The 141,432-nt window shown below is 45.1% G+C and overlaps 5 protein-coding genes and 1 non-coding gene across 8 annotated transcripts in view; 4 read left to right on the top strand and 2 right to left on the bottom strand.

Annotated features, from left to right (window-relative positions):
* Window positions 1–37,080, top strand: part of SCAI (suppressor of cancer cell invasion) — a 133,100-nt gene extending 96,020 nt beyond the window's left edge. The window contains exons 10-18 of the mRNA XM_021691496.1: window positions 2,095–2,196; window positions 2,452–2,553; window positions 3,243–3,321; window positions 5,415–5,514; window positions 7,392–7,473; window positions 21,335–21,407; window positions 24,912–25,085; window positions 25,270–25,370; window positions 36,389–37,080. Of these exons, the coding sequence (XP_021547171.1) occupies window positions 2,095–2,196; window positions 2,452–2,553; window positions 3,243–3,321; window positions 5,415–5,514; window positions 7,392–7,473; window positions 21,335–21,407; window positions 24,912–25,085; window positions 25,270–25,370; window positions 36,389–36,535 (960 nt within the window). The 3' untranslated portion in view covers window positions 36,536–37,080. The remainder of the gene's footprint in view (window positions 1–2,094; window positions 2,197–2,451; window positions 2,554–3,242; window positions 3,322–5,414; window positions 5,515–7,391; window positions 7,474–21,334; window positions 21,408–24,911; window positions 25,086–25,269; window positions 25,371–36,388) is intronic.
* Window positions 37,081–46,505: 9,425 nt separating this feature from the next.
* On the top strand, window positions 46,506–91,458 carry GOLGA1 (golgin A1). 2 transcript variants are annotated; one of them, XM_044920840.1, is made up of 23 exons: window positions 46,506–46,599; window positions 47,387–47,436; window positions 48,282–48,584; window positions 53,793–53,883; window positions 55,882–55,956; window positions 56,892–56,989; window positions 58,363–58,395; window positions 60,774–60,902; window positions 61,225–61,394; window positions 61,883–61,994; window positions 68,119–68,244; window positions 69,998–70,093; window positions 72,969–73,064; window positions 74,936–75,082; window positions 75,631–75,726; window positions 82,617–82,706; window positions 83,538–83,640; window positions 83,752–83,909; window positions 84,398–84,541; window positions 87,544–87,603; window positions 88,102–88,272; window positions 88,759–88,845; window positions 89,538–91,458. In XM_044920840.1, exons 3-23 carry the CDS (start codon window positions 48,450–48,452, stop codon window positions 89,616–89,618), a joined length of 2,298 nt encoding a protein of 765 aa, XP_044776775.1. In that variant the 5' UTR covers window positions 46,506–46,599; window positions 47,387–47,436; window positions 48,282–48,449; the 3' UTR covers window positions 89,619–91,458. The 2 variants fall into 2 exon arrangements, with proteins under 2 accessions (XP_044776775.1, XP_021547481.1); XM_021691806.1 differs by lacking the exon at window positions 74,936–75,082.
* A 1,080-nt stretch (window positions 91,459–92,538) lies between these two features.
* On the bottom strand, window positions 92,539–100,070 carry ARPC5L (actin related protein 2/3 complex subunit 5 like). 2 transcript variants are annotated; one of them, XM_044920841.1, is made up of 4 exons: window positions 99,775–100,070; window positions 95,635–95,731; window positions 94,115–94,291; window positions 92,539–93,083 (listed from the first exon to the last, which is right to left on the bottom strand). In XM_044920841.1, the coding sequence occupies exons 1-4, from the start codon at window positions 99,921–99,923 to the stop codon at window positions 93,021–93,023; spliced, it is 486 nt and encodes a 161-aa protein (XP_044776776.1). In that variant the 5' UTR covers window positions 99,924–100,070; the 3' UTR covers window positions 92,539–93,020. The 2 variants fall into 2 exon arrangements, with proteins under 2 accessions (XP_044776776.1, XP_021547482.1); XM_021691807.2 differs by having other exon boundaries at window positions 95,635–95,707.
* A 3,980-nt stretch (window positions 100,071–104,050) lies between these two features.
* On the top strand, window positions 104,051–108,323 carry RPL35 (ribosomal protein L35). Its single transcript, XM_021691736.1, has 4 exons — window positions 104,051–104,115; window positions 104,555–104,691; window positions 105,906–105,987; window positions 108,142–108,323. The coding sequence occupies exons 1-4, from the start codon at window positions 104,113–104,115 to the stop codon at window positions 108,289–108,291; spliced, it is 372 nt and encodes a 123-aa protein (XP_021547411.1). The 5' UTR covers window positions 104,051–104,112; the 3' UTR covers window positions 108,292–108,323.
* A 171-nt stretch (window positions 108,324–108,494) lies between these two features.
* On the bottom strand, window positions 108,495–113,183 carry WDR38 (WD repeat domain 38). Its single transcript, XM_044920430.1, has 10 exons — window positions 113,115–113,183; window positions 112,453–112,573; window positions 111,030–111,146; window positions 110,843–110,940; window positions 110,447–110,527; window positions 110,071–110,202; window positions 109,843–109,992; window positions 108,787–108,834; window positions 108,617–108,691; window positions 108,495–108,518 (listed from the first exon to the last, which is right to left on the bottom strand). The coding sequence occupies exons 1-10, from the start codon at window positions 113,181–113,183 to the stop codon at window positions 108,495–108,497; spliced, it is 915 nt and encodes a 304-aa protein (XP_044776365.1).
* A 21,454-nt stretch (window positions 113,184–134,637) lies between these two features.
* Window positions 134,638–134,740, top strand: LOC123326550. The gene has a single exon (XR_006541170.1). It is a non-coding gene; the product is annotated as a U6 spliceosomal RNA (small nuclear RNA).
* The last annotated feature ends 6,692 nt before the right edge of the window (window positions 134,741–141,432 follow it).

The raw sequence follows: 141,432 nt of genomic DNA, 5'->3' as shown, positions 1-141,432 counted from the left end.
GCGGGGCTCGATCCCAGGACCCTGGGACCATGACCTGAGCCGAAGGCAGATGCTTAACGACTGAGCCACCCAGGCGCCCCTCTTCTTTATAACTTTCTAAGTCCGTATATTACTTATACAGTTAGGCAAAAAGGGAGGAAGAATTATTTTTAAGTATATTTATCACAGCAAATATCAAATATTTTTTGTGACAGATTAATTCCATGATGATAAGGATTTAACGTACCAGAAATGTAAATTTACTGGAAATTATGGGATATCAGAGAAGTGTCCAGGGAATACATTTTTCTATATGCATTATTTACACAAGTTTTAATTTTGGATCCTTCCCTCACACCTTTCATTTTTGTTATTGTTAACTTTTTCTAGTACTTCTCCAATTTGGGCTTTTAAAGCTATTAATTTGCAGATTTAATTAAAAACTTGTTTGCTTATGGGCAGAAGACCTTAACAGACATGTCTCCAAGGGAGACATCCAGATGGCCAACAGACACATGAAAAGATGTTCAACATCACTCATCATCAGGGAAATGTACATCAAAACCAAAATGAGATATCCTTTCACATCAGTCAGAATGGCTAAAATCAAAAACACAAGAAACAACAAGTATTGGCAAGGATGTAGAGAAAAAGGAACCCTCTTGCACTGTTGGTGGGAATGCAAACTGGTGCAGCCCCTATGGTAAACAGTGTGGAGGTTCCTCAAAAAGTTAAAAGTATAGAACTACCCTATGATCTAGTAATTGCGCTACTGGATATTTACCTCAAAAATACAAAAATGTGTATTCAAAGGGATACATGCACCCCTATGTTTATTGTAGCATCATTTCTAGCCAAACTGTGGAAGCAGCCCAAGTGTGCATTGATAGATGAATGGATAAAGAAGAGGGTCTGAGTGTGTGTGTGTCTGTACAATGGAATATTGTTCAGCCATAAAAAGGAATGAAATCTTGCCATTTGCAACAACATGGACAGAGCTAGAGAGTATAATGCTAAGTGAAGTAGGTCAGAGAAGGATAAATACCATACGATTTCACTTATATGTAGAATTTAAGAAACAAAGCCAATGAGCACAGGGTAAAAAGAGAGAGAAAGAGAGAAACCAAAAAAAACAGACTCTGAACTATAGAGAACAAACTGATGGTTACCAGAGGAGAGATGGGTGGGAGAATGGGTGAAATAGGTGATAGGGATTAAAGAGTACACTTACCGTGATTTAACAAAAAAATTTTTTTACATAACACATTGCCTCCCTGAAGTTCTAAAGAAGTATTAATTCAAAACGGAAAAGGATGCAGTCTTAAACATCGAATTAGAGCCAAAATGTACTTAAGAGGTTATGAAATATGGGCCATAGACAGGGCACCTGGGTGGCTCAGTCGTTAGGCGTCTGCCTTCGGCTCAGGTCATGATCCCAGGGTCCTGGGATCGAGCCCCGCATCGGGCTCCCTGCTCAGTGGGAAGCCTGCTTCTCCCTCTCCCACTCCCTCTGCTTGTGTTCCCTCTCTTGCTGTCTCTGTCAAATAAATAAATAAAATCTTAAAAAAAAAAAAAGAAAGAAATATGGGCCATAGCCATATTCTAGCAGGCTGTTTTGCCAAAAGTTAGCATGTTTTGAAGGACCTAATATAGGTCTTTTTGTTTGTTTGTTTATTTATTTATTTATTTATTCAGACTCCCTGCTCAGCAGGGAGCCCGACACGGGGCTCGATCCCAGGACCCTGGGATCATGACCCGAGCCGAAGGCAGATGCTTAACTGTCTGAGCCACACAGGTCTTTTTGTTTAGATGACTACTTTATGATTTTGGAAATACCTGAGGAAGTTGATGGATTGACAGAAATATAAATAGATGGAGAGATACAGGATAATGCAAATATAGAAAGTGTTAATGGTACAGGATCTAGATGATGAGCATTGGGTATTACTGTACAGTTCTTTTAATTTTCTGTCTTTGGAAATGTTCTACAATAAAACACTGGGGAGTAAAATTACCCAGTGTCATTAAATACACACGAATGTCAGGGGTAATATTATGGTCAGAGACTTCTTGGTCTGGGTACTGCATTAATTGTCAGGTTTGTTTTCCTTGCAGGTTAAGTTTAGTGAACTAACTGTGGACATGTTCCGGATGTTACAAGCCCTGGAAAGGGAGCCAATGAATTTAGCTTCCCAGATGAATAAACCGGGAATGCAGGTGATCTTCTCTCTACATTTGCAATTTTGGTAACATTGTTGCTGCCTCTGGTCCTCATGGAATGCTGTTATTCAACAAATGCTGTGCATGTGAATGAGGAATTCTCTTGATGAGACACAGGAGAGATAATAAGCACAGTAATAGTAACACAGAGTAAAAAAAGCTATTTGATGAAGAGGATTGTAAAAATAGTCATTGATAATTCATCTGTCAAATACAGCGTGTGTGTGTCTTGTTTTCTGTGTATAAATACAGGAATCAGCTGATAAACCTACCAGACGAGAAAACCCCCACAAGTATCTGCTGTACAAACCAACCTTCAGTCAACTATACACATTCTTAGCAGCATCTTTTAAGGTATATATGATCCAGTACTTTTTGCTATATGAGGAAAATGTGCCCTAAAGAGAATCTGAGAGTCACTCTTTGACTGTTTGAGTCAAGAATTTAGATAAAATATGAAACTGAAACCTGCATTCAGAATATCTGATCACAGCTATTTTGGAATGGAAATTGCTTATGATGTTATGACGGTTCCTTACCATTAATTAACGAGAATATTGATGAATCATCATTGTTCTCTCTCCAGGTTTTTATGATAAACTACGTTAGGCATAACATTGCACAAGCATGTTACATGTTCAGGCAGCTCTGGGAAGCACTGTGGTCGTCTGAAAGAACTATGCGAAGTAGGGAATTCCTCCCAACGTTTATGTAGAGAAAGCCAGGGGCAGGAGTTTGTCTTTTAGACTTATAGTCAGGATCCTTACTTCTCCGTTTCAAGGTTTGCAGAGAACATTCTCTAAATGAGGTTTTTGAAGAAGAGAATGAATTCAAAACTTTGGGCAATAGTAATAGATTATAGATTCATAATGACCCTTTGTTGTGTAAACAGTTAAGAGTTGGAATCTGCAAGAGTGATTGATCTCTCAAAGAAGATGGAAATACGTTGAATTAGGTTCTTGTTGTCCCCTCAACTTGAAAATGTCAGGAACATTAAATAAAACTGTTTGTTGCTTTGTATATGTGATTTTCTTTAATTTCAGGAGCTGCCTGCCAACAGTGTGCTTCTGATTTACCTGTCAGCCACTGGCGTTTTCCCCACAGGTCGTTCTGATAGTGAAGGTACAATAAAGGAATGCTCCCTGTCGTGAGCAGGGCTTGAATTCTCTTTATTTTCTACAAGACGATGGCCCGTAGCCCACAGACCATCCCAAGGTTTCCAGAGAGGCTTCCAGATTTGACCCTGGTCTCTGTTGAACTGGCAATCTTGTAGGATACCCCAGTCTATTTTATTTGTTGAAATATACTTTGAAATCCACAAATCACCAGCAAATTCGTATACTAAATGCATGCCTCACTATCAAGTTTGCCAAGGGCACATATATATTTAAATATATATGGAATAACCAAGCCTAATGTTCTACTTCACATCATTGAGTTTTTCTGGGCCTTTAGGGCAAAGGGGGATCTGGTCAGCGGCTTCATTGTGGCTGAAAGTCTTTGTAGAAATTAGTGCACTTTTGTAACTGTGAAAGTTCAAGTCCTTGTCATGATGTTGTTTTCTGTCCTTTTGGTTTTTATGGATTCAACCTGAAGAATATTGGGATGCTATTTCAGAATCAAAATTAAAACTATCCAGAATATATGAGTCCAGAATATATGAAATTGATCAGAATAGATGAGTAACTCGGATGTAAATTAGGCAATTAAGTCTTTGGACAAAAAAATTTTTTTTCTTAATATCCTTAACATTTCCTCTTCATCTGTTTGTTGAAATTTGCATTCCTTTATACAGTGCATGTCCCTGCCATCTTCCTTGCATGACGTATAGGTCCTCTTAAAGTGTTAAAATGAAAACAAAACAAAATAAATCTCAGAGTCTTTTCAATGCAGTGATTCCTAAGGAATAAAATGTAACAATGTTAAAAGTGGCACAATCATAAACTGCTTTAAATTTTTTTGTAATGAAGTTAGTAATTTTATTTATAAATAATTATTTCCATGTTTTGTAACATGTACTGTTGAATCTGGGCCCCTGTTTAACATACTGATCTCTTACTTTACTTTTTCAAAGTACAGTAGGTACTAACTAAATGGCCCTCTGGGAGAGATGATTCCTAACATCCCACAGCTGCAGTTCCTTTTTTTTTTTTTTAAAGATTTTATTCGGGCGCCTGGGTGGCTCAGTCGTTAAGCGTCTGCCTTAGGCTCAAGTCATGATCCCGGGGTCCTGGGATCTAGCCCCGCATTGGGCTCCCTGCTGAGCAAGGAGCCCAACGTGGGACTCGATCCCAGGACCCCGGGATCATGACCTGAGCCGAAGGCAGACCCTTAACCAACTGAGCCACACAGGCGTCCCTGCAGTTCCATTTAGATAAGAGTTCAACTAACCAATGTGACCAGTGGGAAAGAATAACTTCAAAACCAGAACTCTAGTGGCTGACATAATAGTGCCACTAACAGATTTTTTTCACACAATGAAATTTGGCATTTCTTTTCTTAAAAATGAAGTTTTTGTCAATGAGAATTTTCAAGTCCCATTCAAAATTTTCCCTAAATTTTATAATTAGTGGCTCACTTAAAATTATATTTAAGAAATTATTAGGACTTCATTCTGCAACTTTCTTACTTAGGTAATTTGGTTGACTGTTAGATACAATTTTGCTTGAAATGTAAAGACCGGGCACCTGGGTGGCTCAGTTGGTTAAGCGACTGCCTTCGGCTCAGGTCATGATCCTGGAGTCCCGGGATCGAGTCCCGCATCGGGCTCCCTGCTCGGCAGGGAGTCTGCTTCTCCCTCTGACCCTCCTCCCTCTCATGCTCTCTGTCTCTCATTCTCTCTGTCTCAAATAAATAAATAAAATCTTTAAAAAAAAAAAGAAACGTAAAGACCATTTTGAACATCCCAGATCTTCATCCCTTTTACTACCCAGAAAAATGGGGTGCAGTAGATTCTTGTTTTGTTTCTCATTATATTCTGTTTGAAGAACTGATGAATAATTAAATGATTTTTTTAAATGTTGAAAACAGGCAACATGCTGAAATCATTTAAATACTGCATTAAACTAGAATGTTAAATTTTAAAACAGTTAAAATGTTTTGTAATTGTCTTCCCTTTGTATCAATGAGAGATTCATACGAGACCTTTGTGTTTGAGGGTCAGAGCAATGTTATTCTCCAACTGAAGTCTAGGATTCTTCCCTTTGTTTTTATAGGTCCTTATGATTTTGGAGGGGTACTTACTAATAGTAACCGGGATATTATAAATGGAGATGCCATCCACAAACGAAATCAGTCCCACAAGGAAATGCACTGGTATGTATTCTGGTGTCTCTCCCTATTATAAAAATTATAGTTCTGTCTTAGAAAATACTAAGTGAAATGGAGAGTTTTTTCTAGTACTGGAAATACTCCCTCAGACTACTATTAATAACACTTATTTGGATTCCAGCAATATTTCAGGTTCTGACTGTCCTAGGAAATTAGAATTTTTGGCTGACATTTGTTTTTAAAATTTTCATTGAGTATTATATGTCAAGCCCTATTCAATCATTGCGGATTTGTCAGTGAGCAGAATTACATTCAAGTTGGAGGAGACTGTACATGCATACATAAATAGTATGTCTGGATATGAAAGATGTTAATATCAATACAAGCTTTTTTTTTTTAATTTGCGAGAGAGAGACCGAGTGAGCGAGAGAGAACACGAGCGGGGGAGGGGCAAAGGGAGAGGGAGAAGCAGACTCCCGGCTGAGCAGAGAGCCCAACGTGGGTCTCGATCCCAGGACCCTGGGATCATGACCTGAGCTGAAGGCAGACGCTTAAACCGACTGAGCCACCCAGGCACCCCCAATACGAGCTTTTTAATATAAGGTTCTTTTGGTTTGATATAGTATAAATGAACTTAGTTGTATGATTTCAAGTAAATTTCATCCATGAAAGTTTGCTCTTTTTCTAAATACAACACATTCACTGCTTGGGCCATTATTGGCTCTAGAATCTCTCTAGCTGAGAGAGAGTCATCTGGTTATAAAGGAGACTGGACTTGTCTGAAACTGCATTTCTAATAGCACATTACAGAAAAATGTTAAATGTTCATATTAAAGAATGAAGAAAGAGGGCAGAGAGGGAGATGTTTCAAATTATGTGTATAATACCAAACAGTACGCCAGGTCATACGTTGGTGCTGTCATTGACCTTGGTCGTAAATGATTTATATTTGGAAAACTTCTATTTGAAACATATTGAGGTTTGATGATGTTGCTCATTGACACATCATTTTATATATATTTACATTTATGTTAATATTTTTATACATACATTGTCCAGTAAACCATGGGAAAGAGAGGATGAACACCAAAATTGTGACCTTGTTAAGCAGTGGTTCTCAAATGTGTGTTACTAGACTTCTGACTTTGGGGACAGTGGGTCTTTGCGAGCCAGTAAATCTATATGTTAACAAGCACACCAGCTGATCTGATGCAAATGTACAGAGGAAGCGTAATGAATGGTAAAAGGGAACCCCTACTTAGTATCTGCAATATTAAGTTGTAGCCGGACATATTAAAAATCTTTAAAATAGATAAAGATCTTATTTTTTTTTAAAGATTTTATTTATTTATTTGACAGAGAGAGGGAACACAAGCAGAGGGAGTGGGAGAGGGAGAAGCAGGCTTCCCGCGGAGCAGGGAGCCGGATATGGGACTCCATCCCAGGACGCTGGGATCATGACCTGAGCCGAAGGCAGACGCTTAACGACTGAGCCACCCAGGCGCCCCCCTAGATAAAGATTTTAAAAGACGCACTGCAGTACAAATCTGGTTGTGTTATCACATCACATTTTCAGAACATTTTCTTAGAAGGAGCTTTTAGATCCTAAACAAGCACCTACATGCTGACTTGGGAGGTTTTCCTATTGTATGTTTAGTCCATCTTTAAATCTGTAGGCTTCTCTTCAGCTTGAATATTCCTGAATAATAATTCTCTCTGAATATTTTTCCAGCCAAAACTGCTAATTTGTCTATCCCAGTCAATATAGACATGGTTTGTCTTTTGCCAAATTAATCTTTGTTTTTTTGCTCAGTGCTATGATGAAAAGGAGATGTGAGCAGACCAAATTGAGGAGTCAGATTTCTGAGACTTGGCTAATACAGTTGCACAGTTAATCATCATTACTGTTGTTGTTTTCCTAGCCTTCATCCAGGAGACCTCTACCCTTTCACGAGGAAGCCCCTGTTTATTATTGTGGATTCATCCAACAGTGTCGCATACAAGGTGAGTTCTACGAGCGCCATTGTGCGTGTTAGACATGTCACCACCCCGAGGTAAGCAGGCTTAACACCAGCCTTTTTATTTTGCTTTATTTTTAAAAATTTTACGCAGTTTGTATTTAGTGTTTCTTTTCTTTTGAGGTTGTGCATGCTAGTCAGGATCTGGTGCTATGAATAGAGGCCAGAAGAAAACGCATGAATGGACACTCAGTGGAAAATAATAAATTCTCCTGCAGGAAAAAAAATTCAAGATTTCCAAGATCTCTGGTGGGAGGTTTATTTTTGTTATATAACCCAGAATAACTTTCTTTTATAGAGGTAGGAGTATATGGGCAAATTTTATTTTCTAGTTTTCAACCTTTTTCCCTTTTACACACCAAGCTGCTGGAGTTTAAATGGGATTTCTATCCCATTTTACACAGTTACAGTTTGAGTATCAACATAAATGGTTTTAGATACACTTAATTTTTTTTTAAATTTGTGACAGTAAGTAAAACAAGATGGCCCTGAATGCTGAAATAAGTCACAGGGATTTAAAGTGAAAAGCCTTTGTTTTATATTTTGCTACTGAAGCAATGGTTTTCAATGACTATGTAAAAACCGCCCCGTAATGAAACAGTTTAAAGATGGATATTAGAATTCAAACCACAGTAATTTATGGGAAAATGAAAACAATCTTTGTATGAGGTTTGGAATATTTCATTAGTTGACAGTATGTTCAAAAATATGCTAGGAACACAGATCTGCCAATTAAAACTATTTCTGTTGTGGGTGTTCATATAATTAGATGGAGAAGTAAATATTCGTAGATTTATTTCAGGAGAACAACGGAAATAAATGTCTGCTAGCCAAGATATGACCCCAAGCGTATGTTTTCCATCTATTTTTTATGTTTAGTTTCACTTTTTAGAGTTAGTGTCTGAATTTCAAGAGCACCCAACCCACTCTAAATTTTTCAGCGTATAACCTGCTACCCATTTTGTCAAGTTTGACATCACAGCTTTTGATTTTTAGGAAAATTAGCTGTATACTTTTGTAAATCATGTGTGTGTTGTTGCTTTTAATCTTTTTGAGGGGGTGGGAAGCTGCTGAAGGAAAGAAAAGCTTTATTGGCTAACTTATTTAAACCTACAAAACCAGAAGAGTCCAGGCATTTTGTGTCTTCACAGAATCCAAAAGCAGCATTCCTGTGTCTTTGTCAATGAAAAGGAATCATTTGCTTCAGCTTAATGATGTGACAGAATATGTTGATGTACCAGGTCAAGTGTATTACTGGATATAATCTAGCATGTGTTTAGAGTATTTTAGCAGTCTACTAATTTCTCTCAATTTGATTGGATAATATGTGATACCACCTTTTGTAGTCTCAAGAATATCATTCATTGTACATCCCTGCTATTTCCAAAGTGCTGTTTGGATAGAGAATGAGTTGAATGCTGATTTTTAAAAACACCATTGTACATATTTAGAAGTGTATTTACCTAAAAACATATCATGATTTAATTCAAAATTTCAATATTCTGACACTCAGGATAACAGTGCACTAGTAGAAAGGTTCATTTGTTTGCTTTTGTTGGCATATGCAATATCACTCCTTTCAAAAATTAAATTGTCCAGAACATACTTATCTTCATATGCACCAGGCAAATCAGAGCACGGCACAGACAAATTTGGTCTTTTTAAAAATTAGTACTATCCAGTACCTCTAAATCAAGTATGCAGTTCTCCGTGTTAACACATGAAAGTGTCTAATATTTACTTTTCCCCACAAAGCATGTGTGAAAAGTCTTAAATTACCATTTTGCACATTTCTAATGAGAAAGAACTCTGTGACTGATGTATTATTTCTTGAGTACCGACTTTGCTGTATATGTTCCTGAACATGTTTGCTAATGTTTCTTCATATAAGTACCAACATTTCATGTATATTTCTTCATTTAAATGTTACTTTTTTATTTTTATGAGAGTAACTCATGCATATAGTTTAAAGCTGTAGTTCTCAACTCTTTCTGTGTATCAGAAACATTTGAGTCCTTCTTAAAACCATCTGTCCTTGGGCCCCAACTCCTATGATTCTGCATCGCTTGATCTGGGGTGGGTGTTGGGTGTCATTGCAATTCCAGTGTGTGTCAGGGTGGGGACCCCTCAGTCAGCGAGTTCCCACACGTGTTACCAAAAATGGCAGTTCCTGTTCTCCTGCCCTGCCCCCATTCGCCTTCTCCCAGAGGCCACCAGTTACATCTTTTGTAGCTGATTATTTGGGCGTTTAGCCATCATTTGTCTAAATAACATGCTCATGTTGATATTTCTTGATTCTTAGTTTTAGGCATTATGTCATACTATCCCAATCTGGAAGAGAAATTCAGCTCTTTCCTCTTCCTATCCCCAGCTCACAGTTATACTTTTTACCTTGACTTCCATCATAATTTTGATTCACTGAATATTTAGTGCTTATATTATGATGACTAGAAAACGTGTTTAACATCTAAGCCGTATAGTAAACTTTTTCTTTCCTGTGCAACTTCCTGCTTTTCTTGGAGCAAACAATTATGTAACGTTGTTCCTTGTTTTTGTCTGAATGTCACATTGATTCAGCCCCAATCTGCTTACCAGTCACCTACATCTTCTTTTAGGTTGTTCAGATGTGTCTGTCTCTTAATTTTCTCTTGGCGCCAAATTACCCCCCTCTCCCAGAGCCTCTGAAGGTGCCCTCTACAGAGCCCTCATCCCAGAATCTCATTTCATTATTATCCTGGGATGTCTTCATCTCTTCTCTGTTTCCCAAATCCCATGTCTTCCTCTTGGACTCTGATTTCATTTGCCCTCATCTTGGTGCAGCATCTCCACGAGCAACTTCCTAAGAATGGTGAACAGGAGGTAAAATATTTGAGGTCTTGAACTTCTTCAGTTGTTCTTTAATTTACTCTCATGCTTGAATGATGGTTTTGGTAGAGATTAGAAATTATTTCCCTTCAGAATTTGAAAGGGTTTGTTGTGTTGCTTTCCAGCTTCCAGTATTTCCTAAGAAGTAAAAAAGCATTCTCATTTTTGATTCTTTTATGTGAACTGTTTTCAGTCTCTGGAAACTCTGGAAACATATAGGATCGTCACTTTGAGCCCTATTGTATTTCAACTTCTTAAACAGGGTGCCCTGGTCTGGGTTTGCTTTTTCATGCTGCTTGGCATGTACTTCATGGGTCCTTTCAACATGGAAACTCCATCCAATTTTTTGACTTTCCTCATGTTCTCTGTTCTGTCTTTTGGGATCTTGGGACCTTCTGTCATTTCTATATTGGACCTTCTAGTCTAGTCCTCTGATTTTCTTGCCCTTTATTTTCCATCTCCTGCTCCTTTTGCTCTTTAGAAAATTCCATTGCCTTTGTCTTCTAACCTGTGAGATTTCTCATTTGTTTTCTGGATGTTTCTTTCATAAAGATGTAGATGTATGTGTATGTGTATAAGACATATGTGCAGGGGCGCCTGGGTGGCTCAGTCGTTAAGTGCCTGCTTTCGGCTCAGGTCATGATTCCAGGGTCCTGGGATCAAGCCCCGCATCGGGCTCCCTGCTCAGCAGGAAGCCTGCTTCTCCCTCTCCCACTCCCCCTGCTTGTGTTCCCTCTAGCTGTCTCTCTCTCTCTGTCAAATAAATAAATAAAATCTTAAAAAAAAAAGATATTTGCAAACACCTATATGTCTTTTTTTTTTTTTTTTTTTATCTTGGCTGAAGCATCTTCTCTTACCTTTGAAAATACCACTGGTCATTTAAAAATTCTCCCTGCATGGTATCTTTTTCCTCTATGTTGATTTGTTTCTCTTTGGTTTTGTCTATATATTTCATGTTAGGGACTTTGCTCAGGGTATTGTAATGTTTGCTCAAATTTAAGAGTGGAAGCTAGCACAATGATCGGAATGTTTGAGGTTGTGGAAAGGGCTTGTCACTCTGAGACACTCAGTGTGACGATCTAGCTGGACCACTTAGCTGGGTAATCTCTGATGTCAGTATCTTCAGGTCTTTCTTCATGGTCTGGTCATATTCACGAGAGCAGACTCAACTCTTCTGCCTGGAATGTAAGGATCTGACTATCAGCACTATGCTTTGTTTTTCCTAAAGTCTGTATGTGTGTTTATGTTTGTATATTCATGTATCTTTATGTCTCCATTGCTTTACACTTAAAATATTCTTAGTAATATGTGTTGAATGCTGAAATGAAGGTACACACTATTATTTTGCAGATGAGGAAATTTTGCCTATGGAGGTTAAGTATTTTGCCTAATTGATTCCAGCAGCCTTTCTCACTCCAAAGCCTAACCTTTCTCCACACTTAGCAAAAAAGGAGTTTTGCATGTTAGTCCGAGCCTCATTTCAGTGGGGGGGGGATTGAAATGCCAAGATCTGTGTAACAAGTATGGCCCACTCTTTGGCTCTCAAATTGTCATTAGGGAACGGGCAAGTTGAAGTGGCCTGATCTGTAGTAATACAGTACTAGTGGGAGTAAAACAAACCCCTCAGTCATTCTGGGCAACACGTCTTTTAGTTCTGCTTTCTTCTCTTTGGAAGAGATCTCTGGATCTCTGCCAGTGAACATGACTTATGCATTTGTCAAAACAGTGATATTTATGTAAACAGCCCCATCCTAAGGTATTTGACTGATGGCTGCAGATTGCTGCAGTCTATTAAGGCATTCACCCTCCTAACCTGAGCGTGTTAAAAGCTCTTCTGCCAGTCAGCCGTACTCATTCCATTTCTTCTTTGCTACTTTGAAAGACATTCTCTCTCTCTCTCTTTTTTTTTTTTTTTTTTTTGGTGTTCTACAATTATACTGTGATATGTCTACATTTTGTTTCTTTATATAACCTGTTGGGATTTGTTGGATGTCTTGAATTGAAATGTTGGAGTTTTTCATTATTGCTGGAAAATTCTCTGCCATTATCTCTTCAAATATTGGTGGTACCCTGGCTTCTCTTTCATCCCCTTCTGGAACTCATCATACATGTATATTATTAGCACAGCATTCTCCCTGTGTCTTCCACATCTCTTGACTTCTCTTCTACATTTTCTATCTTTTTTTTTTTTTAAAGATTTTATTTATTTATTTGACAGAGAGAGACACAGCGAGAGAGGGAATACAAGCAGGGGGAATGGGAGAGGGAGAAGCAGGCTTCCCGTGGAGCAGGGAGCCCGATGCGGGGCTCGATCCCAGGACCCTGGGATCATGATCTGAGCTGAAGGCAGACGCTTAACGACTGAGCCACCCAGGCGCCCCATTTTCTATCTTTTTGTGTATCTGGTTGAGATTTGGATAATTTCTTCTGATCTGTCTTTCAGTTCACACATTCTTTCTTTAGCTGCGATTAACTTGCTTTTAAACCCATTTGTTGGGGCGCCTGGGTGGCTCAGTTGATTAAGCAACTGCTTTTGGCTCAGGTCATGATCCTGGAGTCTCAGGATCAAGTCTCGCATCGGGCTCCCTGCTCAGCAGGGAGTCTGCTTCTCCCTCTGACCCTCCCACCTCTCATGTGCTTTCTCTCTCTCTCTCTCAAATAAATAAATGAAATAAATTAAAAAAAAAAATAAACCCATTTGTTGAGTTTTATATTGGTTGTGTTTTATTTCTAGAAGTTCTGTTTGGTTCCTTTTAAAAATAACTCATTGCCTTTTTTATAGTTTCCTCTTTTCTGTTTTCAAGTTTGTTCTTTATTTCTTTACACTTAATAAGCATACTCATTTTATTATTTATTATCTATCTGATAATTCTTATACCTGAAATCTGCTTTTGCTGCTGAAAGACACCCTTTGGTATTTTTGTATTCTTGAATGCTTAATGACCTTTGACCAGTTTCTTCTCATTATCCTTAAAACTGTGGGAAATTCACTGAGCCCTAGAATGAAGATACTTTCATCCAGGGATGGTGTGTATCTGCTTTGGCTAGACACCTGTAGACATTACCGTGTCAGGACCATGTTTTTAGATTACCTTCATGGTATGAATTTGGGCTGCAAACATGTGAGAGGGGGAGCTTATAATTACAACCCTCGGGCACTCTTGTTTTTTTGTTTGTCTCTGCTCTGTTCAGTACTGAGAAAATTTTCCTTGCAGGCCCCTTGAGGAGTGGTCATGGGGAAGGAAGGTGAAAAGTTTGGTTTTGGTTCATCCTTACATGAAAGGTATAGCCCTTTAGGATTCCAATTTAACAGGGCTGGGTTCCTATCAGACTCCCATCTTAGGCAGACCCTGCTCTCAGGGGTCCCCTTCTCTGGATTAGATCTTTAAAACCTAAAGTCAAGTTGTTCGATTGCCTCAGGGCAAAAGAGATCTGGAGACAGCTTATTTTCTGTTTCTTCTACTAGTTTTTCCACATCTCTGTGAGCTCCTATCATTGGAGTGGCCCTGGGCCTCTGTCATTGTTCCTCTTTTTTCCAGCTACAACTCACTCCCTTGATGCCCTTATTTAGTTTCATGACTTAATTACGATCTCTGTGCTGACCGTTTCCAAACCTGTCTCCAGCCCAGACCTCTCTCTGTTACTGCAGACTCAAATATAATCTACCTGTTCCAGATCTCTGATTGGTAATTCTAATCAAGATGGCAAATTTCCCATGCCCAAGACAGAATCCCTGGACCTCTTCCACCTCCAGCTTTCCCCAGAGCACCTTTATGGTTGCCCCAGCCCAAATCCTTGGTTTCATACTTGCCTCCTCTTTCCCTCACACCCCACATCCATTTATATCCAGAATCTTACCACCTCCACTGCCCTCACCTGGCCGATGCTGCCACTGTCTCTCCCCTGAACTACTGAAGCAGTTCCCTACCTCCTGCCCTTGCTCCCCTACAGAGTGTGCCTGTATGTCAGATCACGTCCCTAGGCTCCTTATCTCACCCAGAGTGAAGGCTTCATGTTATCTGCCCTCACACACCTCCTCCCTTCAGAGGCGTCTCTGAGCCTTTGTCTTGCCAGTCTCCCTATCAGTTCTCTTCAAGCACATTGACCTTGCTATGCCTCTAACATACATGGCAGTCAGCTGCTTAGGATCTTTGTGTCTCTTCCCTCTGCCCCGAATCCTCTTCCAAAGACACCCACTTTGTTATTCAGGTGTCTGATAGGTTGAAGCTTCTCAATAGGGTCTTCCCTGATTGCCGTATTTAAAATCATGTGCCTCCTCTGCATTCTTTATCCACCTCTGTTTTTTTTAATGATCTATGTAGTATCATACACTATTCTAGGCACTTTACAAATATTAACACGTTTAATCCTTAGAAACCCAATGTGTTACTTTTCTTATTCCCATTTTACTGATAAGAAAATCAAGGCGGGGGCACTGAGTGACTCAGTCACTTAAGCGTCTACCTTCGGCTCAGGTCTTGATCCCAGGGTCCTAGGATCGAGCCCCGCATTGGGCTCCCTGCTCAGTGGGGAGCCTGCTTCTCGCTCTCTCTCTCTCTGCCCCTCGTGTTTTCTCTCACTCGCTCTGCTCTCTCTCAAATAAATAAATTAAAAATCTTAAAAAAAAGAAAAAGGGAAGAAGAAGAAAAGAAAAGAAAATCAAGCCACAGAAAGGTTAAATAATTTGCCCAAGGTCACACATACAGCTAGTAGGTGGCTGAGTTGGGATTTAAACAATCTTATTGTAAAGCCTGTGCTGCTAAGCATATTCTGCTGTCTTTTTCCATGTGTAGCACTAGTCACCTTCTGTATTACATAACTGCTTTGTTTACTGTGGGTCTCTACCTGCCACCTCCACACCCAACTCCAGGAAAACAAGTTTTTTTCTTTTTTAAATGTGTTTTGTTTACTGCTGTATTCCTACCACCTAGAACAGTCTCTAGTCAGTAGGTTCAAGGAGTATTTGTTGAAGAAAAGAGAGCTTTAAAAACGATACTATGTACTGTTTTAAAGTTGTAAAGGTGTTTTAAAGGATCTGTTAAATAGATAATGGCTATAAGAAGGAAATCAGAAAAACCCAATCAGGGTATGAAATAGAGGGAAATGATCGAAGTTATCTCTTTTTCCCCCACAAGAAAGGCTAGCCCTTTGGAGTTCACCAGTAAATACTTCTAAACTTTTAGAATCAAATATACAATTCCAGAGCAGTGAAGATCAGAACTATCCATTCAATAGCAATTAGGTCACAAGACACTTGTATGACCTTGAGCATGTCCTTGGTCTTTTCTGTGCCTTTTTTTCTTTCTTTGTAAAATAGGTTGGCAATACTGATCTTACAGTATTGTTAAGATTACAAGTTATGATCTATGAAGCCTAGGATAATCCCTGAAAAGTAGTATTAGCACTCAGTAAATGATAGAAATTATTATGATATTGACTATTTCAAGACACAAATAACACACACAAAAGAAAACCCTACCCCAGATTAGTTTATCATTATAGATTAGAAAAAGATAAAATACTAGTAAATAGACTAGTAAATGGATTAAGAGGATAATCTAACAAAAGAGTTTGAATTGTACATGAATTTTTTGAAAATCAATCAATATTATATACTATGCCAATAGGATAAATAAGAAAAATCACATGCTTAACTTAGGGGTCATTTTGTACCCATTCTTTTAAAATAATAATTTATTTTATAAATAAATTTAGTGCGCATTTTTTTTTTTTTTTAAGATTTATTCATTTGAGAGAGAGCACGCAAGTCGGGGAAGGGGCATTAGGAGAGAATCCTCAGCAGACTTCCCAATGGTTGTGGAGCCCTACTCGGGGTCAATCCCAAGATCCTGAGATCATGACCTGAGCCAAAATCAAGAGTTGGACACTTAATCAACTAAGCCACGCAGGCACCCTGCACCCTGAGTACACATTCTTTTTTTTTTTTAAGATTTATTTATTTTAGAGAGAGAGTGTGGTGGGGGGAGGGGTAGAGGGAGAAGAAGAGAGAAACCCAAGCAGACTCCATGCTGAGCATGGAGTCCCACTTGGGGCTCACTCCCATGACCCTGAGATCGCAACCTGCGCCAGAGTCGGACACAACCGACTGCACCACCCAGGCATCCCTCCAGTACTCATTCTTATTTAAAAAAAAAAAACTCAGCTTATGATGAAAAGCTACTATATTAAGTAGCCAATTTTGGACTTCAAGTGAGAAACATTAAAAGTATTCTTAGTTAAAATAAGCAAGAAAAAGAGAGTGTCTGCTATCATCCTTGTGATTGATCTTGTTTTAGTCCTGACCAGAATTGTTTAACATTCCCAAAATAAAACAATGAAAAAGTTTGTCCAGACTAATAAGAGGTGTAAATATTGAAAAGAAAGAGGGACGGCTGGGTGGTTCAGTCAGTTAAGTGTCTGCGTTTGTCTCGGGTCATGATCCCGAGGCCCTGGGATGGAGCCCCACATCGGGCTCCTTGCTCAGCAGGAGCCTGCTTCTCCTCTGCCTGCCGCTCCCCCTGCTCTCTCGCTCACTCTCTGTCAAATAAATAAATAAAATCTTTTAAAAAAGTACTGAGGGACGCCTGGGTGGCTCGTCCATTAAGCCCCTGACTTCAGCTCAGGTCCTGGTCCTGGGGTCCTGGGATCAAGTCCCACATCAGGCTCCTTGCTCAGCAGGGAGCCTGCTTCTCCCTCTCCCTCTGCCTGCCACTCCCCCTCCTTGTGCTCTCTCCCTCTGTCAAATAAATAAATAAAATCTTTTTTAAAAAATTAAAAATATTGAAAAGAAATAGAAATTCTTAATTATAAATGATATAATTTTATATTTAGAAAATCCTAAGGAATCACAGAAAAAATATGCATACAAATTCAGCAAAGTAGTTAGATATGGGATGAATATATAAAAATGAATAGCAGTGTTTATATGAGCTACAGCAAGTTAAAATTTCTGCAGTGTATTGGGGCACCTGGGTGGCTCATTTGGTTAAGTGGCCAACTCTTGGTTTCAGCTCTGGTCATGATTTCAGGGTCGTGGAATCGAGCCCCGTGTCAGGCTCCTTGCTCAGTGGGGAGTCTGCTTGAGGATTCTCTCTCTTTCCCTCTCCTTCTGCCCCTCTGCCCACTCAACATGCTCTCTCTCTCTAAAATAAATAAATAAAATCTTTAAAAAATTTTCTTCAGTGTGTATTCCATTTACATACATTAGCCATAATTTTTTTAAACATAATAGCATTAAATCATATAAAACAATAAAGAAATAAGATAATCCTATGGGAATTAAACTATAAAAGTAATTACTGAATGGGTTAGAACGGAGACATGCAAGGTATCCTTAAAGAAACTGTTTCCCAGGCCTAATATTTAAATATAATCTGATAGGAGGAAATCAGAGGTCCCCAAGGTCACCCCCAGGCTCAGCGATTCACGAGGAGTGATAATTTTCAGCATATAATCACACTCACTACTAAGATTTATCACAGTAAAAGGATACAGTGCAAGATCTCAAAGGAAAAAGGCACATGCTATCAAGTCCAGAGAAAAGCAGGCACAAACTTCCAAGAGGCCAGTGATGTCACACAGGATGCACTCAGTTCTTCTTACAAGTGAGACAAGACAACATGGGTGAAATGTCTACCAGCGAGGCTCACTAGGGACTCAGTGCCCACAGTTTTCATTGGGGACTCATTGTGTAGGCAGCCTCTGCCTGGCACATACTAACATGCCATTGTCCCAGAAGAAAAGCAGGTGCTCAGCATAAACCATCTTGTTTATACAGTCCAGGTAAAGTGAATTGCTCTTACCAGTTCTGCTAATGGTGGGAACCCTCCCCAAATCTAAGTCCCCAGAAGCCAACCTATGGCCAGCCTTGTAAGCAGGCAGTCAGGCTTGCAGTCAGGCTTGTTAGGCAACTCTCTCCACACAGTATGGGGGGGAGAAAAAAAGAAGAAGAGAAAGGTTGGTCAACAAGGGAAGCAAAGAAAAAGGAGACCTTGGGACATAAATAATAGCCATCTGCATTTTAACACTATCCAAGAACAAGATCATCATGGCCAAAGATCCAGAAGGCCATCTCTGCAGTGTAGATAAATGGCTCAAGCTGCCTTATCCGAAGAGTGGCCTTAATATCATTCAACTTACTCCCTTTGTTTTGATTGCAAGAAATTGCTAATTTACTTGTTTAATTTTTTATATTGATATTATATTCACAAATTCACAAAATCAAAAATTTTAAAAGGCTTATTATATCTCTTTATACCTCCCAGTCTCGATTCACTCAGTTACTCTCTTTCTCTCTATGGGTAATCACTGTTGTCTGTTTCTTGTTTATCCTTCTAGAATTTTTTTAACATATATATAAGCCAAAACAAATACATAGTCTTAGCTATATAAATGGCAGTTAACATGCTATATACAACTTCGTTTTCACTTAATGAGAAATGTTGGAGGGGCGCCTGGGTGGCTCAGTCAGTTAAGCGTCCCAACTCTTGATTTTGCCTCAGGTAATGATCTTAGGGTCATGAAATTGAGCCCCGTGTCGGGCTCCATGCTGGGCGTGGAGCCTGCTTAAGATTCTCTCCTTCTCCCTTTCCCCTCTGTGCCCCCTTCCACCCTGCTCTCTCTCTCAAAAAAAAAAAAAAAAAGTGTTGGAGATCTTTCCATATCCCTTCATAAAGAACTTCTTTGTTCTTTTTTTTTTTTTTAATAACTGCATAGTATTCCATTGTATGGTTGTGCCAGAATGTATTTTACCATTTTACTAATCAATCCCTTGTTGCTGGTCATTTGGTTGTTTCTAGTCTTTACTGTTACTACCAGTGCTGCAAGGAGTAGCTTAGGGCTTAATGTTATTCACAGGTTTGAGAATATATTGTTAGTATAAATTTTTAGTTGTAGAATTCCTGTGTTAATGGAATATAGATGCTGCCAAATTGTCTTCTAAAGAATTTGTTCCAATTTATACTCCTATCATCTACATATGAGTATTTGTTTCCCCATATTCTTGCCAACAGTGTATATTCTCAAACTTTTGGAAATTTTGTTAAACTGGTAGGTTAAAAAATTATATTGTAGCGTAGCTTTGATTTTATTTCTCTTATCAGTAATGTTAAGCATCTTTTTCATGTATTTGAGTTAGTTGTATTCCCTTTTCTGTGAATTCCCTGTTGTCTTCCACTCATTCTTCTATTGGATCGGTGGTCTTTTTCTTATGGATTTGGAGAAGCTCTTTCTATATTAAGGAGATTGATCTTTGTAATGTGCCTTGCAGATATTTTCCCCAATTCATCATTTCACTTTTGATTTAGCTTATGCTGTATTTTACTATGCACAAGCCTTTGATTTTGTAACTGGGTTTATTAATCTTTTTTTTTTAAGTTTCTTTATTTTTTAAGTAATCTCTACACCCAACATTGGGCTTGAACTTATGACCCAAGATCAAGTGTTGCTTGCTCTTCCAACTGAGCCAGCCAGCACCCCAGGGTTTATTAATCTTAATCATAATAGTTAGAAAGATCTCGGTTATAAAATAATAACACTTATTTTCTTATGTTTTCTTTCAGCACTTTTATTGCTTTTTTTTTTTACATTTAAATCTTTGATATATTTGGAATTATCCAAGTGTGTGGTGCAAAGTATGGAGCCAACTTTTTTCTATGATGGCTATCCAGTTTTTTCCCTACTAGATAGCCATCTAGCCATCAAATTTTCCTACTTTCTTAAAAATTTTTTTTTTTAAGATTTTATTTATTTATTTGAGAGAGAGAATGAGAGACAGCATGAGAGGGAAGAGGATCAGAGGGAGAAGCAGACCCCCCGCTGAGCAGGGAGCCCGATGCGGGACTCGATCCTGGGACTCCAGGATCATGACCTGAGCCGAAGGCAGTCGCTTAACCAACTGAGCCACCCAGGCGCCCCCTACTTTCTTAAAAATTTTATTTTATTAATTTATTTTAAGTAATCTCCACACCCAATGTGTGACTTGAACTCACGACTCTGAGATCAAGAGTCACATGCTCTTCCAACCAAGCCAGCCAGGCACTCCAAATTTTCCTACTTCCTAATTTGAACTATCATCTTTATCATATATACTGAAGTCCTGTCTGTTTGGGGGTCTAATTTTGGATTCTTTGTTCTCTTCCATTGGTCTTCTGCCTACTCTTATGCCAGTGCCACATATTTTTAGTTTGAGGCTTTAAAGTATGTTTCAATATCTCATGAATCTAGTTCCCTGTCTTTGTTCTTCTTTTTCAGAGTTTTCCTGGCTAATCTACTTTTTCCATATGAACTTTAGAATTATTTTTTTCAGTTGCAGGAAAAAATATCTGTGGCCATTTTTATTGAGGTTGGTTCAAATTTTAATAAATTAGTGTAATGATATCTTTAGAATGGGTTTCTCTCTAAGAACATATTGTGTCTTTCCATCCTTTAGAGAATGGATATCCTTAATCAGGCAAAGAGTGTTCTAGTTTGAGTATCAGCTTTAATTCTCACTGTAAATTAACATATTGACATTCTGGTTTTATACATCATTCTGTGTAAGCAGTTAATTTGATTCACAATGAGAAATGGTTGCAATCTTCTTTGATTACTCCCCAGTAAGTCAGGTTTTAGAGCCTGTAAGACGAAGAGCCAGATTCTAGAGCTTGGAAAATCCACCCTTGTAAATAATTGGCGTACATTGCCCATTGGGGTGGCCTTTTGGCAGATAGCCAGACGATCTTTCCCTATAACACCGCAACTATGTATATGCCTTTATTTTAAAAATAAATAGTTTACTTTTAGTAAACTTCATTATTATAAGAAAGTCTATTATCCTTAGTAGTTATACATGGATGGCAGTCTGTTCAGCTGTTATTGATGTTTCTGCATCTGCTTATGAGTAAAGGGGCCCTATATACACTGATGACGTGCTTTGGAAAATTACTGAGTAACTATCTTTGGTCAAATTTTTAATGAAAGTTTTAAATTCTTCTATGTTACAGAATTTCACAAACTTATTTGGACAGCCACTAGTCTGCTTGCTTTCTCCTACAGCATATCCAAAAGCTTTACAAGGTATGTTGTCATTACCTGTTATAAACACTGTCTGCATTTTGAATAATACTAATCTTTGTCTCCCCACCTATAATGATCACATGTTGATTTATAGTGCTTAATGTGGCAGGTGTCAGTCTGAAATAAACCGAGAAGTCTTGCCAACAACTAGACTTCTTTAATGCGCTGCCATTAGGTCTTGAGATAATTCTAAAAGAAATGATAAATCATCCCTGAGAAAGGGTGTTTTTGGTCCCTTACTGTTGGGGAACTCATGATTTGTGAATTTTAAAATTTGTTTTGCAGGTGTTTTTTGTTTTGTTTTGTTTTTGTTTTTGTTTTGGTGTGCGTGTCGCCCTTCATACAACATGATTTCCTGTATCTCTGGCTACATGTTTTAGGCATCTTTTTTTTTTTTTTAATATTTTATTTATTTATTTGACAGAGAGAGAGAGAGCACAAGCAGGGGAAGTGGCAGACGGAGGGAGAAGCAGGCTTCCCACCGAGCAGGGAGCCCGATGCGGTGCTTGATCCCAGGACCCTGGGATCATGACCTGAGCTGAAGGCAGCCACTTAACTGACTGAGCCACCCAGGCACCCCTATTTTAGGCTTCTTTTAAAACTATATGATTTCTGGTCTAGAAAAACTTCTCAGCCTATGCCTGAGAGTTAGGATAACCTTACTGGCACAACTTAAAGGGTTTCTTTTATTCACATTTTTACCTTGTTGTATTTTTACAATAAAAGCACCTATTTTCAGTGTGCTAGGGAGACAGTGTGTCCGGGTTATGGCTGTTTCTCAGATGGCTGAGAAATGAAAGACTGTCTTTAATACTTTGTCCGTGATAAGCAGCACGTAAAATAAAATCTAATTCCAACTCCCAGTCATTGAGCTAGGTAGAAACTAAACAAACCTTACCCGTGTTTTAGCAGTCCTTGTCACTGTTTCACCATCTCCCTGACTGAATAGTGCTGATGTCTCTCTGTGGGAGATAGCGTTTTACTGCTACTTCCCAGCCAGAAGCCCTGTCTACTGACATAGTTTGACACAGGAAGTGATGGTCAGCATTTGAAAGCCTGAGAGAAGCTGGAGACTTTTCACTGTTGTTTTAAGGTAAGTTTTGCTATTTAACAGGGAAAAAAAACCGTGTAGAAATATTACGTTCTTGTATCCAAAAGCCTAATTACTAAGGGATAGAACTTACCTTCAAACAACGGTAAAATTCTCCTGCTTTGAGGACTTTGTTAACCTCTTTCCTGTCATTTCTGGAGAAATGTAACCCCTTCCAATTACTTAGTGCTTTCTGCTGTCAATTTGTCCTATTAAGATGCAGCTTTATTTAAAATTGCATGAGCTAATGGGTTAATACCAAGATTATTTGTTCCGAAAGGCTTTATTGCATAGAGGGTAAAAACAGAGACTCTGGAGGTAAGCTGATTGAATTTGAATTCCGACTCAGCCACTGACTAGCTATGTGACCTTGGGAAGTTACATAGCCATTCTGTGCCTGTTTCTTTCCTATCAAATGGAGATAGTAATAGTACTTCCTCGTTAAATAATTTTGGGTATATAGTAAGTATTCAATATGTGCTAACTCATTTTTTAATGGTCATTATTATTAATGCTTATTATCACACTTAGTTGTAGTATACACCCTTAACACTTTTTAGTCCAGTATCATATCTTTGTGCTAGAAAGCTTAGACGTCTAATTCCTTAAATATGGCCCATCGGAGCACAAAGCTAGCAGATACTTAAATTTTGGGATGTCTAATTAGGTTCCTGCACCTCTAGTAACTAAAGTCTCCAGTTCTCCGTTGAACCACGAGTTACATCATCTGTACAACAAACATTTATTCAGCATTTATTTATCAGGTTCTGTGCTGGGCGCTGGAGTTAACACTCTGACCAGACAAACACAGTATGTTCCTCACAGAGCCAAATGTCTAGCCAAAGATACAGACAACCTAAGAGGCATTTCTTATAGGTGCTATTAGTGGTTCATAGAAGGAAGCATATGGAACATGTAAGAGGAACTCCTGAGCAGCCCTTGCCGGTGAAGAAAATGGATAAAAAGATGTCAGAGTGGAGTTGAAGGTTATATAGAATTATATGGAGCTGGGACATGGTTAACAAGAGTGTTCTAGCAGAGCAATAGCATGTGAGCCCAGACATAAGAGCTCTGTGATGAGAGAGTTTATGGAACTTTTTTTTTTTAAGATTTTATTTTTAAGTAATTGTTACACCCAACGTGGGGCTTGAACTCACAACCCCAAGATCAAGAGTCATGTGCTCTACCCACTGAGCCAGCAGGTGCCCCAGTTTATGGAACATTTAGAGAAATTAAAGTACTTCCTGCTAGTGGAAGGATAGGGTGTGGGATTGTGTGACTGAATCATGAAAAACCTTTTAGGATTTGTGAAGAGATTAAAATGGAGGACAGTGGGGTGCCATCAAAAGATTGTGAACAGAAGAGTAGCATGGAAGAGCATTCATTAACCTTGTGGAGAATGGGTTGGAGAGGAGCATTGATGGAAATAGGGAGATGGTGGTGGCTTCAAAAGATACTAAGCCCAAAGAGCCAACAGGATTTGGTGATGGATTGGATATGAGGGAACAAGGGAGAGGAAGGAGGCAGAGGTGAACTTCCAGGTTTCTGGCTAAGATGCTGGTAGAAATGATGGTACTGCATAAGAAGCAGATTTGTAGAGAACAAAAGGGAAGAATTTGCTTTCAATTTCTGACAAGTTGGGTGTGAGGTTACCTTTGAAACTTAGGTTGAATATTGTAGTCTAGAGCAGCTCTGTTCAATAGAAAAATAATGTAAGTCACGTGTAATTTTGAATTTTCTAGTAGCCACCTTAAAAAAAGTTTAACAGGTGAAATTAATATATCTTTTTGTAGTGAGGCTCTGAAATCCTACGTATATTTTACATTTCACAGTGCACCTCACTTTGGACCAGTCACATTTGAAGTATCCAGTAGCTACAGTTAGGACAGTGCAGTTCTAGACCGGGTGAGCTCGATCTAGGCTGCAGATAAGAGAACTGGGAATCAGTAGGCATGTAAGTGATAACTGAAATTGTGGGACTAGGTGAGATCAGCAATGTGTAGGGTCAAAGAGAGAAAATACTGATATTTAAGGGATAGGTGAGAAAGAGCAACTAACAAAAGGGAATGAAAAAGATGGCCAATTCTAGTACTCATCAGAGAATTTTATCATGAACCACCCATGTACTTGCCATATTTGGATAAAATTTGTTAGTTGGAGTGAAAAAGACAAAGGACTATGTTCCTTTTCCATTTCTCTTAAGTTTCCTATGCTCTCTCTTAAGTTTGTTCAGCAGAAAGCAGCGTACCTGGGATGTTTTTGTAGTTCCATGCAGAATCTACTTTATTGAATTATGTTTTAATGATACAGCTTTAATTTTGTATAATATCATTATATTAAAATATTCCTCAAATAGATCTCTTATCTTTTGCAGAACTGTTGTCTGTATATATATAACATGTTTGTTATTACAGATCAATCTCAACGAGGTAGCCTCTTCACTCTCTTTTTGAACAATCCTCTAATGGCCTTCCTATTTGTCTCTGGATTGTCAAGCATGCGCAGAGGCCTATGGGAAAAATGTCAAGAATATCTTCGAAAAATCAACCGTGATATTGCCCAGCTACTGACCCATTCACGTTCAATAGGTACCCTACTAATCTAACTGAACACTTAACATACTATAATGGTTTTATATTGTTGAAATTGTTTGAATTTTTAAAGGTATTTGTTGAAGGCAGGAAAGTTGAGAAGGTTTTCGAACTTTCTTCCCCTTTGAAATTAGTTTTTCTTTTAAGCATCTTTTTACTGTCATCTTTCTCCTCTTTGCAGATCAAGCATTTCTCCAGTTTTTTGGAGATGAATTTCTTCGCTTGCTTCTCACAAGATTTATCTTTTGTTCAGCCACCATGAGGATGCACAAGATTTTTCGGGTAGGCAAAGAATATTATTAAAGACCAGTTTTACCATTTTAGGTATTTAGGAATCATGTATTATATTTTATTAAATATACTGTATTAAATAAAATTTTAATAGACTCAAAATAATATTTACAAATTATTATGACATATAAAGATGACCCATATAAGGCACATCTGAATGCCAGTTTAAGAAGTAGAACATTGTCATTACCTTTTAGGCCCTTCCTGGATCCTATCTCTCTCTCAAATGAAATTAAAATCCTGAATTTTATAATTATCATTCATTTTTCTTTATAGCTTTGCCATATGTATTATTTATATTCCTACACAACATGTTGATGGATCCAAATTATATGTATTCTTCTACAGCTTGCTTTTTTTTCACCTACTATTATAGTCCTGAGATTGAGCCAAGTTGATGACAACTGTAACTTTCATCCATTTGTTTTCAGTGTGCTATAGGATTCGATTGTTTGACTGTATATCAAAAATTTCTTGTCCATTCTACTGATAATGGATATTTAGGTTGTTTCCATTTTATTATTATTATAAACAATGCCACTGTGAAATCTTCTATCAGTTACCTGGTACACATGTATAAGATTTTCTATACTGGGATGTGAGGTCAGATTATATAAGCATCTTCCAACTTTACTAGGTAATGCCAAATGTTTTGCAAAGTGGTTCTATCAATTTACACTCACTAGTAGTGTGTAAGAGTTACTTTTGCTCTAATCCTCACCACTTGTTGCAGTCTTACTTTATATCATGTGACTCTAATGGGTATAAATTAGTAGTTCATTGTGGTTTTAATTTTTATTTCTGAAATTGCTTTTAGGTTGAGTAACTTTTCATGTTTTATTCTTTGTTCCTCTTTGTGAAGAGTGTGTTCAAATCTTTTGTCCATTTTGCTCTTAAGTGATTTGGTTTTTTCTGTGAATTCATATAACTACGTAACACTGTTTATTGAGGTTTTAAAAATTTCAGCCATTACATTTTTCATTTCTATAAGTAACATTTGGTTCTTTTTCAAATATGCCTGAACATTTTTTAAAGAATTCATTTATTTACTTGGGGGGGGGGGGAAGAGCAGAGAGAAACCAGAAGGAGAGAGAATCTCCAGCAGACTCCGCATTGAATGTGGAGCCTGATGCAGGGCTCAGTCTCATGACCCTGAGATCCTGACCTGAGCTGAAACCAAGAGTTGGATACTTAACCAACTGAGCCACCCAGGCACCCCTATGCCTGAACATTTTTAAGTCTCTTGTACTTTGTTTAAAAATAGGATGATTTTTTTTCCATTTTATTATGGTAATTTTAAATATGAAAGAATTGTACAATGAATATCCATATACACACTAGCTAGATTCTGCAGCTAACATTTTGATATATTTGTTTTGGTACATTTATCCATTCCTCCTTTCATTCATCAGTTTATCTCATTTTGTGATGCATTTTGAAATAAATGGTGGACATCAATAGATTTTACCCCTCAACACTTCATCATACATATAAATAACTATACACACACACACTTTTTAAAATTTTTTATTTTATTATATTATGTTAATTACCATACATTACATCATTAGTTTTTGATGTAGTGTTCCATGATTCATTGTTTGCATATAACACCCAGTGCTCCATTCAATACGTGCCCTCTTTAATACCCATCACCAGGCTAACCCATCCCCTGACCCTCCTCCCCTCTAGAACCCTGAGTTTGTTTCTCAGAGTCCATAGTCTCTCATGGTTCATCTCCCCACTTCTTTTTTTTTTAATGTGAAGTTCGTATACAGTGAAGTGCACAAAACTAACATGTGCCATTAGGTGAGTTTTGACAAATACATACACCCGTGTATCAAGTTATACAACATAGCATCATTCCAGAAAATTCTCTCTAAACCCTTTTCCAGTCAGTCCAGTACCCATTACCCCAGAGGCAATGCTATTTTTTATTATTTTCACTATAGCTTAGTTTCACCTATTCATGAACTTGAATTATACAGTGTGTACGCCTTTGTGTAAACCTTCTTTGACCAAGCATGTTGTTCTTTTTTTTTTTAAGATTTTATTTATTTGACAGAGAGAGACACAGTGAGAGAGGGAACACAAGCAGGGGGAGTGGGAGAGGGAGAAGCAGGCTTCCCGCGGAACAGGGAGCCCGATGCGGGGCTCGATCCCGGGACCCTGGGATCATGACCCGAGCCGAAGGCAGACGCTTAACGACTGAGCCACCCAGGCACCCCCAAGCATGTTGTTCTTGAGATTCATCCATGTTTCATATAAAAGGAGCTCATTCCTCTTTATTACTGAGTAGTAGTAGTCCCTTGTCTGAATATACCACAGTTTAATTTAGGCCTTCTCCTTTTGATGAACACCTGGGCAGTTTTAAATTTTTGACTACTGTAAATGAACTGGCTGTGAACATTCTTGTACAAGTCTGCTCAGACATATATTTTGAATTTTTTTGGTCATAGGGTAGGTATGTGTTTAGTGTTATCATAAACTGCCATTTCTCAGAGTATTTGTACTATTTTATGTTTCTAGCAACAGTGTATGAAAGTTTCTCTATATCCTTGCAACATTTGGTGTTGTCAGTCTTTTAAATTTCAACCATTTTTGTGAATATATTTTTAAAGATTTTTATTTATTTAAGAGAGAATGAGCATGAGTGGGGGAGGGGCAGAGGGAGAACCAGACTCCCTGCTGAGTAGGGAACCCAATGTGGGGCTTAATTCCAGGACCCCAGGATCACGACCCGAGCCGAAGGCAGATGCCCAACTGACTGAGCCACCAGGCACCCCCATTTTTATGAATTTATAGTGTTATCTCATTGTAGTTTCAATTTGCATTTCACTGAATAATGTGATGTTAGACATCTTTTCATGTGCTTCTCAACTATATTTTATTGCATTCTGTGGCTTACCTTTCTCTTTTCTTGAACAGTGGCTTTTCTTAACAGTTGCTTTTAAATTCTTGATGAAGTTTCAACTAACCAATTTTTTTCTTTTGTGGTTTGTGTTTTATCCAAGAAATTTTCACCTATTCCAAAGTTACAAAGATTTTTTCCAAGTTTTCTTCTAGAAGTTTTATAGCTTTAGCTTTTTTACATTTAGGTCTATGATGTATCTTGAGTTATTTTTGTTTACAGTGTAAGGTAAGGGTTAATGGTTTTTTCTTTCATATGGTTATGAAATTATTTTAGTATCATTGAAATGGTTATCCTTTTCTCTTTGAATTACTTTTGTAACGTTTTTGAAAATCTGTCAACCATATATGTATAGAGATATTTCTAGACTCTAAATTCTGTTTCATTGACCAATGGCATTTTTCTCCAATACACTGCTGCCTTAATTATTCCAGTTTTTTTTTTTTGATTGATTATTCCAGTTTTATAGTAAGTCTTAAAATCCTGTAGTGTGAGTCCCCCTAAAATTTAAGTGTTTTGGTTATTCTGGGTCCTTTCTATGTGAAATTTAGCAGCAATTTCACATTTTGATTGGGATTGCACTTAATCTATGTAACCAATCTATGGAGAATTGTATTTTAATAATATTGAGTCAATCAATGACTATGGTGTATTTCCCCATTTATTTAGGTCTTCAGTTTCTCTCAGCAGTGTTTTGTGATTCTCATCTTATAGGTGTTATATGTATCTTAATAAATTTATTCCTGAGTATTTCAATTTTAGAGAGGCATTATAAATAGAATTATATTTTTATTTCATATTCTAATTATTAGTTGCTAATACACAGAAATACTGCTGTTTTTAAAATTGACCTTGTTTCCTTGCAGTCTTCCTAAATTGAAATGTTAGTTCTGCTAGCTTTTTTTATACATTCCTTAAGATTTTGTATGTACATAATCATGTCATTTTCAAACAAAATAGTTTTTACTTCATCCTTTCCAATCTCTATGTCTTTTATTATGGTGGGGTTTTGTTTGTTTTGTTTTTGCTTTTGTACTTTATTTCAAGGTTAGGTCTTCTGGTAAAATGTTGAATAGAACTAGTGAGAATGGACATCCTCGCCTTGTTCCTGGGTTTTGGGGAAAAATATTTAATCTTTTACCATAAATTAGGTGTTGACTGTTGGTTTTTCATAGATGTCCTGTTTCAGGTTGACTGAGCTCCTTTCTGTTCCTAATCTGTTGAGATTTTTTTTTTTATCAGTAATAGGTATGGAAGATTGTCAAATACTTTTTTTCTTCATTAAATGATCTAATAAATATTAATTCTATTAACACGGTGAATAGCATTGGTTGATTTTTCTAACAGTAAGTTGAGCCTTGTATATCTGGGTTAATTGTATTTTGTGGTCATGTATTATCCTTTTGCATTGCTGGATTCAATTTGCTAGTATTTCCTTATGGATCTTTACATCTTTTGTTATGAGTGAGTATGGGACTTAATTTTCTATTCTTATAATGTCTTCGTCTGGTTTTGTTATCAGGGTATTGCTGACTTCATAAATTGAGTTGGGATGTGTTTCATTCTCTTCTACTTCTTATAGTTTCTTTAGGGTTGGTATTATTTCTTCCTTGAAAGGTTGATAGCATTCACTAGTAAAGCATCTAGACATGGAGTTTTCCTTTTTGGAAGTTTTCAAATTTTGAGTTCAACTTCAAAGGCTTTTCATGTTTTCTGTTTTTCTTAGTCAATTTTGATCATTTGTGTCTTACAAGTTCATTTGTCTAATTTATTGCAAAACATTGTCCATAATATTCCATTATCCTTTTAATCCATATAGGCTCTCCAGTGATCTTTTATCCTCATGTTGGTAATATTTCCTGTCTTGTTTTTTCTTTCTCAGTCTAGCTAAAAGTCTGTTAATCTTAGTGATCTTTCCAAATAAACAACATTTGCTTTCATTGACTTTTTTTTTACTGTTGTTCATCTCTTTATAATCTATTTCCATATATACTTTATTGTTTCTCTTCTTTTTAATTACAGTTGACTTTTAAACAACACAGGTTTGAACACTCAGGTCCACTTATCTGTGAATTTTTTTATATAGTACAGTACTGTGAATGTATTTTCTCTTCCTAATGATTTTTTTTTTTTAAGATTTTATTTATTTATTTGACAGAGAGAGAGAGAGACAGCTAGAGAGGGAACACAAGCAGGGGGAGTGGGAGAGGGAGAAGCAGGCTTCCCGCCGGGCAGGGAGCCCGATGTGGGGCTCGATCCCAGGACCCTGGGATCATGACCTGAGCCGAAGGCAGACGCTGAACGACTGAGCCACCCAGGCGCCCCCCTAATGATTTTCTTAATAACATTTGCTTTTCTCTAATTTACTTTATTGTAAGAATATAGTACATAATACATATACATATAAAATATGTGTTAATTGGCTCTTTCTGTTATCAGTAATGCTTCCCAGTCAACAGTAGGCTCTTGGTTAATTTTGGGGAGTCTAAAGTTATATATGGATTTTTTTTTAAGATTTTATTTTTAAGTAATCTCTACATTCAACATGGGGCTCGAACATACAGCCCCAAGATCAAGAGTCGCATGCTCCACCGACTGAGCCAGCCCAGTGCCCCATAAAGTTATATGTGGATTTTCACCGGTGCTGGGGCTGGCACTCCAAACCCCCATCCCCGCATTGTTCAAGGGTCAGCTGTACTTTGATTTTAATTTTCTCTTTTAATTCCTATATTGTTAAGCTTAGACCTAACAACTTTTTTCTCTTCTAATATAAGCACTTTCAATTAAGCACTGCCTTAATATGATTTAAATAATTGAAATTTATTTAAGATTCTCTCTCTGCCCCTTTCCGACCTCATGCTTTCTCCCATTCTCTCTCTTTGTAAAAAAAAAAAAAAAAAAAAAGGGGAGAGGCGCCTGGCTGGCTCAGTCCTTAAGCTCTGCCTTTGGCTCGGGTCATGATCCCCAGGCTCCGCGGGGGGCCTGCTTCTCCCTCTCCCACTCCCCCTGCTTGTGTTCCCTCTCTCGCTGTGTGTCTCTCTGTCAAATAAATAAATAAAATCCTAAAAAAAAAAAGGAGTTATGTATAAATGTCAGTTTGTTCAATTTGCTACTGAACTATTTTGAACAGTGTTCTGTATTCTTACTGATTTTTTTGTCTGCTTGTTCCATCCCTGACAGAGGAGTATCTAAACCTGTAATTATAATTATGAATTGGTTAATTTCTCATTTCAGTTCTCATTTTTCTTTGTGCATTTTGAAGCTGTTATTGAGTTCACACATACTTAGGGTTGTTCTGTCTTCTTGTTGAAATTACCCATTCATTTATGAAATATCTATTACGTGTGGCAATATTCCTGGATCTGCAATCTATTTGATTGATATTAATATAACCATACCTGTTTTCTTCTGGTTTGTGTTTGCACAGCAAATCTTTTTTCACCCTTTCACTTTTAACCTATGGTTCTCCTTATACTTAAAATGGATTTCTTTTCTTTTCTTCTTCTTTTTTTTTTTTTTTTAAGATTTTATATATTTATTTGAAAGAGAGCATGGGGCGGGGGGCAGAGAGGCAGAGGGAGAAGCAGACTCCCCGCTGAGCAGGGAACCAGATGCCGATGCCGGGCTCAACCCCAGGACCCTGGGATCGAGCCCTTCATCGGGCTCCCTGCTGAGCAGAGAGCCTGCTTCTCCCTTTCCCTCTGCCTGACGCTCTGCCTACTTGTGCTCTCTATCTGTCTGTCAAATAAATAAATAAAAAATATCTTTAAAAAAAAAACACAGTTTGATTTAAATATACTATTATTTGTTATCTATTTGTCCTGGCTGTGGTTTGTACCTTTTTTCTTTCTCTGCTTTCATCTTCATTTGAATTAATGGAGGTTTTGTTTTGTTTTGGTTTAGAATTTTATTTTAACAATGGTATTGATTTACCTCTATATGTTGTTTTACTTATTAATATGACTTCACATTTAATATAATTGTCTTATAACAGTATACCTTTATATTCTCCCTCCCAACTCTGTACATTTGACTTTTATGAATCGGTATATACTAAATGATACTTTGTGGTTAGCATAGCATTAAACAGTCAATGAATGATCTTTTAAAAAACTTTTTAAATGATGGGGCACCTGGGTGGCTCATTTGGTTAAGTGTCTGCCTTCGGCTCAGGTCATGATCTCAGGGTCCTGGGATTGAGCCCTGTATTGGGCTCCCTGCTCCGCGGGAAGCCTGCTTCTCCCTCTCCCTCTCCCTCTGTGCCTCGCCCCACTCGTGCTCTCTCGCTCTCTATCTCAAGTAAATAAAATCTTTTTAAAATTTGCCGCTCTTTATTTCTTCCTGTATTTAATTTTCCGTCTGCTATCATTTTTCTTACTATAGAATCTTTTATCATTTCCTAGAGTGCAAATCTGGTGGTAATTCTTTCATTATTTATTTCTCTGAAACAGTCTTTATTTCACTCTGATTTTTTTTTTTTGAACCATAGGTTATTTAAGAATATGTTGTTTTGTAGCTAAATATGTAAGTTATTGGGGCACCTGGGAGGCTCAGTCTGTTGAGTGTCCGACTCTTGATTTCAGCTCAGGTCATAATCTCGGTTGTGAGATCGAGCCCCCCATTGGGCTCCGTGCTCAAGGCAGAGTCTGCTTGAGAGGCTCTTCTCCCTCTCCATCTGCCCCTCCCCCTGCTCGCTCGCTCTCTCTCTCACATAATAAATATTTTTTAAAAATATAAAAAATAAATATTTGAATTATCTTTATCTTACTGACTTCTAAGCTAATTCCTTTGTGGTCAGATAATATACCTTGTATGGCTTAAATCCTTTTAACTTATTGAAACTTGTTTTATCATCCAGATGTCATCTATCATGGTAAATGTTCCACAGATACTTTCAATAAACATACATGCTAGTAATGTCATAACATCAGATAAAGAGTTTTATAAATGTCTTTTAGATAACCTTGACTTATAATGTTATTCATCATGGTTTTTATATCTTTACTGATTTTCTGAATACTTGTTCTGTCAATTATCGTGATGTGTAATGTGTCTTTTCATTTTTCTCTGGGTATTTTTAAGATTTGTTCTTCATATTATTTCCTATAATTTGGTTATGATATACCTTGATAGGGTTTTCTTTTTTTTTTTTTTAATTAGAGTTCATTGATCATCTTGGATCTATGGAATATTTTTGGAATACTTCTGGTCATTTTTGTTCAGATATTTTTCTTCCTCCATTCTCTCTGGGACCTAGTTCCATATATATTAGACAGCCTGTTGTTAACCTCCACATCACTTCATGTGCCCTACATTTTTCCAAAAAAGTCTTTTTCTTTCTTTCTTTCTGTTTCAGTTTCTATTGCTGTGTCTTCAAGTTCACTGATGTTTTCTTCCTTAGTGTCTAAAATGCTGTTAATCCTATCCAGTTAGTTTTTCATTTCAGGAATTACATTTTTCTCATCTCTAGTTCTGTTTGGTTCTTTTAATATTTTCCATTTCCCTCCTCATTATGTTTTCCTTTGTGCTCTTGAATGTATGTGTAAGAGCTAAAGTCCTTGTCTGCTAATACTATATTCTCTATTATTTATAAGTTTGTGTTTATGATTTTTCCTACTGGTTAGGGCTCTCATATTCCTGATTTTTTATATGTCTAGTAATTTTCTCATAGAGTATGTACATTGTGAATTTCATGATGTTGAATTCTGGACTTTGTTGTCTTTCTTTGAAGAATATTGGACTTTATTGTAGCAGGGGTTTAATCAACTTGCAAATTCCTTTGACCTTCCTATGGCTTGTTTTTAAGCATTTTAGGGATAGATTTAGAGTAGTGTTAGCATACAAATGTAGGTTTATTTTGGCCCAATACTAAGAGACATAATTTTTCTGGGGTCTCTTTCATATGTCCTCTGTTTAAACAGATTTTCTCCACTCTAGGAAGTGTTTGGTCAGAACTCAAACATCTCTCAGCCCTGTGTGAGCTGAGAGAATTATTCACCGTATAATAGTCCCCCATTAGATCTTGTTTTTGGTTTTTTCTTTTTTTAGGGTTGTTGAACAGTTCTTTTTTTGTCTCTATGAGGACTATTTAGTATTTAGTGTGTTAAAACAAAATTTTGGTCTTTATAATTGTAATGAGTAATGCCTAAGGGCTGAAGAATGGTAGAAGTGATATTTGAATATATGAACTATCATGTGAGATGCATAGAAAAGCAGTAACTTATTTCTCCAGGAAATTTTAAATGAGTGACAAAATTATAGTCTATAAAAATTACCAAGGGGTACCTGGGTGGCTTAGTCGGTTAAGCGGCTGCCTTTGGCTCCGGTCATGATCCTGGGATTCTGGAATTGAGCCCTGCATCAGACTCCCTGCTTCTCTCTCTTTCCATGTCCCTCCCCCGTCACTCATCCCCACTCATGCTTTCTCTCTCTCTCTTTCTCAAATAAATAAAATCTTCATTATTTTTTTAAAGATTTTATTTATTTATTTGACACAGAGAGAGAGAGAGAGCACAAGCAGGGGAAGCAGCAGGGAGAGGGAGAAGCAGGCTCTCCATGAGTAGGGAGTCGGATGCAGGGCTCAATCCCAGGACCCTGGCATCATGACCTGAGCTGAAGGTAGAGGCTTAACCGTCTGAGCCACCCAGGCGCCCCTAAATAAAGTCTTAAAAAAAAAAAAAAAAGAAATTACCAAATAAAGAAGAATTTCCAAGTGAGAATACCTCATTTTTGAAACAGTCTCTTTCTTTTGCTTCTATGCAATTACAATTTTTTTTCTTTTTCCTTTACTGTTCCTTTTCTGTTTTTTTTTTTTTTCTTTCTTTCTGGTATTTCCCTTTTTAGGGACTCTTTTTTTTTTCACACTGTTTGCTAATATTCTTAGAAATCTTAGCCATTTTCATGACTTTAATATTTATCTCCATGCATATTATATCCGTCTTTACATATACTGCTCAAACCTGTCTTCTGAGATCGATCTGAATTTTCAAATTCCTTTTGAGGGGCAATTCTGTTTGTATTACCCTATTACTTCAAATAAAATATACCTAAAACCTGAAGCTTTTATTACTCTCTCCAAATCATTTCCTCTTGTACTTCTCTTTTTCTTTCAAATGGCTCCCAGCTCTTCTCTTACGTCATTTCTTCCTAAAATCTCACAGTCATCTTTGACACCTCCCTGTCCTATAATTAATTGCCAAGGCTCATTAATTTTTTTTAAAGATTTATTTATTTGAGAGCAAAAGAGAAAGAGAATGAGCAGTGGAGAGGGGTAGAGGGAGAGAGATAGAGAGGAAGAAGCAGACTCCCCACTGAGCAGGAAGCCTGATGTGGGGCTCAGTCCCAGGACCTGGAGATCATGACCTGAGCCAAAGGCAGGTGCTTAACTGACTAAGCCACCCAGGTGCCCCAGCCAAGGCTCATTAATTTGACTTTTTCAGTGCTTCTCATGTCTTTCCTCTCATTTTAATTTCTGCTGCAACATCTATTTATTCATTCATTTAGCCAAATACTTGTTGAAATCCTACATATGCTAGGACTTTCCCCTAAGTAGTTGGCATTATATGATTTCTACAATATAGCAGAGTACTCAAAAGTGGCAAGACCCAATAAATACTTGTAAAATAACTCACTGAATGAATATATTAGGTTGAACCGTATGAAACTGTAATTTTTGAAGGTCACAGTAGTCAAATATCAGCAATTTCCTGTGTTCAACAAGTACACTGCTATTAAGAATCATACTACTATGGGCGCCTGCGTCCCTCAGTCGGTTAAGCGTCTGCCTTCGGCTCAGGTCATGATCCCAGAGTCCTGGGATCGAGTCCCGTGTCGGGCTCCCTGCTCAGCGGGGAGTCTGCTTCTCCCTCTCCTGCTCCCCCTGTTTGTGCTCTCTCTTTCTATCTCTCTCTCTCTGACAAATAAATAAATAAAATCTTAAAAAAAAAAAACACCTAAAAAAAAAAATCATACTACTATGCAGAGAACTACATATTAAGTTATTCCTAATATTGTAATGTTAACAGTAATATTATTAATGTTGTATATAATTTCCTTCATTAAACTCTAAAACTTGACTTTTCTCTCCTTTGCCTACCAGGAAACACGAAACTATCCAGAATCATATCCCCAACTGCCAAGGGATGAAACAGTGGAGAACCCTCACCTCCAGAAGCACATTCTGGAATTAGCGTCCATTCTGGATGTTCGAAATGTGTTCCTTGAGAGTACCATAGATGACTATTAAAACAAAAATCCTCTTGTTGAAACAATTTTTCATTTGCCACAGATTTTACATGGTGCCGTTTTTTAATGTGATGACAGACACATAGTGGTGTTACTTAGTTTTAATTTTTTAATTTAAGGCCACCATTTTAAAAACAAACTGAAAAAATTGTTCAGACTTTTAGGGTAACTGTTTTAAAATACAGTCTTTCAAGTCTTTTAAAAAACTCAATTAATCTTGGAATTTTTACTTTTCGGTTTTGAAGTATGGCTACTTACCTCCAACATCTATCCCTACACACATATAGGCAATGTTCTCACCCTCAGAAGAGTAAATCATTTATTTTTATATAATGAAGAAAATCCAACTCTTATACTTGGACCTTAAATGTGTGGATTTAGAAAATATATCATTGTTCACAAAGATGAAACTAGCCAGCATGGACTATTAAAAATCAAGAACAGTCTTTCCATAATATTTCTTTTCATTCCAACTTAGTAGGTAGACAAATGTGTGATTCTTTGAAGCATAATCAAGACCATTTTTGAAATCATTTAATTCATTAAATCCTGTCATAATTTCAGAAACTGTATAGGATTGATTTGCATCTAAAAGTTAAATCTTTAATTGGAGTCTTAAGATGATAAATATCACTTGGAATGTGTGAGCCCTGTGTTATCATGAGATATGCTGGCATATTTTGCTTTCTTTGTAATCTGAATGCTAGAAATGAAAAAAAAAAAGACTTTTAAGTATTTCAGTCAAAAAATCAGATTGTTGGTTTCATAATACAATGTTTCCACAGGAATTCTATTTAATCTTAATTCATGATATCAGGTTTAAAGACTATCCAGGTTGAGGGCTGTGGCATAGAGTACAGAGATTATATAATCTTTTTGCCTAGTTCACGTTTATGAGATGTCAAAGTCAGAGATGTTATTAATTTTAGTTGGGGATAACTGAATTATTACTTAACCTAAAATGGAAGTAACTTTTGCATTGACAATTTGGAAATAAGATTTTTTTAAACTCCTGATATTTAATATTTCATATTCATGCACAAGTTTTTTTTTATTATTTTAAATAGGATTCCATATATAATATAAAGTTTTTTGTGTTTTTCTTCTCTGTCATCCCCTTCATAATTTCATAAACATTGTGACGATGCTTTGGGTTTTTTTCCCCCCTTCTTTTGACTCCACAGCATTCAAGTTCAGAAATCTATGAACCAAAAGCCCTTCTACCTAACTGTAGAATTTGTACAGGCTCACATTCTACCTCTGGCAGTCCCAGGGGAAATAAGGTGATTGCTTTTGGTGCCTCTTTCCTGTGTCCTTAGGGAAATTTTACTGTAATATTTTTAACTTGGTTTTCATTTCAGGCATAGGGAATTATTTGGGACTAAGTTATTCATATACCTGTTCCAATTTGCTGATTTTTCATCTGAAGTCTTGAAATTATTGTTCTTGGGTTTAGGGGACTTCGTGGTATTTCATTTTTTTTTTTTTTTTTTCATTATTTTGTTTGTTCTTTTAAACCTTGTTTCAGAAGCTTTGAAAACTTATCCTGAAGGATAAGTTTTCCTTTGCCTAGTGGGTTGTTTTTCTTTATCGGATAAAGACTGCTTTTCTTTTCTTCAGTACCTTTATAAACTTTGTGGCTTTCCTTTCATAACGGTGTTCACCTGGATTATAGCAATAGGCTGACCTCTTGTTTCAGTCCCCCTGAATTTCTGTGCCAGTAATGTACCTGACCTCACGTATTTTCCTCTCCTCTGATGCTTAAAATAGTATTTATTCTCCTGAGCTTTATTCTCACCTGTTTAGCATAAAGAACACTGGTCTGAGAACTAGGAGACCTGAGTTCTAATCCTGGCTTCCCTGGTAGCTAGCTTTATGCCCTTTGACAAGTGTATATAATATAATTATAGGTCCTATCCAGTTTTATGGTTCTATAATTGCAATCTTGATTTCCCACCCCCTGCCACCTGGAAAACTAGTTTTTCTGAGTTTACCATAGACATTTTCTTTTCTAAGTCATATTTAACTTGTTTTTGTTCACGAGAATATCTGAGTCTTGGTTACTGTAGAAGCTAATCTGGTGAAGAAATTAGAGCTTTTGTGATTAGAAACATGTTTGTCCAAGAACAAGGGGTCTTAGAAATCACGACGAGGGTTTAGATGATGACATTGTTACTTAAGCTGATAGTAGTGTAATTTCTTATTGGTGGTTAAAAATCTAAAGTGAGCCGAAGCGATCTTGAATCTTTAAGAAAGGAAAACTGTGGTAGAAAATTCTGTACCATTGTTTCATTCATGCCTTCAAGAAGACGTGGACTGAGCAAACTATACTCCAGATTTTGTTCTAGGCATTGGGAAAGCAAATGAATGAGACTTTAAAATCCTTGTCTTCATGAAGCTTATATTTTAGTAGGAGTCAGGCAGTGAACATAATAAAATTTATGTTAGAGAGTTCTAAGTTGTATGAAGAAAATTTAAAACATGGTAAGGGAAATGTTTTGATTGTTTTGGGGTGAAGAACAGTGTCTAAGTGAGTGATCAGGGTAAGCCTTAGTGAGAAGATTATATTTGTGCCATCAATTCATGTTTCTTTCTTTTTTTTTTACTTTTATTATGAAAATTTTAAGCATATGTAGCGTTTAATGAACCATCCTGTACCCATCACCAAGCTTCTACATTTTAAGACATTACTTTAAGCAAGGCATAAGAAGTGTAAAAGGACAATCACCCATGGGTATAGGCAAAGAATCTCTTTTTTCAGTGCATACCACTCCCCTTTATAAATATATAAATATTAAACCCTTTATTTATTTAATTTTAGAATTCATAGAAATTTAAACATTGGAACTAAGAACAAAGCAAAGCAAAGGGAAAAAAGCACTTCTTTGTTTTCAAATTGTACAAGCTCCCCCTGGAGATTCTGATACAGTCTCTCACCTCCCTTAAGAATCACTGCAAAAAAAAACAAGGTATAGGATTGCAAGAAGTCCCTTACACAGAGAACAGTGTTAATAAGCACAATGGAATTATTTTCTCTTTCTTTATCTGTATATTTCTGAAGGTGGTAAAGCAGCTACCCTACTTCTCAGAAGAGAAAGCTGAGACCCTAAAACACTGTAGGTTTATTCATAGTGGCAGAGCTAGAACTAAAACTCAAATCTCCTAACCTCAGCCCAGTCTTTCTGGTAGCTCAGGTTGCTTTCCATAATGAACAAGAAAGGAATAATTAGAGATTTCCATTTTGGCACAAAAGGTTAAGGTATTTTTAAAATATATCAAATATTGAAACCAGGAAATCAGTCAGCCCTGTAAATTTTTATTTATTAATTATAAGAAATCCCCAAGCCAGACAATTTAGCCTTGATTCTAGCCAGGATATATTTTTTTGTATATGTGTGTGTGTTTTCCTCCTAGGAAGTGGTGCTCTCAAAACCTCTCAAAGCACAGAGAATTTATTATACCCTTTATATTTTTACCAAGTTGAAATGTTTTGAAATTATAAAAGCAAAGTGCAATCTAGTCATGACTGAAATTTTCCTGATACAGGATCTGGGGTTTATTTTTTCCTTACTTGTGGCTACCGCCCTTTATTTTCTTCTTGTAATAGAATTCCCTGAAACAGATTAGTTGGTAATTGTACTGAATTTCATCGAGGAAAATGGAAAAGCATCCAATCTGATTTATGTATCAATCTGTGGATCTTTCTTTAGCATTCTTCTCCAAGTTTAATCTCTGACTTGTGTGACTTCATAACTTTCTGTCTCTTAAAAGGGGTTTGGACTCAGTTGGAAAATCTTGTACTTAGTTATCCATGAAGACTTGTAATCAGCCTGATATATAGAGAACATTCTGGACTGGAAATAGAGTAAGGTGCCAAGGGTCAGCCAACTTGGCTACTGCCAGTGATTCAGAACCACCTCCCTACCCTAAGTGAGTAAAAAGATTTGATACGAATATGAATGGTATGAATCTCCTGGTGATATTTTGGATGTGTATGTTCCTGTGTGTGTTTGGAGAGTACAAAGGGTATTTACACGGAGGGCTCTTTTGTTGACCTTATTTATTTAAAAATCTTATTTTATTTGTAATTGCATGTGTATATTTTTGTGATGCTAAATGCAATCTCTGTATACTTTTTTGTATATATGTACATATTTGTAAATATATTGGTATGCAATGATGCAGTATGTGTATATTATATACCCATACCCACTGTGGGCTGAATTTATTTAAGTTCTATGAGGACATCATAGTGGCATCGTTCATGCTGCTGTAATTAGGTTGTGGCTGTATCTCATTCATGAGCCTCTATTTTGAGGGGCTTGTGTTTGGGTAAAATTGGCTAATTTGGAGTTGGAATTAGGATATGAAGATATTAACAGAAAGCAGGATATTCTTAGCTTTAAAATCATCTGTCAATTTCCATTTAAATGGATGATAAATTAGTGATATAAACCTGAAAAACCTTAGTGTGTGAAACTGAGACACCAGCAGGTTCTTAAGCTATTTCAGTCCTTTATTTTTCTTGACCCATAATTGAGTATTATTATTGAGTAGTATTTATATTGAGAATTAAGGGGCTGTGGAAAAAATTACTTTGATCACATTTCAAAATAGATAGGAAAATGTCCTTTAAATAGAGAAATTCTGTTTGTAGTTGCCATGTCAATACCTGATACTAAATTTTAATTTTGGAACAGTGTTTTCACCGATGTGTCTCATTTTGTATCTGTCTCTGTGAGGCAGAAAAAGGGGCATTAGGTAGGGGAAGGCTGTACCTAGGTGGGGGTGGGATTTAATAAGGAACAGGAGATTATTAATCTGTATATTTGCAGCAGCTGTGATTAATTTAGTCCTGTCTTGGCATTTCAGACTATAGATTTTTCTTATTGGAGTTGCATATCAAAGATGAGTAGGCTCATCTGAGAAAATGCTTCTAGTGAATAAAATGCCTCCAGTTGTATTTCTTTGTCTCTATGAGACCACTTGTGTTCTGCAAATTGATGATATATTCACACATGAAATAGAATTCTTAATATTAGGTGCATGGCATGCTGTCAGATCTGGGCCTCCAAACCTCTACCAAGGATGATGGGTGGGGGAGGATATCCTCTTAGAGGATAGTGAATATGTGCAGTGCCAAAGTGTGAACATGGAGTATCACAGAGTATCAGTGTTTGTTACTCCTGTTTTCACCTGGCCTGTGTATTTGCACGGAAGAGTGTAGGAGATGTTTAGTATACCCTTGAACACATTCACCGCAAAAATTAAGTAGAGGTTATTTTTGCATGATAAAATATAACTGCAAAACAACTGTTTACCCCATTATTTTTCAGACGATCACATCTGTGTAATACAATATTAAATTATCTTAAAAAGAGGAGTTAGAGTCAGAAGTCGGTTTTACCACCCAACAAATGTTACATTTGCCTCTTCATTGTATTTTTAATAGGAAGCCAACTATTCACAACACCTCTCAGTTACAGTATTAAATTTAAAATAAAGTTGTAATCGCCTTTTTCGTAAATAAATATTAAAATTTGGTAATGTATTATTTCTGGAAAATCAGTGAAAATGTCCATCGTGTCTGACATTCTACTGTTCTAGTAACCAAATCATTCGTTGCAATTGGAGAGTAGCAGAGTAGATGTTATGCTATTTAAAATTCATAGAACTGACTCAGGCTCAGTATGGACATTAATTTGAGGAAAGGAGCAGCAGTAAGAAGTGCAGTAGATGAGACTGACATTGTGAATATGACCTCTGTTTCTAACAGTTGTAAAGCCAGTTACTTTGCAGTTAAATAAGGTAAGAATTGCTTAGAAAACCAAACCTTTCCCCCATTCTGTACTCTTAAGACTTTGATACTTTATTTCTATTCATGCTGCACTTCCCAGTCTCTCCTGGATACTGTGACCACTTTACCTTAAAAAAAAAAAAAAGGCAATTCATCTTCCTCAAACTAAAATTTCAGAACATGGTATTACACTGTGTTCCAGCTTAACTGAGTTTTTGAACAGACTTATTAAGCATGCCTTGTGTTTAAGGAAAAATAATTGATGTGTGAATGGAATCAATCACCTATTGAAAGGAAGGGTGTCAGGATAATGTAGGGAGACATACCCTTAAATTGGGTAGAGATAAATGTATTGAATTAAGTGTAACTGACTTGTTGGTGCCATAGAAATATTTCCTTTGGAAGTCTGTAAATATGAAATGTTTTCTTAAGGTAAATTTGGTATTTTTCACTTACTAGTTTGGTGTAACTTTTGAGAATTCCATTTCTGTATAATACTGTTAATCATGAAACACCATTTCTTAATTTTAAAATATTTTTGTTAATTTCTTTTGTGTTTTCTTTAAAAGTTATTACTTATCAGACTACTCTAAGTGTGATTTTTTTTTAAGCAGTGCGATTTTTTAAAAACATTATTTGAACAGTAGATTCAGTTTTTTAATAGTTAGAAGTACATTTTGTTAATTCTGCACTCCAGATTCACTTAAGCCTGAATTTGGTCATAAACATACTACTTATTAGGAATATTTTCCTATTTTGGTGAACATTTCCAGTCTATATCCTAAGACAGTCATCTTTTTAGGTATAGTATTGTTTATTGAGACATTGGTAATTTCAGGGTTCAGAGTTTTACTCTTCTGCTAGGCTTATGGGATGAAATAGAGTGAGTGATTCTATCATGTTCAGAATGAGATAGGGAATTATAGCTAGCTTTCCTATAGGTCTGCAGTAAACAGTATTTAAATTTTTATATCACTAGTATTATTTTCCCTTTTGAAGCTATTGTGAATATCCACTTGTCTGTGATGAAAATTAAGATTTGTGAACATTAAAATTTGACCCATAAGTTTTATCAAACATCAAATCAGTATGACCAACCATTATAAATTGTGAAATGATAATATATGATAATCCCAAAGTAAATACTTCCAAACCATAGAAAAATAACCACTGCATTTTAAAAAATTTTATTCTTACCCTCCTCTGCATATTACGATTTTTTCCTAAATTATATGTTGTGATGTATTAAAAATCTACAGGAAAAAAATTGCTTAGAATGTTGTAGGGCAATAAGAATTTTTATTATTTCCTGAAGAATGAGGTTGTGGTTTTTTTGGTTTTTTTTTAGCTCTTGGTTATCTTATTAAAAATAACTTTTAATGGTTCGGTAAAATATTTTAGGACATGTTTGTAGCTTTTTATAATTATCTGGATACATTCCTTTTGCCACATAGACCATATGGCTAGTTCTCCAATGATTTTTTGTTTGTTTTTAATAAACCTTGCTGTTCAGCAATCAAGGAGTCTTGTATTTTAGAAACTTCTTCCAGTTGAGGTAGACAGGACTTAGATAAAAGCAGATACAATGTCCTAACATTTTCACAGTAGAGCTTACAAGTGAAGGAAAGTACCCAAATAGGTTATCTTCATTGTGTAGTACCAGTACAAATAGTGGTTTCATTAATCATTGAGTCAGATGAAGCAGTTATAAATCATTTCTTACTTTGCTCTAAAGATTACTGTCATTTCAGGCCACATTATTATATTCTCTGGGCAGTTTCCATTGTAAGGTTAAATATCCTTTTTCTTTATTCAAATCATCACTAAAGGTTAAGCTAATCACATAGGAGTTAAAAATAAGTTATGTTTGATCTTTTTCCCTGAAAATAATGGTGAACCTATTGTCTATATTATGGATATTAGGCATAAATGCACTTGTTTCAATCATAGCAGAAATTACATTTGGAGAATACAATTACTTGATTTTGTAGTGGTGTGAAATACTTTTTAAAAATTGTGCTTGTCTGTAACTGAATGTTATAGAATTGTAACACTATAGGGATTATAGAGTTATATTTATTAGCTCTCCTCAAGTGATTGAAGCACAATAATTTTCATGTAACAGTTCTTATCCAAGTGCTGCTAATCTATTTGCAAATAATGAAGCTATTTGGTTGCCTATCTAGCTATTCACAAATCACTGTAATCCTTGAGACTTTGTCTTGTTGCTCATTTGTACTAAATTTTGGGTATTGTGGTTTAATATTTTAGATCAAAATCTGTCAACTCAGCTCTGTGAGACAGCAAACCATTTAGATTCACTAGTTTTATATGTGTTATCAGTAGAATAAATTTTGAAGGGGCTATTTACTACCAATGACTAGGGGAAAATTATATTGTCAATATCATTTGACTTGAACATTTGTGGTATTGTGAAAGTCTTATTTGTTGTGTTTATGAATTGCTTAAGCCATACATACTCTTAAGGATGTTTTCCTGCTGTGTTCCTTTTCAGTAGCCTTTTTCTGCTTTGTCTGTTACAGTTAATACTTCATAGATGTTAGAAACTGAGAAGTTATTGAAACATTTTATTTTCTTGAGTTCATCACTTTTGACTCTTGTATGGTATGTGATTTGTTATAAAGGATAGCAAGCCTTTCACTAACTACTTCACTAAATGAATTTCAGAGTAAACACTGTGATTCCACAGAGTGGATTCAGTAGGCCCTTCTTTCCAATGTTTTCTTCTGTTATGGTGCCTACCACCTTAAGGGCACTTAAATGGTAGAGGATGGAAAGTTAAACATTGTTGTTTTGATGTTTTTTTAATAACAAGATTACAGAAAATTTGATTTTTGTTGTCAGTGTATTGAAAACATTTTTGCATTGATAAATGTTCTCTAGGAATGTGACTACATTCATCAGGTGTGAACTCTTGGAAAATGAATTTTGTATCTTGAATCCACGTGTATATTAAGTGTATCATCAATATAAAAATAAACATTATTTGCTTAAAGTTTTTGGTACTTCTTCAGAATTGTTGACAACGTAAGTGCTAAACTGTTAGGGTTTGCTTCTTTCAGATAATATCTCAGACACTTCGGACTGTCTTGGGGTCGTAGCTTCGATGCTTATTCTTCTAGTTGGTAAATTTCTTCTGAGTCCTAGTCTTGGTTTTTTCCCGGCCCTGCTCGACGTGGTCAAAACTGTCACACGCGGAGGGAGGACTGTTTGGCGGGGGGGGTGGAAGTTGCTGACCCTCGGGCTGTTTTGGGGTCCTGGGCAAGAACAAGAGCGACTTCAATGTTGAATGTCTGACTTGGTTGTCATTGAGGAGTCCAGAGACCCGACGCAGGCTAATTTGCAGTGTAACTTTGAACGAGGAAGTTTTACCTCTCTCGAGTTTGTTCAACTGTCAAAAGTTGGAGGACCATTAGTAGATAATGAAATGAATGTAGTGGGCTGCCATCAGCTTGTTTATTAATGAAATGCAGTATATTGGAGTGCATTATATAAGGGTATGATTCTGGAAACTTTTCTCTCAATGGTACATTATGTGTGTCCTGGGTTGCGATATAAAACGTGTAACCTCCAGTAGGTCATAGGCACCAAAGTTAAAAACTAGTCACAAAGCGCGAAGACCTAGTTCTAGTTTCTGAAGCCACAGGCTTCTGTGTGAGGAGGGAGGCACGGACTCGCAGTGATGACCTACTACACGGTGGCAAGGCTGCTGTGCAGGGCGCAGTGGTACTGGGATGCGGGGAGCGGAATGGAAACTCCCTCTCAGTTCCGCGCAGCAGCGGCCTTAGGATTCAAAACCGCACAGCTCACGCTGGCCCCACGGCACCAATGAGGTGCTTTTCTCTTCTGCCACAAGGCTCCTCCCACTCCCCCGCTCCGCACCGCCCCCTTTAAGAAAAAAAAAAGAACAACAATAAAGGTTTGGCCACCCAGTCATCATCCACGGGTCGGGCCGCTGGGTGACGTGGCGGGCCGGCCTTAGGGAGCGCCCAGCCTCGTGCCCGCGCCCTCCACCGGCCCCAGCCCAACCGCAGCCGCGAATATCTCACCGTCGACCGCGGAGACCGCGCGCGGGCGCATGCGCGTGGCAGGCCCGCCCCGCGCTCAGCCACTTCCGGCGCGCTAGTGGAGGTGCGGTTCCGGGTCGCTGCTCCGCTCGCCGGCCGGCCGTGGGGGCTGGTGACGCGGGCCGGCGTTCACGAGAGGTCCCGGAGGCGGGGCTCTGCCCGCTGCCCAGAGAGCGGCAGGTGCGCGGGCGGGGGCCGGAGATGCCAGGAGGCCCCTCTTTCTCCCGGTGGCCTCGTTCTGCCCCAGACCCAAGGCGGGGGGCGGTACCGGGGTGCTGAAAGGGCCGGGGTGGGGGCAGAGGAGCTGCCCGGCCGGGGAGTCTGGAGCCTAGGGTTTCAGGATTTCCCCCCCCCCCCCCCCGAGCGACCCTGGACAAGTCACTACACCCCTCTGGGTCTCAGTTTCCTTGCTGTCAAATGGGAGAGACTCTGAGTCTTTCCCTTCTTTGACAGTCCAAACGCGGGCGGTTCTAGGAGCCTGAGTGTGTGGGATCCAGACTGCCGTGGCAGGTACCTGCCTATCCCTGGGCGTAAGGCAGTTGTTTTTTTTACCCAATTTAGCCATTCTTTTTCTCAGCGACGTACTTAGTGCGAGTCAAGGTTCTGTGACTAGACAGCCCGGGTCTGGCCAGGTAAACAAACAACGTGTGACTGTCAGAATCAACTGAGAAATAAATACTGGCCCTGGGAAACCGTAATCTCATTCAAGTTGTTTTTGCTGGGGCCTCCCAAGGTGAAGTAAATTTAGGCAGCAATGAGAGATTCTGTTCTTTGTGCCTGTTAGTGAAGCTCTTGGGCAGATCACAAATGCAAAGGAGAAGGTAACCCCTGAGGATTGTGGCAGTGATAGATTCTCCCCTCTGTCTTCTGGTTAATCCTCCCTCTCTCCTCTTCCATTTCCCCCCAATATTTTGGCCTTACACTTGAAAGGAAATACCCAATGCATTTTATCTTTGTTTTCATGCAGGACAGAATGCTTTGACCTCCAGGCTGTTTTAAATCTGGTAGATAAGCCAGGTGAGTAGGTGGTTTACAGACCTTGAAGAACTGTACAGATTTAAATGGATAATCTGAAGTGGTAAGAAGTCATTTGTAGATCTTAGAGCAGAACTTAGGTGTCCTCCACAGAACATGGAAAGTTAAGGTTGGATCCAGAATATTGGTGTTTCATATAACACTGGGAGGAAAAGACGTTTGAATCTCATGTTGAATATCATGTAAAGCATTCTGAAGACGAAACTAAGTTCAGGTCATTTTAATCACCCTTAAAGAGAACCATGCAGTATTTCTAAGAAATGTTTAAGGGTATCTGATGCTTATATAGGATAGTTGTCTGGCTTGCCTGTTTTTTCTAGGTTGTCATCTTTTTCTAGTCAACAGCTGTTGGCAAACCATGCTAGAACATTAGAAGGTTATACCTTTATCCCCTTATTGAGTTACATATTTTTGTCTTCATCTTAAAAAAAAAGTAAACTGTAGTTAATATTGGAGGAAGGATTCCAAGCCATTATGTGATGTTAATGTGTACCCTGGGAAATTTTACTATATGTGTTATATGCCATAGCCAAAGTGGCGTAATAAAGAAAGAGTAAGGACTTGTGAGTCAGAGTCCTGGGTTCAAAAAGCAGCCCTGCCACTTAAGCACACACTCTTTGGCGGATTACCTCATCTCGAGACTGGATTTCCTTATCTGTTTATGCGTGTGAAGCACCTGAGTGCTTTTTAAATGTTTGGCAATTGTGTTCTATTAAATGTACATGTAAAATTATGAAACTTAATTTTGAAACCTGAAGCTTAACATAGCAACTCAGTGGCGAAGTCTCTCCTGTGTTTAACTTAGCTCTCTTTTGTCTGATTTATAGATACTGTCCCATAAGCCCTTGGCCCACATCTAAGTGGGAATGCAGCTATCTTGGATGTCTGGAACTTTTTAGGCACCAGTCTCTGAAGTCCTAGTTGCTGGCCTAAGGACTAGACTACTGGGGTGGTTCACGAGCTGGTCATCTGTGCAGAAGAGCCACACAGCAAAAATGTTTGCAAAACTAAAGAAGAAAATTGCAGAAGAGACTGCTGTGGCCCAGAGGCCAGGAGGTGCTACTAGGATCCCACGGTCGGTGAGCAAGGAATCGGTTGCCTCTATGGGAGCTGACTCAGGAGATGACTTTGTAAGTATCTTCTCTAGTTTTTAATACTTGGTACAGTCTTGATCTATTTTTAAAATAGTATTTCAGAAAGTCTTTTCCATAAATATTTTCTTTTAAAATTGAAAGATTATATGGAGTTCATATCTGATTCTTCCTACTCTGAGGTGCTTTTCTGTTTGTTTGGTTTTTTTTCCTATTTTTTCAGAGTCCCTTTTCATATTCTCTACATTGTCCTCTTGTACTCTTTTTATACCTTATGCATCTTCTTTTATATTTCATTTCTCAAAAAGCCTTGTCCTATTCTGCAGACAAATATACTTTAGGTCATTGTTGCCTAACATGGTCTGTGAGTTACGGTGTGGAGTTAGAGTACACTATTTTACTGGGAAGTTGATGAAAAGATGACACCCCTGACTGCAGTATGTCCCTTATTTGTAAAGGACCTTTGTGTTTGGAAAGATTTCAGAAAAATGAAGATGCTGTTGTGTTAGGTAGATGGCATGCCTTAGGATTAAGAGTATGTCTCTGACATATGACAGGATCCTCTCAAAGTCAGATTTTTTTTTTTAATAATTTATAATGCTTGATATATGTAAAAGAATGTATATAAGTGTAAAGTATAAAGCATAAAAGTAAAATGAATGCTTGTTAATGTGTCACCCATCTAAAGAACTAGAACATTATGGATACTCTTGAAGCCACTTGTATGCTCCTGCCCAGTTCACTTTCTTCCTCCCTGCCCTCCAGATAACCCCATCCTAAATTTTATATTTATCATTCTCTTGATTTTTAAAATATCCTCCCAGATATGTATATATTTATAAATAATTTGTTGTGTAGTGTTGCTTATTTGTGAACTTTATAAAAATGGTATTCCATAGTTTTTTGGTTTTTTTTTTTTTTTATTTGTCGGAAAGATTGAGAGAGAGAGAGGGCATGCTCTCAGTAGGCGCAAGGAGAAGCAGGCTCCCCGCTGAGCAAGGAGCCCGATGTGGGACTCGATTCCAGGACCCTGGGATCACGGCCCGAGCTGAAGGCAGATGCTTAACCAACTGAGCCACCCAGGCGTCCCTCCATAGTTTTCTTGAACTTAACTTTTTTTTTTATTTATTTGAGACAGAATGAGAGACAGAGAGCATGAGAGGGAGGAGGGTCAGAGGGAGAAGCAGACTCCCTGCCGAGCAGGGAGCCCGATGCGGGACTCGATCCCGGGACTCCAGGATCATGACCTGAGCTGAAGGCAGTCGCTTAACCAACTGAGCCACCCAGGCGCCCTTAACTTTTTTTTTTTTAACTCGCCATGTTTCCAGAATGCATCTGTCTTCCATGAAGCTGTGATTCATTTGTTTTTACTGCTGTATAAGATTCCAGCATTTGACAAGGCCACAATTTATCTCTGCCTTTTCCTCATGATAGACAGTTGAGTTGTTTCCAGGGTCAGATGAATCGTCTTCCTCCTTTCTTATACTACCTGTCCTGGGTCAGATTACATGGCAGAAGCTATTAGGTTATTGGGATGGAACAATAAGATTACCTGATCTAAATCCTTGGCTGCTGTATTTAACAGGAAATGTAGTGCCCATTTGATCCCCAGGCTGAAGGATATAGTTTCAGTGCTGAGTTCTGTGGCAGAAGTACCTGCTTTGCCTTCATGATGACATGCTAAATGAAGTCTCTCATCTTGAAGGTATTCCAGGTAGAGATACTGGCCTGAATTCAGGAAGTATTTTCCTTTGAGACTTCTAAAGTAGTCTACTTGAACTTCCTGTCTATACGTTCTGATCGTCACTCCCTGTCTCCACACCTGTGTATCCCACTGCATATATTTCTCCAACCAGATGCTTTTCCTCTAGTGTCTCAAATTCTAAAATGAACAAAACTGAATGCATTAACTCCATCTCCAAATGTGTACCTCCATCCCCCAAGTCACCAGCAAGAAATTTTTGAAGAATTTTAGACTCTTCCCTCCATTTCTTGGTGTCCAGTCAACAAGTACTTTGGTTTTCCATCTTCTGAATGCCTCAGCCTTGCTCCCTTTACTCCTTGCTAGTAGTGCGTTTGCTTCCATTTTATTTCAAGCTGTCTTTCTTTTCTGGACAAATGTGGTAGCCTGTCTGGACTCCTTGCCTGCAGTAACTCCCCAGAGCAGATGTGTTCATGTCTCTTCAATGCGTAAAACTCCCTGGTGGTTTTAAATCCCTGGGCACCGAGTCTCTAAGGAGACATGTCTCTTCAATGCTTAAAATGAAAGTGGTTTCCCCATCACCTTCAAGATGAAGTGCAAACTCATACATAGGTCGTGGCACAGCTTACCTGTCCAGCCTCATCTCAGTCTACTTTCCTAGACACTGTGCTCCATCCACGTTGAGCCTATTGCATTTTTAGAATGGGCAACATTCCTTCATGCCCACAGATTTTTGCATATGCTCTCTCCTCTCTGAAATGTCTCATCTCTTCCTTTTGCTCCTGAGTTCCTCTGACAGACTTTGTGCTTCCTTCAAGACTCCACTTACGGGGCGCCTGGGTGGCTCAGTCGTTAAGCGTCTGCCTTCGGCTCGGGTCATGATCCCAGGGTCCTGGGATCGTGCCCCGCATCGGGCTCCCTGCTCAGCAGGAGGCCTGCTTCTCCCTCTCCCACTCCCCCTGCTTGTGTTCCCTCTCTCACTGTGTCTCTCTCTGTCAAATAAATAAATAAAATATTTTTTAAAAAATTAAAAAAAAAAAGACTCCACTTACATGTTACTTTCACGAAGCCCTCTTGACCCCAACTGCCCTTGTCACCCGCTCTACCCCTTAACCCTCCTGGCCGAGTTTGGTCTCTTATCTCCTACTGACCTCTGTAACAACACCTATTACACTGCATTATTGGTGATTTGCTTGTTTGTCTCTCACTAAACTGGGAGGCTTATGAAAAGCAGTAGAGAGTAGTAGTTAGGAACTCAGGTCAGGTTAAGGAGTCAGACCTAGATTGGATTCCCAGCTTCATCATTATTATGTGACTTGGGGCAAGTTCCTTTTCTATGCCTTCATTTCCACATCTGTAAAATAGGAACTGTACTTGTCTTTATTAAAGTATGTGTCTCGGGGTCCCCAAGGTTCACTCTGAGATTCAGTTATTTAGGAGGACTCACAGAACTCAGCATGGTTTTACTCACTGCTATGAAAGAATACAAAGCATAATCAGCAAAAGGAAAAGGTGCATGAGGCAAAGCCTGGAGAAAACCAGGTGCAAGCTTCTAAAAGTCCTCTCCCCATGGAGTTACACAGGGCATACTTAATTCCCCCAGCAATGAGTTGTGACAACATACGTAAAATGTTGTCTTCCAGGGAAGCTCCTTAAAGACTCAGTGCCCAGGGATTTTATTGGAGGCTCTTCACATAGGCACCCTCTGCCAAGCATTTACCAAAATTCCAGACTCCCAGAAGGAAAACAGGTGTTCAGCATAAACCATATTTTTGTACACAAATAGATTAGATACAGTGAACTGTTCTTATCAGGAATGGTGGGAACCCTTTCAAAGTCTAAGTTCCCATAGGCCATCCCGGGGCTGGCCTTACAAGCAGACCTTGCTAAGGATTTTGGTTGCAGGCCTGCGATGTTACGTCTTCTGCCTGGTGAAAAAAACATTTCGCATAGTGCCTGGCTCTTAACAGGTATTTCATAATAGTAGCTGCTTCTGCTGCTGTTTTAGGTGGGGACTCTTTGTTTCACCACTGTTCCCAGTGCTTAGCACAGCAGAGACGAGGATATGTCACTAGCAGTAATAATCATAATGCCTACTAATAATAGATGATATGTGTTAAAACTAATTATGTGCCAGTCTCTGTTTTAGGGACTTGACAAGTGTTGATTTATTTAATCCTCATCACAGCTCTGTGAAATTGATCATGTTTGTTGTCATAGTTTACATAAGAAATCAATGCACAGAGAAGGTGACTACTTGGCCCAAGTTCTCATTTTATAAGTGGTGAGGATGGGACTTCAACCCAGGCCGTCCACCTCCAGAGACTGCCTCCTAACTATAAATAATGCTTATAGTTAATGTCTCAATAAATGTTGGACTGGGCAAGTGTCTAGATGCGTAAATGAATATTTAAAGTGAATTTTTCAACCACCTTTGAAGATATTTTGGGTATAAGATGGAGAAACATGACTAAAGAATAGATACTAGATAAAATTTTGTTAGGTGTGGTAATGGTATTGTGGCTATAAAGGAAAATGACCTTATATTTTGGAAATGTTTATCCAAGTATTTAGGGCAAAATGTCATGATGTCTGTTATTTATAGTACTTCAGTAAAATAATAAAGCAAATAGGGGAAAACATCAGCATTTATTAAAGTCGATGGAGAACGTTCATTAAACCATTCCCCCTACTGTTCTGTATTTTTAAAAATTTTATAATCCAAAGAAAAAAGATAAAGTAAGTTACTTATTAGCAATAGTAAGCAGTGCCTAAAGAAATAGTAATATCCAGACATTTTAAAATAGATTGTTGAGGGTACACCTGGGTGGCTCAGTCAGTTAAGCATCTGCCTTCAGCTCAGGTCATGATCTCAGGGTCCTGGGATTGAGCCCCGCATAGGGCTCTCTGCTCAGCGGGGAGTCTGCTTCTCCCTCTCTCATTCCCCCTGCTCTCTCACTCTCTCTCTCTCAAAGAAAATCTTTTTTAAAAATTTTAAAAATAAAATAGATTGTTGGGGAAAATTGATGTCTCATTAATATATTGATTATTGAATCCATATTATCTGCTAAAGTCTTTGATGCATTTTAGATGAAGATACTGAAACTTTATCAATCAATTCAGTGATCAGTTCTTCACCAGCCTTCGACCCCTTGTTTAAGAACCTTCCCCCTCTTTCTGCCAGGACTTTACCTTTGGAAAAATAAAGTGATTTTCTTTTTTATCACTGAAAATATATTCTTTGTATTATGTACTTGGTGTGATCTGATCATAATGGATTTGTTTACCACTACTTATTCTAATACCGTGTACACACACACACAGTTTGTTTAGCATCTCCTACCTCCTCCACATTGTGGAAGGGGATAGTGTTGTTTCTACTTTATAGGTAGAGAAGCTAGGACCCAGGTATGTTAAGAAGCTCTTCAGTGATCACAAAGTATAATGAAACCTGAAACAAGAGTTGTTGCTTTCTGGTTCAGTACTGGGGTCTCACACTGCTGAAAACCCATGTATAAACCCTCTTCTTGTCTGTATTTCAACAGGCTTCCGATGGAAGCAGCTCCAGAGAAGATCTTTCATCCCAGCTTTTGAGAAGGAATGAACAGATACGGAAATTAGAAGTCAGACTTTCTGGTATGTCTAAGAATTCATAAAAAGCAAGCAAAGAAAACTTGCCTTGGCTGACCCTTTGTCTATATCAAATAGCCATATAGGATAACCTTATGGTTATATTGACATATATTGACATATTTCTTAGTCAAAATGTAGCAATTTGTACCCTTTTTGTTCCCTCCTTTTGTTAGTATTTTGAATAGTGTAAATTCAAAACTGAGTTTTAAAGTTTAAAAAAACAACCTAGGTTTTTCTGCTCCTGAGGTTTCTAGCCATGGATATAAAAGGTATGAAAAGTATATGTAGACTAGATTTGATGATCTTTCACCTGTTAGCATAGCTTTCAGGTGGAGAAGGGTAGGGGGTAGTATTTACAGGGAATGGCCAACAGACAGATTCTTCAGCGCCAGAGAGGGTTTGGTGCTACGTTGCCACTTGCTGTAGCTACATACCACCTGTGTAAGTGTCCTTCTGGGTCTTTAGACCACTTTCCAATGATATTCAACACCTGTATAGAAGCTGTAACTCTATGTCTTTTGTGTGTAGTTTACAATTTACACAACTTCGTTATATCCTTTGCCTGAACAGGGCATGTTTGTGATAAAGTTGTGAGTTCTTATTTTGGTTTCTGCCAGTGGATACATTTTGAAAGTTTCATCCTGTGAAGTGGTCAATGGCTTCTGTGTTTCTTTTTGTCCCTTGGCCTTATGCACATTTTATTGAAATGAAAGCCGTAGACTACAAAAGTCACCAAATTATATGCAAAATATTTGTGTTTGTGAGGTTATCAAAGGTCCGTAGTATAGCTCACAGCTCCCAGTTGGTCCATTATCTCCTTTTGTCCTTACTATAGCCTTACTAGGCTTAGCGAGGTTAAGGTCACACAAGTAGTAGGTGGTGGAGCTGGGATCCAAACCCAGATTTGCTTGCTAGAGTCCATACTCTTAACTACAGTCTTCTTTAAATTCAATTGTTACAATCCTGTTATACCTACTTGTAAATAATATCAGGAACAGAGGTGAAATAACTTTACATTTGTTTAATGTTGGGGAGAAAGCTGTGAAATACTACGTGCCTTCCCTAATACAGAAGACGGAAGAATCGTTTGGGCTTGACTGAAATTAGAGAAGGGACAGGGCAGAGAATGGACACTTAGAAAGCCCGGTTATGTCCCAGGTATCTTCCTCCAGGTTCCGTATGAACAACAGCAGCAGGTACCTCTTATTGAACGTCTTACTGAAGTGTGTCAGGTGCTTCTGGCATAGAAAACACCTAGTTTGTTATCTAATTAGGACACATAAAACACTTAGTTTACTAAGTGCATTTGAGGCTATTACGATTAATACCATCATTTGCTAAGTAAAGAAACTAACACTTAGGATCAATAATTTGCTTACGGTCTCTCAGCTACAGACTGACAGAGCTGGGATTTGGCCCAAGCCTACCTACTTTTCCCCTATACCATACTATCTTCTTTGGCCACCCAGGTAATTAATTCTGACTTTTACCTTTAATATGGCATAAGAAGCTCAGTTCCTGTGTAGAAAGGAAACTGACTTTTCTGGAGAACTAAGTACTTTCATGGTAAAGACCATCCTGTGGTAAGGTGTTTGCTATTGCCCCAACCACTGTTAACTCAGTTGTATGAACTGTGAGCTGTTCAGTGAATTCCCTTTGCCCTATCCTATTGCTAATACTGGAAGGGGAAGTGAAAACTGAGGTTTGAAATTAACGAGCAGGGCATTTCTGATGACCAGAGGAGGCCCAGTTCTTGCTCTCTATCCAGGCTAAACAAATCTGCCTGTTTGTATTCACCATTTACACTGTGGATGGTTTGTACTATACCTGTTTGCCTGTGTTGTTCGTTGTTAATGGGAGGCTGTCTGCCTAGCTTTCCTTAACAGCAATGGTTTTCAGGTTGAGAAAATCATCATCATTTTCACTCATTTTTTTGTTTAATTAACTTCCTTTCCTGATGTTTGTCCATTCCTGGTATGTGCGTCACCCTCCTCACCCAAGACTATGCTGAACAGGTCCGAAACTTGCAGAAGATAAAAGAGAAGCTTGAAATTGCATTAGAAAAACACCAGGATTGTACGTATTTTTTTTCCTGCTTTTTTTTCAATCTTTTCAGGGTTTAGCTTTTTTTAATGAAACAATAGTGTATGGTTAAGTTTGTCCTTCATCATAGCTCACATCTTTGTAAGTGTACTTCTTAATCAGGGTGATAAAACATTTGTCTGGTATTTATAAGCATACAATTCCTATTTATGTTGTGTTACGGGCATACTTCTTAGGAGAAGGTCAGTATGTGTATCAGCTTGTCTTCATCTAGTTGACCAGTTTATTGGCTGCCGTTAGATTTTAGTAAAATCATGTGCCTGGCCCTTAGACCTAGATTAGGAGCCTGGTTCTAGCTGTGGCTTCATGCTGCTACATTCAGAATGGGGGGAAATCTTTAGCTGTCATCACTCCTCCAACAATAGAACATACATTTTGTTTAGTCTATCCTAACTCATATGTTCTCCTTTGGATTCAGTCCAAGAAAGATGCTAAAGAAGTAGAAAGTTATTTTCTGTTGATATAATATATACTAAAAAAAATTTGAAAGGAAAACGAAGTGAAAGAAATGTTTTTTTGTTTTGCCTAGTTTTGATTTTATTTTTAATTCTGATAAAGTGGTAGTAACCATCACTTAGCAACAGCATTAGCATCTTCTAGCAGCCTACCTAACTCATGTTCTATCATTGTACCATTGAAAAAGTTACTTTTGGCATCTTCCTAAATGTATGTACTTGCTTGTTACCAAAACAGAACAAGAGAAAGCAAAAAAAACAACTGTGGTCTGTTACTAAGCCCAAAAGATTCTGGGAGAGTTGAGACGGATCAGGTTTTTCCCAGTCTCATTATCCACTTATGTGACCTTGATCTTTTTTGTTAGGTGACAGTTGTAAAGTAATCACATGGGCTATTTGTCATGCCGTTTCTGAAATATTGCCATATCTCAAATAGAGCCTCTTTGTTAACAGCTTCCATGCGGAAATTTCAAGAGCAGAATGAGACATTCCAAGCCAACAGAGCCAAAATGGCAGAAGGACTGGCTTTGGCATTAGCCAGAAAGGACCAGGTATTTTATATGTGACACCCAAGACTGGTGGAAAGATTTCACTTAGTGACATGATTTCAAAAATCATGACATAAACCTGGCAGAAAATATTTACAGCCTAGGAGAAAAGGAATGCTTATATAATTTACAGTTGTAATCATGAAATGCATCCAGAATATGAGAATATCATTCTGTCATTCTATGTAACTTTGTAACAGGGAGAAGGGAAATCATGTGTCCTAATCTGGTGGCATATCCCAAGAGAAGGAAAATGGTCTTTGTCCTTTAAAAACCTGTCTCAAGGCCTAGACCCCAAACATTTGCCTCTTAGAGTGGAGAATCCTATCAAACTAGCCAGCTTCTATGATGTACATGGTTCTTACAATCTCTGTTCCCTAGTGTCTTCAACCCAATGAGTTAGACAGAAAGGAACTCCTGTAATCTCATTAGAACCATCCTTTGACAGATGCTGAATGAATAAGAGAGGAAAATAGTACTATTACTAGCTATTACAATAATTATGAAGTATATTTTGTTTGATGGCATTTTAAATTTAAGAAAACCATCAAGATATTATAGTGATAATCTTGATTTATTAAGTAAGACAGGGTCAATTTATTATGTTTTACTTAAGAAAATATATAATTCATCTACAGTAGGTGGGAGGGTGGATGGGTAAAGTGAGTATTTTAAAGTGAGTATTAGGACATTTGCTAGCCAGAAAAAGACATTACTCACCAATACTTAGTGGATAACTATGGTATAAACGTATATAAATGAAGATATCATCTAAAATTGGTGGATTCTGATTGTAGGCACTTGGAATATGGCTTTTTGTACCAATGGTGATTTTTCCTCCTGTTCTGTGATTTGTGAATAAGGGGCATCATCCTTTTTCCTTTAACTTATACCAGATGGCAAAAAGCATATTGGTAAACTCAAGATAAGAAGGAAAATAATTATCAGGGGCTGATGAAATCTGTCCCTCTTACCTTCATTAAATTAATTTCTAAATATCAGTTATAGAGTTACCAAGTCAGCTGGTCCCAGCTACCCACTCCCAAGAAATAATAATAGTATTCGTGGAAAAACACTCACGAATAAAGTGAAAAGCTGCCTCAGAACACCACATTACAGCTTTGTTGGGTGCTCTCCGTAGTAAAATCTGCAGGTTTATATTTGTGTTCTAGAATTTTTTGTAAAATTCATTTTCTTCTCCTTTTAGGACTCTTGGTTCTCTTAATACTAAGCCAACTTTATGGGGTTTTTTATTTGCTGTTTTGGTTGGTTGCTTGCTTGCTTTGCAGGGGGAGTTAGGTTGTTTTGTTTTCTGAAAACCTTATGTTACTGATACTCTTCCCTGGAAACTGTACTTTTTTGTTGTTTTGTTTTAGGAATGGTCAGAAAAAATGGATCAGCTTGAAAAGGTTAGTTTATCTTTTATTTTTATCTCAGTATGAATGTCGGCCTCTCCTCAGGGCTTGGAAAATGGCTTTTCTGATATCCAGTGTACAGATCGCTCTACCACCTCTTAGACTTAGGGTGCTGGTTGATTCGACACTGACTTGAAAAGCTCATGCAATCCCCTTTCTTGAGGGGCGTGCTGGATATCTTTTGTTTGCTCCTCCCAATATCCTCTCCACCCCTCTCTTACCTTTCTCTGTGTCCCTGGAGGCTGATGGACACTGCATCAGCTGGGCTCCGTTGCCCTCTGGTTTCCAGCGGTTCTGCCAGGGGGGAACTACAAAGGAACTGTGTGTGGAAGAAGAGTGTGGTCAGGATTTATTCCTCCAGCCTTCTCCATGTGGGATCCCTTCAGGTTAGTTGTATCCCATGGCCAAAGGTCACAGCTTTAGTTGCATATTCCTGGGTTTCTCTACATCCCCTTGCCCCTTCCCACCCAACTGTTACTAGCACATTAGCTTTGTGCTTTCTTACCCACAGCTTTGAAAAGTCCCTTTATTAAACTCTTCTCAAAAAAGACTGCCATCTGTTTCCTGCTGGGGCCCTAACTGGCACTGTGGTAATGTTAGGAATACTTTTAGAGGAGGCAGTGGGGAAGGAGGGCATTTTTCAAGGCTCAGCATTGAGCAGATAAGAGCACTTCTTGGCTAAACACAGACGAGGAAAATTGATTACTCTATCACCATAGCTTGTGTAACACTGTGTAGGTGCTTAATGTAATGTATTCCTGGCTCCCAGACATGAACAGGAAGATGAAATTTCAGGCCTATAGTTAGAAAAACATTTTAATTTAAAAGTCAGCTCCCTCAGCCCAAATTATATGCTGCTACCTAATTCATTTTTTGTTTTCATTGAATACTCGTAAATTACTCCTCGTGATAGAAAAATTATTTCTTAGATTGATATATTCAGTTGCAAAATATATTTACTGTTTGGGTGCCTGGGTGGCTCAGTCGGTTAAGCGTCTGCCTTCGGCTCAGGTCGAGATCCCAGGGTCCTGGGATCGAGCCCCGCATCGGGCTCCCTGCCTCTCTTTCTCTCTCTGTCTCTCATGAATAAATAAATAAAATATTTTTAAAAATGAAATAAAATAACTCATTTCTAATATATATATACTGTTCGTTTTATTAAGTAGGTGAGTTTTATTGTTGCTACATTCTTGGGATAAAACTCCAAGTTAAACCAGTTCTCTGTGTGTGTTCTGTAGAAATCTGATTATCAGTTTATTAAAGAATGCTTGAACATACGTATGTAAGGAAAGAATTACAGGAAAGTCCAGCTATCTCCCAAAGAAATTTGTGCTTAAAAAATCTGGACATGGTGTTAATGATGGTCTTTAATATGGAGGTATTGATTAGGTTAAAGTTTTCTTAAAAGAAACTTAAGATTGTAGTAGTTGAAATTCTCATTGAACTATTTTTTATCTTTTAAATTTATGGTGAAGGATACGTACAGGACTGAACCTACTTCAGTGTACTAAGGCGATCCCCACCCCCACTCCCCTGCCCAAAGAGGTACTGGGAAATATTTTAGACCCAGAAGAGCAATGAGACATCTATGTAGGTCTTTGAAGCCACTGTAATTTCTGGAAATGTTATTTTTAGACTGTTTTGATTTCTTTTCAATCAGGAATTGGAAACTGTAGCAGCAGGGCTTGTCCTGAAGAGAATCTATCTTGGGAAGCTGTCATTTAGTAAATTGTAACCTGCTGACACCAGTCATGTCTAATTTTTGTTGACTTCCTAACTGAAATTGCTAACTGACATCAGTTCTACTTAAATGCATCTAATTTTTTCAGGGTATTCAGTTTTACTCCAGTTCTTCATGTTGTTCATCCAGTTGAGTATGTCACTGAAAATAGACATGTAAAATGAATATCTGCAATTTCTAATCAAACTTAAGAACTTTAAAGTGTCAAGTAATTGTTGCTCTTATTCCCCTTATTCACACCTATATCATTTAAAACACATTTATTTTTAACTTAAAGAGAGTTAGATAATGCTGTATTGGTCATATCACCGTAAAGCTTCCTGTTATTTATTATTGTCTGCTGACAAGAGAGTTTTTTAAAGATTTTCCTTTATTAAGAAATCTGCTGGGGGCACCTGGCTGGCTCAGTCAGTGGAGCGAGCAGCCCTTGATCTCAGGGTTGTGAGTTCAAGCCCCACGTTGCAGGGAGAGATTACTTAAAAATAAAATCTTAAAAAAAAAAAAAAAAAAAAAGAATTCTGCTGGATAAAATAAAAACTTTGTGTAGATTTTTTAAAGAAGCATTCTGCTTACATAATATGGATCTGTGGTGTCTTCATTGCCTGAGATGATGTCTTCTTTCTCCAAATAGGAGAAAAGGTTTCTGACAGCTCAGTTACAGGAAATGAAGAACCAGAGTTTGAATCTTTTCCAAAGGAGGGATGAAATGGATGAATTAGAGGGGTTCCAGCAACAGGAACTAAGTAAAGTAAAGCACATGGTACGCATTTTTGTTTTCATAGCTACATGCTGTATAGATGATAATTACTCTGATTTTACTAGTCATCATTCTCTAACTGCTGATGAACATACCCTAGTAGTCTCTGATATTAATCATATATGTATGTTTTTCAGCTTATCAAAGCGGGAAAGTTCTGTTTGAAATGTGCTTCCTTTTCCTTTTCTTTCTTTTTTACTACTGGGCCCCTTATAAGCTCACAAAATTGTTATGAAAGTTTGCCTTGTTGGTCCATATTTTTAAAAATAGGTCTCAGTAGTATTTCTTAGTAGTGGCCCAGTGAAACTTTCTATCTTTGTATCAGCTTTTAAAAAAAGAAGAAAGTCTGGGGAAAATGGAGCAAGAGTTGGAGGCACGAACCAGAGAACTTAGTCACACCCGGGAGGAGTTGATGACCTCCAGTCAGATGTCATCAGACTTGAGCCAGAAGCTAGAAGAATTGCAGAGACACTGCTCAGCGCTGGAAGAGCAGAGGTTCTTGCTTGGTCTGTGGGGCCCCTGGGAAGCGGTGTTAGTGTAGCTCCGGCTATAGCTTGCCTGCCTTTCCCCACTGCTCTTTGCAACACTTTTCTGATCTCAGTTCTGGCAAAGGCTTCTAGACTATCCTTACCTGCCCAGAGCTCGAGACCCTCTACACCCAACACCCTCCCTCCCCTTCACCTACCTAAGCTCAGCTTCCAAGCCTGCCAAGTGATTCAGATGTGTTTTTGTTTCTAAGCTATTGAGTAACCAAAGGCAGATCATGATTTTTTGCTTAAACCTAGATTTAAGCAAATTTAAGGAATTTTTCTCTTTGGGCTTCTACTTCAGAAAGAGCCAAGGAGTCTTCTCCACTGATAATTTTCACATGCCTGACATTTGCAACCCTGACATATAAAGAACCATCTATATTTTTCCTGTAGAAGAGTGTCTCTTAGATGAGATTTCCAAATGTGTTTGTTGTCTGCTTTCTTTCAATGAAGAGATCATGTGACAGCTTCAAAAACAGGTGCAGAAAATAAGGTCTCAGCCCTGGAGCAAAAGGAACAAGAGCTCCAAACGTTCATTCAGCAGCTTTCCATGGATTTGCAGAAGGTGAGTAGAGTGCTAGGGGTGGATCCAGGTTTCTAGGATTCATCAATGGGGTAGAAACTAAATCCATCAGGATTTTCTGTCTCAGGATGGCTGCTGAAACTTCTGTTTCTCATGTGGTCTGTGTGGCCCTAGTTCTTGATCTAGCCAGGCTGCGTTCTCATGGAAGTGGCCACACCGCTGAACAGAAGAGGTCAGTATTGTCCTGGCAGGAAGTCTCAAAACACACCATTTGATCTGCACAAATTTGTCTCTAAGTACTACATGGTGGACCTTGAGCATAAGAAAATGTTAACAGTCATGGTTGATGTGGCCTAATCCGGTTTGTTCCAAATGATAATCTTTATAATTCATTCGTTCATTTGGCCAACATGCATTTATTGCCCTCCTATTATAGGCCTGTGCTAAGTTTTGAGACTATAAAGAAGAATAAAAAGTATTATTGACTGTAGACTAGTGTTTCTCAGTGGTAGGTTTCTTCTCACCATTTTGAATACAACAGTTGTATGATTGTCCCTCACATTGCAGGACTTTAGCTTTCCTGGCCCCTGGGTTCTTAGTGCCAGTAGCATCCTTCAGGCATTGACAGTCCCGCCCTTCCCATCATGTGAAAAAACACCTGCTGGTGGGTGGTATGACCAACTCTACCCTCATCCCTTGAGAACTGCTAATCTCAAGCACAGCAGAGACTTACAACATCATTACAGTAGAGTAAGATTTGTGTGATGAGAAGTCTGTATACCCCTTCCCTCTAGGTTTTAGCATATCTGCAGATGCCCAGATGGAAACTAAGAGAAGTTATATACCTCATTAAGAGTTCAGCAGTGAGTGACAAAGCTGGATTCTAACCCAAGTCTTTTTTTTTTTTTTTTAAGATTTTATTTATTTATTTGACAGAGAGAGACAGCAAGAGAGGGAACACAAGCAGGGGCAGTGGGAGAGGGAGAAGCAGGCTTCCCACCGAGCAGGGAGCCCGATGTGGGGCTCGATCCCAGGACCCTGGGATCATGACCTGAGCTGAAGACAGACGCTTAACGACTGAGCCACCCAGGCGCCCCCTAACCCAGAACTCATGCTTGTCCTACTGGACTGTGTTGCCTCCCAACAAGGGTCACCCAGTAAATAGATCTCACATATATGAATGACTGTGATACAAGGTCTCTACCCTCAGTGAACTGAAGATCTAGATATTCAAGAGTGTTTTCTCAGAGGCTTACAGTTTCATTATAGAACTCAAACCTCCTGTGACCATAAGAAAACAAATTCTCAACAAGTCCCAAACAAGTGAAATACATTTCGTAATGGAAAAGATACGCCATAGGGATGGTGTGCATTTCCAGCACAGGAGTCAAGGAACTCTTCCTGGAGGAACTGGAATTTCAAAGATGGATAGTACAGCAGGAGGCAGAGAAAGCAGAAGGGCACAGAATACACAGGGGTGGGGGGGATAACATACACAAAATTTTGGGATTCAAGGAACCCTTTGATATCAATTAGAACCATCGAGCCATTTCATAATGGGAAAATAATTTTCTAGACTGGTTATACTAATAAGTTCCCTCATTTCATTCTAAAAATATGATTGGAGCCTTCCTGTGTGCCAGGCTTAGTGCTCTGTGCCAGGTGTCAGAAATACTGTGGTGAGCAAAAGCAGATACTGCCCTTGCCTTTGTGGAACTTCTAGTCTAGAGGGGAAGTCATATCAATCAGTAATCACATAAATATATAATTGCAAACTGTGATGTGTGCTGTGAAGGAAAACTACAGGATGTTGTAGGATCCTTTAATGGCATCAGATCAGATCTAGCCCTGGAGTCAGAGAACACATCCCTTGAGGAAGTAACAGTTGAGCTGTGGAGGGGGAGGGGCAGTGGGAGAGAATTTTAAGCAAGGAACAGGGAACAGTATGAACTATAAACGCAGAAACCTTGAGGCAGTAGAAGGATAAGCACATTCAGGGAACTGGAAGAGAGGACACAGTGAGAGAAGGATGGATTGGTTGAGGAGGAAACGTTGAATGGGTTTCCAGTTAGGAAGCTCTTGTGCCTGTCCAGGCATAAGATGGTGGCTTTGACAAGAGTGGTGGTGAAGATAATGGGGGAGTAGACAGATTTATGAAATAGTGAGGAGACTGACCCACTTGCTAATGTAATGGAGGTAGGAGGAGCAAGAGAAAAGGAAGTTTTGGTGATGATTTCTGAATTAATCAACTGAGTGGCTGATAGTGTCAGTCATTGGGCTAAGAGCACCAGTGGAAGGACAATTTTACCACAAAGGTCATGAGTTTGGAGTCAGTTTTTTTGTTGTCCGTATCGTTATTGAATAGATGTAACATTTATTAATAAGGTAGAGAGTATAACAAGGCAGTGAACCCCTAGGTAGCTAACTGCCAGGTTAAAAAGAATAATATGTTTATCTTTGAGGTTCCCCATGTGCCATTCACTGTTTCATTCCATTTCTTTTTCTTTTGTAAGGAATCTAGAAACTGTTCCATTTCGGTTTTTTGTTTTTTGTGTGGTTTTTTTTTTTTGTTTATAATTTTGCTGTTATTTTATCCCTAAACAGTATGTATCTTCTGTTGTTTCTCATGCTTGTTAAAAATTATATAAATTGGGCTGTAGGTATTCTTCTAAAACTTGCTTTTTGGTGCTCAACATTGTATTCCTAAAAATCATGCATATGGATCATGCAGCTATAATTTGTTCTTTTCTCAACTATATGGTATGAAGTTACCAAAATTCATCCATCCTATTGACCATCAACTTTGGGGTGTTTCTGGTCTTTTAAAAAAGCAAAAGTGGGGGCACCTGGCTGGCTCATCCAGTCAGTAGAACATGTGACTCTTGATCTGGGAGTTGTAGAGTTCAAACCCCATGATGGGTATAGAAATTATTTTAAAAAAACAAATAAATAAAATGGAAATCCCACTGAAAGGGGAACCATTTTTTTTTAAAGTAAATAAAAATAAAAAAGCAAAAGTGTGAACTTAAAGGAAAATAATAAATTCAACTGTACTAAAAATAAGAGCATATTTTCATCAGAAGAGGGTTGTAAAGGGTGTGAAGACAAGGCAAAAACTGGGAGAAGACATTTGTAACCCATATAACTGACAAGGGAGCATGGCAGCCAGGAGATATATAAAGAACTCCTATTATCAACGAGAAAAAGAAAATCAAGGAGCAGTAGAAAAAGGGGCAAAAGAATGAGTACTTCACAGAAGAACAATAATGACCAATAAACATGAAAAGATAGTGTTACTTCATAGTAATCTGAAAAAAGCAAATTAAAATCATGTTGAGATAATATTTCATACTCATTAGACTGGCAAAAAATAAATGTTTGATAATATACCATGTTGGCAAGGAAGCAGAACAAGCCAAGCAAGCTCTTATTTGTGGCTGATGGGACTGTGTGAATTACTACAACTACTATGGAAAAGAACTAGGCATTATCCAGAAAAGTTGAAAAAGTGCAATTTTTTTTTTTAAGATTTTATTTTTAAGTAATCTCTACACCCAGTGTGGGGCTTGAACTCACAACCCCAAGATCAAGAGTCACACGCTCCTCCACCTGAGCCAGCCAGGCGTCCCCAACCTTTTTTTTCCTTCCCAATCTATGTACTTGTATTTCCTTTTCTTGTCTTATTACATTAGCAAGGATTTCTAATACAGTGTTGGAAAGGATTGATGAGAGGGGACATACTTGCCTTGCACCTGATCTTAGTGGAAAAGCTTTTTCACCATTAAGGATAATGTTAGCTGTAGCATATAAGGTGATGGGGGCTAGAAGTAAAGCATCCAGAGTGGACAGGGGGGCCCCATGTGGGATATGGTGTACAAGAAGACTAAATAGAAATTGGTGACTGATTCTTTTTCTGTCCCTGACTTTGCCTAACACCAAAACTTTGGTTTTCAAAGTAGAGTCACCTGTATCTCTCAAGTTCACATTGATGTGTAGTAGAATGAGTACAGGTTTTGGCTCCAGAAGACCTGAGCTTGAATCTTTAATTTATCACTGGTATGTGCCTTTGGGCTAGTTCCTAAGCTTCAGTTTCCTTCTAAATGGACACAGTGAAGGACTAGGGAGCATGAGAAGTGCTTCCTCATGCTCTGCTGACTCTAGCTACCACTGCTACCACCCTGCTACACATTATGATTATCGCATTATTAGTGAGAGACCCACCATGATTGGTCATCATGGCCAAACTCTTTTTCTTTCCTATCAAACTCTTTCCCCGTGTTCTCTGTTTTGTATCATGTTACCATTTCACCAGCCATCTGAGTTACAGACTTGGGAGTTGTCTTTACCTCTTCTCCCAGTTTCCTAGTCATGCTGAACTTGGCCCTCACCTCTTTGCATGTGCTGCACTGTACCCAGGCTCATTCTGCCCCAACCCCCTTCTCCCTGGACTTGCCTCGTCAGGAGGCCTGATCTGATTTCCCTAAACAGTTAATCCCTCCTGACTCTCATATAGCCCTTGTATGTCCCTCTGTTGCAGCATGACTGTATTATTTTATAATTAATTGTGTGTATATGTGTCTTTACCACCAGCCACTTTGCTTCTGAGGGTCAGGAACTATGTCTGGTTGTATCCTCAGAAGACTACACACGGTATAGACTTGATAAAAGTTTACTGAATTATGGAAACTTGAATCTAGAGAGTTCAATCTCTGGAACCCTCTGCTACCTATACTCTCACCCCTGTGAGAATTTTTTGTTTAAAGATTTTATTTGAGAGAGAGAACATGGGCAGGGGGAGGGGCAGAGGGTGAGGGACAGTGGGGAGTGAGGGGCACAATGTGGGGTTCGATCCCAGGACCCTGGGATCATGACTTGAGCCGAAGTCAGACACTTAACTGACTGAGCCACCCAGGTGCCCCCTGTGAAAATTTAGAATGGCAAGTGCTTCCTCTTAAAATCTTAAGCCCAAGTTGCTACATTTTATTCTGAGGAGAGATTGGCTGGGCTCCAAGCTGAACATGAAAGTAGCTTGAGATAGATCAAAAGAAGCATAAAGTAAGGAAGTAGAGTGCTTGTGAGGAGGTACAGGTCTTCACAGTAAGAGTTGATGCTATAGGAACTTTTTTTTTTTTTTGAGAGCAGGAGATCATAAGCTGAGGGAGGGGCAGAGGAAGAGGGACAAGCAGACTCCCCACTGAGCAGGGAGCCCAGTGTGGGGCTCGATCCCAGGACCCCGGGATCATGACCCAAGCTGAAGGCAGACACTTAACCGTTTGAGTCACCCAGGTGCCCCTATACGAACTTTTTTTGGAGAGGAGAATGGGCATCTTCACTGTATGCAAGGACCACTGGGGATCTAAGAACTTGTGTAATCAAAGCTTCCTGAATCCTCTGCTTTGACATTAAGCAGCATTTGAAGATTGGTAATAGTGAGAGAAGCCAAGTTCCAAGCCGCCGCCACCATCACTGCCATCGTTGCTAAAGAGATAGACTGAGATCAAGTAGATAGCTGTTTGTTTGGGGCCAGGGTGTGAGGTGCACAGTGGCTCTGCCCTGGTCACTGTGCTGGGAGCCAGGATGAATGTGATCCTGTGTTTTAGAAGTTCTCTCTTAGCCCTTAAGTCAGCTACGTTGGCATCATTACTGCTTCATCCAGCCCCACATTTCCAGCAACATTGTTCTGTTGGTCATTTGTAGCGCTTGTGGGGTCCTTCTTGAGTGGGATTCCTCTGCCAAGTTTGGCATCTGGGCTAAAGATGTAGGTCCTGTTGGATGGACTAATAGAATTAAATGTGTGCTTGGTGAGAGTAGAAGGTAGTAGATCATGACAGTACAAACAGACTGTCTTAAAGAAGAAGAGCATCTTCTCAAGGTCCTGGCTGCGTTCCACTGAGGTCATAGGCTTGTTCTTTCCCACATCATCAGTTGCTTAAGTTGAATGGGCGATTGCCTCTTGCTGCACTAGGTCTGAACTGGTGCCTGGGTCGTGCTGGGTTCCGGTCTGGCATCTTCTGTGTCCCTTTTCAAGGAAGATTTCTTAGCTTTGTGTTCTTCTGAGAGGCAGTTGAGAACACAATTTCGGGGAAATGTGATGGTCCAAGAGGAGACAGAAAGTGGGAGGGAGAAAGGGGTTATAGTGTAATGTAATCTCTGCTTTCACTTGCAGGCCACTGCTGAGACTCAAGAGAAGGAAAAACTCATCACCCATTTGCAGGAGAAGGTCTCATCCTTGGAGAAGAAACTAGAGCAGAACTTATCAGGAGAAGAACATGTGCAGGAACTGCTGAAAGAGGTAACTAGCTCTCTTCAGATAGCCACTGCTGGGGAGGGAGTGGGAACACTGGAGATTTCATACAGTCCTAGAGCTGCAGAGCCAGAAGGTCCACAAGCAGCTGGGAGAGAAGAGCACTCCCTCTATCTTCAGACTGTCCTGCTTATGGCAAAAACAGCCACCTGTCACCTGTGTGTACCATGTTTTCCTCAGCAAAGGGAGAGCTTCATTCAGAGATGCCTATGAACAAACAGCATCCTAATCACCAGTGAACCCCAGCTGGTAATTTATGCCACTCGGGCTGTCTTATCTTACCGCCCTGCTCTCTTCCACCCTTTTGCACTTTCCAGTGGCCAAGGAAAATCGTTACTGTCTGCCTGTGGCGTGAGCAGGAATCGCCTTCGGCAGTGAGGGGACCCTCCTTTGCTGAGCGAGGCTGTTGAGCAGATTGGCTTTTTCCCCCGTGGTGTAGGTGAACTTGCTTTCTCATCAGGCCTGAGCCCATTGTCTGCCCATATTCTGCTCCTCCTCCTCTTTGTATCCCAGTAACTGACCTCACCGTGACAAAGGTGACAAAGCCAAGACCTTGGGCCTAGATTAGATCCTCACTGTCTTCATTTCAACTAAACATCTCCATCTCCACTGCCACTGTTGTACTTCTGGGCTCCCAGCAACTCCAGCCTAGTCCAGAGCAGAGGTCTCCAGACTGGCCTCCCCAGCAGTGGTCTCCTCCCTCACCCCTGAGGTGGTCTTCCGCGCCCACTGCCGAGCTGGAATTCCTGGCCGCCTTGCTCCCTTAACCTTCTTCCCCAGCTCCCCTGCAGTCTACAGTGTGTATAGCGTGGTTTCTGGGGTGTAAATTGATTTCTAGAATCAGACTGCCTAGGTTTGCATCTCGCATCTTCTACTTACTAGTTGGTGACTTAGAGCAAGTAACTTAATCTGTTTGTGTTTGTTTTCTCCTCTGTGAAATAGGGTGGATAATTGTACCAAACAATAGAATTGTTAGGATTCAAGGAGTTACAATATGTGAAGTGTTAGAATGAAACTCTGAGACATAGTAGGGTCTCTGTATATTTCAGCTGTTAATATTATGATCCTTAGTATTGTGCCATCATCATTATTATAAAGCTTAGTGTGCATAGGAGGCACTTGGGGAGTTTGTTTAGAGTGTATATTCCTGCCCCAAGACATCGTGTTTTCAGTAGGCCCAGTGTAAGACCTCACCAAGTTAGTCTAACACCAGTGTGTGGACAACCCCACTTTAAAAAATATTGCCTACAGAATTAAATTCAAACTCTTTTCGGCAGCATAAAAAGCTTCCCATGATCTGCCCCTTTGCCTGACTCTCTAGTCTTATTTCTTGACCCAAATCCACTCTTACTTCAGCTTTTTGCAAGTCGTAGCTCTCCAAATGTCCCAGGCTGTTTCACGACTCCTCTGATCATCGCTCTGCCTGGGTACCCCCCGCCCCGGCCACCTGTGAATTAGGAAGCACCCACTTTTCCTAAGGCGGTAAGTGGCCTGCTCTACGCATCTTTGCGGGCACTAATTGCACTCTTTTTGTTAGTCTTTTGCCTCAGCCTCAAGGTCAAAGGAGTGTGTCAGATTTATCTGTGTGTACTTCATTATATATGAATTCTATCTCAGCTGTTATTTTTAATGCATTTGTGTCCCCTGTGCCTCAGGCAAATCACAGTATGTGGTAGACATCAATAAGTATTTATTCAATGGAAAAGTGACTGTTTTCTTTTACTCTTCTTTCAACTTACAGAAAACTGTTGCTGAGCAGAATTTGGAGGCTACCAGACAGCAGCTCATGGCAGCCAGAAGCAGCCAGGCCAAGGCCATTGACATCCTGGAGACTCGGGTACTGACCTCACTCACAGGGATTCCTGTTCTGGGTGGTAGCCTGGTTGGACAACATCGTTGAGGGAGAATCCCCTGGGCTCAGAGGTTTTCTTTTGAAGGGACTGTTTCGGCTCTTACTTACACATGGCTGTTAGTCATCTTCTTCATTCTTGCCTCATCGCTGCCATTGTTCCACACAACATGATTCTCTTGCTTATTCTCTTTTATCCTCGTTGCCTCCCCTCCCACAGGAAACCATTCTGATGGGGTTATTACAGATCCCTGTGTTGTGGGGTTACCTTAAAATGGGCGGCCTTGTTTTGTGTGCATGTGTGTGAATTTACGTAAGCGATATAGTTCACACACACCATCCCATTCACCCGCTCCACTCTGTCCGTGTCCACGTCGTTGTGTTTACTGCTCCACGTTGTGGTTATCTACCAGATGCTGGACATCCAGCTGGCCGCCCCCCTGTCACCACAGGCTTCACTGCACCGAATAGCCTTGTCCCTGTCACCTTGAGGACAGAGAATGCATATGACCTAATGTGACTAAGTAGGACAAGGACGTTCCTGCAGGGGCTGCCCCTGGCTCTATTCCCCTGGAGTTTCTGCATCTGCACTGCTGCCTTGTCCAGCCATTTGTTTTGTTTGTTTGCCAGTTTAATGAGTGTGAAGTGGTGGAAGGGGGTAAGAGATCTCTGGGGGGGCCTCTTTCATAAGGACACTAACCCTGTCATGATGACTCCTCCCTCATGACCTAAGCACCTCCCAAAGGCCCCACCTCCTGTTACCATCACATCGGACATTAGGATTTCCACATGAATATGGGGGACACAAACATTCAGACCATAGCAAATGCATAGCTCATTTTTAAAATCTTATTTCCTGATAAATATGCTTAAAGTTCTCTATTTCTCAGTACAGCTTGGTTTCTTTTATTAGAATTCATTTCTGTTTCTGAATATCTATCTTTTTATTGTGATAAAATATACATGACATAAAAGTTACCATTTTGGCCATTTCTAGGGTACAGTTCAGTGGCATGAAGCCCATTCACACTGTTGTGCAACCATCACCACCATCATCTCCAGAACGTTTTCATCTTCTCAAACTGAAATTCTGTCCCCATTAAATACTAACTTCCCATTCTCTCCCACCCCAGACCCTGACAACCATCATTCTACTTTCTGTCCATATAAATCTGACTACTCTAGGAACCTCATATTAGCAGAATCATACTGATTTCACTTGACATATGTCTTCAAGGTTCATTCATGTTGTAGCATGTGTCCAAATTTCATTCCTTTTTAAGGCTGAATAAGCCTTTTTTTTTTTTTTTTTTTTAATTTTGAGTAAACTCCACACCACAAGTGGGGCTTGAACTCACAACCCCGAGATCATGAGTCACATACTCTACCACTGAGCCAGTCAGGTGCCTCAGGGCTGAATAAGCTTTTTTTTTAAAAAGGCTTTCATTCCTTTATATGTCTGTACCACATTTTGTTTATCCCTTCATTTGTCCATGGACTGTTGTGAAAAATAAACATTAGTGTAGTGCTATGAACAAGGTTGTTTTTTTGGTTTTTTTTAAGATTTTATTTATTTGAGACAGAGAGAGAGAGAGAGAGAGCGAGCATGAGCAGGGGAGAGGCAGAGGGCGAGGGAGAAGCAGGCTCCCCGCCGAGCCAGGAGCCAGGAGCCAGACGTGGGGCTCGATCCCAGGACCCTGGGATCATGACCTCAGCCGAAGGCAGATGCTTAACAATCTGAGCCACCCAGGCGCCCCTATGAACAAGGTTTTTGTGTGAGCTTTTACTTTGATTTCTGTAGGGTTTGTACCTAGGAGTGGAATTGCCAGGTCATATGATAACTCTGTGCTTAACCTCTGGAGGATGTGAATCTTTCTTGAGCTCTGCCTCTAAGTTGAGACTTGGGTAGCTACTTTCTGAACCCAGGAGTTTAAAAAACTAGGTTTCAGTTCTGGCTCTACCACTGATAAAATTTGTGACCCTGGACAAATAACATTACTGTTCTCGAGAACTCTGTAGGAATACACTGCTCTCTGGGAGTTGCTTTAGCTCAGTCTTCCATGTGAATGTGTAAGAGGATCCATGAGACCTGAAAGTGTCCTCCTCTCGTTGGGTACCTGCTTCTTCTCGACAAAGCTGCAACCTTCCTTGTGTTTAGGTTTTAATAGTAAGCTTCCTCAGGGTCAGACCTTATTCAGCAAACGAGGACTTTAGCAGGGAAATTGGCAAAGATGGCTCGAGCCGGATAAAAACGCCCCAGTGGAGAGCCACATCCAGCTGGGCGGACAGGCGGGGTCCTGTCCACAGGGCCAGCCGCACGGCCTCGTGCAAAGTCAGTGGGGGTTGATGCCTGTGGAATGAGTGCAAGTTTGTGTCATGAGCAGTCATCCCACTTCCGGGAATCTATCCTAAGGAAGTGGCTCAAGCCAGGTCACAGAACGTTGGGTGAAGATGTTAACTGCTGCCTGGTCTCAGGTGGGAGAGTGGGGAAACCGCCAGCGCTGGAAGCAGTGGTTCAGTAAATTGTGAGGTGTCCTTGAAGGAAATAGTCTAAGTTCTGAAGACCCCACAGGAACACAGAAGGAACCTTGAGTGAGGAAGAAAAATACGAAGTTTTCCTAGAACTGTATACAAAGTTGTAAAAAAAAAAAAAAAAAAAAAAAAGGTCGTAAAAATACACCAGAGGAAAAGATGTTAGAATGGTGGCGTTGTATAATGGTAGATGTATAAGTGTCTTTTTTCTAGTTTAAAACTTTTCTGTAATGAACCCATTTTACAGTTTAAATGGATTTGATTTTTAAAGCCATATGTTACCGCTCTTCAGCTTCTTTTGAATGAAAGGAGGATTCTCTTTCCCCCTCAGGTGAAAGAACTCGAGCTGAGTTTGCAAGCGTCTGAGGAGAAGCTAAAGCACAGTGATGATGTCATGGCGGCTCAGGAAGCTCAGATTCAGGAGCTCGTAAGTGGTTCTGGGCTCCCGATGCTTGACCTTTACGCCTTTGCAGCTGCCCCAGACTCACTCCGGTGGGGTCTCTGGGCCTGACCTTAGATACAGCTGTGGAACTGGATGTGAGCGGGCGGCTTCGGGTAAAGGGAGTCAGGACCTGCTGGAGGATCCGAGTTACCCAAAGAGGTGGAACCTGGCTAATGCCCATCTGACGGCTGGCCGTAGGGCCCAGCCTACTTCTGGGACTGTCAGAGGTGGTGGCTTGCAGCCAGGGCTGTGGAGAACAGGTCCCAGCTCTGGGGAGAACATGGCCAGGGCTTGGCCAGCTGTCACAGTCCCGGGTGGGGTGTTGAGTTAGAATCTAGAGAAATAAACAGTATTTATTGTACGCTTGCCGTTCCAGTCACTGTGCTAAGTATCTGCCCGTGTTTCACTTAGTCCTTGCTGCAGACCTAAGAGGCATGTGCAATTAGCCTCATTCTCTAGAGGAAGCTGGTTCGGAAAAACTGGGTCAGTAACCCAGTGGTCATGGTCTCCCAGCTAATAAATGGCAAAACCCTCACCTTTCTTAGGTCAAAGCCCTTGTTCATCATCACTGTATTATACAGATGGTCCCTGATTTATGATGGTTCAACTTAGTGATTTTTTAGCTTTATGAGATGCAAAATCAATATGCCTTCAGTAGAAACTGTACTTCAAATTTTGAAGTGTGAGCTTCTCCTGGGCTAAGGATGGGCAGTACAGTACTCTCCCTCAATGCGCCACTGTGGCAGGGAGCCCCGTCTCCCAGGCAGCCACGTGATCACAGGGTAAAGAAGTGGTCTGTACTGACACAGCCTTTCTGGTTCTCACTTTGAGCGCAGCATTCAATAAAATACATGAGATATTCAACACTTCAGTATAAAATAAGTTTTGCCCAGCTGTAGGCTAATGTAAGTGTTCTGAGCATTTTTTTTTTTTTAAAGATTTTTTTATTTATTTATTTGAGAAAGAGAGACAGAGAGAGAGCATAGAGGGGGGAGGGTCGGGAGGGTCAGAGGGAGAAGCAGACTCCCTGCCGAGCAGGGAGCCTGATGCGGGACTCGATCCAGGGACTCCAGGATCATGACCTGAACCGAAGGCAGTCGCTTAACCAACTGAGCCACTCAGGCGCCCCTGAGCAATTTTTAAAAAAACTTTTTGGGCCGCCTGGGTGGCTCAGTGGTTAAGCGTCTGTCAGCTCAGGTCATGATCCCAGCGTCCTGGGATGGAGCCCTGCATCGGGCTCCCAACTCGGCGGGAAGCCTGCTTCTCCCTCTCCCACTCCCCCTGCTTGTGTTCCCTCTCGCTTTGTCTCTCTCTGTCAAATAAATTAAAAAAAAAATTTTTTTTAAGATTTTGTTTTAAAAGTTTTTATTTTAATAATCTCTCCACCCAATGTGGGGTTCAGACTCTCAACCCCGAGATCAAGAGTCACATGCACTGCTGACTGAGCCAGCCAGGCGCCCCTGTTCTGAGCATTTAAAGTAGGCTAGGCTAAACCGGGATGCTTGTTTTGACTTCTGTTTCCAATTTACAATGGGATTATCGGGTTGCAACCCCATCATAAGCTGAAGGAGATCTACACTGCCTCCCCTGGGAAAGCCTCAGCCGTAGAAAGCAGCACCAAGTAAGGGAAGGAGGGCTGTGTCTTGGGACTGGCTGGTGCCCTAAGGTGTCCCCCCAGCACCGAGACCAGTCCCAGACTTCGGCTTCTGAATGGGCCAGCGGCAAGAGGCGGGGCTGCAAGTGGGGACCGCCACAGCTCGCAGGCCAGAGATCAGGAAGGGGAGTTGTTTCTCCTGGTCACCCATCTTGGGCTCACTGAGGGAGAGAATGGGGTTCTCGGCGTCCCCCCGCCGTAGGCCGCCGCCCGGGAGAGCAGCGCCGCGCCCCTGCAGGCGCCGGCCCTGGAGCGGCAGTGCCCGGAGCGCATGCGCACGCTCGAGGCGCAGCTCGCGGCCCTGGAGAGAGCCCGGGCGGCCGCGCAGACGGCGGCCGAGCAGGAGGTGGTGAGCGAGGACGGGAGTGAGGCCCGGCGGGCGCCAGCTTCCCGCGGGCGGGGTTGCCAAGTCTGTGCCGGCGAGAGGCCCAGCCCCCCCTCTAAACGAGGGAACCACTTTTTTGGAGCAGTTTTTATTTTTCCAACAAGGGACCTGCTCATGAGAGTGGCTGTAAAAAGGCTGCTGTTAGTAAGACCCCAGACAGATGGCTTTCCTTTTCTTGGGGGCTGTGCAGGGACTTGCTGGCACTTCCTGTGCAGCCCCTTCAGCCTCTTCCCGCCAAGTCTCCACGGTGGGTGTTCTTGTTCCTCCCTCAGGGCCCCTCCTGCTCTCTGGTCCCCCTCCCCGTTCCACAGCTTCTGAGTCCCGTGCCATGTTTCTTCTTGTGAGGCCTGTGTCCCCTGGCTCTTTCTGACCCCTGCCCCATTCTCCTCTCCCGCCCCTGTAGAGACACAGAGGGTGCGATGCATTTTAAAAGGCTCCATGTCTGTAGGGCTGTGCCCAGGGAAATAGGGGAAAGCCCTTTTCTTCTTACACGTGCTTTTTTCAATTTGCAGAGAGAGCTGGAGCAAGAAAATGCAGCCCTCAAAGAAAGTAAGAATGAATGTGAACGTTCTTTACAACACCACCAACTTGAACTGAAGAAGCTAAAGGTATTTACCTAACGGCGCCAGCGTGTCGCAGCGGTGGCCTGTCTCTTACGTGTGTACTGGGAGCAGCCCAGTGAACGTTCTGTGCTCCGAGTGGAGAAGGCGTGAACTAGCATTTGTTCAACAGTTCCGTGAGACATTTGCTGGAAACAGTCACCTCAGTATGTCCTCTCAGTGATCCAGGATGGTAGGAAGAATTATGCTCATTTTGCAATTAATGTCATCTGAGGCTCTGAGTATAAGTAATTTGTCCAAATTCCATAGTTAGTTTGAGGTGATGCTGGTCTTACTTCACTCAACCAGCTCCCCCTCTGTGTCACTGTCTGCAGCTGCCTGAAAGTCATGCTGTCAAAGCACTGGTGTTGATCTTTCCAGTGGGACTAGTAAAGCAAGGGCTTACGTGGTCGTAAGGACCTTGTCCGTTTACGTTGGAGCCCGTGTGTAGAGATGAAGGAACAGTCTACCTTCTGAGAACTTGGTGCTTTAATCAGACATTGCCCGCTTCTCTGCCTGGACATAACTGGATGCAAAGGAAAGAGAGTTTCTGCCACTTTCTTAGAGGCCTCCAGGGTCCTCGGTCCCCTTTCACAGAAGCCCTTAGATGATGGATCATTGCAGTACTTGCCCAAGTTGGTCATGACACAGAGATCTTACGGGTCTTTTGGCAGAGACCTTCTCAAAACATCCATAATGGGACCCCCAGGTGGCCCAGTCAGTTAAGCATCTGCCTTCAGCTCAGGTCATGATCCCAGTGTTCTGGGATCGAGTCCCACATTGGGCTCCTTGCTTAGCTACTCCCCCTGCTTGTACTCTCACTCTCTCCCCCTCGCTCTCTCTGGCAAATAAATAAATTTAAAAATCTTAAAAAAAAAAAAAGATCCCTTTAAAAAAACAAAACAGAACAGAACATCCATAGCTGAGGGTCTGCATTAAGTAAGCTCTCGGTAATAGTCTCTGTTAGGGTAGGTAGCTGCTAAGGCAGTAGTGCTGAATGGTGGGAGCTGTGTGCTTTGCAGTCAGTCTGTTTCCCTGCGTGCCTTCAACAAACATTGGAGTACCTGTAGGTGCCACTGTAGGTGCTGGGATATGAGCAAAACAGACGAAACTTCCCCTCTGTGGAGCCTGTAACTAGAGATGGCAGATGAGCGGTAGTCATAAATGCCATGAAGAGAGTAAAGCAGAGTTAGGGACAGAGAGCAGGGAGGAGAGGACTCTTTTGGATATGGAGGTTAGGGAAGGCTTCAGTGATAATTTGAGCAAAAGCCCTGAATCATATGAAGGGGCCAGCAGTGTGCATGTTTGGGAGGGGAATAGTCCAGACCGAAGAAATAGCAAATAGAAAAGCTCTGAGGCAGGAAAAAGCTTAGTTTGTTCAGAGAACAGCACAAAGATCAGTGTGGCTGCCGCTTAGTGGGCTGGGGGAGAAGAGGAAGAGAGGAGGCAGGCAGGGAAATAGTTGCGAGTTTTAAGCAAAGAAGTGATGGGAGAAGTTTTGTGGGATGTTTTGTTTTGTTTTGTTTTGGTGGGCAGCAAAGCAAAGTTTATTGAGCGATAGTACAAAGCTCCTGAAGAGGGATGGGACCTGAGAGGGTGCAGGGAGAAGTTTTGTTTTAAAACAATTACTCTGGCTCTTTGTAGAGAATGTTCTGGAAAGGAAGCAAGTAGAGAAGCAGGAAGACCTGTTAGGAGGCTCAGATATTATATTACTGTTTAAGGGCATAAAGGACAAAATTGAAAATTTCAGCAGAGGTTTGGAAACTATCCTAAAAGGTAGCAGTGTTAAAAGGGAAACAACTTAGAACATGAGAGCCAGAGAAAGTAGAGCTGGAACTAAAATGTGGTAGACTCGGAAAGGGCATGCGGAAGCTTTCGGGGGTAACGAGTATTTTCACGGTTTTTATTGTGGTGACGGCTTCACCCTAACCTAACCACATTGCACGCTTGAAATATGCACAGCATATTGTTATATTTCAGGAAAGTTGTTTTCAAAAACAATATGTTTAAAAAGAAAAAACAATATGTTTAAGAGCAGATTAGAACTCAAGAGAGAACTAGTGAAGTGGAAAGAAGGACAGAATGAAATACAGAAAAGGCATGATAAAAGACAGGATCCTGGGAGGTACCTGATCCCAGGTCAGTGGGGGCTCAGAAGGGAGCGCACAAGTGAGACTGAAGCAATTACTATTTTTTAAAGATTTTATTTACTTATTTTTTTTAAAGATTTTATTTTTTTTTATTTTTTAAATATTTGACAGAGAGAGAGAGAGAGAGAGCAGGAACACAAGCAGGGGGAGTGGGAGAGGGAGAAGCAGGCTTCCCGCTGAGCAGGGAACCCGATGCGGGGCTCGATCCCAAGACGCCGGGATCATGACCTGAGCCTGAAGGCAGACGCTCAACAACTGAGCCACCCAGGCGCCCCGAAAGATTTTATTTTTTTTAAAGATTTTTATTTATTTGAGAGAGAGAAAGTGCACGAGCTGGGGGGGAGGGGCAGAGGGGCTGAGGGAGAGGGAGAAGCAGGCTCCCCTCCGAGCAGGGAGCCCGATGCGGGGCTCGATCCTAGGACCCTGGGATCTTGACCTGAGCTGAAGGCAGACGCTTCACCGACTGAGCCAACCAGGCGCCCCTATTTATTTATTTTAGAGAGAAGGAGAGCAGGGGGAACGGCAGAGGGAGAGAGAATCCCAAGCAGACTCCATGCTGAGCACAGAGCCTGACACTGGGCAGGCTCAGTCTCACAACCCTGAGATCATGACCTGAGTGGAAACCAAGAGTCAGACGCTTAACCAACTGAACCACCCAGGTGCTCTGAGACCACAGCAGTTACTGAAGTGATAATAGCTAAGAAGTGTCCAAACTGCTGAAAGCTGTCAAGTCACAGGTATAGGTATGAGGATTCTTTTTTTTTTTTTTAAGATTTTATTTATTTATTTGACAGACACAATGAGAAAGGGAACACAAGCGGGGGTGGGAGGCGTGGGAGAGGGAGAAGCAGGCTTCCCGCTGAGCAGGGAGCCCGATGCGGGGCTCAATCCCAGGGATTGACCTGGGATCATGACCTGAGCCGAAGGCAGACGCTTAACGACTGAGCCACCCAGGCACCCCAGGTGTTGAGGACTCTTACAAATCCAAACAGGGTAAATGTTATTTTTAAAATGTTTTTAAAAGATTTTATTTGTTTGTTTGTTTGTTTAAGGGGGCGCATTGGGGGGAGGGGGGAGAAAGAACATGAGCCAGGGGAGGAGCAGAGGGAGAAGTGGACTCTCTGCCAAGCAGGGAGCCGGACGTGGGGCTCGATCCCAGGACCCCAGGATCATGATCTGAGCCGAAGGCAGATGCTTAACCAAATGAGCCACCCAGGCACCAGTTATTTTTTAATTTTTTTTTAAAGTTTATTTCATTTTAGTAATCTCTTACCCCAGCGTGGGGCTCGAACTCATGACCCCCGAGATCAAGAATCACATGCTCTTCCGACTGAGCCAGTCAGGCGCCCCCAGGATAAATTAAAAAAAAATTTTTTTTAAGATTTTATTTATTTATTAGAGAGCGAGATATAGCGACAGAGGGAACACAAGCAGGGGGAGTGGGAGAAGGAGAAGCAGGCCTCCCGCTGAGCAAGGAGCCCGATGCGGGGCTCAGTCCCAGGACCCCGGGATCATGACCCGAGCCGAAGGCAGACGCTCAATGACCGAGCCACCCAGGCGCCCCCCCACCCAGCAGGATAAATTTTAAAATCTATATCCAGACACAGCATGGTAGTAGAACTAGAAAAACCAATAAAACAGAAACAAGGAATTAGCCACCAACAGATTTGCACTAAAGGGAGTGCTAGAGAGCATCATTCAGGTGAAGGAAGATTCTCCATAGACGCACGGAAGATGTAAGGTAGTAAGAAAGAATGAAGAGTGATGATCATTGCAACTAATGTACACAAGAAGAAACAGAAAATCTGTCCTGCAGTGTATCCATCATGGTCCAGTCAGGAGAAAGGAACCATACCAGTTATTTGAGTGAGAATTTATGTTCTCATGTAAGGTTTTTAGTCCAGCACAGAAACAGTCATAAGCTGTCATGAAGTTGATGGAATGCAGGAATGGCTACAACTAAGGGAACAAAGCAGAGAAGGTGGAATTACTAATCTTAGGAATTAAGACAAAGAGCCCCACAGATCTGACACTCGGACCTCTGAGCAGGGGACGCTGTTCAGTGGGTGCTGGTGTGTGTCGGGGGAACAAGGCAGTGAATGAAGTCAGCCCCACGTCCTGGCACTTCAGGACGAAATTCTGCTGCCCCCATGCAGCAGCATTGCTCACAGAAACAGGAAGCTGACAGGAAGGAGCAAGTCTCTTGCTCTGTCCCCCTGCCTTCCAGGCTCCCTCGAGCTCCTCCTGTGGGCAGAGATTCATATGGAACCAGCTAGACAGGCAGAAATGGGGTTTGTGGAGTCCCAGGCATAGCAGGGCAAAGCAGAATATGAAAGGGGGAAGCGGGGTCGATAGGCGGTAACTTAAAAACCAGCACATGCACAGGCTGTTAGGAGGTGTGGTTAATTTTCACACGTTTGGGGAATGTTCTCGATGTCTTGGATTTCTAGTTTAATGCCCTTATGGTCAGATAATAGACGAACTGATTTCAGTTCTTTGATATTTACTGAGGATTGTTTTATGCCCCAGCCTGTAGTGTCCGGGGAAATAGTGCACTTCCACCGTGAGGGGAAAGCATTCTGTAAGTGCTCCGTAGATCAAGTTGGGTGAGAGGGCTGTCCAGATCTTCTCTGTGTTTTCTGATTTTTCTTTTTTGTCTTCTTGTTCCATCAGTTCGTAAGGGTGGTGTGCTGAATCTTCCAGCTATGATCATGGATTTGTCTCTTTCTCTCTTTAATTCGGCCAATCTTTGCTTCAAGTATTTTGAAGCACTATTTTTAGGTGCATACATATTTCGAATTCCCTCCGGGAAGGCATTCCCAGGTGCAGAAGGCTGCCGGAGGCGGGGAGCCCGGTGGCTGAGCCGTGCCAGGTGGCCCCGAATCCCGCGGTCCTGGACCGGGTGGGGCTTCACAACCACGCCGACTCTGTTCTGCCTGCCGGCTGGCCCCTCACTAACACATTCTTGAAGGAATCTAGTTTCCTTTTTTTTTTTTTTTTTTTTTAAACTGAACCTATTCACCCTTGCCTTCAAGAGGATTAGCCTGAGGATCCAGTGTGACCCTGAGGGAAAGTGACGCGTGCAGTGCTGGGCAGGGGGCAGCTTTGAGTCTGGTTCCTGCCCTCCCCCGCTTTCCTGGCTTCCGCGCAGTCTGCCTGCCATCCTCTGAGACGTCCGCAGTCCCAGCTCTCCTCTCATCCTCCCCAGAAAAGGCTTCTGCCACCCTCCACCCACAGGGCCAGGGTTTCAGAACTGCTTTTCCTATGTCAACAGAGCCTCCTGATGAGAGGTGTTGTCTGGGGTAGGTAGGGCAAGGTCCCTCCTCTTGAATTCAGGCACCCGTTTTTCTCATCTTTACTAGAGATGGACTCAACGGAAGGTCAATTCTGACAATTCCACGGTAGGAGCCAGAATGCCCCTGGCCAGGAGGCTGGCCTCCTCCTCCGTGAACCAACTTGTACCGCACCCAGTGGAAAGGGAGGTGTCAAAGGGGCGATAAGTAGCTCACACAACCAGCAAGACTTGTCCGACTGGAACTGGGCGGGGCGGGGGGGGGGGGCGGCCCTCAGGTCTCTTTTCTTCCTGCATCATGCTATTTCCTGCCCTGTCAGTTAGCCAGACTCTTGGCCTTCCTTTTCTCCATGATGCAGACTGCGGCCTGCAAATTGGGTGGACATCACCACAGCAGCTCCAAGCTGGTAACATGCCAGCTCAGGAAAGAGGGCTTCTCCCCTTAGGCTTCACCATATTAAAAAGGATTCTGATATAAAAGGGGATTTTGATTGGTCCATCTGAAGTGACAGAGCCACCCCGTGGACAGGTCAGTTTGGCCAAGTGATTGGCCAGGTCTGAATCACATGCTTATCCTTGTAGCCACAAAATGGGCATATCATTATTGGCAGCCCTACCAGAACCACGTGGAACTGCAGGGCGCACGTGGGGAAGAGCAGTGATGAGGCTCTTACCCCCAAAACTGGGGCGATCCTGGGTAGACCGGAAAAACAGATGTCCCTGACCAGAACGAAGGCGCCTGAGAAGTCTGGGGACTGAGCAGTGAGCACGGCATCCATCACAGGGAAGAGAACTGATGTGTTTGTCAGGAGATAGTTCCTGTGCTCTGGGGAAGGCTGAGGAGGCAGCCGTGCTCAGCGTAGAAAATATTCTGGCTGGTAGAGTCTAACAGAGGCTTGGCTCTGAGCTCAGACAGATGCTGGCTTGAAATCTGGCTGTCCCACCAACTGTGGGACCTCAGGCACATTCACCTCTCAGAGCCTTTTTCTCTCCTCTAAAATGGATAATTTTGATGAGTCTGTGGCATTTTGTCCTATTACAATTCAGTAATTGCTTCTCATTTTTCCTGTAATTGGGTTGCTCCAGTCCACTAGTCCATTCACGTGGGCCTGAGGATCTTCGTGTTCCGTGTTGATTTCATTAGACCAGCTCTTCTCTTCCAAGTTCTCGGTCTCCTAACCTTGGCCCAAGAACTGACTGGTGTGCCCAGGGGATAACCGACCCTCTGCGGTGTGCCCATTTGCGGAGAGGCCAATGGGTTGCCCAGCAGGACAGTTCCCGGAGGGTTACAGAAGGCATTGCAGTGAGCAGGCAGCCTGGGAACCTCGAGAAGCAGTAAGAACATTAATCTGGCCCTGTAAGGCTGTATTCCCGTGGTGGGCTTCAGGTAGCGTGCAGCTAAGAAACTGTGAAATGAGTTTTGAGACCCCATCTCCTCCCTGTTTTCTGGATTGTAGGAAGAATGGAGCCAAAGAGAAATTGTGAGTGTCGCCATGGCTCAAGCCCTGGACGAAGTGCGGAAGCAGAGGGAAGAGTTCCAGCAACAGGTAGGCCCCGCTTGACCCAGAGGTGTGGGCCTGGGGTGGGGCCGGGGGTGGTGGTGAGTTCCAGCCTCAGGTAGGACCAGCCTACCTCCCCTTGTGTCCAGGACAGGGGCTGGACCTAGGTCTCAGGAATGCCAGCAACTGAGTGATTCCCCTGAGGTCTTTGGAAGGTGGGAGAAAAGTGTTATAAAGAAATCCTCACCCCACAGGATAGGTCTTTTTTGACTTTTGATGGTCAGTTATTGTTCTAAAGCTCACCTGGGGAAAAGCCCATATCCAGGCACCTACCGGGCTCTAATTCTGTGAGGGGGCCATCACTGGCCACAGGCCCCCAAGACTGTAAGACAGCTGAGCTGTCAGTGGGAAGGATGGGAAGTGCCTTCCTTTTCAGACAGACTCAGCATCAGGCCCCAGACCTGGTAGTTACTGGGCCCCAGGCCTTCAGTAAGTCCTTAACAAACGTGAGTCTCAGTTGCCTCTGAAAAGACTTGAGGATAATTACACCTTTCAGGAGGTGTAACAGACATGTGTGACAAGGTCACATGTATCAAATGCCAGGCATGTGACGGGCACTCAGGACCCGCAAGGCTGGGCCGAGCAGCCGCATGTCCTGGAGGCCCAGCGTAGGCTGGGTGGGCAGTGAGGGGAAGCTCCTGTGCAGGGCTCCGGCCCCGTGCGTGCCCTGATGAGCAGCGCTTAGCTAGGGGGTGTTCTAGGCTGTGGGCTGCAGGGAGGGATTCATGGGGGACCCTGGGTAGTGGAAAATTGGAGATTCCTTTTGGGGGAAAGGCGGTTACTGCTGCCAGCCTCGTCCTGTTGGTCTTTCTCTCCAAGGCTGCTAACCTCACAGCTGTCATAGATGAGAAGGAGCAGACTCTGCAGGAAAAAACTGAAGTGATTCTCCAGAAAGAGCAGGAGATTTTCCAACTGAAGAAAGGTGAGGAGTCTGCCCCCGTCGAGCCTTCTGACCTGCTCCCCACCAGGTACCCCTGCCCTGAAGTGGCGCGGAGTCACCGGGCTGACGGTTGCCCCCCTCTGCCTGGCCTAGGTCACGACTCTGCCCTGTCACAGATGCACCAGCTGCAGAGTGAGCTGGAATCCCTGCAGAGCCTGAGGGCAGAGGAGTCCGAGGCTGCTGCGAGGGACGATGTGCTGAGGCTGCCCAGCCCAGAGCAGGGGTTGACGCTCTCAGTGCCTGAGCCTCACGTAAGTGCCCACTGGAGCGGTGGGCCGGGCGTGGCGCAGCAGGATGCACGGCTGACCACTGCAGTTGGCCTTGGGGAGGTGGCGGGAAGGGGGTGGCGGGCTTACAGGACGACACAGCTGGTGCTCTCTAGCTCCGGGATGTTGAGCAGGTCACTTCCCTGTGCTCCAGCTTCCTCTCTTTAAAGTGGGGGTGCTTAACCAAGAGCTTGTGGGTGTCGAGGAGCCCATCGGATGTGGCACCACATGTCAGGGTTCAGGTGTTAAGAGCCCTTTCCTTCCAAGCACACTCGCTGCGGGGAAAGCTGATTGTCCCTCTGGAAGGCACTGGACGGGATCTCCACAGTTCAGGTGTGGTTCCTGGCCAGCTGCCTGTTCGAGCTCATCAGTCCGCACCTTTGGAACCAATCTGGTCCCCTTCCCCAGGGACCTGCAGCTTAGCTTGACCGTTACCTTGGCCTGGTTGTCAACTTGCTGCCACCACCCTGTAGGTAACCTCGAGGGCCACACAGGACCCCATGTACCAGCTTCCAGCGGCAGAGAGAATCCCAAACGGTGAGGTGGGGGTCATGGACCTAGGGCAGCTACAGAAGGAGAAACAGGACTTGGAGCAGCAACTTCTGGAGAAAAATAAGGTGAGGGTGCTTCTTGTCTCAACTGTTTCTCTCCCTGCACTTTCCCCGATTTGTGCCTGAAACCGTCCGGTCCCTTCCTAGAGTTAGGCGGATGCCCCTGGGCACGTCTCGGGGGAGCTCTTACCTCTCTGGCAGAGGGCCTTCTTCCTGTCTTTCCACCTGTCTGCGTGCCTGTCACACCTCCCCCCAGCTGAGATACTGTTCGGAGTGTTAGAGCTCGAGCAGTTGTGAGTTCAGATGTTCACAGCCACCTGTGCTGTCACCAGTGGGTCCTGTTGGACCAGTCACCTTACCTCTCACTTCCTTTCCACGGCCGTGACATGACCCAGCGATGCCGGTCTTCAGGTGGTTTGACCGGGGGGCAGGGGTGGGGCGGGGGGGAATGAAAGCGTTTGCTAGCTGTCCTGTAACATTCCTGGTAGTTGGCAGAGGGTCAGTGAATGCCATGACTGCACACACCCCGCCAGCCGCTGCACCCTCTGGTGCGGGCTCTCGTTCCGTCCTGGTGTCCAAGGGCCCTGGAAGTCAAGCGTGCTGGCTGCTCATGGCTTGGCCTCCAGAGTGTGATTGCGGGTGTGTATTTTTCTAGACCTTTAACAAAAGGAAAAAGTGCTCATCTCCTCTCTCTTGCGCTTGCACACACACATTTAATCTTAGTGTGAAATGTAAAATAGAGAAGAGTGTACAAACACTGTGTGCCCCAGGGCCCAGCCCTCAGACCTCCTCTCTCATGGCACTCAGTCGCTTGCTGCACGCTGCTCGCAAGCCCACACGCTCCCGGGAGCCCTAGATCATCTCTACCTCCGCGGCAGTGTCTAAAACACATCTGAAACTTAAACCACCCAAACTTCAAACTCACCGTGCTGCCCGGCGCCGGCTGCCGCCCTTTAGCTCAGTAAGTGTGAAAAGTAAAAATCTTGGTGTCATTTTCAACCCTTGTGTCTCTCCCACGAGCAACAGCCACACCTTTAGCCAGTCCTTTTGACTCTCCTTTCAAGCTACACCCAAACTGAGCTGCTCCCCATCCCCACCACTGCCGCCACCCAAGGTCAGGTTACCATCGTCTCTCCCCTACAGGCTGGTGTTCGGCTTCTAACTGGTTTCCCCGTCACCCCAGGGTTCCACCCCTCTGATGACTTCCTCTCTCTATAAGCCAAGTCCTTGCAGGGGCCCACAAAGCCCTGTGTGGTTTGGCTCCTTGGTACCCTTTTTACTGCACCCCCAGCACTTCCTCTCAGCCACATTGGCCTTGCCTTTCTGTGAATATTAAGCACCCTCCTGCCTCAGGGCCTTTGCACTTGCTGAGCCTTCTGTCTGGAAGACTCTTCCTGCAATTCCCTCACTTCCTTTATGGTGTCATTTTGTCAAGGAGGCCTCCCTGCTACCCTTGGCAGCCCTCACCACCAGAACCTCCTGTGCCCTTACCTTGCCCTTTTCTCGCCACACCTCTTAATACCTCTGATGTACTAATATCTGGTTATCGGCACTTTTCCCTCCTGAGAGCAGACATTTTTCTTGTTTTGCTTATTGTTTTCCCCCAGCCTGCAGATCAGTGTCTAATACATAGTAGGGACTCAATCGGTATTTGTTAGATGAATTAATCCATGAGCCAAAAACCTAGAAAATCAGGTAACATAAAATAGCAAATGTACTTTGAGATGAATGTCCAGCCTCGTGGTCAGCCAAAAGAATAACAGACTGAAACAACACATTACCATTTATAAAATAGGGTGTATTGGAGGCCATTTAATGTGCTTGATAGGAGCTGAGCCTCTGACAGAGCCATCTCATTCTGTGGAGAGACTGTGGACATACCTCTGGAGAAAGCAAAGCTGACCAACGCTTTAAAAATGGAGGCTCAGCCCCACTGTAAGACCTGGGGCATCCCCTAGAGTTACTGTCACATTAAAGGTTAAAATTAAGGGGGCACCTGGCAGGCTTAGTTGGTGGAGCATGTGACTCTTGATCTCAGGGTCATGAGTTCAAGCCCCACACTGGGCATAGAGCTTACTTAAAAAAAAAAAAAAGGAAATCTGTGGAAAGGTGTGAAAACTCTGATAAATGAAAAACACTATTCAAAATTCTAGCTAGTGGAGCGCCTGGGTGGCTCAGTCAGTTAAGCGTCTGCCTTCGGCTCAGGTCATGATCCTAGGGTCCCGCATCGGGCTCCCTGCTCAGCAGGGAGTCTGCTTCTCCCTCTGCCCCTCCTCCCCACTCCTTCGCTCTCTCTGCCCACCCCCCAAAATAAATAAAATCTTTTAAAAAAAACAAAAAATTCTAGCTACTGAATCCAAGATTGGTGACATAGACAGAAGTCCGTCCACAGGAAAAACTAATTTTGGTGTTACAGTTGTGAGACTTGGGAGAAACATTTAACATTTTTTTCCTTTATTGCTGATTATACAGTAAATGCTTTCATCGGAAAAACAGGTTAGCCTTTCTAGTGATGACTGGAGTGTGTAACAAATTACACTTAAGACTAAATTCACTAAAAATAAATAAAAGAAAATTTAAAGACTAGATAAGGACAGAAAAACCATGATCTCTTACACTGTTAAAAATAAGCATTGAGAATGATGATACTTCAGGAGAGCAGTGATGTGGGATCATGGCACATAAATGTAATCCTGAAGGACAAAGCGTACTGTCCAGAGGGGTTTCCAGCTGCGCTCCTTCCAGAGCAAGCACCAGAAGCCATCCTGAGGGCCAAGCCCCTGTGGGGAGGCTGGGGCAGCCCTGGGCCTGAGCGTTCCACAGAGGGGGTGTGACAGTGGCCTTTGCAGGGCCCGGGGAGCTCTTGCATGCAGAGCGGCCAGAAGGGGTTAGAGCCCCGGGCACGCAGCTGTGACAACACAAGGCTCTGGGGAGACAGGGCAGGATCTTAGAACAGGTGTATGGGGTCCCAAGGCGGTGGCTGGCTGTTCTGTTGTTCTTTGCACCTTAACGATGGTGAAAAGTGCATTTGATGAATGGCTTTTTGCGGGGGCGGGGCTTTGTCTCAGACCATAAAGCAGATGCAGCAGAGGATGCTGGAACTCAAAAAGACTCTCCAGAAGGAACTGGTAAGTGCCCCTCTTCTGCCTCATGCCTGATGATGCGCCCCCCATCACCTGCCTGTTGATTGCAGGTTTCTGGAAAGCCAGATGTTGGCTGGTGGGACAATGGCCCTGCCCGCTTGAACATGGCTCTGCAAAGTAGCCGTGTGACTTCGGGCATGTGCCGTCCTTCCCCGAGCCCTGAGCTCTGAGAAGTCAGTGACATGACCTGTGCGCCACGTGCCGTGCCCAGACCTGGGAGAGCAGCGCCTCTGCCCTTTTTGGGGTGCTCCCTGCCCCAGAGGTGTCCTGACACGGGTAAAGGAAATGTCTGAACTTCCCCACATGACCTTCTTCGCCAGCGGCCACCCCACCTGGGGGGCGAGCCTTCTTCAGACACTGGCAGGCACTCCCTTCCCACGGGGGGCCCTCTCAGCTAGCGCGCCGGGCCTGCTAAAGGATCGGCGGGTGGTTTTCGCACCTGTCTCGGGGGTTCAGTGTAGCATCTTTCCATTGGGTTTTCAGAAAATCAGACCCGACAACGAGCTGTTTGAAGTCCGGGACAAGGCTGGCCCTGAGATGCCGAACATGGCCCCTTCTGTCACGAATAACGCTGACCTGACTGATGCCCGAGAGATCAACTTTGAATACCTGAAACACGTGGTTTTGAAATTCATGTCCTGCCGAGAATCTGAGGTAAAGGGCTTCTGAGTTGCCTTTTGGGTTCTGAGTGCCTGGCTCATTGTCCAAGCCTCGCATGGCTTCCCCCCAAGGCCATTTCTTTCTTCCTCTGCCACATTCTGATTTGCCCGCCAGTGTGGGTACCTCGTCCTTTGCCCAGCGGGCCCTGACCTGCGGACTGCGGCAAGCAGGGGGGCCGAGAAGGGGGTGGATGCTGAGTCCAGGAAGCTGAATCTGCCCCAGATTTCCTGCCTCTGCTGAAGAGCAGGGCAGCTGCTGCGTGGATGTCCCGGGGGTCTCGCTGGTCCCCAAAGGAAAAGATGGAGGGGAGAAAAAGAACCGGTCATTGCCGTTAGACCTGAGAAAGCCCAACCTCGCCCTCCCCGTGGTCCTTGCTCACCCGTCGGGAGCAGAGCCTGGGAAGCGCTGCTGCTTAGACCCCCCAGCGCCCCCGCTCCATCCCCACCAAGGCCCATGACAGCACAACTTCCTTTGTTTCAGGCTTTTCACCTTATAAAAGCTGTGTCAGTGTTGCTGAACTTCTCAGAAGAGGAAGAGAACATGCTCAAAGAAACCCTGGAGTACAAGGTAGGTCGCCGGCTGCCGTGGCTCTTAGAAACTGGATTTACCAGCCCCGCGCTCCGCTGGCTGTCCCCAGGATGCGCTTGTTTCCCGCACACACATTTGTGCATGCTCCGCCCACAGGCTTCGTGCTTTCCTGGGCTCTTTCACCAACATCTCTAACGGCAGCAGCCCCGGGGCTGGCCCGGCATCCAGACTTTTTTTTAAAAGATTTTCATTTATTTATTGAGAGAGAGAGAATGATAGAGAGCATGAGAGGGAGGAGGGTCAGAGGGAGAAGCAGACTCCTTGCTGAGCAGGGAGCCCGATGCGGGACTCGATCCCGGGACCAGGATCATGACCCGAGCCAAAGGCATTCGCTTAACCAACTGAGCCACCAGGCACCCCCGGCATCTAGACTTTTTAAAAAATAAAATACTCAGAAAGTACCTGCTGAAGGGATAGAACAAAAAGAAAATCTTAAGGCAGAATTACCTACAGTCCCAGCCCCTGGTTTTGGTCAACTCCGTTTTCTGCTGCTCCCCCTCGTGCCCTGCAGCCTGGTTTCCGCAACCAGCGTCTTCATGGCGAGCTCACGGCAGGCGCCATGGGCGTGGAGGGCCACAGGGGCGGCTCGGGGATGGGGGGCGGGTGCCTTCAGCTTTCTTGGAACCTCATCCTGATGCTCGTCTCAGGAACCCTTTCTGTTTCCAACCCAGATGTCATGGTTTGGGTCCAAGCCAGCCCCCAAGGGCAGCATCCGGCCATCCATCTCCAACCCTCGGATACCGTGGTCCTAGATGGAAGTGCTGACAGGCGGAGCTCCATGCGATGACACTTTTTCTGTGAAAAGAACACTGACACACCAGTCTGGGTGGGTTTTTAATCACTGTAACTGCAGTATTTTGTACAAGCGTCAAAACATTGTTTACAAGACTTAAGGCCCCCTTCCCGACAGACTGATCTGAACCTCAGGAGGTGGCTGTCCCTGCGTCATCGTGCTCACCAAAGGGGAGGGTCCTGGCACTGCCCATATTTCCGCCGTGCTGCTAAAAATCCCAGCTCTGGCCGACACCCGTCCGCACCTGAATCCTCTTAAGTGTCCACGCTAGCGCTTGAAGCTGAAGCCCTCAGCCTCCGGTAGGGAGGAGGCACTGGGTGCACCCCGTAGTGACCACGCTGGATGGAAAGACAGCCCTTCGACGTGGTGCCCAGCAGGCCAGAGCCTCGTGCCCTGCCACGCAGCCAGCTCACTGGGGTGGGTGTTCAAATTCCCCTTCCCAGTTAGCTTGTTTGGGTTCAGATGAGATAGAAGAGGCTTTTTACCCCTTTCACCTTGTTTCTCAAACCACCCAGAGTTTTAGATGTGCCCATCTTTAAGGTACTCTGGGGCCAGTGTGGATTCATGAATATGCAACTTTCTGACAGTATCTCACTTTACTGAAGAAAACTAGCAGATATATGAAAAAAGATCCTTAGTACCAAATACACTCAATTGCCTTTTTAATGAATGTACTTGTCTTGGATAGGTTGCTGGTAAACCATTTTAAACTATTTTTTATAGCTAAAGTTCTTCGCTACTATAAACGTGTATTATAAAATCCATTTAACTGGTGTTCTTAAAGGCAAATCAGAGCATCAAGAGGAAATTATTTCTAAGATTGGGATGCCTTTCCCTTTTTTAATTTCACTAGCATTCTATGGTCTCTGCTTCCCTCTGAAGCAGTGGTGGTATTTCATTTGCTTTGCTCTTAATTCTGTGTTGTGAACTGAGCAAATGCTAATCCCACGTTTGCTCCGGTTAAGGACAGTCTGCTCCATTCAGGGCGAGCGGCAGTGGTCCCTCCCCCATCCCTGACCAAAACGTCGGAAGCCGTCTGCCACGTGTGTGGAGCCACCACCTCTCCCCCCACCCCCACCCCCATGTTTCTCAGAAATGCCCAGGAGTAAAACATGTAAAACATATCTCACGGGAAAACACGGATTTGCAGAGTTAATGTACTACGTTTCCACAGACCTGGGCGTACCAAGCAAGGGCAGCATCACCGTCACCCCAGCTGGGCTCTCTGCCACCCGAGCCACCCATTCTCCAGGTGCCTCCCTCCTCACGTGGCTCCTCCCTGCAGATGGCTTTCCTTTGTTTAGAATTTCCATTTATCTGGTGGGGACACAAGACAGCAATTCCTTCTGTTCTGTAACTGCGGTGAGTAAGAGGGAGCTTTTCCAGCTGTTCCAGGAGAGTCCCCACATCGGGTGGCTCAGGGCTTGCCAACCGGTCCGACTCCGCTGAGGCCTCTCCAGCCCTTGAGCTGGTCTCACCCCGCCCTGCCCACAGCCCCCGGCAGCTTCCACTCAGCCTGGACCTGCTTAGGGTGTGTTCCGAGTGGGCTTTCCTCCTGCATGTCGAATTTCCTTCAGCTTTAAGAGGAAGAGTGGAGTAAATATTCTAAGTGATTTAATGCACTTTTACTTGTATAAAACGTTCTGTGATAGAGACAGTATGTATAGCCCTTTATATGAGCATTGGATTTGGATCTCTCTCCGTGTTGTAAATAGGAATTGTATTATCTAAGACTGCTGTAGAAAATTCATTTGTGGTGTCACTTTTTGATTAAAGCTCTTTAATCCAGATGCCACTAATCCAGATGCAACTACAGTGGGTTTTACTTGATAGTCTGGTGTCAGTATTTGACTAATGAAATTTGGTACTTTGTGTCTTGTATTTAATACTCCGAGGCCAACTTCAGGGACTACAGAACAGACCTTCCAGTTTGGTGAGCAGAGATGTGGGGAGGGCGGCTACTGGGCTGGAGAGCGGAGATGTGGGGAGGGTGGCATGCGCAGAGAGCATGGAAGCTCCATGTCCTTCCCCCTTCCGTTCCCCGGTGCAGCTCTTCCATCTGGCTGTTCCTGAGTATATCCTTTTATGATAAACCAGTAACCTAGTAAGTACAAAAAGGGGGCAAGGGGAGATGGCTATAGGACATTTGTCTTTCAGAAAGCACACCCCCCCCCCCAATTTAGGTAAATACGTGTAATTTAATGAAGCCAGCAGTCTAGGCCTACCTCCCAGGAATGGTGGGGGTTCTGCAGAGGAATTGGAAGGGTTGTGTCACTTTGGTCAATGTCTTCTCTCCAAGAACCACATCAATAGGGTCCTTTAACAATGCAGACTGCAGTTCCATGTGCTTGAAAGGTTAAAAAAAATCTTGCTCTTCAAAGAAGCTGGCTGTTAGTGGTTATAGGGAACAAAATGTTCCTTTTGTATCTATAGGCTGATAGTACCTGTTTCTGGCTTTTAATCCTTTAAAAAAAACTTGTTAGCATCTCAGGGCGTTCCTGCTGCACAGCCCCAGCCAGTGTCAGGAGATGGTGACCGGGCCCTTCTGGGGTGTGCTCCCAAAAGATTCCAAATGTAGTCACACAAACTAAAGACTTTTAAAGCCTAGATCAATTACTAAATGTTTGGCACTTTATTAAATAAGTTCCAAAATTACAAACAAATCAAAGGAGTAAAACCAATCAACAGTTACTCAGCCAACTCCACAGCATCCAGCAGCACTGAGCCCAGGCCGGAGGTACTGCGGCGGGACGGGGCCGGACACCACGCTCACTCCCTGGCCCCGGCTCCGCAGGGACACGCCCACCCCATCAGTTTCCCATCCGTTACTGTCCCATTCCTTACTTGCTTTACATACATGAAACACACCGCAAAGGACATACTAATAAGCCAAGAGCTTTATTGATGCAGCAGGCACTTTACAATGAATCCAAGAGAGCCCATCTTCTGTCGGAAGACGGGATGTCTGTACAAACCCTCCAGGTTTTACTACTTCAAAAAAACAAGCTCTCCCTTTGACCACAGCCCTTGGATCTGCACCTGCCCAGATCGTCCCTCCCCGACGTGGAATAGGCAGAGCACACAGCTACACCCACCAACGCTGACCAGCCACTCGGGGAGACAGTTACGAGGTCAGTTCTGTGTTACTCGTGGACAAAGGCATAGACTATCAGATCCTGCAAAGGATTTAGGAAACAGACAAGTTCTCCCTCCACCTTGAAAATAAAATACACTTCAGCGGATGCATGTCCTAAAATAGTTTAGCTGGGAGATCCCAAGAAGATGGTCCATTGTCAATCCCTTCTTCATCAGCCTGTGCATCCAAAATTCTTCTCAAGGTAACATGAGTCCTTTTATTTTTTTAAACAGTCTTTCTTGCTGTAAGAACTCTTATAATGGAGCCTAGTCCTCCTACTGCTAATGCCTGTGGGGGCAGGAAAAGGAAAGGAGTCAGATGAGACCCAGCTGGCCCAGGGGGAGCCCGGCTTGCCGGGGGACGTGGGACCCATCACAGCTGCCTCCCTGAGTCCTCCTTAGAAATGCCAAAGGGGCTCAGCACCAAGTCGCCTTAAAGGGACCAAACAAAGGGCCTGGCCGCCACACCAGGCAGAGGGCTTGCTCGGTTCCTGAGCAGCACGGCCACCCCCCTCCCCCCGCCAAGCCCCGTTCACCTTCTGGCCGAACAGGCACAGCACGGCCAGCAACAGGACCAAAGGCCGCCACAGCCCAGCACCGAGGCTGCCCAAGTGGCTGACCCCTCCCAACTCAACAGAGCCTTTTGGGAAGGACATGCTGTTGGTAGCGGCCCGGTCTCCGATAATGACGAGCAAGCTTCCCGTGGCTCCACGGGGCAGAGGGACGGTGGCTAGACGAAATGCCTTGCTCTTGTAACGACCTGAGCAGGGGACAGGCACAGCTCTTTGCGCTTCAGGTGGCTGCAGGCCCTCTTCAGTGAGCATCCAGGTTTCTGCCACTGCCCCCCAGCCCCCACCGGCCTAGTGAGGCTGAGGCCAGAGGGGGACGCCCCGAGAGTTAGCTGGAGGGCTCAGCCTGCATTCCTGAGACCACCCCCCTGACCCACCACCTTCACCAATGCAAAGCGGCTACCTCCACTGATGCAAACCAAGTATTATGAAGCGCCAGCCACAAGCAAGCCTGCCTCCCTCCCACCTGGGACTCCCTGTCTCTCTCACCATGCCACGTCACCTGCCCCATGACACGCCGGGCATAAACCAGCCGCTAAAGCAATTGCAACTACCAGAACCAGTGAACCCCTAGCAGGTGCTTCCCCGGGAGAAGTGACCAGATGTCCTAGGTTGTCTTAGGTGTAGCCCCTTACTCTCGAATGCCTGTCAGACCGTCCTGTGTTTGTCTCCGAAGCTCTGGCCCCCTGCTGTGACCCCTGGGCTGGGGGCCAGTCGGCAGGCTGCCTGCACAAGTGCTGTGTTCACGTACCTTTTCATGCCACTGGAGTAACACTGCACTGCTGTTTTCTGTGGGCTTCTCAAACCCTTTATAAATGTACTTCATTAGCAAGTCAATGCCATTTCTGTCCAGCGACTGCACAGCCTGCTCGATTTCACTGCTCTTAAAGTTTGTGAGCACTTTCAGCACCACGCCCTGGGCTCGTTCCTGTAGAGGAGAGAGAAAGGGAGTGACGCCCAGAGCCGAAGCCCAGGCACATCCATGTCCTCCAAGACAGGCACAGAACTGCCAAACCGAGTGGTCAGAACTCTCAGAAACACTGCCTGGTTTCTCATTTGTCTGGGACAGTTACAAAGTAAGTGGCCAATAAGTTATTCCCTTCTGGGCGCCTGGGAGGCTCAGTCGGTTAAGCGTCTGCCTTCGAAGCTTAGGTCATGATCCTGGGGTCCTGGGATTGAGCCCCACATCGGGCTCCCCCTGCTCTGCAGGGAGCCTGCTTCTCCCTCTGCCTCTGCCTGCCACTCCCCCTGCTTGTGCTCTCTATCAAATAAATAAAGTACTTAAAAAGAAAAAAAAAAGTTATTCACTTCTTTGGGGGAGAGTAAGTGGTTTACCGGAGAGAAACATCACTGCTTTTGAGGACACCTGCAAGGCTCAGACTCCCCAAGATCACAACTGTGGAGATCTATTTTCTTAACACGTTTAAGAAAAGCTGCAGCTTCCCTCTGCATTCACCCCAGTGACAGAGGGGTCATTTCCCTCCACCTGAGAGGTGCAGCCATTGCTTACATCAACATGCTGTCACAAGCCGGCAAAAACCCCAGCTTCGGAGAGACCCCTTTCCCTGGAGCAAATTTCAGACAGCTTCTAAACAGCTGTGATGCAATAAAGCACGACTATGTCTTCTCAACTTGTTTTTACTTTTATTTTTTTTAAGATTTTATTTATTTATTTGACACAGGGAGAGACAGCGAGAGAGGGAACACAAGCAGGGGGAGCGGGAGAGGGAGAAGCAGGCTTCCTGCTGAGCAGGGAGCCCGATGCGGGGCTCGATCCCAGGACCCTGGGATCATGACCCTGGGATCATGACGTGAGCAGAAGGCAGACGCTTTACGACTGAGCCACCCAGGCGAGCCACCCAGGCGCCCCTCACCTTGTTTTTAAAAGACAGGAAATCTTAAAAGCACTGAAAATCCTTATGCAAATAAAGCCTATTCAATAACCTTTAAAGCAGAAACACTGCTCTAAGTCCCACTGGCAAGCTAGTTTATAGGTTCGCTAAGCAGCAACGGCTGGGCCGACTCCTCACCGCCCTCCCCACCCCCAGGCCCTGGGGAGGCCTGCTTCTTTGGGGAGCTTTTACTATAAACACTGACAGCTCTGATGGTAGGAGTGCCCGGAGGCTGCCATGGAAGCACCGCCCGGGGTCAACTCACTCCCTCGGCAGAGCCTCGCTGAGGCTGTCTGGAGCCCCAGGGAGCGCTCGCTCGCCCCGGCTCAGCCCCCGAGCCCAGCACCACCCAGCAAAGCCGCAGCACCACCCTCTGTACCTTCACGGCCTGATTCTTGGTGTTGATGGGAGAGTTCCGCAAGGCTGCGTGGAATGCCCGAAGCATGTCCCCTGTGCATCCCCACCAGTTAAGGATGGTTGGGTTCAAGCATGTCCGTGCTTTTACTAATGAACGCCTTTCAAAAAACAGCTCGAGAGAGGAGTCAAATGACATCCACATGCCCCACCCCCGCCACCGTGCCCCACTGCCGATTCCAGGTGTGGCCGCGGCCCATTCAGAGAACAGCATGGAGCTCTCCTGAGCCACACCGAGAGTGCCCCTCCTTCTGCCACCCCCGAAACATGTCTGGACACTCCTTCCCTCCCACCCTGGAAGGCAGAAGCAAAGCAAGTGCCCTCTCGGGGTGACCTGCAATAGAAACAGACTGAGCTCACTTGCACCTGCTTGGTACTGGGCACCGCGTCTGCCCTGCTGGGTCCTCACAACAACAGTGATGCGAGGCTAGCCCCGTCACCTTCTCATTCTCAAAAGGGAAGGACGAAGGCACAAATGGAGGTCTCCTAACTCTTAATCCAATGTTTTATCGATTCAACTGCTAAAGAAATTAAGACGTGCTTAAATTGCTATCTTGCAAGACCCACCCAGGTCTGTGACGTCCCAACTGCTACTAGAAGGGAGATTTATTAATCTAAAAGCTTTTCCCCAAAATACGAGCCGACCCTCCCCACTCCCCTCCACCTTGGTTGCAATCATGACACATTCTTTGCTGAGGTCTGAATACACAGCACTCAAAAGAAAATGACAATCTGGGTTAGGTCCCCAAAGGTGACACCTATTTTAAACTGAATTACATCAGCCAACTTTCATTTCCTCATCTGAAACACTGGCTTCAGCCAAAAAGCTTCAAAAATAGAACAAGGAATGGCTGCTGCCCAATCAGGTCTCTACTCCTGTTTGTGCAGTGATACCTGTGTGAACAGAGGCTCCAGAGCAAAGCCCAGTCCCATCTTCCCTAGTGTGGGCTCCATCCTGACCGCGCTGGGCCTGCACCACCCAGGGGCCTGCTGAGCCCTGATCCACCTTCCACAATGGAGAGGCAGCCCACCCCCTGTATCTGCTGGCTTTGGAATTCCTTTTCCTCAGCCAGGCAAGGGCCACTCTGATACCAGCCACTGATAACGTCTCCCTTGGAACTGTTTTCCGATCTGGCGTCCCAGATCAATATGAGTCTCAGCAGCTTAGAAGGAAATGCAGGCCGGCTCTCTTCACTAACCAGCACGGCTGACAAACAGAATCATTCAAGGGATGGACAGGGAAGGGCAGGGAAACTAGTCCGCGGGGGCAAGAAGAGTCACTGCTTTAGTTACCTCCGTAGTGCCAACCCACCAAGCATTGGCTATAGGTGTTGATGGATACAGGGCTTCTAGCAGCTTGGGGACATCTGGGGAGCAGGGAGTGCACAGCATTTATCAAGCTGGCCCCCGTGCTCAGCTTACAAAGGCTGTGGAGCCTGGGGGCCGCTGCCCCTCATCTCCAGATCAGGGTTTCTCAACCACAGCACTATTAACATTTTAGACCACACGACTGATGTGAGGTCTGTCCTGTGCACCGCACAATGTTTAGCAGCATCCCTGGCCTCCACCCACTAGATCCCAGCAGTGCTCCCCAAGTTGTGACAATCAAAACGTCTCCAAACAATGCCAGATTTCTTCAGGGGGAGGAGAGAGTGCAAAATTGTTCAAAACCACTGCTTTGGACAGATCCCTGTTCCTGAGGACCAGAAGGTTCTTCAGTGAGGAAGAAAAGAAACGAATATTTTAAACTCCCTACAAGTCTCAGCTCCTGTGCCAGGTGCTTTCATATGTCATCTCAATACTGCTAACAACGCTCTGTGACAAGAATCATTATTCTCATTTGAAAGGCAATGAATTTGAGGCTCAGAGAAGGAAAATGACCTGCCCAAGCTTAAAAAGCTAAGCTGTCCAGCTGGCCTTCAAACCCAAATATGCCCAACTCCAAAGCCAAGCTCTTTCTACACTCCCCTACTGTCGCTCTACCCAAAGACCCACACTACATGTCCAGGACACCTGCTGGGTGCCCGGCACCATGAAACCTCACAGTGTTGTTGTGATGCTCCCACGGACCTGTAAGGCCCGCGGGGTTCCCCTCCTGTTCACAGAAGAGGATGCTGAGGTTCAGAGACGGGATGAGGTCACACAACTATAGCATGATAGAGTTAGGTCTGCATGGATACACAGCCCATGTTCTAGTTCATCTGAGTGATTTCCTACCAAGACTCGATTCCCTATAAGGCAGTAAGACAGGCCTCCTCCTCCCTACATTCCCCCACTCCAATCAATCAATCTCTATCCCTAATCCTCTGGCCTCTGTTCTAAGACTCCCAGAAGCCTGTTCTATAGTTTAAATTCAGTGATCTAATATAAGTCCAATACCTGGCACATGATAGGGATTCAGTAAATACCAGTTCCTTCCTCCTCCCTCCCTGGGCTCCACATTAGCCAGGATTTCAGTTCTCGTTGCTAACCTCCCTTTCTCCAATCCCAAGAGGTAGACAGTCTATGGTAACAAGGTTTCTGGCACTGTCACTAGTGGAGAAATTGCCACCAACTGGATGTGCTAAACCTTGGCCTCTGAGCAGCCTCAAGGAACCTATCATTAGTCAGGGGGCATACCAAGAGATGACCTTCAACAAGTCCCTGTAGCACCAGGACCAAGACAGCACATCACCAGCCTTTGTTCTCCCCATCTGTGGATGGTCCTGGGCCATAGGCCCGACCCCGGAGCCTTTTTGGTACTGCCTGCCCATAAGCCAGGTCCTGCACCAGACTACAGAATCAATCTTCCCTCATGAGGGTCCTTCTCATAATCCCCTTTCATCACTGGGGTAAGCAGGATGATCCTGATGGGGCAGGAAATACAAGTTTGAATCCCCATCTTTGAAAGCACATGCCTGTTCAAAGTCTGGTTTTTGGTTCAAAGGCACACTGGAACAGTGCAGGACTCCTCCCTAAGGTAGTCCATGGGCCTGACTTCCCAAGCTGAGTCAACTGATTAAACACCCAGAACCTGATTTATATACAGCATGAGCCTCCAACCCTGCCCTGGCAAATGCGGGGGAGGGGCAGGCACTTCCTGTAACACCATTTGAATAAAGAAAAATCCTTCCTGTGAGAATAAGTCAGTTTCCTGTGCTCAAACGGCTAAGGGACCAAGCAGGCTGTGACAACCACCTCTATTTTTAATCTTGTTTTCTAAATGCTTGCTTTATGTGGCCACAAGAATAGTCATTTCCAGTCATGAGGCTCTACTTTTACATTTCACTTGATGCTGTCTGGTTTTTCATAGCTCTCAACTACTAGTCTTTCCCTGCTTCCTGCACAAGAAGGCTGTTTCAGGGAGGGAGCCAAAACTCGCTTGTTGAACGTGGCTGAGACCATCAAGGTACACAGCCCAGGGTGTTCATAGGAAGCTGAGAACAGGTGAAAAAGAGTAGCATTAAGCTGGAGGGTCAGACTGATTCTGGGGTGGGACGTGCACAATCTCTGACCTCAGGGCTGGACTAAGGCTCCAGCCTTCGCTCCCCCTTGGGTCCTTTCTATCCCTCAGCCATCCACCCACCGACCTTCGTGTGGTGCTGCAAGCCAGCCCAAGAGGGCTGTACCCGGGAGCCGTCTAGGCCGCTCCATTACTCAGCGGGGCTCACCTCGGCCCCTCCCGCCCATCTAGCTCGAGAACGGCCCCATTTCCTGCAAGGGAGGGATGGAGTGATGGGGAACCCAAGGAACGGTCAGTCTGAGGGGCTGAGGAGACAGAGGAGAAGAAAAGAGGACAGGCCTCGCGGAGGAATGAGGGGCCTGCGGTGCTGCAAGCGCGTCGGGCATGCTTCTGGGGCTGCCGAGCCGGCGGGCCCACCAGGGGCTAGGGGCCGCGCTGCTGAGGGAAGATTCGAGGACCGGAGCCCAGGACAAGGGGAGCCCGGGACAAGGGGAGTGGGGAGACCGGATCAGAGGGAAGGGGGGATACCCGCAGTAAGGGAACCTGGCCCGAGGGGGACAGGATTGGAAGGAACTTGGGAGACGGACCTCAGGGGCCCGGGGGTGAGAGGAGTAGGGAGGCCGGCCTGAGGGGCGCCCGGGCCGCCGCGCTGGGTAAGGATATTGCCGCAGAAGGCCATCCACCTCGCTAGGGTCTGGGCCTGGCTCGCCTGCCGCCGCCGCCGCCTCCTCCTGCTCGTCCACGAATTTGTTCTCGTCAAACTCATCGATGTCCACCCGCCGGAAGCGCGAGGACAGCGTGTTCCGGGCCATGGCGGGGACTCGGCGCCCGCTCAGCCGGCTCCGCTCCGGGTCCGACCTCCGCTCTAGCCCGCTGGGCAGGCTCAGGCTCGGGGGCGGGAAGCGGCCGCCCGGCGCCTCCTCCACCTCCTCCGCGCGCAGACGCCGCCGCCCGCCCACTTCCGGGCCACGCCGGAACCGGAAGTGCCGGTGGGCGGGCGGGGCGGGGCCTGGTGGGGGAGTGGCCGGAAGCGCTGGAGAATCCGCCTGGTAGTCACCCCGACAGCCCCCAGCCGGACTCCCGTCTTCGGGGAACCTCACTCTTGCCGTCTGAGGAGAGGGCACTCCGTCCCCGCTCAGGCCCAGCATCGTGGACATCATAACTGCGCTCAGCTTCCCTCCTGAATCCGAGGAGCCTCTGGCCCTGGAAGGGGCCTGCGCGGACACAGCCGCGGACGCGGGGGTTATCACTGCCCAGACTGAGGGTGCCCGGGCCCCCAGGAGAAGGCTCCCGGCTCTGCCTGTCGAGTGCTGGGCAGACTTCTTTGAGAAAAAAACCTTCGAGCTGAGGCCTGAGTAGTTCTTATACCTCCAGGAGTGACGGGGGGCGGGGTGGAGACCCTAATTCTCGTATCTTAGGAACCTTGAACGCCACCACAGAGCTCGGAGGAAGGTGCCCTGCCTTGTGCACAGTGACTCTATCGTTAACGGACTGGGAGACTTTAAAGACGTTTAAAGTGTATCCAAAGTGCTGACAAGACAAAACATTTGGACTTGGCCCCGCGAGTGTAGTGGTCACCTGGGCCTGGCGGGTAGGGGACGCGGGGAGAGGAAGATGACCCTGTGGTCACCATCCTGACGGGAAGGGCGAGGTCCTAGGGGCTGAGAAGTCAGTTCTGGCTGGAGAGGCATATCCTGGTGGGAAGCCGAATCCCCAGAGTATGAGATGGGGAAAGATGAGAGTGGGGGGACTAAGGGCAGAGTCAAGGACGACTCTGGTGCCAAAATTGAGTGCCTGGGCAGTTGCTTGAGGGTTTCTGTTAATAGGCCTTAACCTTAGATTAAATTGGGCCTTTGTTTTCATATAATTGTACTTTTTGTTTAAATATTTTTTGTTTTTAAGTAATCTGCCCCCAACCTGGGGCTGGAACTTACAACCCCAAGATCAAGAGTCACATGGTCTACTGACAGAGCCAGCCAGGTGCCCCCAGTTGTACTTTGGCCTTTAACAAAGGCCAATAGTTAATGAAATATGACTCTTTTTTATTGTCTCAAATACTTCTCATTGAATTGTGTCTACAGATAAAAAAATTATTGCCAGATTATGATGCTATCTAATCTTGGGTCCTAAAGATACAGACTCTTACGCTGGGAAATAGGTGCTGAATAAAAGTCTCAGGGGTCCTGGAAACAGGCAAAGCCCACCTGCCTTTCAGCTCCATTTCTTGAAAGAAATTTGTGACCCAGGCAGGCCACAAAACAGCAGAAATTCATATCCCCAGAACTTCCTGGTCAGAAGGAACTTTAAACCAGAAATGCCCATTTTACAAGTAAAGAAATGGCCTGTTTGGGTGAATGAAATAATGGCCCTGCTTATGACTGTGGATTTCCCAGTCATGGAGGCAGAATTTTAAAAGTCTATGTCTATGTCAGGGATGACTGCATGCTGAGGGTATAAAACCACACAGTGCCTGGCAGTACCTTAGATAAAGTGGTCAAGAGAGATGTCCCTGAGGAGGTGACACTGATCAGGGGCCTGAAAGAAGTGAAGGAGGGAGCCAAGCAAAGGCCCAGAGACAGGGCCGACTTGGTATATTCCAGAAACAGAAAGGTCATGCTGGACTGCAAGGGTGGGAAGAGGTGAGATGGAAGTGGGGGGGTAGAGGGGCTGCTGTAAAGTTTTGTAGGCTGAGGAAAGGATGTGTCTACCTCATGGGACAACATGAAATTCTGGGCAGTGACATGAGCTAACTTAAGTTTGAAAAGGGTCCGTTTAACAGCTGTCTTGAAAATACATGGGAATAAGAGCCAGTAGTAGAGAGGTGATTTAAAAGGGGACACCTGGGTGGCTCAGTCGGTTAAGCAGCTGCCTTCGGCTTGGGTCATGATCCCAGGGTCCTGGGATCGAGTCCCACATCGGGCTCCTTGCTCAGCGGGGAGCCTGCTTCTCCCTCTGCCTGCCTCTCCCCCTGCTTGTGCGCTCTCTCTCTCTCTCTCTCTGAAAAATAAATAAATAAAATCTTTAAAAAAATAAAAGGTGACACCAACAGTTTAGGTGACAGACAGTGGTAGCTTAGGCCAGGCAGTTGCCATTAAGAGTGGTGGGAAGATGTTGGGTTATTTTGAAAGTAGAGGCTGCAGAATTTACTGGTGTGTTGGAAGTGGTGTTGTAAGAAAAACGGGAGCAACAGATAACTTCCAAGCTCAGAAAGATGTGCACAATCATTAGCTCTAAAAGAACTATAAGCATTTGGAAAATATGACAGCAAAGTCCCTGTGCACCATTCAACTTCCTTTTAAGACTAATCCATGCCAAGATTGCCCTCTGTCTGCTCTCTTCCCCATACCCATCCACTTCTTGGAAGCCTGCCTCACCGTGGTCTGTGGCAAGGCCCATTAATTCATTCATCCAACAAGCATCCATGTGTTGGGCCTGGAGGCTAGGTAAACCAAATCAGGTGTCAGCCATGGTTGACTTCCAGGCTGGCTGTAGAGACAGACACTTTAACATTTAACATTTAACTCAGTATATTTGGGCTAAAGAGAGGATTGCACTTGGGACATGGGGCACTTGGCTGGCTCAGTCAGAAGAGCACTACCCTTGATCTCAGGGTTGTGAGTTCACGTCCTATGATGGATGTAGAGATTACTAAAAATAGGGCGCCTGGGTGGCTCAGTCATTAGGCGTCTGCCTTCGGCTCGGGTCATGATCCCAGGGTCCTGGGATCGAGTCCCCACGTCGGGCTCCCTGCCCCGCGGGAAGCCTGCTTCTCCCTCTCCCACTCCCCCTGCTTGTGTTCCTGCTCTCGCTGTCTCTCTCTCTCTGTCAAATAAATAAATAAAATCTTTTAAAAATAAATAAATAAAAATAAAATAAAAATAAATAAATGACAACAAAACAAAAACAGAAAGCTTGGGACAAAAGGGAGGTAGTATCCCAATTTAGTCCAAAGCTAAAGCCCATTCATAGAACCCCATAAAGGAATGGAAGAAGGCTTCCTCGAGCCTGACAGCAACAACGGGGCAACCTGGCTTTAACTAGTGCTCTAAGAGGTGTTGGAGCATCTTTGTTAAGGGCAATGGAGAGACACTAGAGTGATTCGTGCTTGCTGGTTGAGGCAACAATGAAACTGCCCAGTCAGAAAGCCTGAGCACCTTCCCTGCTTTGTGAATTCTTTGACTTTCAGGACCCAACTCAAGTGTTCATTTCACTGGTACATTAATACCAATGATATTTTGAGGGACTATTACACATTAGATCTTGTGCTAAGAGTTTTCCATGGTCCTAATCCTCAAAAATACCTATTTCACAGGTGAGAAAACTGACACTCAGAGAGGGGAAGGGATCTGCCAAGAGTCTCAGCGAGCTCGAGGCAATGGAGCAGGAATTTGAAATCGGAAGGGATTCACTAAAAAAAGGCCCTGAATGCTCTTTCCCCTGTCCCATGCTGCCTCCACTAGAACGGTTTATGGAGTAGGGAGTATAGCTGTCGGATCCTGCCTCTCCCCGCCAGTTCGGATTTTAAAGTCTTCCAAGGTAGAAGCCGTGTTAATTCATCTCTGAAAACCCTCAGCCCTCAGCCCTTCCACCCCCAGGACACTGGCGCGCAGCTCAGAGCAGCGGACTGGGCATCCTGCAAGGTCTACCGAATGAATGAATGAACGAGTAAATGACAGGATGGACGAATTCGAGTCCTCACTGTGCCATCTCCGGTAAGCTGCCGGTCACCCCGGGCCTCGGTTTCCCCAAATGCTCTTCTCAGGAGACGAGGCCGACCAGAGCAATCGCAGGTGCGCGGCTCCTCCGGGCGGGGCTAGACAGGCCGAACCACGGCGCTCCCCAGGCGAGGGGGTGGGGTGTCAGGGGCGGGGCTAGGGCTCCCTCGCCGCGGGGCCATTGGCCGCGCCCGCCGCCACCCGGCAGTAGTTGCGGAGGTCAGCCCCGCCCTCTTTCTCTTTCCTTGGCCTCTTTCCGGCGGCGGCCGCGGCGGATTGTGCAGACATGGTGAGGGCGCTGGAATCGGGTGCCATCCGCGCGCTGTGGGGCTCGGGGCTAGGGGTGGGGAGCTCGAGGTGAGCGCTGGGGTCCCATCTGCCAGTCGGGCCTGTAAGGCGCCGTGCGGAGTGGCCTCGCGCCGCCACCGCAGGTCTCCCGCCCTCTCCCTTGCTGGTTTGGGCCCGGAGAGCTGAGCCCGCGCTGCCGGCGCCTCCGTCTTCCCGTCTGCGGAATGGGGGTAGCGGCTCAGCCTCGTGGCGGACCTGGAAGAAGGCGGGCCCGCCGGGGCCTCGGTTACCCTGCCCCAGGCACGGCCTAGGCGAGAAAAGCTGGGCCCCCAGCGCGCCCTCCTGGGGCTGGCCCCGCCGCGGGTGGAGGGGAGGATGGCCGCTGGGCGGGGGGAGGCAGCCCTGCCGGCTATTTGACCCCGACCTGTGCTTGCGCTCAGGCCAAGATTAAGGCTCGAGACCTTCGCGGCAAGAAGAAAGAGGAGCTGCTTAAACAGCTGGAAGACCTGAAGGTGGAGCTGTCCCAGCTGCGCGTCGCCAAAGTGACAGGCGGCGCGGCTTCCAAGCTCTCCAAGATGTGAGTGAGGGGCGGCCGAACCCCGGTTCTCTGGTGTGGGGGACACCTGTGCTTCGGAAGCATTTGTGGGTTTTCGAAGTTGGCTGAAGGAAGCGTTGGGTTAAGTGATCATGTAACGGACCCCTGGGTTGGAGTGTCATGCGCGTCCTGACCCAGCTTCTCTGGGCTCCCCGTACTTGCACCCAGCCGCATGGGACACCCCCTGTGTGATTTTCCTCTTGTCCGCCTTGGACCATTTTGTCCTTTTGCCTCGAGTGCACTTGCTCAGCTTCTCTCTGACCAGAGAAAGAACGGGTTGTCCCTCAAGACCCTTTTTCACACTGCCTTGAAAAGTCTAACTGGACCCTTTTTTACTACCTCCCACCAGCACTTGATTTTTTTCCCCTCACTTGGTAGGTGGGTGCCTTTCGCCCACCCCTCACTTGAGTTGTACTTAACTTACTGATTTACATGTATCGAGCGTCAGGACTTGTGCAGGGGACATGGGTTTGGAGTCCATTGAACTGGGCACACGTTCCTCTTTTGCCACATCCTACCTAGTGGGTGTGCTGACTCACCACCCAGAAGTTTTGTTTTGTTTTGCTCTTCTCTAAAATGGGCCCCCAACAACCGACCTCTGGTGCGGGGTGGGGGTTGGATGAGTTGGGGAACACACAAGTTGCATGCCGAATCCTCAAGGCCGTGTTTACCAGCTCTTTCCCCCACCATGCCTGCTATTCAACATGACTCAAATCACTTATTCCCAGCCCGTTCCTAGGTTTATCCTTCCCCCCCATCGCCTTTCTACTTCTCAAACGTCTTGTTTCTCCCTCCCAAGTGGCCCCTCCTGTGACTCCTTAATTTGGTCGCCCAGCTTGAGGCATGATTTCCCACAGTCCGCTCATTCAGGTTGGCATTGGTTAGGTCTTCCACAGCTCTGAGGCTATGGGATGGAAGATCTTTCCTAATCTACCCTCCAACTTCTGCTCAGCTTCTCAGGAGCCCTTCCCTGTCCCTACTTGTGAGATGCCCACCTCCTGGAGTCTTTGGGCCTTACCCCCAAAACACTTGCCTCCTCGACTGGGTTAGGTACCCCCCTTGGGTGAATATGGATGAGCTGGTGGGGAATACCCCTGCCTTGTGACATCTGGGTCAGGTCCTGAGTAAGATGCCTTTGAAGGGGTGGCAGCATTGTAGGGCTCCACCACCTTCACTGATGGCTCTCTGTTTTGCAGCCGAGTTGTTCGCAAATCCATCGCCCGTGTTCTCACAGTCATCAACCAGACGCAGAAAGAGAACCTCAGGAAATTCTACAAGGTGAGCCTGGGCTGGGGGAGTTAGGATGCTTGGCTACAGGGAGCAAAGTTCCAGCCCTCCCTTGGCCAGAAGGATAGTATAAAGAGCTGCTGGGGTGCATGGGACTGGGCTTTACAGAGCCTTCCCAACTTGTAGGTGGGTTTGCTTCTTAACCAGCATCTTACCACTAGCATGGCACGCAGACTGCATTTCCTCAGGGCTGCAGTTGTCTTTAAGAATGAAAGCAAAGATGATGTGGTATGTAGAAAGCTTATTGCAAGGTTCCTTTAATAAATACTTAATTTCTTAATCATAACTGATACCTTAATAGTTGAAAATATTAATCACTGAGGTTTTATTGTAGGAATCAATATAAACTTTTTTTTATGAAAACAAAGAATGATTTTAAGTGTAATTTTAAATGCTGTACAGCTTTCACATTTTAAACTCTTCAGAGGTTTTGCATATTTAATAGCCTTATATGAAACATGTGTGTTTGGAGTCATCTTTCCTAAATTCTTCATTTCCATTAAAAACATGTATTATGGCTAGCTTTTTAGCTTACAGATAAAACCATTCAGATTGATACATTTTGGAAATCAACAGTGTGGTGAGAGTCTGGCTGGAGCCCTGGGTTTTGAATTCATCCTCACCAGCTGAGTGAATTTGGGACGTCTGTGAGGATTAAGTGTTTTAGTTGTCTTACCAGCACTATGTCAGTCACTTTCAAGCACCTGATACTCTCGTTTTGCAGATGGGAACCTCAGGGTGTAGAGAGGTTAAATTGTCCAGAGTCACCAGTAAATGGAGTGATTGGGTCTACGTTCCAAACCATGCCTTGGGGAGGGGTGGATTGAGTGCTCCTGGGAGATTTCCATAGGTGTCTGGCCCCTTGGCCTAGGATTTTTACGACAATTTTTGTTCTTATCCTTAATACTGGTGTTATCAGGGCTTAAGTAGTGAAGCAGAACCAGTAAGAGATAATCTCTTAAAGTCAATTGATGAGGGGCTTTGAGTATATCGCAAAATGACTTCACATCAACATCCCAGTTAGTGTTTGAATAGCTGGAGGCTTTGACTTGTCAAAAAAGCCATCATGGTGGGCCTGGGCTGGCTGCCCCAGGGGACACTAGCATGTACTGTTGGGTGGGGGGTGCCGCCATCCCTGGATGTGTGTACATTTGTGTGTGGGAGCGTCTTTCTGAGAATTGGGCTTGAAACTCTTTGATCAGGCTCTGGGGGGACCATAGAGGTGGTCGTCAGGAAGAATTGTCTTCCAGTGAGTACAGCCCCTGCCAGGCACCAGTGAGTCAGGGCGGTGAAGGTGAGGCCTCTGCCCTGTGGTCGTTCTGTCCGATAGACTTTCTCTAGTGCTCGAAGTGCTCTGCCTGCACCGTCCAGTACAGTGACTTCGGGCCACATGTGGCTATGGTGGCTGAAGGCCTGGGTTTTTAGAGGCGACCGCGTGTGTGGCTAGTACCTCATCCGGCCGACAGCCGAGCTCTGAGCGCTTAGTTGGCCTGAAATGGACGAGGGCCTGGCTGGCCTGTGCTGTGGGTAACTGGGATGTGGGTGGGCGAAGACTCGTGCTTCCGAGCCCCCACCTTAGCGCTTACTCCCATCTGCACGGCTGGTTTCGGCAGCTCTCTGCCCTGACGCTGTTACCCCACTTAGCTCACCCCAGTCCTGTGCCTCCCTCTCTGACCTGTTGGCAGTTTCCAGAAAGCACCTGAGCTGCCATCCTTCGGGGCTTTTTTGTACACTGTTTTCTCCCCCTTGGAAGTGGTGTTCACCAAGTTGCTTGCTTTCCAGGCTATTGCCAGTCATTAGGTGAAGCCTTCTTAATCTCTTTCCTCCCACCAGCGATGGGCCACTTGTTAGCTTGTTCAGTCTTTCGCACTGGGCTGGGGGCTCCTTGAGCAGGGACCAGGCCTGATTCATCACTAGGACAGCTCCCCCGACAGGGCCTCAGTCCCCTGCTGGGCTGGGTGTACTACGTCTCCTCACACTCAGGTCTACAGAGTAACCTACGCACCCCCGTGGCCTCCTTCAGTCGCTTCCGGCATCCTCCCCATGCCCCCCAGCAGCTCGGTTCCAGCCTCTGGGGCTTCCTTTGCTGCCACAGTCGCTCCTAAACCCTGCTGCTCAGACTCGCCCTGCTCTCCCATCACCCAGGGTAAGAAGTACAAGCCCCTGGATCTGCGACCCAAGAAGACACGTGCCATGCGCCGCCGGCTGAACAAGCACGAGGAGAACCTGAAGACCAAGAAGCAGCAGCGGAAGGAGCGGCTGTACCCGCTGCGGAAGTATGCAGTCAAAGCCTGAGCACTGGCGTCAATAAAACACAGACAAACTGGCTGGTGTTGCTTTGTGTTTGCGGGCGTTTCGACTGACCCAGCTGGAGAGGTGGGCTGCTGTGCCCTGGTGGGGGGCCGTGACAGTCCTGGCCACGGGGATCTGGTGGGTTCTCTGTTGTGGTTGGTTTGGGGGCTGTGATGTGGAAGTGCCCTCACTGTCCTTTCATGAGTTCATTCCGCCAGGTTGCATGGGCCCTGGGCAGGGAGAGACGGGCTTGAGATCTGAGAACCACCGTGGTGATGTTATATCCGAGAGGCTCTGGCTTGATCGAGCAGTGGACTTGGCATCTTGCCTGGTCAGCAGCTCCAGACACTAAGAGTTTCCCATCTGGGGTGAAGGCACAGGCATGGGCCACATCCAGGACTCCCTGCCGAAAGCATTTCACTTTCGGGGTGCATGTCCTGCCTGCCCCCAGCCTCCCCTGGCAGGCCTTTTACTACGCCCTACGCCCACAGGCCTTACCTTCAGGGTCTGAATGCATTTTCCTGTGTTGCAGTCCCAGACTTTGACCTGGAAATAAAACAAGCAGACGGGTGGGGAGACCTCACCCCACAAGTCTGGCATCCTTAAAATCACTTTGGGGTGGGCGCCTGGATGGCTCAGTTGGTTAAGCGACTGCCTTCAGCTCAGGTCATGATCCTGGAGTCCCTGGATCGAGTCCCGCATCGGGCTCCCTGCTCGGCAGGGAGCCTGCTTCTCCCTCTGACCCTCCCCCCTCTCATGTGCTCGCTCTCTCTCATTCTCTCTGTCTCAAATAAATAAATAAAATCTTTAAAAAAAAAAAAAAAAAAATCACTTTGGGGTGAGTCCTAGCCAGCCTCTTAACCCTTTGGCCTGGGTTTTGTTGCCCGTGAGGTATATTTAACATGCTCAGCAGAATATCTGATGCAAAAACTCAGTGTAGTGCAATTGCCTTTTCCCTGAAGCTATGGTGAGTCTTAAAAATGTCAATGCCAGGGGCACCTGGGTGGTGCAGTCGGTTAAGCCTCTGATTCTTGGTTTGGGCTCAGGGTCATGAGTTCGAGCCCTGCATTGAACTGAGTTGGGAGTCTGCTTGAGATTTTCTCTCTCTGCCTTTCTCCCCTCCCTGCTCCCACGCGCACACTCGAGAAAAAGGAGGCACCTGGGTGGCTCGGTGTGTTAAAATGTCAGCCCTTGGCTTAGGTCATGGTCCCGGGATCCTGGGATTGAGCCCCACATTGGGCTTCCTGCTCAGTGGGGAGTCTGCTTCTCTCTGCCCCCTCCCATTAGCTCATGTTCTCGTGTGCATGCTCTCAAAATCTTTACAAAATAAAAATTAAAAAAAAAAAAAAGTCAGTGCCACAAGCATTTGGGCCAGCACAGAGCTTAGTGCCAGGCACTAGTTACAGAAGTGGTTGGCACCTGGGTTCTGCCCGTGACACCCTCCTATTTAGGGCAAATAGGATGTGGACATTTCTAGACTGCGGAGGGCTCTGCTAAAGGAAGATGTGGGGATAGGAGTTCGCCAGGAGGATGGGCCTGGTGGGGTGGGCTTACCATGTGGGAGTAGCCAGCGCTAGCCAGCTGTGACCCATCAGGGGAGAAAGCGATGCTCTTCACCCAGGTAACATGGCCCTTGAGCTGAACAAGCAGGCTTCTGGTAGAGGGCTTCCAGATGTGGATAGTCTTATCCCAGGAGCCAGAAGCCTGGAGAGCAGACAGCTCTAAGCCCATGGGTCTGGAGCCAGAGGGGGCCAGCCTAGAACCCAGGGCAACCCAGCTCACCAGGAGGCCAGATGCCGAGTAGCACAGGCAGCTGATGTTGCCACTGTGGCCCTCCAGCTGTTGGTGGAAAGTCACTGGGGTCCCCATCCGGAGGTCCCAGATGCAGATAGTGGAGTCCCAGGAGCCAGTGGCCTGCAGACGTCTGCCGTGAGCATGAACCAGCCAGCCCATGCCCACCATTGTGGTTCCAGACTCCGAGAAAGCAGGCATTCTGAACCCTGCTGAATTTCCCAGCTTACAGATGAGGGGACAGGCTCAGAAGAGCAGTCACCCAGTCAAGGTCTGGAACCCTAACCACGGCTCAGCCCCAAGCGGGAAAGTGGGTGTGGGCTCCAGGTTCCTTGAGGTAGGGCTGGGCAGAGGTGGTGTGGCTCACCAGGGATTCTGAGCTGGGTGCGAAGTCACTGCTCTGGATGGAGTCTCGGTGCCCTCCCAAGTGGCGCAGCATCTGCCCAGACTGCAGGAGAGAGCCCTGAGCTTTGGATTTGGAGGGCAGCCCAGAAGTCTTGCGGCGCCAGATTCTAGGCCTCAGATGGGTCACATAAGGCCCTCCTTGAGGGCTGCCTGGGTAATGTGGTGACACGGTCTGGGGAGATGCCAGGGGCCTTGACGGGAGGGGACAGTCCAGGCCGGGGGGACCTCATGGGCAGATGGATTGTCAGCTGTGGGCGTGGGCCATGGGGAAGATGGAACGACCTTTCTGGGCCACTGTCTGGGGTGGGGTGTGTCTCCTCCGGGTCCCAGGTCCCGCTCTGGCCACCCTTCCACACACCTGCACCTCCCAGAGCATCACCCGCCTGTCCCAGCCACCCGATGCCAGCTGCTTTCCGTCAGGGCTGAAGCTGACCGTCTCCACACTCCGCTGGTGACCTGCAGAGACCAGGTTGGAGGCGGGGCAAGGTGGAAGGGGACACAGCGCGGTCTGGCTGCTTGGCTCCCGTCCCATCCTGCTTACTCACCTTTGAGGACACTCAGACACTTAGCTTCTGCTACATCCCACAGCCGGATGGTACAGTCATGGGAGGTGGTGGCAAAAAGGCGGCCATCAGGGGAGAAGCGGCAGAACTTCACGGGGCCTGGAGAAGCAGCTGTGGTCAGGGAACAGGGTGCTGCCCTCCCCTTCTGGCCCTTGCTGACCGGCCCCTGCTAATTTCTCCAGCCTTAGCACCTCCCTTCCCTCTCCTCACTCCCTTCCAACCCTCCAGCCACCTGACAAGCCGAGCTTCCGTGGCTTGGCCTAGAACACCCAACCCTGATTTGCCCATTTGTAAAATCAGTACCAAAAGTGAATGCAGGCGCCTCCCAGAAACTTTTTGAGAGCCCACCCTGGGTTCAGAGTCCCAGCGCTGGACTTCCTGTATTAATAGCATTAGTCAATCTGCCCTGTGATTACCAGAATTTTGTCTCAATTATAGTAGTTACATCTACTGAGTCCTTGGCTTGCCTTATCTCGTCCCGTAGGGTAGCAACTATCCCTAACTATCCCTATTCTAAAGAGAAGGGAAATAGAGGCTCAGGTGACATGACTTATGATCACAGTCAAAAAAGTGGTTAAACATAGATGAACCTTAAGGGACATTATGCTAAGTGAAATAAGCAAGTCACAAAAAGGAATACTGTATGATTCTACTTAGACAAGGTACTTAAATTCATTGAGACAGAAAGAATGGTGGTTGCCAGGGGCTGGGGCAAGGGAGGAATGGGGAGTTTAATGGGTTATAGAGTTTACGTTTTGCAAGATGAAGAGTTCTGGAGACAAGTTGCATAATGAACATACTTAACACTACTGAACTGTGCATTTAAAATGGTAATATGTATATTTTTCTTTTTTTTTTCTTTTTTTTTTAAGATTTTATTTATTTATTCATGAGAGACAGACAGAGAGACAGAGGCAGAGGGAGAAGCAGGCTCCCCGCGGAGCGGGGAGCCTGATGCGGGACTCGATCCCAGGACCCTGGGATCATGACCTGAGCCGAAGGCAGACGCTTAACCGACTGAGCCACCCAGGCGTCCCGGTAATATGTATATTTTTAAACAATTTTTAAAACAGTAGTAGGATTGGGGCACCCGGCTGGCTCAATCAGTAGAGCATGCTACTCTTGATCTCAGGGTCATGAGCTCGAGCCCCATGTTGGGTATAGAGATTATTTAAAAAATTAAAAACAACAACAAAAAACAAAGTAGTAGGATCTGAGTCCAGGTCTGTCAGAGTCAAAGGCCCCAGGGACCAAGTCCTGTGTCCTTGCCCTCCTGCTCCAGCCCTGCCCAGGCTGTCTTGTCCGGATGCCCAGCTCAGATGTCAGAGGTCACTGTGATAGGCTCTGCAGAATGCCAGACAGAACCACAGGCCTCCGTGTCCACATGCAGCCTGAGGAGCCCCACCTGCATGACCAGTCAGCCTCCACAGCAGCCGCCCGCTCTGGGTCTCCCAGCCATAAACACAGCCATCCTCAGAGGCTGTCAGCAGCCTCTGGCCATCCGGAGAGAAGGCGGAGGAGTTGACCTGGAAGGAGAGCACAAAAGTAGTTCCATCCTGGGGCAAGAAACACCTGTCTGCTCATCCCTGACCCCTGACTCCAGGACTAGCCCTAAACACTGCCCCAGGAACCCCGGGAGGGAGCTTGGACTTCAAGCCTCTCTCTACAACCAGAGCCCAGAATGCAGGAACCACTCTTGTAGTCCAAGGCAAGAACTTGGAGCCCTCTCTGGAATCCTGTAAAACCTGAGCCTGAAGCCCAGGGCCCTCACTGAAGGTAGAGCCTGGAGCCTTCTCTAGAAGAGCCTGGCACCCCAGAGCCAAGAGCCCATTCTAGAGCTGAAGCCTAGAACTAGGAGTTCAAGATCTACTCTAAGCCCTGAGTTCACTTTAAAGCCAAGGTCAAAAGAACACTGGAGTCAACCAGGAGTTTGAGCCCTCTAGAACCAGAGCTTAGAATCTGTAGCCCATTCTGGAGCTGGGGGCCAGAGAATACCAGGCAGAATCAGGAACCACTCTAGACTCAAAGCCAGGAGACTAGAGTCGGCAGAGCCCTACTGGACCTCACCTCCCCGCGGTGCCGGCCGAAGAATTTCACTCTCCCCACGGCCAGCGGCCCTGGGGCCCCGCTATTCATGGGCCCCAGGCCGCCCGGCCCCGTGGGCCGTCTCCTAGGCGGGCGCTGGTTCGGCCCGAGGGCCCTCACTTGGGACAGGGTAGAGGGGATGGAGGAAGTTGTGTACAAGCGGTCTCCATGGCAATCGGGGCGGGGCGCGCAGCCGCCGTAGGGTCTCTGGGAAGCCAAGAGGACAGGTTGGGAGATGGTTCTCAGCTCCTGGGAGGTGGGGCCGCGGCGGGCAGAACCACCCGCGGCCCGAATTAGGGACTTCCTCGTCCAGCAGCCGCGAGCCGGACCACGGCGGCCACTAGAGGGCACCCCAGCCCCACACACCGCGCCTGCCCCAACCCGCGCACGGAGGCGAGCGGTTTGCGGAGCTCCCAGACCCCTTTGAGAGGAGCCAGTTTCCCCATGTGCACAATGGGGTGGTTCATCCCTGCCCCCGGGACTTCAGGCTTGAGCCAAGAGCAAGGCCTGGCACATGGTAGATGCCCCAGGAGAGCCCACCCTGGTGCCAAGACCTCTTTCCTCCTGGAGTGCCCAGTCCTGAGGCTGAACAGCTCCCATGGAGGGGGCTGGAACTGATACCCAGCTCTGCCCTGCAGAATGTGGGGGAACCAGAGGTAGTGTGTGTAAAGCACAGGGCATTAGAAAGTGGGGTCACTTGTTAACATCTTGGCAGCACAAAATGTGGCATCTGAGAATGTGGAGGATGTGGAGGTGGTGGGAGGAGGCCCCAGGAGCTGTCAGGTTCCTTGTTGGATAGTTGAAGCTGAAACCAGGCAAGAATAGGACTTGGTTTCAATGTTCATTTTACAGATGAGGGAACGGAAGCCCTACAAGGTGGGGGGACTTGCCCAAGGTCACTCAGGCAATAGGAAAGGAGCTGGGACTTAGCCCATGTCTGTCTGACTTTGTGGGCCTGTATTAGGACCATCTGCCATGAATTCCAGGGGCCTTCAAGCAGATGCCTAGGTCCCTAACTCCTGGTACATCTGGGAAACTGAGGTTCTGAGGGGGCAGATTTGGCCCAGTCATCCAGCACCTCTATGGCGGAGCTGGGGCCAGGGCCCAGTCCCTTCCCCACAATGGGACAGGGATGGAACAGAGACACCCTCCCTGCTACTGTCCAGTGGATTCCAGGCTCCCTGGGGGTGGGGGTGGGGCAGCTGGGCTTTGGGAGCTTCAAACTCAAGGGTTCCCAGCCGTGACTCACACCCCTCCCCCCCAGACCTCTTGGCCAGACTCTTCTCACGAGATCCACTGTGCTCTTGCTCTATTTTAGGTCCCAGACAGTCAGGCGGGAGATGGGGCGACAATGGTGGCTTTGAGGCAGCCCCACCCCCATCCTAACTCCAGAAGGGCCCAGGTCACGGAGTTGGCTCCTCAAGGACCCGTCTCAGTTGGGCCTATAAGGCCACCACGTCATCCCCAGACATGGGTGCGCACACAGCTCCCCAAATGGTCTGGCTCCCCAGGCCCTCTCCCCTCCCTCTGCACAAGCAAACCCTGCCCCCCTCCCCAGGCCCATGCCCCGTCTGGCATTTCCCCAGCCAGTTGGTTGTTCCTGCTCTACCTGGAGGGCCCAGAACCACCTAACCTGGCCCAGCCCATCACTCCCAGAGCCCTGTGAAAAGACCTTGTCCACCAGGCCCAGGGACTACTCAGCTGGTAGAGGTAGAGCTGGGGTTAAAATCTTTTTGGGGGGGCGCCTGGGTGGCTCTTGATTTCTGCTCAGGTCATGATCTCAGGGTCGTGAGAGGCCCTATGTCTGGCTCCACGCTGGGCATGGGGCCTGTTTAAGATTCTCTCCCTCTCCCTCTGCCTGCCCCTCCCCCTGCTCGCCGCTCTCTTAAAAAAAAAAAAAAAAAAAAAACCTTTTAAAAAAGATTTTATTTATTTATTTGACGGAGAGAGAGAGAGAGAGCATGAGAGCACAAGCAGGGAGGAGGGGCAGAGGGAGAGGGAAAAGCTGTGAGGGTCGATCCCAGGACCCTGGGATCATGATCTGAGCTGAAGGTAGACACTTAACCAACTGAGCCACCCTTTTTTTAAGTAAGCTCAATGCCCAATGTGGGGCTTGAACTATGCACAGCCCCAAGATCAAGAGTCACATGCTTTACTGACTGAGCCAGCCCCCAGGATTAAAACCTTTTTGCTTACATCAAAAACTAATGATGTAATGTATGATGACTAACATAACGTAATAAAATAAAATAAAATAAAATAAAAACCTTTTTGCCTGACACTGGAGTTTGTGGCTGGAACTACCCACCATGAATTCCAGGGGCCTCAGGAGCCAAAGCTTGTCCACCTCTCCACATCCTATCCCTGTCCCCTGCCCTCCCAGCCCCACCTTGTTCCCTGAACTCAACTACAAGGGCCCTTTTTCCCATCCCTCCAGCTTCACTCCCCACCTGGGCCTGGGCATATGGGGTTCCCCGTCCTCTTGGCTTGATGCTTACCTTGGGATCTAGCTCAAATATCACTTCCCCAGGGTGCCTTCCCTTGCCCATCCCCCAGACTAAGTCAGAGCTCCTGCCCCAGAGATGGGGCATTTAGAACCACCAGTCTGGATTAAACCCAAGCTCTGCCAACTACCAGCTCTGCGTATTGGGCAAGTCACCTGATCACTCAGTGCCTTGTTTCCTCAACTGTAAAATGAGCAAGCTCACAGTGTCTGTCTTGTAAGGAATCAGTGAGATGGAGCCATCAAGGGCTCCTGGGGTGCAATAAGCACTCAAAGAAGTGGAGGAGCCTGTGACAGCCACAAGCCTAAAATCCAGACACGAAGCTCTGAATGCCCTTCGTCAGGCTCACCCAAGTGTCCCGCAGCCCGGAGATACCTCACGATGTAGAGAGAACCTGGTGCGGGGGGGCAGTCTGACTCCATGCCCAGCGGGGGCTGAGGGTTTGGGCAGAGGCTGCACCTGTAGCAGGGTGTGGTCCGTGGTGGGGGAAGGGAGGGTGCGAGTGGTGGATCACGGTCACCATGACAGCAGAAGTATTTCACTGCCCAGATTCTGCCTATGGGATTGGGGGACCCTGATTCTAACCTCTCCAAAAGGGTCCCCTTGACTATCTCTTCCTTCTCAGGAGTCTGCCACATTCTCTCCTTCCCAGCCCAGATTGTCTGGGATGGGGGTTTTTTGCTGGCCTTTCCTACTCTTGAAGGTGACCCACAGTCCTGGGACCAGCCTTGCCTCTCTTCTTTTTCTCAAAATACCTGCCTTCCCAGGCCCCTTGGTTCCCTCTCAAACTGCCATGAGTACACAGCCACTTGAAAGAGGAAACTGGAAATTCAGAGAGGGAAATTACTTGCTCAAGTTCACATAGCTAGAAAGTAGTAAAGCTGGGGCGCCTGGGTGGCTCAGTTGGTTAAGTGTCTGCCTTCGGCTTAGGTCATGATCCCAGGGTCCTGGGATTGAGCCCCACATGGCGTGGGGGCTCCTCTCCTCAGCTGGGAGTCTGCTTCTCCCTCTCCCTCCCCTTGCTCATTTTCTCTCTCTCAAATAAATAAAATCTTAAAAAAATAAAGAAAATAGTAAAGCTTAGATTCAAAACTATGTCCGATAACCCCCAAGGCCTCAGCTCATTCCTTGCACCAGACACTCTTTCAATATAGCTTGGAGAAGTTGGGGTATGAGCCCGTCTCCCCCCCCAACACACACCCCACAGCCCTGTGAATGGGACCTCACTACCCCTCAGGACAGCCTGTCCCATCATAGGAAACTCCCACTATTGGAAAGTCCTGGGTGAGTCAGAATCTGCCTTGTACTAACAGGGTGGGAGACAGGCCCAGCCCACATCCCTCTAATTCCACTCCAGGGACGCAGCCAACTAGCTCCGAAAGGCGGCAAACAATCCAAATAGTCAAAAGCTGTAGAAATAGGGGCGCCTGGGTGGCTCAGTTGGTTAAGCGACTGCCTTCGGCTCAGGTCATGATCCCAGGGTCCTGGGATCGAGCCCCGCATCGGGCTCCCTGCTCAGCGGGAAGCCTGCTTCTCCCTCTCCCACTCCCCCTGCTTGTGTTCCCTCTCTCGCTGTGTCTCTCTCTGTCAAATAAATAAAAAAAAAATCTTAAAAAAAAAAAAAAAGCTGTAGAAATAAATGACTGTATAGTCAATGACAGCTACCCAGCCAGGGAAATGAACAAAACGTAGCTCTGCATATCAACATGCAAACGTCTCACAAACGTGCTCAACAAAAAGCAATGTGGCCAAAGACGCTCTAGACACAATCCCATCATATAAAAATCAAGACATGCCAAAGGCAGCCCTCCATTACTCAGGCATACATCCATATGCACTGAAACTTTAAGAAAAGCAGGGAATGACAAACTTCCAAATCAGCAGAGTGGTTAACTATGAGGAGAAGGGAGGGGACGCAGGGGGCCCCAAAGGGTACTTGCTCCTGGTGATATTCTGGCTCACAGATGGGCCGTGGGCATCCAGGTGTTTGTTGGATTATTCTTTAATACTCTGCCCTGCCTATGTGGCCCCTGCCCACCCCTCCTGCCCGCTTCTGGCTTCCTCACACCCTCCTCCGTTCCTTGTCCCCACCAATCCCATGCCTGAGCAGTTTAGCGTGTCACACCATGCCAAGGGTGGGATGTGCTTTCCCATAGTGCCCCAGGAAACAGAGAAGGCTGTTTTGTATTGAGAGCCAGCAGAGGAAAGGTGGAAAGTCAGACTGCCCTGGTTCCTGCCAGCTTCCCAACTCCCAGCTCCAGTCCCCAAGGTTGCCATCCTAAACTGCACCCATTTCCTTAAAGTCCTATTTTTGCTGAGTTGGCTCCAGTATGGTTTTTGTTGTATAATGTTTTGTTTTCTGTTGACTTGCCTCCCAAAGGGCTTTGGCTAAAACATCTCTGTGATTTTCACAGCTGGTCCCCTACTATTGTGTCTGTGGGGCTTCTTCTCTGGACTTCCCCTGCAGTTACTGGCACACAGGGATCCTGGCTCCCCAGGTGGGATCAACACCTGGGCCACCTTTATTGGAATGCACTGTAGTTGTCATTGTTCCTCCTACTAAAGTGTTGAGACAAGACCTGGAGACATGCTCTATGTAAATGGACTGACAAGTGCCAAGTTGAAAGGTACTGTCATTTCCAGTTTTCTAGACACTCAATCTCTAGCAATGCAGCCTGCATTACTGGAAGCATTTGTCTTGTCAACAGCTGCATTATTCTGGTGACTCAATGAATTTGCAGTGAGAGCTTTTTCCCACGAACTACTGTCCAGCCAGCTCTCCCTCCGCTATATGTTACTTGCACAATGGATTCATTGGAAACACGCAAACCGTTACCTTATGCTGGTTAGATGTCATCCTCCTGGATCCCAACCAGCCATCTAGTCTTGAAAGCATTGTTAAATCATTGCACAAAACATTTATTCCGCCACCGTGGCAGCTGCGAATTTTATGAAGAACACAGTTCTTCCGTGTTCTAAATTCAAACTGTGAAAATGATGATCAATGGGAGGGAATATAGACAGAGCCCTGTGGCCTACCACTAGAGACCTCCACCGATTCTGGGTTTTTTGCACCCATCCGCACCCATCCACGCCCATGAATCGTAAACTGTGCGGTGAAGGAGGGCCCACTCCCTTAGGAGCAGATCTCGGTGGGGAGGAGAGCAATGAGCTCCTGCCTCAAGCCTGCTCTCTGGTTGCAAACAACAGAAACCATCCATGGCCAAAAGAGACCATCTGATAAGGGGCTGGGGGGAATCAAAGATGGGAAAGACAGCAACACTGCCATGCCAGGGAAGGACAGGAAACAGGGCAGTTAAGCCAGTGTGCCCAGACGCAGCAGGATCCTTGGAGAGCATATGATTGGTCCCACATGGTTTATGTGCACGCTGGGGGCGGGGCACCTTGATTGGCACTCCTGGTAGGATCTGGGGCTTTTACCCCCCAGCTCCATGCTCCTCTGCTAATCAATCAGGGATCTCCAGGCTCGATACCTGCTGCGCATAGTGGGATCAGGAGCCAGACAAGTGCGTTCAAATCTGGCTCCACCATCCTTCCTCTGTGACCTCGGGAAGTTACCCAACTGTTCTGTGCTTCCTTTTCCTCATGTCTACAATTAGGATAATGATTAACACCCACCTCCTACACTTGTTTTGAGGATTGAATTTTAATACATGCCAAGTGCTTGGAACAGCGTCTGGCACATAGTAAGTGCTCCGTGTTGGTCAGCTGTGTTACTGAAATATTATATCGTGAGTCCACGGTTTTCTAGTGTAGCCCAAAGAGATGAAGATCAACTCCCAGGTCTTACGGAAACTCTGGGAGGTGTATCTGGAAAGGGCGCGGTTGCCCTGTTGGTAAAGGAGAGAGGGAGAAGCGTAGCGGTTTCATTCCCAATGACCCTCCATGGCATTTCTAGTCACTGCCTCCTTTTCTGAGCACTCTCAGATCACTGCTGGATAATCTGTCCAGAACTGCTTGGCAGTCAGTGTTGGGCTAATGAGTCTGTGATTGCCGGGCTTACCCTTTCTGGAAAAGTGCGACTGCAGTGGTTTTCTTCTCTTCTGGGTCCCGACCTCTGGCGGTTCCTTGTGGGATCAGAGTTACACCTTCTGTTCGGCTCTCCTGGCGTGCAATTTGCTAGACCTAGAAATTCGGTTGTATTTATTTATCTTAATATATTTTTAGCATGTTTTTTTTCTAAGACCGTTTTTGTTTGGGTAGCAGAGTGACCCGGACGCCAGAGGGAACTGGAGAAGCTCAGGGGGCTTGACCACCACCCACTCTCCCGATCGTGGGCCACGGCCCCGTGCTGCCGTCCAAGCTCTCCGGTTCAGGGACACTTATCCACAGGCCTCTTGGGCCAATCCCACGTTCCAGTAACTCTTACACAAAAGGAGAAATCTCTGAGGCCCTGGGATGAGCACCAGGAAGATCATGAACATACTCCTCGTGCCAGGCCCATATTAGGATGGAATGAGGGGGGCCGGTGGGGGGGTTGTCCGGGCAGGGCCTCTGTGACAGGCTCATCCAACTTGTGGAGACAGGGCCTCGGCCTAGCCAGAGAGGACTTTTATGGTATTTATTTACTTTTTTATTATTTTATTTTATTTTTAAGATTTTATTTATTTATTTGACAGAGAGAGACACAGCGAGAGAGGGAACACAAGCAGGGGGAGTGGGAGAAGCAGGCTTCCGGCGGAGCAGGGAACCCGATGTGGGGCTCAATCCCAAGACCCTGGGATCATGACCTGAGCCAAAGGCAGACGCTTAATGACTGAGCCACCCGGGCGCCCCTTTATTTACTTTTTTAAATTTTAAAACATCCTGGACATAGCAGAGGGACAGTCACCCATTTTCCCCAGCTCCCAGTGTGGTAGCTGTTTTTATTCTTCAGGTGAGGTCTGCACCTGCATCTCTGTGGATGCATTTGGCTCCGCATGACTCTGGGGTTGTGGTGGAGATGGAAGGGATGGGTCCAGGCCTCGGGGATGGAACCTGGGTCTGTGACTTCTCTGTGCCTCTTCTGGGCACTACATTTCTACACAGCTTTACTCCTAGCAGACAGACTGATGTTTTTAATTTTAAAAATGTTTTAAATTACATGCTGGCTGCAAAAATATATATATATGTATATATAGAAGGCTAAAAAATAAACAACACAAGTCACTCCCCCATGCCTCTAGCCTCATTCCTTAAAGGAGACAGCGGTAAACAGTTGTGGGGTGGGCATCCTTCTAGTGACTTTGCCTTTGAACCCTGTTTTCCCTCTGTAAAGTGGAAACAGTGATGCTTGGTCCAAGGGGCTCTGAGAAGGGAGGGGTTGCCCCATTAAATGAGACCAAGTAAACAGAACCTGGCCTGGGGCCTCATGCCTAATACCATTTCTCAGTGGTTACCAAGAGCCTGGACCCTTCAGGCCTCAGTCACTCCATCTGTCTCCCCAACTTGCAGCCTGCAGTCAAGCCTCACCTACTACTTTCTAGATGCATCCAGAAGAAATTAGCTCCAGGCCAACAAAAATCAGGGCAGAAGAAGAGGGAGTGAAACTCACAGCCCTCAAGGGCCTGCCTGGGGTGATTGACCTCAGTTGATGTGGACTACCGAGTACAATCTTAATTTTTGCAGATGAGGAGACTAGGGTCTGAGTGGGGAGGTAACTTCCCCAAGCCAGCGCAATTGGTGGGCTGTAGAGCCAGAATGGAGGCCAGGCCTGAGTCCTAAATGGTCCTTCCTGCCGTGCCACCCTGACTGTAAGTCTGTCATTCATCCCTGTGCTCAGCCTAGGCCCAGAGGCGGTCTTGAAAATGCTTTCTGAGTGATGAGACTGCATGAATGAATGAATCGGTGGCTACATTATATACATTCTATGTTGCTCTGATCAGTACAGCTTTGGCTTTCCTTTCATATCCCTTATTTCCTGTGTTTTTTTCCATAGTGGTGGAAAGCTTCACCCCCATTTCACAGGTGGGGAAACAGGTTCAATTTGCCCAAGGCTTTAGCCTTAGCACGACAAGGAAACAGAACCAGAACTCAAGCCCAAAGTGTCTGAACTCGGAGGCCCTGTGAACTGTTTCCCCTGGCCCCCACTGCTCTCTCCATGGTGCCCGGGCCAGCTTTGGGGGCATCTGGAGGAGCCTAGCATGGGCGGGACATAAAGCAGGTGCTCAGTAGATATTGAACCACCAGATGCTTGCATGAATGCCCTGAAGAAATGTATGCATTATTTGTTTGCTTGGAACCAAATAAATGGTGAGGCCTTGGAACACTTGCCCAAGTCTCCCGAATGCCCATCCCTACCCCAGCTGGTTCAGCCTCCCCTGCATCCTATATAGAGAGGTCCCAGATGCAGCTGGTGTCCAGCTCCTTGGTCTCCCTGCGTCCATCCTGGTTCTGGGGGAGAAGAGTTGGGGAGAAGGGTGAGGTCTGGCCCAGGCTCTGGGCATCTGGTGGCCCTACCCTCACCTCCTGGTGTTTTGGGGGAACTTGACCCTACCCTAGGAAGTGCCCAGGAGGACAGATCATCTGGGAGCAGAGCCCTGAGAGGTGAAACCAGTGCACTGGCCTGGCGGACCCAACAGCGTCGGAAAGACAGGCATGGCCATAGCTCTGCTCACGGAGTTGGACTAAACCCTGTCCTACTTCATTGAGTCCTCCCAGTGTGGCCCCAGATGGGACCTGGACCAGCCCCGTCCTAACACTTGACCCAGAGGGCTGAGGGGTGGGTGGTGGCTCCTAGCCCCTCTCTGTCCCTTGGTCCCTGGGCTGCTGACCCACTTGGGCCCTGAATGGAGCTCCTGGAATCCCAGTGGAGCTGGGAGTGATGGGCTTGGCATCAGGGCAAAGTGGGGAAGAAAGAGAGGGGATGGGCATGCTGCCAGACCCCACACCAGCCTCTCCTCTCCTCCCCTTTTTCATTTTTTTCTTTGTTTCTGTCCTCCACCCCCATTGCCTTCCTCCCACTTAGATCCCTCTCTCCTGCTCTTGCCAAATCCTGCCCCTCAGCCCTTGTGTGCCTGCCACTTGAGCTCTGCAGGGCCTGAGAGAGCTCAGGGAGGAGGAGTGGGCCCCCTTTGGGCAGTCAGAGAGGTCATCTGGGAGGAGACTCTGAGCTTCTAGGCTCCTGAAGTTAAGGATGTATCTGTCAGATGCAAAACAGGGAGAAAAAGATCTGGAAGGCAGGAACGGGGTGTGGGCCACCTGGAGGGACATCTATGGGAAGCAAGATTAAGAAGCTGAAAAGAGGTGCAAGAAATGGAGGCCTTGGGGCGCCTAGGTGGCTCAGTCGTTAAGCGTCTGCCTTCGGCTCAGGTCATGATCCCAGGGTCCTGGGATCGAGCCCCGCCTCGGGCTCCCTGCTCTGCTGGAAGCCTGCTTCTCCCTCTCCCACTCCCCCTGCTTGTGTTCCCTCTCTGTGTCTGTCATAAAAAAAATATTAAAAAAAAACAAAAAAAAAGAAATGGAGGCCTTAAATGCCAGGGTAAGGGAGTTGGCTCACATCCCCTGTGCAGTGGTTCTCAGAGTAGATGTCATGGAACCCAGAGGGTGCAAGAAGGAACCTTGGGGGGGAGGGCGTGCCTGGGTGGCTCAGTCAGTTAAGCTTCTGGCTCTTGATCTCAGCTCAGGTCTTGATCTTGGGGATGTGAGTTCAAGTGCTGCATTGGGCTCCACGCTGAATGTGGAGCCTACTTAAAAATAAAAAAAAAAGAAAAAGAAGGAACCTTGGAATTCCTTGACGGGGTAAATGGAAGGTTGGGAAGAGGAGACCCAGGGGTGGGATTCTGGGCCCCTGGCCCTGCTCTAATTTCACATTGGTGGGCTGGGCTGCCACAAGCGCGGGGCGAGCGACGGGGAACGGGGAATGGTATTCAGCAGGGACAGGGGGTGGCCCAACTTGGAGGAAGAACTGAACTCCAGGGGTCAAGTAACCCACCAGGCCTTTGTGCAGAGGTTCTCTGGCCTCCTGACCTTTTCTTCTCAGGCCCACCAGGAGGCAATAATAATCCTACTAACGCAAGCATCACGGTGCCAGCAGGCGCCATGCGATGCACACCGCATCACATTTTCACCCCAGGCAAATACGTTGGCAGATGGGGATATCGAGGGCCTGGCAGAGGAAGAGACTCAAAACCAGGGTCAGCAGCCAGCCTCAGTGGCAGAGTCAGGATGTCGGAAGGCCGGGCCCCCTTGGGCGGCCCTGAGCAGGCGTGCGGCAGGGGCTGTGGTGTCCCGTCCCGGCTGCAGCCTCTGGCGGCCACAGCCCCCTCTGCCCACCTGCCCTCCCAGCTGTCTCAGCCACACCTGGCGCCCATCTGCCCTGTGGCAATCTGAGCAGCCTGTGCTGCCCTTCAAGGAGACAGCTGGCAGGGGGCATGGGAGATAAGGGTAGGGTGGAAAGCAGAGCTCCTGCCAGAAAGCAGGAGCCAGCAGGGCAAGGAGAGACCAGCAGCCTCCGCTTCCTGCGGGACCCTGAGCTCCTTGGGCTAGGGCTGCTCTGAGCCACCTGGAGCTGGGGCTCGAGGAGTAACTAGAGGCAGCTTGTGGCTTCCTGGGCTCTTCCCCTCATGCCTGGAACGGTGCACTGGCTCCCTCAGGGCAACACCCAGCCCTCCATCCCACTCCAGAGTGATGGGAACGGAACTGACCAGCTCTGTGATCCCAGGCCAGTGTCCTAGCTTGCGCATCCGCAGATTGAGAGGGTTGGTGGCTGGGATGCCCTGCAGGCAGCCCCTCCCTCCTCCACTTAGGGACGGCTCACAGCAGCCCCACCCCTCCCCCAGGCCCTGATCTTCCTCAATGGCCATTTTGTGTCGTTGCCTGGGGACGGCTGTTTGCTCAGCTGCCCCAACCCTGAGACCTCACAATAATGGACGCCTGTCTGCCTTGGGGCCCCCGTGTCTGGGGCTGGGGGGGGTGGTGAGAAGCCCTCTCCTTCAGTCTGTCTGGGGCATTGTCCTTCCATTCCTGTCTGGGTGGAGGTGGGAGGCATTTGTGGTCATTTCCTCTCAGACTTGTTTCCCTTTCTAGAAGCTCAGGCCTGAATCTCAGCCTCCTGCCACCCCCAGCTGTGTGTTCCCAAGCAGGTCCCAGCAGCCCTCAGCCTCAGTTTCCCACCCTATAAAGACTTAATACCCATCTCTAGACCTGGGTTCAGATCCCCAGTTCAAATCTACGACTTATTGGCCTTGTGCCTTGGCCTCTGTTTCCTCATCTGAAAAATGAGGATATCAATCGTACCAGCCTCGCAGGTAATTAAACTCATGGAGTCTTACAGCCCTGGGCTGCTTTATACTTGCTTTGGGCAAGTCACTTGAACTCTCCGACTCTCCACTTTGTCCTCTATGGAGTGGGGATGATAATGGGACCTGCCACATTCTGGTGGGAAGTCACAAGAGAGAGCACAGACCTGGCACACAGGAGATACTCAATAAATGCTGGTTTTGAAAAACACCTCAGGAACAACGAGGCCAGATGGCCACACATCCCATTGTTCCCACGACCAAGACTGACGGGGTGCCTAGGCGGCTGCCCTCCCCCAGGTCCCCAGGGTGTCTCTTTATTTCTAGATTGAATACATGTGGTCACACCGTGCTCAGAATGATTTCAACCCCTTGCTTTATGGCCCAGTGTGTGGTCACTTTTTGTAAATGTTGCACTGTCCTTGTCATGGCCGTGCCTTCTGCAGGTGTGGGCTGCAGGGTCCTAGATTTGTGTCATGCAGTAGATCCCTTACCTGAGGTTTTGCTTTCCACGGTTTCAGTTACCTGTGGTCAGCTGTGGTCTGGGAGCAGATGATTCAGTCAGGTTAGTAGAAGCCTAACGCCAGGTCACAATACCTACATCATTCACCTCACTTCGTCTCATCGTGTAGGCATTTTATCACCTCACATCAGGGCTCCTGCAGCTGGAGGTCACGGTCCCAGTGCTCGGAGAGGAGTGAGGCTGAACTCCCCGTGCAGCAAACCTGGAGTCTGGAGCCTGGGGAGGAATGTGTGGTGATCCTGATGCTAGCTGATGGAGGAAGGGTCCAGAGTGAGTCTCAGGAAGAAGTAGTTTGCAGAGCATGGGGGTGGGGGTACAGAAAGTCCCTGGGAGGGCAGCCTCGCCCACAGGGTCCCTCTCCAGTGCCCACTGGCATCACCAGGCCCACCCTTCGGCTGGGAAATCTGCTTCCGCATTTAGGATGCCAGGGAAACTGCCTGGGTCTGCTCAGCCTGCAAAAGTTGCTGAGGTGGGAAGCCAAGATGCTCTAAGGCCAGACTCAGCCGTCCTGCACCCTCTGGCTACGCTCTGTCCCACGTGCAGTCAGGAGGATCTGTCCCCAGTTTCTCCCCTGCACTGGTCTAGGTTGTAGCAACAGCCCTGTGACTAAGCACCTTCCATGCACCTGGCAGGGAGCGCACATATGTTCTCTGAGTCATCGAATGCATCACTGGCCCCACGTAACAGATGAGCAAAGTGCCGCTCACAGGGGCAGGAACTCGCCTGAGCTCCCAGCCAGATTGGAATTGTGCCCCTTGTCCCACCCAGAGGCTCAGATTCTAGGCTGCCACACCCTGCCCCACCCTTGGCCTTGGCATTCTGCTCTCCCCCAGCCCAGTCCCCCAGCCCCACAGCTGACAACCTCCCAGCCACTTCCATTCCCAGAAGCCCCTGCCGTCAGCTGTCAGCCTCGGCATCAGGATATGCTGCTTTCCAGACCCTTCACGTTCCACATTCCCTAGGCCCGACGTGTGGCGCTCACCAAGGGGCTTACAGGGCCTCAGGGCTGCCGGCAGCCTTAAACTAGAAATTGTTGGATGTGTGGCTTTGCCTCTCTTCTCACTAATTCCATCCTTTAACCTCTCGGGCAGTTTTTCCAGAGGGTGAGCTTCCCAGAAGGGCTTTGGGCTAATAAAAATAATTGCTAGTAACTTGAACATTCACTAGTTGCCAGGTACTGTGCTAAATGTTTTCCTTGCGTCATCTCATCTAATCAGCTTATCAGTGCTCTGAGGTAGGGTCCCATATCACTCCCATTTTACATGGGGAAACTGAGGCTCAGGGAGCTGAAGGGGCACTGCTCAAAGGCACAGTAACAGTAGTATCCCACATTTACTGGGCCTTTAGTCTGTGTCAGACACTATTCCAAGCACTTTATACATATCAGGTCATTGAATACCCTCCATAAGCCTGTGACGTCAGTACTCTTCTACTTCCCTATGTGTGCGGAGGAAACAATGAGCTGCCCAAGGCCACGTAGCTAGGCAGTGGTTGAATCTGGGTTCTAATCCAGAGTCTGGCTCCATTGCCCACACTCAGGTCTCGTGGACCTCTGGGAGGTAGAGGTGGGATTTGAACCCAGGACCCACTGCATGCAAGCCCCAGTTCTCCCCTAGCCCTCCCCTGGAGGCGAGGCATTGGCCAGAGCCAGGCCTCAGACCGTGGGACAGCTCTCAGCACATCATGGCGAAAACCACAGCTGGGAAGCCGGCCAGCTTCTAGGCGGGCTGAGCTCGGACCTAGTCCACAGGAAGTGGCTTTGGCCAGGACCCCTGAGGGGGTGGGGGGACCCCCAAGGGCTGCGCTGGGGCAGAGCCTGGGCTCCCCAGATGGCCCAGAACTTGGAAGACATTTGTGCCACCCGAGCACTTTGCGGTAACCATGGTTTCCGGCCTCCAAAGGCTTCCAAGTTCTTACATTAAATAGTTTTAGCAGATGAGCCTTGAAACCTCCTTCAAAACAAAACAAAACAAATTTCTTAACCGTAAACTCTAGGAATACTTGTTCAGAGATGACCTCTCTAGAAGTGACTGCCGAAGTCTGGTGCGGATGGCCCAAGTCCACCTGGAGGGAAACCTGGAACCAAGCCGGCTGTCAGAGCTCTGAAGAGCGCGGACTCCAGTGTGGCGCAGACCCGTGCAACCCGCTGGACAGAGCCCCTCACCTCTCTGAGCCGGGGAGACACGTGACGGCCAGGGAGGAGGCACGCGTACCATCAGTAGGAGTGAAAGCCCAGTGTGCCCAAGTAAATTGTGACTTGGGCTGGGCCAGCTGCAAGGTGACATAAGACAAACGAGCCGTATCCTGGTGACCAGACCTTTCCTGGAAGGATGGGCGCCCTTGGCCCTATCTCTGAGCCCTGTGCCTTCGCTGGCCCACCCTTCCTTCCACTTCTGCACCTTGAGGCCAGGCCCGGCTGGCAGCACCCCACCCAGTCTGCGCTAGGGCTGCGTGCGACGGCATCTGTCACCACGGCAGCTTTGCTAGAGCCATTGTAGGCCCGGGGCCAGGTCACTCGGAGCCCAAGATGCAGAGATGGGAGGGGGTGGAGGCCGGGGCCGGGGACCGCATTTCCTCCCCCGGCATACTTCATACTTCATCTCGCGGACGTCTCCCTCCAGCCCGAAACAGAATTCACGCTCTTTGCCCTCACCCCTGTCCCATCTCAGTGACAGTGCCTCCTTCTGCTACGGAATCCACGGGCTGTCTTCTCTGTCCCTCAGCTCCCTCATCTAGTCAACCCCAAGTCCCTCCACCGCACTGTTGGACTCTGTATTGAGCAGTCATGACGAAGTACCACAGACTGGGTGGCTTGAACAACAGAAATCTATTTTCTCACAGTTCTGGAGACTGAAAGTCGCAGATAAAGGTATCGTAGGGTTGATTCCTTCTGAGGCCTCTCTCCTTGGCTTGTAGACAGCTGCCTTCTCCCTGTGCCCTCATGTGGTCCTCCCTGTGTGCTTATCTTGTCCTAGCCTCTTCTTATGGGGACACCAGTCAAACTGGATTCGGGTCCACTCTAATGACCTCATTTTACCTTAATTGTCTCTTTATTTTTTATTTTATTTATTTATTTTTAAAGATTTTATTTATTCATTTATTTGAGAGAGTGAGAGAGAGAGCACATGAGAGGGGGGAGGGTCAGAGGGAGAAGCAGACCCCCCGCCGAGCAGGGAGCCCGATGCGGGGCTCGATCCCGGGACTCCAGGATCATGACCCGAGCCGAAGGCAGTCACCCAACCACCTGAGCCACCCAGGCACCCTGTCTCTTTGTTTTTTAAATTTTTTTTTGAGAGAGAGTGAGCACAAACAGGGAAGGGACAGAGGGAGAAGCAGACTCTCCGCTGAGCAGGGAGCCTGACATGGGGCTCGATCCCAGCACCGAGAGACCGGACCCGGGACCACGACCGGAGCCAAAGGCAGACGCTTAACCGACTGCACCACCCAGGCGCCCCTGCAGATAGGGTCTTTAAAGAGGAAATTAAGGGGGGCGACTGGGTGGCTCAGTCAGTTAAGCGTCTGCCTTTGGCTGGGTCATGGTCTCAGGGTCCTGTCCTGGGGTCCTGGGATCAAGCCTCGTTTCAGGCTCCCTGCTCAGCGGGGAGCCTGCTTCTCCCTCTTCCACTCCCCCTGCTTGTGTTCCCTCTCTCACTGCATCTCTGTCAAATAAATAAATAGAGAGACACAGGGAGAGAGGGAACACAAGCAGGGGGAGTGGGAGAGGGAGAAGCAGGCTTCCCACCGAGCAGGGAGCCCGATGCGGGGCTCGATCCCAGGACCCTGGGATCATGACCTGAGCTGAAGTTTAGACGCTTAATGACTGAGCCACCCAGGCGCCCCAATAAATAAAATCTTAAAAAAAAAAGGAGTAAGCTCTTTGGTGATTTATCTGAGTTAGTCCTCATGAACCCTATGGGGTAGGTGCTGTCATTAGCTCTATTTGATAGATGAAGAAACTGAGGCAGAGAGTGAAAAGCTTGCTCAAGATGGTACAGCTAAGAGGTGGGTAAGGCAGGACGCAAACCCAGGCATTCTGGCTATGCATCCGTGCCCTTGACCACCGCACTCAACGTGCTATGCTATCTTAGCCTCTGTGCTTTGGCTCAGCTGTTCTCTCTGCCTGAAATGCCTTTCCACCCCTTCTCTGCCTGGCAAACTTCTATGAATTCTTCAAAACCCATTTCAAATGCCCCTTCCCTGGGACGATAGTCTCTGCTGTACGTCATGCCCACTGAGTAACCACTGGTGCACCAGTCATACTCTGAAGTGATTGTTGTGACGGTTGTCTGTCTCCCCAGGGACAGGCACCAGATCTGATCCATCTCTCTGTTCCCCACGCTTAGGGTGGGCCAGGCACGGAGGCAGACCCCAGTGAATGAGTGAGTGAACAAATGAACCAATGAATACTTCATCACATACAAATGATTAACATGGGCGTATCTTTAAGAGTAAATTCCAGTTCTCTATTAAGAGCCAAACGTTTCAAATCCCCCAAATTTCTGCTTTTGGAGAAAAAGGAAAGTAAGACACAAACACCTATATCATTTTTCTCATGAAAATTTACCTTTTTGCCTCATTGTAATCCTGAGCCCAGCATAGCCTTTTGGGCCTTTGCAACACACTCCTACCTACCCCCTGGAGGAAGGAGGAGGTTATCTAAAACTCCAGGAGGGTGCTCCTGCTGGGGGACCGGGGAGGAAGGGAAAACAAAACAAGGGAAGGAAGACATTCTTAGCACCCCATGGGTTCCTTCCACATACCCAATAGTTGAAAATGACATTTTCTTTGTTTAAAATAATAATAATAATGATAAAGGATTTGTTTTTGTAGAAATGACTCATCCCCTTGTAAGACTGAAAAAGATTTAAACCTCCCATGAAAGGACGGGGAGGAAAATAAAATTACTCCATGTCACCCCCCTCCCCCAGCTGCTTACACATTTATGTAGTCATTGAGCTACACCTAAGGTGTGAGCACTCTGCTGTGTGTTATATTTTAATAAAAAAATCTCACCACCCAGAGAAAGCTCTTGATATCATCTTCCAGAACTCACATCTCCCTCTGGTAATATATTGATGCATTTGTCTAACCAATAACTGTTTATCAAGTACCTACTATGTGCCAGGCTTTGACTGGGTCCTGGGGATAAAGGGTAGATCTGCCTCTGGGGGACGGACTTTCATCAAAGAATGACATATGTGATTATTTAGTTGCAACTGTGGCCAGAGCTGTGAAAAAGGTGCGGGTTCTTTGACCTAGCCAGTGAGGACAGGGAGGGCTTCGTGGAGGAGGTGACAGGTTGATGTGAGTATAGAGGAGATATTAACCTGGAGAGATCGGGAAAGAGCATGTTGTAGAGGGCAAGCCTCTGGAGGAAGAATTCCAATGTGGCCACCACGGCTGGTGTCCAGTTCCCCTTCTTCCATCGCTATAGAAACCAGATTTTGTTCTGGTGTCTACCCCTCCAGCCATTAACTTACTACTTTACTCAGGTAAATCCTAATGCAGATGCAGATCACAGTGGACCTCATCCCTTTGCCAGTGGTTGGGGGCGGGCGAGGGCACGTGGTCCAGCTCTGACTCTGAGGAGGGGAAAACGGTCTGTAGGAGGGCTTCTGGGAAGGATCAGCCAAACTCTTTTCTGCCTCTGAACACTGATGGTGAGGATGTGATATATGGAACTGCTGCAGCCATCTTGCACCGCCGAGGATGAGACTAACATCTGATGGTGGTTGAGCCAAAAAAAAAGCAAGAATCTGGGTCCTCACTGATGTCCTCTAGCCTTTGGATAAACAGTTCTGTACTGCCCTACCTGGGACTTCTTTTTATGCAAGGAAAACAAGGCTCCTTGTTGTTTATGTGATTTTGAATTGGGTTTTGGGGAAGTCGGTCTAGTTGGAGGTGGGGGCTGAAGGGTTTGTCCTGCAGTAATTGCACATTGTTTTTACCTGGATTGTGGGCTTACTAGGGGTAGGAGTGGGGGCTGATGGAGGTTATGACCATCATCCCCCAAACTGTCCTTTGGCTCCACTAAAGCCCATTAAAGGGAATAACCTCTAATCTAAGAGGTTCTTGGGGCTTGAACATAGAGAGCAATGGGAGAGTGCCAGGAGATATGGCAGAAGTGAGTACCCATAGGTGTGCATGGAAGCCCTGTGTCAGCCCTGACTGTCCCCATCTTGTCCAGGTACTCTTTGATATTCAATTAACTTTAGCTCCTCTTTCTATGCACTGTGGGAAATGCCCCTCCAGGGGTCCCAAGGGCTCCTGGGCAGCCAGACTCTATCATGTCAATGGCTTCCTAATCATTGCTTTGGATTTGTCAATTTCTCCTTGCATTTCTGTCAGAATTTGCTTTACTGAAACATTATTCAGATACTATAAAATTCAGCCTGTAAAAGTATACTGAATTCAGTGAGTTTTAGTATATTCACAAGGTTGTGTAACCGTCATCACTATTTTATCCCAGAACATTTTCATCACCCCATAAAAAATCCTCATACCCATCAGCAGTCACTCCCCAGTTCTCACTCCCCCAGCCCCTGGCAACTGCTAATCTTTCTCTCACTATGGATCTGCCCATTCTGACATTTCACATAAATGGAATCATACAATATGTAGCCTTTTGTGACTGGCTCTCCTCTCACACCAAGCATCCCATCAGGTAATATTCTCAACAAGGGCAAGAGCTACTGCAATCACCTCTAGTTACAAATAGTACTTTTCCCCCTGGCTATATGTACATAGAAATTTTCTAGAAACAAAACCATAGTCTACATGGGGTTTTCTACTCTTTTCTTAAATTATTATTCATAAAATATTGAGGACATTTATCTGTGTCAGTATAACCCTTTTCAATGTCTGTAGAATAACTTATGAGGTTAAAAAATAATTAGGGGGTGTCTGGGTGGCTCAGTCAGTTAAGCATCCAACTCTTGGTTTGGGCTCAGGTCATGATCTCAGAGTCTTGGGATCAAGCCCCACATCAGGCTCTGAGCTCAGCAGAGAGTCTGCCTCTCTCTCTCTCCCTCTCCCTTTGCCCCCCCAAAATAAAATAAATAAATAAAATCTTTTAAAGATAATAATAATAATTTTGGCTTGAGTTCAGTGCTTAAGCATGCAGGCCCACAGGAAAGAAAAGAATGACCCGCTCTGGATGGGTCTTCACTGCCCTTCCAGCTTTTCATGAGAGTAAATGATAAGAAGAGCATCCTGTGTGTACATTTCCTTAAAGTTCTAGACATAGGACTGTGGGCCAAATGGCATGCATGTTTATTTCTTTTTATATTCTCCCAAATTTTTCTAGGGAAAGGTCAGATCAGAAAAACTCTCCACTACAGTGAAACATTGTGGCTTCTGGACTCTAACTGCCTGGGTTTTAATCCATTTTCTACTGCTCCTTAAAGGTAGGACCTTAACCTGTCTGTGCCTCAGCTTCCTTATCTATAGAATGGGGGTAATGAAAATACCAATTTCACAGGATTATTTTGAGAATTACATTAGTGTGATATATGTAAGTGGCAGTTCTCGACTGGGGATGACTTTACCCCTCAGTGGACATTCGGCAATGTCTGGAGACATTTTTGGTTGTCACAACTGGGGTGTGGTAGCACTGATGGGGAGAGACAGAGGGGCTGCTAAACATCCTACAATGCACAGGACAGCGCCCCTCCACCAACAAAAAATGTTCCAGTCCCAAATGTCAATAGTGTTGAGGTTGAGAAATCCCTGTGTAAAGGGCCTGGACTGGAATAAGCTCTTATCAGTGTTGACTGTCATTATTTACACTCACACCTGCAGAACCGAAGAATGTTCGTTTACTCATACTTTGGCCAGACCTTACAAATTCGAGTTAACTTTGATGGGGAGGACATTGTATGGTGGAACATTTCTAAACCATCAAAGGAACGTTTCCTTACCCCTTCATGGGCCTGACCACATGAGATTAGTCTCCATTCTGGCCACGGGTTTCCGGGGAACTGGCTGGCAGTTGGGTCCAGCTGAGGAAACTTTGACCTTGTAAGCAACAGCTTCAGAACTCCTGGGATTACCTGTGTATGTGTTTGTCTCTGAATATGTAGATGCAGGGACATGTGGTGGGTAAAAGGTAGATTTTGACGTCAGGTCTGGATTCAGATCCCAACTCTACTGCTTCCTAGTTGTGAAGACAAATTACTTCTCTAAACCCTGTTTCCTCATCTGTAAAATAGGATTATTGTGAGGATCAAATAAGATAATATAGCTCCATGCCTGGTTCTTAGTCAGTGTTCAAATATAACACGTGTAGTTTATTCAGTGATTACAACAGCCCTCTGCTAAGACTTTCCACATCATTATTCAGCTTGATGGCAACTATTGTGATAGTCATTGCTCTCATCACAATAAGGTCAAAGACTCTGTGTCTTTCTGTCCAGGTACAAGGAAAAGCTACTTGTTGAGCTTTTAGTCAACATTCCACAAACGTTTGCTGAGCATTACTATGTTCCAGCCCAAATGTGGGGCACTGGCAGATGAAAGGGGCTGCTAATTCTCTCCCATTCATATTAAAGAGGTCGGGGGTAGGGGAGCTGGCTGGTCCAGTCAGTAGAGCTTCTGACTCTTTTTTTTTTTTTTAAAGATTTTATTTATTTATTTGAGAGAGAGAGAATGAGAGAGAGCACATGAGAGGGGGGAGGGTCAGAGGGAGAAGCAGACTCCCTGCCGAGCAGGGAGCCCGATGCGGGACTCGATCCAGGCACTCCAGGATCATGACCTGAGCCGAAGGCAGTCGCTTAACCAACTGAGCCACCCAGGCACCCGAGCTTCTGACTCTTGATTTCGGAGTTGTGAGTTTGAGCCCCACGTTGGGCATGGAGCTTACTTAAAAAAAAAAAAAAAAGACATATTAAAGAGGTAAACAAATGAAAACCACAAACAAAATATCAGGAAAAAGACCAGACATATTAGCTTTCACTATACATGTAAATGGGTTAATTTCCTTTATGAAAACAAAAACAGCAAGAAGATAAGTGAAAAAGCAGAAAAAGAAAGTTTAGTTATGTGTTATTGGTAAGGGAACTAAAACAAGCCTTGGAAGGAAATAATCTCCAATGAAATAACTCTGTATTTATAAATTATTGAATTATATTTCAAATGAATAACAAACCACATTGGAAGGAAAAAAAGAACCAATCCAGGTAACTTTTGAATACAGAACTTTGATATATACTCTCAGTCTGAAGATAAAAAGAATTGTGTCCTTGCTTTGACAGCACATATACTAAAATTCAAACAATACAGAGAACATGAGCGTGGCCTCTGAGCAAGGATGACATGCAAATCTGTGAAGAAAAAAACCAAAAAGATGAAAGGGTCACCTGGCTGGCTCAGTCAGTAAAGCACCGAACTCTTGATCTCAGGTCATGAGTTGAAGCCCCACTTTGGGTGTAGAGCTTACTTAAAAAAAAAAAAAAAAGATTAAAAAATTGCAAACAAATATTGAAAACTCTACCTAATAGGCTTGTTTTTCATAGTGGCATGGATTAGCAATTCTAAACCTATTCTCTGTGTACTGGAGGATAGAGTAAAAGATGAAATACATTGAGGATATTGAGAGCCAGGTTTCTCACTGATATAGAAGGGACACACAAATATGCCATGGGGAAGTCCAGGAAGAATGTTGTGGTACTGGCCTGGACTAGGAGGTAGCAGGATGAACCCCTGGATTTATATTTAGGTATGCATGTATTTCCTAGTTCTGTCCACTGAGAGGACCTAGAAACAATAAGCCCACCCAGTGCCTAGCTCCTAGCTTCTTTTTTTTAAGGTTTTTTTATTTTTAATTTGAGAGAGAGAATGAGAGAGAGAGCATGAGAGGGAGAAGAAGACTCCCTGCTGAGCAGGGAGCCCCATGCAGGACTCAGTCCCGGGACTCCAGGATCGTGACCTGAGCTGAAGGCAGCCGCTTAACCAACTGAGCCACCCAGGCACCCCTAGCTCCTAGCTTCTAAATATCATCCTCTACCAAAGGAACCACAGCTCTGTGGAGAAAGGACTGATATCTGGGCCAGGCAAGAAAGAGTACAAGATGAGCCTGGAGCATCCTTTTGCACTTGAAAGTAAGCAAGGACTCAATGAGTAAGAGAGATCCAGCAAAACTCCATAGTAGTTAGCTTGAATGAGCTTTCATTCCAGACAAATCTGTAACAGTTTGGTTATCAAGTAAATAATGATAGTAATGAATTATAACCCACTGAATAAGAATTCATGGCCCAGCATCCCTACAAGCATATCTGTACATCTACTGTAAGCTCTTCTTTACAGTAGAATGCTAATAACAACAGATATTTTAAGTCACAATTTTGTAATCATCAGAGTAATAATGAATATAAGAATTGTCAAGATCTAAACATAGAGGGTGAAAGTTTGATGAGGAATAAAATATCTGGGGCGCCTGGGTGGCTCAGTCGGTTAAGCATCTGCCTTTGGCTCAGGTCATGATCCCAGGGTCCTGGGATCGAGTCCTGCATTGGACTCCCTGCTCAGCAGGGGAATCTGCTTCTCCCTCTCCCTCTGCCCCTGCTCATGTGCTCTCTCTTTCTTGCTCATTCTCTCAAAATAAATAATTTTTTTTAAAAAAAGGAATAAAATATCCATCTCAAAGTACTCCCCTAAAAATTATTTGTGAATTACAAAGAGAAAACAGTAATTGTATGGTAGATAAAAGTGGTAGACATGCCTTAACCAAGTTACCAAAATAACCATCACCAGTGATGGGACAACTTGACATCAGGTACTTCTTTTTTATTTTTTAAGATTTTATTTTTTTAAAGTAATCTCTACATCCAACGTGGGGCTCAAACCCACAACCCCAAGATCAAGAGTTGCATGCTCTACCAACTGAGCCAGCCAGGCACCCAACAAGTGCTTCTTAATAGAATGCACTGAAAAAGACAATAATCGTTTCTGCCCTGGCCAAAATGCACAGCCCGATCTAATCATGAAGAAATATCTGACAAATGAAGATTGAGGAATACCCTACAGAATAAATGACCTGTACTCCTCAAAAATGGCAATGTCATGAAAGACAAAAAGGATGAGAGACTGTTCCCAAGTTGGGGGAGACTACGGAGACATGATAATTAGATGTGACATATAATTCCAGATTGGATTCTGAACCCGGAGAAAAATTGCTCTGAAGGGCATCATTGGGAAGGTTGGCCAAATTTGCATAAGAGCTGTAGATTAGATAGGATGTTACGTCCATGCTAAATGTCCTGATTTTGCTAATTGTCCTGTGGTTACATGTGTATCTATGTTCTCGGGAAATATACACTGAAGTATTTAGGGCTAAAGGGGCATCATATCTGCAACTTACCCTCAAATGGTTCAGAAAAAAGATATACCTAGAGAGAGAATGATAAAGCAAATGTCACAAACATGAATAAGCGAATCTGGGGGAAGGGTATATGGGAATCCTTTGTGCTACTCTTATAACTTAGAACCTTGACATTATTTCAAAGTAAAAAGTTAAATAGAAAAGAAAGAAAGAAAGAAAAAAAGAAAGAAAAAGAAAGAAAGAAAGAAAGAAAGAAAAGAAAGAAAGAAAGAAAGAAAGAAGAAAGAAAGAAAGAAAGAAAGAAAGAAAGAAAGAAAGAAAGAAAAGAAAAGAAAAGAAAAGAAAAGAAAAGAAAGAAAAAGGCCTGTTTGGATTCTTTTCTTGAATGAAGGTATTTTCCCTCAAGACACTCATTCATGCCTCTTCATCAAGCCTCAACTCTCGCTTAATGATTTCAGTAAACATCCCAATCTCGGAAGCACACTGAGATTTGTTTATGAGGTCCTCATTCTCCAGCCATGCCATCCAGGTTGTGTTTATCAGCCCTTCCAGCCAGGTGGACAATATCCACTGAACAATCGTGCATCATCTGAATCCCCAGTGCTCATCCCTGATCCTGCCCTGAGCAGGAGCTCAGGGTAAAGTTTGTGAAATTGAAAGATTGAATTATCCGATTGCCTTCAGGGGAATAGCGAGAGTTAGGACTGAGGGGGTATGGAGAGGAACCCCACTGGCTCTGGTGGGGCAGGAACCCTTATGCATGTCTGGACCCTGGGCAGGAAAGCTTTGGACACAGCAGTGCCTGAAAGCCTCCATCCTGTGTCTTGCTGATGAGGAAATTGTCTTGGAATGGGCAATCACGAGAGAGAGCAGAGTACATTACCCTCTGTAGGGGCAACTCAGGACTAATCTCATCAGTGTGGTTCAGGGTGAGCAGGATGACAGCCTTGGTAAACTGCACCGCAGGGGTCCTTGGAAGTTTATCAGCCCCCTCTGGTTTGTTAAACTCACTGGTGGCAAATGCCGAGGGGTCTCTGTCTGCCCCTCTGATCTTGATTGGATCTTGTGAGTCTGGATACAGGGTTTTCAGTCTGACTTTCCAAGCTGCCTTGAATCCTCACAAGTCCGCTCTTGAAGATGCTCAGATCGATGGGGCTCTCGGAGGGGGTATTTGGAAATGCGTGGCCATGGATGAGACTGGGAAGGCCAGTGGGGGCCTGGAATGTCAACCCTGGGAGTGTGGTTTGATCCTCGGAACAGGAGGAGGAGCCATGGGACGGTGATAGGTAATGGAATGAAATGATCCGATTTTCATTTTAGAAAATTCCCTCTAGCAGCTAAGTTGAGGATCGGAGGGTGGGAAGAGACAAGAAGCAGAAAGATCAGTGTGGAGGCCGCCACACACATCTAGACAAAAACTAGAGCAAGAAGTATTTTTAGACCTTGCTCTACAATAGGAATGGTAAAATGTAGCGTATATAACACCACCCTGACTTTTTATTCTCATGGCAGACATTACTAATCTCTCAGTGTTCTCCCTTACACTGGGCCTGGGGGGGCGGCTTCCATAGACAGTACCAATCCATCCGAGTAGGCACACTGGATGAAAGAAATCTGCCCTCTGGGCTCTGTTATATAAGGCAAGGAAAAGTCATCAGTTTTGAGAATATGCTTACATTTGCTGACAAATGTCACTTCGGGTCTGCCACAACTTGGGGTTCTGGGAGTAGGACCAAGATGATGCCCTAAGTCGGTCTTTGAGGTCCTTGACCGAAATTGTGCCTCGCCCTGCTGTATGCCCTCCATACTCCCACTTAGAGCTTTTTCACATCCACTATCTCATTTCAACCTCACAACATTCCTGGAAGGTCAAGGTCGTCATCCCCATTTTACCGATGAGGAAACTGAGGTAAGAAACTTGCAGGAGCGCCCTCAAGTTCCACGGGTGGTAGGTGGCACAGCGGGGATTCACACCGAGGGCTGTCTGGCTTCAAAAGCCCAGGCTCCTTCCATAAGAAGCTTGTCCGGCTGCAGCAGCTGTTTGCGTCTGTCAGGGCCCATTGCCAAAAAGCCAGAACAGGTTGGGACAACAGTGACTTTGGCATCTTGGCAACATCTTGGCAGCAGCGACTTCGCTTGTCAACAAAATCCTTGGCTGAAAAAGACCTGGGAAACTTGACTTTCGGATCACCCTTATGTAATCCACTCTGCGCTGAGCCTTGGAGAAGGAAAGCTCTGGCCCCTGGGTGGGGGTGGAGGGGATCGCCGAGGGGGGCTGCACAGATGGTGAGGGGCGGAGGCTTCTGGCTGTGGAAGAGAATAAAGTTTCTGTCCTTGCACGGTTGGAATGAGGGCCCCGGAGCCAAGCAGCCCGGGCCAGGGCGGGGCCAGCCAACCTTTGGCACGTGAAATGCCACCCAGTGCTCATGGCAGATAATTCTCGTTAATAATGCATCCTCCCTGGCAGGCACGCATCCTGAAAGCCCTGTCTGTTCGTGCCTCATGGGGTGCCTGCTGGAATGTTGGGGGTCGAGGGGCTGGTCCCAGACGTGGGCAGAGTTCAGACCGGGCTGGGGAGGCGGGGCAGCGTCTGGGCACTGCCTGGGGGCAGAGGGAGCCTTTGTGCTCTGTGCCCTAGGAACCCCACCCCCAGCGGCAGCCGCCCTGGGGAGAAATGGCTGACACGCCAGGCCGAGGCCTGCTCTCTCTGTTCCCTCTCCTGCAGCAGCCAGGGCAGAGGATGCTAATCTGGGTGCAACCTGGCATCTGACAGATCCACCCCATTGTGCTCAAGGTGCTCTTTCTGAGTGGCGGGAGGGCGAGGGGCAGGGGGGCCTCAACCCTGAACGCACAGCACAATCTGCTGGGGAGCTTTTAAAACACTGAATCTCAGTCCTCCACCAGAGACTATGGTACCTTGGCCCGTGGGGGTACCTGGGCATCACCTTTTAACACTGCGCAGTGGCTCTGGAACGAGCTGAGGTTGGTACGCATTTTGAGAGGGTGACTCCCCAAGCTCAGCCACCCCCAGCTGTGTGACCTTGAACACATGAGGTAGTGGTGGGCGGCTCAGTTTCCTCAATTGTGAAACATGGACAGCGATAGTACTTACCGTGTGGGGTAACTGGAAAGATCCAAGGACATGCTGGAAAGATGGAGCACCACCCCCTGGCACAGAGCACACACCCAGACGTTGAGTGCCCAGGGACAGTTAGTTATTTTTATTTCTTCCTTTCCACACCAGCCAAGGGGGGAATTTTAGGGCTTGAAACCAGGGAAGAAAGTGGAAAGGGCAGAGAGAGAGGACGTCCCCTTTTGAGGACGACATCATTAGGGTGACCAGGGGAGGCTCTGCTTCGACGTGGAGGCAGGTTGGGAGGTCCTGGTCCCTCCGCGGCTCTGGGAGAAGCCCACACTCCTTAGCAAGGCACGTGGAGCCCCTCTGAGATCTCCGCTGGCGGAGCACCAAGTGCACCCAGTGGGTGTTGTTGTGTCTGAGTCCCCGCCTCCCAGCAAGTTCGCCAGGGCAGCTCGGTGCCCCCGAGGCCAGCACACAGGTGTCAGTCACGGTGAAGAGCCCGCAGGGCAGGACATGGAGAGCTGGCTGTCCCTCGGAGCAGCGCATTAACTGGTCACAAGGGCAGCGGTGGCTGCCATTTCCTGAAGCCCACGTGTGCTGGGCATCACGCTCAGGGCTTACAGAATTGCACTAGCCTTACCGCTGCTCCCCCTGGCGCGGGGTGCTGTCAACCACGCCGGTAAGGGTCAGAGGTCAGTCAGTCCAGCCCCCCCAGCCCACTGAACTCTACAGCCTCGGGCCTCTGTTGGCCACCGAGCTGCCTGGACGCTGAATCGGGACCCAGAGCCAAGTGCCTGTCTCGTCCAGCGCCGGGATGCTACAGCTTTCTTTGCCGTGTAAGTGTCTGGCTGCAGAGCAGAGCAGTGTTTAGGCAAGTATTTTCCCCCGAAGATGGGTTTTCTCATTTTTTTTTTTAAGGTTTTATTTATTTATTTGTCAGAGAGAGAGCTTGAGTACAGGCAGGGGAGCAGCAGGCCGAGGGAGATGCAGGCTCCCTGTGATGCGGGGCTGGATCCCAGGACCGCGGGATCATGACCTGAGCCAAAGGCAGACGCTTAATGGACTGAGCCACCCAGGCGCCCCGGGTTTCCCCGTTTTCATCCAACTGCAGGGTGGAGGGAGTCACTGGGAATATCCGCTCTGCTTTCCAGCCTTAATGATCCGAGATTGCAGTCCAGAGATTTCTGTGTGGAACCTGACTTATGCTGCACAAATTAATGAAAGAAGCGTGGCCCATCCAGTGGTAACATATTTGGAGCCAAGGGTGGCTTGCTCAGCAGACCCTGTATGAACTTGCCCAAAGTTCTGACACAGATTGCCCGGTCATTTGCAGCCATTTGTTGGGGGGGCCTCCTGGGTGCTGGTGACATGGTGGGGAACAGCTCTGCTTTCATGGGGCTCTGATCCCAGTGAGGGAGACAAACCCCAGGCAAGTACACGAATTTAAGTGCCCACCAGTGAAGAGACAAAAGAGCATGTTGTTGCGAGTTCTTGTCTCACAGAGTCCAAGAATGAATCTCGGGGACAAAAGGGCAAAGTGAAGTGAAAGTTTATTAAGGGAAGGTGAGAACAGAAAGGAAAGAAAAAGAGCTCTCTAGAGCGAGAGGGGTCCCGAATGGGTTGCCACTGGGGGCTTTT

This window comes from Neomonachus schauinslandi, chromosome 13 (assembly GCF_002201575.2).
Source record: "Neomonachus schauinslandi chromosome 13, ASM220157v2, whole genome shotgun sequence".
NCBI lineage: Eukaryota > Metazoa > Chordata > Mammalia > Carnivora > Phocidae > Neomonachus > Neomonachus schauinslandi.
This window is presented reverse-complemented; position numbering and strand designations above follow the sequence as displayed.

Coding starts and splice junctions, on each gene's coding strand:
- RPL35 (XM_021691736.1), top strand. Junction 104,692..105,905: donor GCTTCCAAGCTCTCCAAGAT/GTGAGTGAGGGG, acceptor TCTGTTTTGCAG/CCGAGTTGTTCGCAAATCCA. Junction 105,988..108,141: donor ACCTCAGGAAATTCTACAAG/GTGAGCCTGGGC, acceptor CCCATCACCCAG/GGTAAGAAGTACAAGCCCCT.
- ARPC5L (XM_044920841.1), bottom strand. CDS start 99,923: ATGGCCCGGAACACGCTGTCCTCGCGCTTCCGGCGGGTGGACATCGAT. Junction 94,292..95,634: donor CCAAGAATCAGGCCGTGAAG/GTACAGAGGGTG, acceptor TCTCCTCTACAG/GAACGAGCCCAGGGCGTGGT. Junction 93,084..94,114: donor TACTCCAGTGGCATGAAAAG/GTACGTGAACAC, acceptor CTGCCCCCACAG/GCATTAGCAGTAGGAGGACT.
- WDR38 (XM_044920430.1), bottom strand. CDS start 113,183: ATGAATAGCGGGGCCCCAGGGCCGCTGGCCGTGGGGAGAGTGAAATTC. Junction 110,941..111,029: donor GTGTCTGAGTGTCCTCAAAG/GTGAGTAAGCAG, acceptor TGGTCTCTGCAG/GTCACCAGCGGAGTGTGGAG. Junction 108,835..109,842: donor GCGCTGGCTACTCCCACATG/GTAAGCCCACCC, acceptor TTTTATTTCCAG/GTCAAAGTCTGGGACTGCAA.
- GOLGA1 (XM_044920840.1), top strand. CDS start 48,450: ATGTTTGCAAAACTAAAGAAGAAAATTGCAGAAGAGACTGCTGTGGCC. Junction 75,727..82,616: donor TTGAACTGAAGAAGCTAAAG/GTATTTACCTAA, acceptor TCTGGATTGTAG/GAAGAATGGAGCCAAAGAGA. Junction 87,604..88,101: donor AGACTCTCCAGAAGGAACTG/GTAAGTGCCCCT, acceptor TTGGGTTTTCAG/AAAATCAGACCCGACAACGA.